Consider the following 104,373-nt stretch of genomic DNA (forward strand, 5'->3'; position numbering starts at 1 on the left):
ATGGCCCCCTAACACCGATTATGTTCATTTTCAATCCCCTTCCTAACATTTTCAGTCCCATTACTAATGATCCAAGAATGTAATTTGCCTTATTTTTACCTCTGCCACGCTCTGCCACCTAATGGCACAGCAGGAAATGACTTGACTAGTACGCCAGAGGTTGCTGGTTTGAATCCCCGCTGGTATGTTTCCCAGACTATGGGAAACACCTATATTGGGCAGCAGTGATATAGGAAGGTGCTGAAAGTCATAATCTCATACTGTGCTGGAGGAGGCAATGGTAAACTCCTCCTGTATTCTACCAAAGACAACCACAGGGCTCTGTGGTCACCAGGAGTCGACACATTCAATGGCACACTTTACTTACTGCTGCCGTGCACTGTGTTGACACTTTCAATAAGCTTTCTACCATGACCCCAAGATCTCTCTCCTGGTCAATCAATGACAGCTCAGATCCCATTATCATATATGTGAAGTTGGACGGGTGTTTTGGTTTTTTTTTTTTTTTTTTGCCCCAATAAGCATCATTTTACACTTGTTTACATTGATCCACGTTTGCCATTTTGTTGCCCACTCCCCCAGTTTGGAGAAATCCTTTTGGAGCTCCTCACAATCTGGTTTGGATTTCACTACCCTAAATTGTTTGTTGTCAGCAGCCAAATTTGGCCACTTGGCTACTTAACCTAACTTCTAGATCATTTATGAACAAGTCAAAGAGCTCTGGTCCCAATACAGATCCCTGGGGGATCCCAGTTCCTACTTTTCTTCGTTGTGGAAACTGCCCATTTATTCCTACCCTCTGTTTCTGTCCTTCAACCAGTTACCAAACTACACATGAATCTGTCCCCTTAGTTATTATAGAATTCATCAAGCAGATTAGTTCACCAACACTGAACATTATTACTTATATACACTGCTTTCATGAAAGAAATTATACAAGTGGCATACAAAATTTAAGAAAACCCACATTACAATCAAGATTCTAAAGCAATAACAGAGACGGCAGATATAAAAGCTTTAGAAGTGGCCCATCAGATTAAGATGGATTCCGCTGTCTACATTTCTCATGAAGTAACTTTGTCTCTGCCAAACTTGATTGCTTAGTTTAGTGAGTACAGGAAAAGCTGTTGATTACCTGGCCACCCTCCATATCCCCGCCCCCATGTAGATTCTGCAAAGACGTTTACACCCCGAAGATGTTACACAAAGAGCTTAGGAGCTGATTATGTTAGTAGCAACAGTAGTGGTAATAAACTCATATTTATCTTAGGGATAGAGATATCCTCTTGGGTTTAAGAGAGCATGATAGGGTGGATATTGACAGGATGCTGTCCACGTAGTTGTGGACTTTCTTTCTCGGGAGATGTTTGAGGGACAGGTGGATGAATATTAATCAAGGATGGGTTAGGGAGTTTAGTCAATTTTTTCAGACACCCCTCAATTTTTCTTTTCCTTACAAGGTTCTCTAGGGCCCAAACCTGACCTCATCTACCAGCTGGAATGAGGGAAAGAGCCATATAAGCCAGAATCTTTGGGTGCAGATAAAAACTGAACTCTCTGAAACCAACCCTGGTAAGGAATTAGCTAAATAGCCAAGAACCACCTATCCCCACTATCATTACAATAAATGTTCACAAATATTCCAACTGTTCAGTAAGCAAAGGTACCAGAATAGTTGCACTCCAGTTTCTCTGAGAGTTATCTGATTCCATGGGATTAAAACCTCACAGGGTCCCTAAAACCCTAGGTTTGAAAATAAGTTCTAGGTGGTAGAACTATTCCAAAGCATTTCATATACATTAGAGAGCCATAGAAAGGCTTAATTTCATCCCATACTTTCCCATCCCCTTTATCTCTAGGACTGCCAGCCCTCCAGGACTGCCCCAGAATTCCCAAGAACTGGCATCAGTCTCCAGGTGACACCTCCAAGTGACTAAAAAATCAAAATCTGGAGACTTTCATGACTTGATATTGTGAAAAATATTGGCATGGCAGCAGGGCGGGATCTCCAGTGGAGCTGACTTTCGGTCCAAAGTCTGTCCTTATTTCTAATGTGTGGGCGCCCCTAGAGGTAGTGGCCTGTGCTGCTTGTTTGCCATGTATTTCTTAGCAACGGTGGAAAGACTCAGAGCAGGAATCGCCTGCAAAGGCAGCAAAGCAGTGGGGCTGGAGGAGGAAGCTGTGAGGAGGGGGAGGGTGGAGGAAGCTCCCCACTTCAAGTCCGAGTTGTCTCATTTTTGTGCTGGCTCTGCAGGTAGCAGTAAGTTTTACCTTAGGCAGAGCTTTCTTTTCTTTTCTTTTCTTGGTGGGGAGAGGGGGTTACTGCCTGCCTGCCTGCCTGCCTTAGCTGATTGGCCCATCTGCCTCCTACTTTCCTGTGGCACTGGCACAACCATGGCATAAGGAAGTGGGCTGCCTGCGAGGAGGGACTTGGAAGAGAGCGGGGGCGGGGGGAGGAGGGAGCTGCAAAACCAAAGATCTCTAGGCTGAATGATCTTCCTCACTTGCATTTAATTTAATTTATTTACATTTAGTTTAAATTTAAATGTTAACACCCACACAATTCCTGGGACAGGGGGATTTGAATGGAGACTGTGTGGCTGGAGGGAGAGGAAAGGAATAGGTGTGTCACCACCCATGCTGTTTCCCTGCCTTGTCTAAATCTCTGCTGCTCCCACGTGGTGGTTCCTTTGTAAGGAGGGCTGCTGGAAGAGCAGCAAGTGAATAGATATGTGGGGCTGAAGGGAAAAGCTCTACGACTACTCTGTTTAGCGTCCAGTTGCGTCCCGCTCTAGGCAGATGATCCTCCCCTTCTGCTCGCTCTTGTGAGAAATCAAGCTTTTTCCCCTGGTGTCTGAAGAAAGTACTGAGAATCGTTTGAAGAAATACTTTTATTTAGACCCACACCAAGTCATGCTAGAGATCTAGTTCTCCTCTCTGGATCTCCTGAAAAGCCTGGCCCGGATTAGCCTCATACACAACCTACAAGTAACTTAACAAAAACAACAAAAACAAGAACTGGATTTCTAAACTCTACAGCTCTTTACACCCTTCCCTGAATTGACTGGATGAGGAGGGGAGGGGAGAGAAGAAGAAGGTGGAGACTTCTCTGCAGCCCCCAAGCAAAGGAGGCACTTCGCAATAGATTCAGTCAGCCGCTTTAGATGCTGGTACAGAGGGGGAAACACAGGAAGATTAACTGATCTGTCCTGATCCTCCCATATCTTGCTCAAAATAAGGCTATTAGGGAAGCACAAGAAGTGTATGAGGCAGAACAGGCATGTTTCAGCAACTTTGGGGGAAACAATCCCTGCTGACTGGACAGACGGTTACCTTTTGAAGTGGCAGCTGTCCCTGTTCATCCCAACAAAAATATCCTTTTCAGTGACCGTTTTCAGTGACCGTTTGCCGAGTCTCCCTTGCATGACAGAATTGCAGCCATAGATACCACTTCCTTTTGCTTTAAACACACCTTTGAAAATCCTTGCTTAGAAGGAAAATGATACAAAGTCTTCTGGGATAAGGAAAAGAAGGGATGGGGCATTGTTGTTTTTATTTGTCTTGTGAAATTTTAACTATTTTTACTCTGTTTGATATTTGTTGTATTTTAACTGTGCACTGCCTAGAGATGCACGTATCAGGTGGTATAAAGATAAGATAAATAATAAATAAGTAGTTCTTTAAACTCAAGTTGAATTTTATTAGTACAACCTCAGATATTTTCTTCTGGCAATGAATAAAAACAACTGGGGAATAGTAAAGGAAAGAATACTTTTTCTTTCAGACAATGGAATTTCCTTTCATTTTGTAGTATGTGACTGTGTGTTCATTTTTGAGCATCTGCTTTCCCTAGTTGATTGATGTATCTGCTGTTTGTTGGGAATGGGATGCTTCTCTCGTGCTGCTTATCTATTCTTGTTCCCATTTGTCTTTCTGTTCTATTCCCTGTGCTTTAATGAATTACTGCTCTTTTCTTAACAAGTGGCTTTCTTCTCAGTTCCTCAGCTCAAACATGGATTCCTCTTTTTAAATTCTGTGCTTCCTTCCTTTTTCTCATTCACCCCACCCCAACACAGCAGCCACCACAGAGCACAGGGTGGCATACATGGTAGTTCTCCCCCACTGTGAGGTAGACTTGAGGATGAGAAAAAGTGACTGGGGAAAGGTCTTCCAGTGAACTTCATAGCTAAGTGGGGAAGAATTTGAACTCCAGTCTTTCCAATTCTAGTCAACTCCCCTCTTCTTATTTATTTCTTCAGGGATTCCCAAACTTTTAAAAATAAGTGTGCCTTTTCTGTCACAAACCTTCAGCTCAGGTACTCCATAGAAATATTCTCTGTGTGTGTACACACACACAGACACACACACAGTACAATGTTATGGTTATGAGAAAGGCTACTCATCACTGATTTACATCCAGCCTAAGTTATGCATGCATACTCCCACTGAAGGTAATAGGACAAGTAATCTTGTCCCATTAATTTCAATAAGACTGCTATGAGTAACTTAGTCTGGATGTAAGCCAGTGACTGGAGAAGCCGTTCTCACAGCCATAACATTGAAAACCTCTAATGAAATGTGCCTTGACATTATGTCAATATTTGAGTTTTGTTTTTGATAACTGGCAAATAAAGAGACTTTAGAGGAGAAATGAATCCCATCTTTTTTACTTGTCTGAACACTCCTTGGATTAGCTTAGTCTAATAGCACAGGTGTTCATTTTGCTGGGAGAGGGAAAGCCTAAAACACAAGATATGGAATAATTTTCATTTGTCTGTTCTCACTCAGTTTGGAAACCTTAACCCATTTCATGCAATTCCATTTATTCTGCCAGCTGCAGAAGGGATGAAAGGAAAATTGCAGAAAAGCTGAATGAATTCACTGCATTGTTTTTTCCTGTGGGAAATGTTGGAGAGATACCCATATCAAAAGGCTTAGGTTGCATCACCATAGATACTGTAAGTACTGGAACCAAAGAGTTTGAGTCTTTCCTCTTTTTTGCATCCCAAGTGGTACCCCATCCTAAGTATATTGACTCAGAAGTAAATGCCACAGAGTTAAATGAAGCATAGGCTACTGTCCCAAACACACCAAGGAGAAAGTAGGCCCCTTTGAACACATTGGGATTTAAGTTGCACTGTTTCACTCAATATGTTTAGGATTTCAATATGTTTAGGATTTCAACATGGTCTATCTTTTAACTTGAGAATCAAGTTTATTTTTTGTGAGTAGGTGTTGCTTTACTGCTGTTTGCATCTGATAAGTTAATGTTGAAGAAAACAGCATTATAGTGGCACCTAGTGACAGAATCTAAGCATTACAACACAATTGGTGTACCAAAGACAGAAGAGAAGCAGCAACATGCGGATGCCTCTCCAGAAATGTGGATGCCTCTCCGGAAATTTAAAATTTCCAACCGAGAAGTCTGCACTGCAACCCAGGTCACCACCTGCAGAAAAAGAATCATATATATCTACACATCCCCAGGGTTCTGCCATGCTGAAGTTACTCATGTGGTCTGCTCTTCTGGTGGCTTCTTTCATTACAGAGAAAAGTCCCCCCTCCCCCCACCAACCAAATGCAAACCACTCATATATGTGTTTTTCTTCAGTGTCTTGCAAGGCTTGGTTCTCAAATGAAATAGTTTCCACACATTCCACACGAAACACACAAGTTCAGTTTCATCCAATAATACACTAGGATGAAAGACAAACACAGGAAGTATAACTCTGATTCTTTAGGAAAATGGGCAGGCAAAACATTGGAATAAACTGTCTCACAGATAAATCTGAGAATTGTTGTAATGTCTGTTCCTTTGGCTCCAGACCACAATTTCCTGCAATGAACCTGCTGTTCTTTTCTGATAATCCAGCTTCTATTTTTCTTTCAGATTTAGGTGGACAAACACTTCTGATGAGGAAATACTTTTATTACAGGGCAAGTTTTACTAACTAGTTCCATAAGAGCATCTCCCACTTTACTGTGTTCTCTAAAATGTCAAAACACATTTTATTTCTCACTGTGTGGAATTATTATTATTATTATTATTATATTCAATTTCTATACCGCCCTTCCAAAAATGGCTCAGGGCAGTTTACACAGAGAAATAATAGGCTTGCTCCATTCTCCAGATTTCTCTTTCCTGTGGATTTTACAGTGTCTAGAAAAGGCTGACCTGTCAGAAAAACACTTACTGCACTCTGAGCATTTATAGGGTTTCTCTCCCGTGTGGATTCTCCGGTGGTTCACAAGGTTGGAGCTGCAAGAAAAACATTTCCCACACGCTAAACATTTATAGGGTTTCTCTCCTGTGTGGACTCTCAGATGATTCACATACGCTGAAGTGTCAGCACAACATTTCCCACATTCCAAACATTTATAGGGTTTCTCTCCAGTGTGAGTCCTTTTGTGTCGCACAAGGTCTGCATGATAAGGAAAACACTTTCCGCACTCCAAGCAATGATAGGGTTTCTCTCCTGTGTGAACTCTTTGGTGTTTTGTATTACCTGACTGTGTAGCAAAACATTTCCCACACTGCAAGCATTTGTAGGGCTTCTCACCAGAGTGAATCCTCTTATGTTTTACAAAGGTTGAGGAGTCAGAAAAACATTTCCCACATTCCATGCATTTAAAGGGTTTTTCGCCTGTGTGCAGTCGTTGGTGGCTCACAAGGCTGGAATTAATGGAAAAACATTTCCCACATTCCAAGCACTTATACGGTTTCTCTCCTGTGTGAATTCTCTGGTGATTTCTGAGTCTAATTTGGACAGCAAAACCTTTCCCACACTCGAAGCACTTATAGGGCTTTTCACCTGTATGGACTTTCTGGTGGGTCCTAAGGTGCGATTGTTGAGCAAAATGTTTCCCACACTCTGAACATGTATAAGGCTTCTCTCCTGTGTGGGACCTTACATGACTCATGAAGGATGATTGGTAAGCAAAGCACTTCTCACACTCTGAACATTTATAGGGTTTTTCTCCTGTATGGACCCTCTGGTGGCTTGCGAGTTGGGATTGCTGAATAAAGCACTTCCCACATTCCACACATGTATAAGGCTTCTCGCCTGTGTGGTGTCTTCGATGGCTCACAAATGGTGATTGGTGAGCGAAGCATTTCCCACAGTCCACACATTTATAAGGTTTCTCCCCAGTGTGGACTCTCCGATGGCTTACAACTTGTGAATGCTGAGCAAAGCATTTCCCACACTCCAAGCATTTGTAGGGCTTTTCTCCTGTGTGACACCTCTGGTGTATCACAAGCTCTGCTTTTTGAGGAAAACCTTTCCCACACTCTGGGCAGGTGTAGGGTTTCTCTCCGGTGTGGATCCTCTTGTGTTTTGCAAAAGTTGAACGGTCAGCAAAACATTTCCCACACTCTGAGCATTCATAAGGTTTCTCTCCAGTATGAATTCTCTGGTGTATGACAAGCTTTGAATGATGAGCAAAACATTTTCCACAGGTAGGGCACATTTTCCACAGGTTGGGCATTTTCTTTACAGCATCTAGACAAATACAAACATGATAAAGCCTGGATTAGAGGATACATCTGAAGATCAACTGCTGAAAGCAGGAAAACAAATGAGAAAGAAATGTGTGGTGGCAAAGCAACTTCATATACTCCAGGATGAGGCATCTTTGCATTCTAGGTTACCTGACACAATTGGGTACCTAGTCATCTGCTCCTTCTTCACCCTGTATGAAATGAGCTGTTAATTTCCAGCCCAGTCCCCATCATCTGGTTTACCTTGACCCCTCACCTGAACTAGTACTGGGGGACTCATTTTCATCCAAGCCCTGAGAGTCTGGCATCCACAGCTCTTCCCCACATTCCATCCGGGAAATGAGATCAGGTGTGGCCATGGGAAATCCTTGCCAGAAAAGGAGAGAACAGGAAGTGTCTGGATTAATTTGGATGAACTTCCTACAATGGATATTTAAAGACAGAATCTTTTTTAAAAGCCTCCAGAAAACTACTCCAAGCAACGTGTTCTATTGCTAAAATAGTCTGAACAATGTCAGATTTGGCAGAGGGAGGGTAACTCAGGGATAGAGCACCTGCTTTCCACGCAGACGGTCCCAGACTCAAATCCCTGGTGTCTCCAAGTAGCCCTGGGAAAGGCTCCTGTCATAAGAACAGCCCTGCTGTTTCAGGCCCAAGGCCCATCTAGTCCAGCATCCTGTTTTGCACAGTGGCCCACCAGATGCCCCTGGGAACCCACAGGCAAGAGCTGAAGGCATGCCCTCTCTCCTACTGCTACTCCCCTTCAACTGGTAATTAGAGGCATCTTGGGGGGGTAACCTATAGCCCTCAGACTAGTAGCCATTGGTAGACCTGTCCTGTTTCTCTTTCTGTCCTGCCAGATTAGCTGGAGAGCCAAAGTACAGTTACCTCTTTAGCAACTTAATGACAGACTCAGACAAAGGGGAGATCTGCAATCCCGCCCCACCTCCAATCAAAGGCCAGAAACCCTGGTCTTCTGGTCAGAAATCCTGGAGCTCCATTGCTAGTCAAAATAGAAAATACTAAGATAATACTAGCTAGTAGTATACTATTGTCACCTTAAGTGGTGCAGCGGGGAAATGCTTGACTAACAAGCAGAAGGTTGCCAGTTCGAATCCCCGCTGGTATTATATCATGCAGCAGCGATATAGGAATATGCTGAAAGGCATCATCTCACACTGCATGGGAGGAGGCAATGGTAAACCCCTCCTGTTTTCTACCCAAGAAAACCACTGGGCTCTAAGCCATCTTGCTGAATGTAAGCAGGTCAGGGTCTGGTTCAGATGATACTTTCTGACCTGCCTTCCTCCCATGTGAATTAGGATGCGGGTGTACATGTCTTGTTGTATTGTGGTGCTGTTGCCTAATTGTGTGGGGGCATGGTTTGTTTGAATCCCCCAGCTACGCACTCTTCAAATGCTACTTCTCCTACCATTTTATTTCTATCCAGTTAAATAATAGAGCCCAGTTCACTGGGAGAGGGAGTAGGCTGAGCAAGCATTTTTGACCCTCTCCTCACATGGGAGCAGGGCCAGTTAGAAAGTATCACCCAAGCCATTCCATTTCATAGTACAAGAAAGTTAGGACAAAATAATTACATATCCATCCCATACCTTCTCCTCCCCAAGGTGATATTATTAGTGATATTCAGGGGATAAATGACGGGGGAAATGATGATCTACTGGGAATATATAACTCGATAATCCAAAACTTTTGAATTAAGATGAGTGTTGAGGTTATCCATTTTCACTCATCCTAAAGAGCATGCCACTTTAACCAACAACTTCTCCCCACAACCCATACCTCTGCTACAGGGAATAAACTGTCTTAGCCTACATTACTTGGTCAGCATTACTTCAATGGAAAGAGGAAGAGGGAGCAGATCTGCCGCTCTCTCAGTTCTGATCTACACATGAAAGCAACAGAATTCAGTGGTGGTAGAGGTGGATAGTGCCACCAGACTAGAAGTGAGGGATGACAACTTTTAAGTCCTCCCCACACTTCTAAAAAAAGTCCCTGCAAGGAGAAAACTAGCAGGTCAGGGAGAACGGTTTTAGCTCAACTGTTACTGTAGCTTTAGTTTTCCACTTGCAGTAAGTTTTTCACATACAGGAATATAAAACAAGGTGATCTCCCAGCTGAGTTCAGAAGCAGTTCAGTCTCTTACAACATTTCAGGACTGCATCACCACAATGTACTGCATATGGAAACCAGGCATTAGGCTCTCTCATTGGCCCGGTAGGAAAAGAATGAGAGAAAGGTGTTCCTTAAGATGCAGAACAGTGAAGGAATTCAGAGTCAAGTAATCCCACAACTCCAAAATGCAGGAAGTGGCCTTTGGCAAGTTATAGATTAGGTCAGCCTAACCTACCTTACAAACAGCAGTGTGAATAAAATAATGATGTTATGTGATTTCTGCTGATCTGTTGGAATAGTGTAGGGAAAAGGAAGGGGTGGGGGTTGACAATGACCTGACATGGGTACATGAGAGTCCTCCAGTTCCCATCAAATGAAGAAGCAAACTCCTTACCCAATGAGGCCACGTTTCCGTAATTTTCTATCATGACATCCCTGTACAAAGCTATTTGACTGGGACTGAGCAAAGTTCCTTGGTCTTCTGTGAAATACACAGCCACATCTTGGAAGGATACCGACCCCTGCAAGAACAGAACCACCTCAGTCCCAGGGACCCTCCTCACGGCTTGGTCACAAAAAGTGAAAATCATTCATCCTGGAAAGAATCTTTGCTGTCTTAGCCTAGCCAGATAACTCAGTGTCTTGAGGCCTAATTAAATTTGTGGAAGTAAAATGGACAATGGGGGAAATAAGCCATAGGCACAGATTGCACACCAATAGGGAGGGGCTGTAGCTCAGAATCACCTGCTTTACATACAGAAGGTCCCAGGCTGAATCCCTGGGAAAGGCTAGTCCAAGCAGTGTATTGAGTTGCCACCCCCTCTGTGTTCCCTTCCCTCTCCCCATCTGGGGGTGCAGTCTGCCTGGCCTCTGCAGTGGCAGTAACAAACAGAAGCCTGGGGTCCCATTCTGGCTTTAATTTCATGGACACATCCCGATCTTCACCTTCCCATCACAAACCCAAAAGTAGCTTTCCAACCTGAGCTGTGCTCATTTCAGCCCTTTCCTTGGAAGGCGCAGTAGCCCTGCTTGAGATGTGGATGCCGTTGTGCACTCTGTGAGGGAATAAAGAATATAAAAGGAACGGAGCTGAGATAGGAATACACAAGAGGAAAGCACACCAAAACTAAGATGAAAAACCCAAACCAAACATGAAAACTTTGTTAAACCACTGAGCCATTATATAAATCAAATAAATAAATAAATAAATAAAACAGAATTATCCAGATAACATGCAGACATCATAAGATAAATAACGATGTGTTGTGCTAAGTTTCATGTTGCAAACCTTCTTCAAGTTGCATTTTCTGCGTTTTAAAGAGAGACTCCTAACTTGATTGCAGTAGCCAAATGCAGCTATTAATACATCTTCCAAGTCAGTATAAACACAGAAAACATTTCAGAAGTAATTAGTGAGGCCTGTCATTACTGGCTCACTCACGGCACAGAGATACGTGGTGGACATTGAGAGAGGTGCCCATGCTGTTGTGAAGGTGGGTTGCTCTGGTCCTGCTAAGTGTTGGCTAATTGCAGTTGTGATGCTACTTCCATTACTCCCAATGGATTTGTGTCCCATCTGCAATTGCACCATGTGCTTAGTAGGAAAGGAATAGCCCGCCTCTGCAACAGTGTGGACATACTTTGTAGAGCCTCACAGCAGCACAGGGAGCTCTCTCAACATCCACATATTTCCACACAGTATGTGAACCACTGTGTGCAACTTAAGTTTCAATCCCCTTCCTTTCAAGATACAACTTCTTGAAAACTCTGCTTCTCAAAAAGGCTATTGAGAACCAGAGGTGCACCTAAGTAATGTTGGAGCCTGGACCTAAAGGCCTTTGGAGGCCCCCTGCTGCAAATTAAGCATCATTTTTTAATACATAGGTTCTTGAGGACACAAACCACACCACCCAGAACAAACAAAAGAGGATTTGGTGGGGGGGGGGGCCCTCAGGAGGTGTGGAGGCCCTGGACTTTGGCCCCGAAGTCCAGGGATAGGAGTGCCACTGTTGAGAACCAATAACTTTAGGGTGCTTGGGGTGGTGGTTGGCTTTTCATGCAAGGGCCACCTGACTTCATTGGTGGTATATTGTACATGATGAGGGCAGGGCCGGATTAAGCTAGTGCAGGGCCTGTAGCATATGTTATAAAGGGGCCCTAAGTTAAAAAAAATGCACATAAATATTAAAACATAAATTATTTACTTCCATAGTAAAGTAACTCAACTTTTTCATTTGCTATATTTTGGAGTATGGGAGACCAAGCCACAAACTCACACTTACTACAACAACAGTGAACATTTTTATACCGTTTTCCAATCAAAATTCTCAAAGCGGTTTACATAGAAAAATAAAGAGTGGATAGATGATTCTCTGTCTCCAAAGGGCCCGCACTCTAAAAAGAAAAATGTGGTAGGCACCAGCAACAGCCACTGGACAGATGCAGCGCTGGGCCTTCTCTTAAAAGGCACATTTAGCAGAAAAGGGATATTTTATCTAACATGGACCAAATAAAACAGGCAAAGTTTTAACTTTAATTCCCGGTTGGAAGCCGGGCATGTGGGGCCCTCGAAAACACGGGGCCCGTAGCAAATGCTACATTTGCTACTACGTTAATCCGCCATAGGATGAGGGCATATCTTTGTCTTATGTCTGGATTGTGGATGGATGGGGTGTGGGGAGGTATGAAAATGCTTGGTCATGGAGTCCCCAAGAAACAGCAAAGCAACTGTATGTACTTATTGTTCAATGCACTCTCCAAATTCCCTAACACTGAAAAGCTTTATTTTGGTGGGGTGGGGGCAGTTTTACCCAGATTCTGGCTTTCTTTGAGGAGCAATCATTAGAGGCTGTCTTTTGCTGTCTTTGTAAGATTTGGCAGGGCTAGTCTCAAAGGCAAGCCTGGTAAGAAAGGAACTGGTCTGAGGATCTACAAGCAACCGCCTAGCCATCACCTTTGCAGTGGAGAATGTGAAGCATCCCTGTAGCTACCACAAGTTCCAAAGTGTACATTCATTCTAAAACTGTCACTTAATAAAGCATTAGTGCCGTAGGGTTTGTCCCCCAAAGGTGGTATCAGATATGTTTTGGCTGTTTGTGTGGTGCAAAAGTGGATCAATGGAAGGATAGGAATGTGGGCTGGGTGACCACACATGAGATGAATCGGAGGAGACTGGAATGGTCGTGTGGTCTGAAAGGAACCAGGCTACCGATCTAAATAAAGACTGGGACATAGGAAGCTGCCATATACTAAGTCAGACCATTGGTCCATCTAGCTCAGTATTGCCTACACAGACTGGCAGCGGCTTCTCCAAGGTTGCAGACAAGAGCCTCTCGGCCCTATCTTGAAGATGCCAGGAGGGAACATGGAACCTTCTGCATGCAAGCATGTAGGTGCTCTTCCCAGAGAGGCCCCCATCCCCTAAGGGGAATATCTTACCGTGCTCACATGTAATCTCTCATTCAAAGGCAAACCAGAGCAGACCCTGCTTAGCAAAGGGGACAATTCATGCTTGCCACCCCAAGACCAGCTTTCCTCCTTTGCTGAACCTGATGTGTTTCCCCAACACTACCATCCTCTTTCTCCAGAGCATGAAAGAACTTCAGAGTAAGGTACAGGATATTGGATGACGCCGAGTTGTCTCCAACCCCCTAGGCTCCACATTAAAGACCCTATGGGAAAGGGGCAGGGTTGCCTTCCCTCACAGCAGACTGTACTCTCTCGCTTGAGCTCTGGGTAGTTACTTGTGTTGTCAGGTCAGGTGCTGCCTGCCATGGACCGTGGTTGTCTTTCATGATCTGAAGTACATGGGAAGGGGAATCAGAGAATGGATGTGTTCCATTCCAGTGCTAAGATCCTGTTATTCCAAAACACTTTGTACACTGTAGAAAAATGCCCCGTGATATTCATGCATTGCACCTCCCCCTGCCTTTCCCCTGTTCCTCTCCCTCCTTACATAATAACAAAATGGAGACCCCGATTCCAATTCCGGCACTGGATCCTTTCCCCCTCTTCGCCACACACTCTCTCCATCCTTTCTTCTGCCTTGTCTATTTTAATAAAGGGCCACATCAGAACTTTCCCCTTTTTTTCTTTGTCATCCTGCCAGACTAGGTGGAGATCCAAAGTGCAGCAACCTCTTTAGCTCCTTAATATCAGACTCAGACAAAGGCGGAGCGGGACAGCAACACCCCCCACCCATCTCCAATCAAAGGACAAGCACCTTCCCCTCAATTCTTCTGCCTCTCTTCACTACCAGCCCGCGGCTCCTCCAGCAGGCGGCTTCTTGCGGCTTTAATTATACAGTGTAGCCTGACCCCTACCGCTAATCAAATTCCTTCTGCATTTGTGCTCTGGTTGTTCATGCAGCAGAAATGCATCGCGAGACCCTCCGAGCAGCAGCCAGTACCTCAGTCTCAGGCCGGGTGCTTCAGCTCAGTCACTCGGACCCCTGGATCCATCCATGATACTGACAGTCAAGGGGCTCAAGGACTGCTGGGGGTTGTAGTCCAACTTTCCTATTGAGAGGATTCTGGGAGTTGTAGTCCCCCTCCGCCCGCCGAGTCCGACTTTAGCTACGCTGCTCAACTGTGTCCACCGATCATCACAGCGATTTTGAGCTCCAGAGAAATGTGAGCGTGCATTATGATGCCTTACTGTTGCTTCGACTTGTGGTTTAATCAAACCAGGCCCTAACATATGGAAACCTGAAAGATCAATGCCAAAATGTGCAATTCTCTATTTCACATGCTGTGGGAGCACATATTAATACTTCAGGGTTCCCATGCTCTCTCAGGGGCAGCAGGTAAATCTGCAACATGTGTTTCTAACAGGCAGCTACTAAAATAATATCGATTTTAAAAAAATCACTCCCCAAAGACAAAGAAAACCCTTCCATTTAAGATAAAGGTTAGAGTGGTGCTTACAGTTTTCACTCATGACAGAGTATGGACATTGCAATTGAAGATGATCGCTTCAACAACCGAACCATGTAAGGATGAAAGACTTGAACAGAGACTCGTATATGATGCCAGCTACCTTCTTTAGAAATGAAGCGGCTGGCACACACACCTTCCTTGCCATGGTCTTTCAGCTCAATATTGGGATGAGGAGGGAAAAAGGTAAGGTGTGCTATCGAGTAGATGTCAACACCTGGCAACCACAAAGCCCTGTGGTTGTCTTTGGTAGAACACAGGAGGGGTTTACCATTGCCGCCGCCTCTGCAGTATGAGATGATGCCTTTCAGCATCTTTCTATATCACTGCTGCCCGATATAGGTCTGGGAAACATACCAGCGGGGATTCAAATGGCAATCACTGGCATGCTAGTCAAGTCATTTTCCTGCTGCGCCATTAGGTGGCTGAGGAGGGGAAAGCAGTATATAAATATTCATAGTCGTAGTCAATATGCCTATTTATTTATTAATTCGATTTTTATACCACCCTTCCGAAATGGCTCAGGGCAGTTTACAATTAAAACAAAAATCATTAAAACCAATAACAATTAAAACAGAAACATAAATATGAACACCAATTAAAACATCTTGAAAAACAATTAAACTATCATAACAATTAAAACCCTGAAAACCAGGTTAGCATTAAAACAATTAAAACTAATTAAAAACCCTGAAAGGCCAGGCCAAACAGATGGGTTTTTATGGCTCTCTTGAATGTCAGTAAGGAACTAAGATTATGAATTTCTGCAGGGAGTGCATTCCACAGCTCAGGAGCAGCCACGGAGAAGGTCCACCTCTGAGTCACCACCAAACTGATGTGTTTTAGAAAACCAAAGTAACTCCATTTTACTTAGAATACCTCACTCTAACTTAAAGTAACCCCAGCCCAGCTCAAGGACACGGCCTCACATGATTATCTCTCTCCACTAAATTGTATCTAAAGAAACTTGGTTCTCACAGGACAGAGACCAATCTGGCTGCCACATTCTGAACTAACTGAAGTTTCCGGACTTCGTACAAAGGCAGCCCCACGTAGAGCGCATTGCAATAGTCAAGCCGGGAGGTTACCAGCTGATGCACCACTGTTTTGAGGTCATCCTCTTCAAGGAATGGGCACAGCTGTCGGATCAGCCGAAGCTGATAGAAAGCACTCCTGGCCATGGCCTTCACCTGAGATACCAGGGTGAGGCCTGGGTCCAGGAGTACTCCCAAGCTGTGCACCTGTTCCTTCTGGGGTAGTGTAACCCCATCCAGCACAGGAAGATCTAACTCACCCCTCAGATTCTGAGCCCCCACAATGAGCACCTATGTCTTGCTTGGATTCAGCTTCAATTTGTTATCCCTCATCCAGCCTATTACTGCCTGTAGGCAGGCATTTAGAGAATGAGTGCCATTTCCTTAGGATGAAAAGGAGAAGTAGATTTGGGTGTCATCAGCATAACACCCAGCACCAAACCTCCTGATGACCTCACCCAGCAGTTTCATGTAGATGTTAAAAAGCATTGGTGACAGAATGGAGCCCTGGGGGACTCCATATAACAGTTCCTGTTTTGAGGAGCAACTGTCACCAAGCTCCACCATCTGGAATCTACCTGAGAGATAGGAACAGAACCACTGCAAAGCAGTGCCCCCTATCACCAACTCCCCCAGGCAATACCATGGTAGAGGGTATCGAACGCCGCCGAGAGATCCAGAAGAACCAGCAGAGTCACACTCCCTCTATCAGTTCCCCAGTAAAGTTCATCCATCAGGCCGACCAAGGCTGTCTCAACCCCATAGCCAGCAATATAGCCCGTTTGAAATGGATCTAATCAGTTTCCTCCAAAACTGCCTGGAGCTGGTCGGCCATCACCCTTTTAATCACCTTGTCCAAGCAAGGGAGATTGGCCTGTAACTATCCATCACTAAGGGGTCCAGTGAAGGCTTCTTAAGGAGTGGTCTAACCATTGCCTCCTTCAGACAAGGAGGCACCCTACCCTCCCTCAGCAATGCATTTATGATGTTAACTAGGCCACCTCCAACAATCTCCCTGCTAGATAGAAGCAGCCAAGTTGGGCAAGGATCCAGAGAACAGGTGGTAGGCCACACTGCCCCAAGCAGCTTGTCCACATCCTCAGGAATCACAGACTGAAACTGATCCAATCTAATACTGCAAGAGGGATCCTCCATAGACCTTGCAGAAATAGTGGAGTCCAAGTTGGCTAGAATACAGGAGATCTTATTTGCAAAGAACCCATTAAAGGCACCACAGCAGAGCAACTTGGGGGAATAATTAGAAGTAGAAGGAGCGGAAACCTAACTCCTCACAACCTGGGATAGCTCCGCCGAGCGTGAACCCCAGCCATGCACCCGCCCGGGCTTCCTTCAGTTTTATTCATCCCCCGAAATTGATGTAAGTGTTAAGACCTGGAGCTTCCAGAACAGCATATCTTACTCTAGGACCATTCAATGACTTGCATCGTCCACAATTTATAAAACCTTTAAAAAATAATTTAGGGTGATGTTCTATTGTGGCACATAGGAGATATATAGATACACACACACACACACACAATACATACACACACAATTTTACTATGCTTTTGTTACCACTATTCCGCCTCATTTAAGATTTCTTTACTTCATGAGCTGAGCTTCAATGAGGGGGGGCCCATTTTAAAATCTTGTCTCTGGGCCCACTCCAACCTTGCTACGCCCCTGCCCCAAGTGGATATTGAAGTCCCCCAGCACCAAAAGTCTAGGAGACTCCAACACCAACTCCGCGACCAGCTCCGTCAGCTCAGTTAGGGAGTCAGTTGGGCAGTGGGGTGGACAGTACACCAACAGAATCCCCAGTCTATCCCTAGTTCCCAGCCTCAAAAATATACACTCAATATAAGTCAACTGTCTCGCAGGGGCCCTGGTAAGGGAAATGGTATTCTTATGGACCACAGCCACTCCACCTCCCACCCACCCCCATCCACTTCCCCTAGCCTGCTCCACGACTGGGTAACCTGGTGGGAGAAGCTGAGCCCATACTGGACCACTCGCCTTCCTCAACCAAGTTTCAGTTATACATGCCAGGTCAGCTCCCGCATCCACGATCAAATCGTGGACAATTTCGGTCTTATTCTGAACTGACCTGGCACTGCAGAGGAGCAAGGCCAGACTCTGTGAGTCGTTGGAGCTGCTCCCCGAGGCCTGAGAGTTGACAGAGCAGTTGGAAGTAGAAACAGTTACTAAATTACTGGTTTCCCTTCCCCTGTAACGGCCAGCTGCTCTGCCAGCGCCAATTCTTCTATTCCCCACCACTACGGTAATAGCTGCCCCAGAACCACTGGGCACACCCCTAGCACCATCCCACTCAAGAGAGCCCAAACACATGTCTGCAAAAAGGCCTGGCCCAACCCAACCACCCAGCCCCACGCCCGAAGGCCCAGGCCCAAAGCCCAGCCCCCTTTGGCATCCAGCTTCTACAGCCGCCTACAGACAACCTGACTGCCATGCCAACAGCTATGGCTTCAGTGAGCCTCCTTGCTTTTAAGCTTGCAAGCCCCAGAAGCCACTCCACTTCACAAGCAGCTCCCAGGACAGGCAGCAGGTGATGGAACTTCAGCAATCTTCAGCAAGCTGGGAGGCTGGCAACCAGCCAGCTGGAACTTGGCAGCCAACAAGCAGGCTGCACTCTGTCTGTGCCGGAATGTCCACAGGAGGCAGAGGGGCTAGATGGTAAGTCCCAGCAAGGCAGATAGAATGGCCCTGCTCCCCCTGTTACTTTCCCCTGCATAGGCAGGAATTCAACTAGTGCAGCCTCCCCAGTCACTTCCTAGTGATGCCCTTGATGAATTTCTACCGGATGCATCTTTGCAAGCCACAGTGCTTCCCAATGCCACTTACTGTAGTAAATGTTCAGGCAGAAATCCATCAGGTGCACAATCCATACACTGTCACTTCCTACAGATACACCTTGTAGCTTTTACAAATTATCCAAAGCCAAAGGGCATGCAAACCCAGCTGCACTTTTTACAGCTTACTAATTCCTGTAGCGAAGAGATTGGATGACATCACAAAAGTGGAATGCCTCTTTTTTTCAATTCTAGCACTGCTATAGCAATATAACATTTGCATCCTAACCCTAACCCATAGAGAACATCAGGAGAGATCTGGCGACTACTTGGGGACGGGCCTTCTCCGCTGCTGCCCTGATGCTTTGGAATGTGCTTCCTGCTGAAATAAGAGCCTCCCCATCTCTGACAACTTTTAAGTTTTTAGAGACGCATCTGTTCACACAGGCGTTTTAATTAAAGACTGTTTTAATAGTTTTAACATTGTTCTAAATTTTAAATTGTTGTAATGTTTTAACTTTTTCTGTTGTCATTTATTTTGTTTTATTGTAAACCGCCCAGAGACGTAGGTTTTGGGCAGTATAAAAATATGTTAAATAAACTATAAAAGTGTCCGCATGTGTGATACTGCATGTGTGATACTATTCATACATAAGTGGGAGATAAGCTATGACAGGAATGTTTTATTTTTCACCATGTCCTGACAGTTCTTCTTCAGCAAAAAGAGAGAGAAAGAGAGAGAGACAGGGAGCCTTATTCACTTTTTGTCCCAGGTTTCATTCTGATTTTGCTACATCCCTTACATTTCCAATAGCCAATTTTGAAAGTAAATTACTTTGTAGAATTATATGGGAGGTGGCATTACAATGGGATTACTGCAAAAAAGATTAATATTTAATAAAAATTGCAATGCACAAAAACTAGAAACAAACACAGTGTAAATTTGGGATGGAGCTGAAAACAAAGCTAACAGAGCACCACTAGAAAGTAAATAGAGACAGAATTGCTAAGTACACTGCCTGTAGGCTTTTCAGCGGCATCTGGTGGGCCACTGTGTGAAATAGGATGCTGGACTAGATGGGCATCCTTGGGCCTGATCCAGCAGGACTGTTCTTATGACACTAGTCACATGGAAGCAGGGCCAATGAGAAAGTACGGTATCACTCAAACCGGCCCATTCCGTTTCATAGTGCAAGAAACGCAGGATACAATTCTTTATATATCCAACCCATATTACCCTCTCCTTCCCAAGAAGGTAGTATTCATAGGGGAAATGATGAACCACTGGGATTAGATATATACCTCTGTAATCCAAAGCCTCTGATTTAAGATGCGAATTAAGATGCTATCAATCTTCACTCATGCCACTGTATCAACAATGTCTCTGCTACAGGGGATGAACTGATAGGCTATCTTGCCTTCCATTAGTTAGCCTGGATTACTTCAATGGAAAGAGGGGCTCGGCTCCGTGGAAGCCAAGTGAGTGGCGGAGGCACTTCTGCGCTGTAGGGGCTTCCGGGCGGCACATTGCGGCTCCGAATAGCGTTCAGGTGCTGTGGTGGCGGTGAGTTCCGAATTACTTTGCTCTTAAAGCTGCCTCCCGCTGCCCCCCGGAGTGGCGCGTTCACTGGCCACCACTGCTGGGAAATCAGTCTTAGGTTCCGATTTCCCAGCTTTGTGGAACTTGAGCCAAAATAAGACAGCCTTAGCGATGGTCCTAAACCAGCAGAGTGCTCCAAATATTTGGAGTGCAGAGGGGTGATTCAGATGAACAGCCCGCAGACTCCCACAATAAAAGGGTGTGCCAGGAGTGCAATGGAACATCCTCCACCCTTGTCCCTCTTTCCTTGTCATGTGTGCTGGGCTGCATGTTGTCCATATCAGCCCTATAAGAATTTGAAAAACAATAGCTACCTCCATAAAAATAGCGCCTTAAAGCTGAGCAGTTTGTCCTCACCAAATGACTCAACAATGAAGGACTGTCTGCTCCCACATTTATCTGTCCACCTGTTCTGATTATCATCAGCTGCCCCAGCCATCAGATGGGTGGTGATCAGTGAACAGGGCTTTTTTTGTAGTAGTAGTAGCACCCTAAGCTTTGGAATGCAAATAAAAAGGGCAGGCTTTTTATTTGTTTAGGCTTTAGTGTGTGTATGCGGGGGCAGGGAGGTTGCTGCTTTTTGATTTTTATATCTTTGGGTTTAAAAAGTATTTTACGTTTTAGTAGGGAATTTTAAAACAATTTATTTGCTTCATTATACACCACTGATTTGTTTTTTAATTGCAACGCCAACAAATTAATCATAAACCATGGAATGTGTTTATTAATAACAGAGAACAAGTGAATGGAATAAAAAACACCAAAGATACACATATAGAACAAAGGTTTCTAGCCTACTCGTATAAGTAGGTAGCAGTTATCCAAGCATGATTGGTCCTTTGGGACTGGATCTCTCACATAAAGTCATCTACTGAAGCTGGTTTCCCAGTCAAGTTTCTGTCAGCCAACCTATCTGTCAGCCTTAGTTCATATCCCTCTGAAACTGATTGTGTTACTTCTTTCATTCCTGCTTTTCCTTTCTTGGAAACATTTGTCCAAGTGCTGTCTCCCAACCCAATTCAATCTAGCTCCACTTCTGCCAGAGTCAAATACACATCTAGGGGGTTGCCAGTCTGTTACTGGAGATTGACTTTATATCTTTTAGGTTACTGAGGAATTGGGAGACGAGGCAGTTGTGTCTGTTTCACAAAGACAATAGGCCCATTCATATGTAATGTTCAACATACATACATCTGTACTGTATAGTGTACACAGGTGCAGCCACTCACATGTTATAAGGTACTTCAGTACACTTCCTATCTGTAGCATGCATTTGAAGGGTCTGTATCCAGGTTAACTGGAAACAGGCCTGTATCACAGGTACAATCATTCACACAAACACATGTACGGATGTACAGACATCTGTACACTCATACAGCATAATGTCTGAACCAGGCTACTGTCCTCTAGTTCTCTCCTGCTGTGGCAAGCAGAGCGCCAGGTGTTCCAAACACAGGTGAGGAAAGTGAGCAAAGGAAAGGACTGGCAGGAAAACAGGAGACACATAAGTCTCTTGCCTTAGCAATGGTTTAAATGAAACAAAGATCTCCGAGATGTCAATGGTCAGCCCTATCAACATGTTGACTTATACATGTGGATAAGACATCATCCTCACATTCTTTACTTAGCAGACTATCTGAACACCTGGATGGGCAAGTTCATAAATTCAACCTATTATTGAACAGACATTTTTGTTAACTATTCTGACACTAGTGGCTCTTTGCCAGATTAGGATCTGTTTCAGCTCCCACAAGGTGCCCCCATTAAAGTGGTCACAAACAAAAGGTCTCTGTCTTTTTTTGTAGGGGAGATTTTGGCAGAGCAATTTTTCCTTGTAAGCCTCGCCTGCTAAGATCTTCTTCTGTGCAACTGTTAAGATATAGAAGCTCCTATCTTTCCTCCTTTACATTTAGCCTTAATCCACCGTGCAACATAAGGAGTATTTCTTCACTAGAAAGTAAAGCAACGGAGGATTCTGGGTCATGATTTGAATATAACCCTCCTTGGGGGAAGAAAATTTGGGAAGGTACTCCTGGATATTATAGCAAGTGTGTGAGAAGTCCAGAAATAAGACGCACACCCCTGAAAAATCCCTACAGGAATATCTAATACAAACCAGCGATTCTTCATGTGAATGCAACCAATTAAACTATGCCTGATTTTTTAAAGAAAAAAATTGCAGTACAAAAGATTCCTGTCTGTGTAGCCATCACTGCGTCAACATTACAATGTCTGAATCTTTCCTTCCTAAAAGTGGAGATTACCAAAAACCTAAAGTCATCAGACTGATGACTAGCTTGCAAAAAAATGTTCAGTTAGTGGTGCCTCTAATATGCCATTTTTTATTCTGTAATGATGTTCAAGAATACGTTTTTTAACTGGCCGTATAGTGCAGCCAACGTATAACTTTAAACATGGACAAATGATGACATATATGGCATAAGCAGAATTACAATTTGAGAATTCTTCAGGAATCAGAGACAGGAATCTTTGTATATACAGATTACATTCATTGCAACCCTATGGTTTAAATACGAATTTGGATCTATCTTGCTTTTTGTAACTGTGGTGCCCTAATCATGTGTGAAGATTGCCAGACAGCGGCAGATATAGGAGGTTCAACAGCTGTGAATAATTGAGAGAGTGCTATAAAGTTGGAGGAAGAGAGTTTGGTCAGTTTATTCAAGTTGTCGTGATAAAGACTAAGTGTCAGGCAGCAGCTTTATGAATTGTTGCACTCATTGGGTAATTAACTTTTATGTTTATATATGTAGTTTGTATTATTTTGTATACAATGTTTTCTTTAATGTGTGGTTTGTGCTCTGTAGCAACTCACATCTACAAGGACTTTTTCAAAATCCCCTGGAGGAATTTAAGAACTTTTGGAAATAAATTCACACTCTTTGGAAGAACTGGAGAAATGTGTTTGGAGGAAGTAATGAAGAATTCCATACACCAGGGAGAAGTGATTTATATTTAGTAGCTGTGAAGTTTATCATGATTGTATTACATAATTGTTCATGTACTTCTGATGAAGCTTATTGTGAAACGAAATATCGTGAAACCTTGTCAAAAAATGAAGTGATATTTGAGATGTATACTGGCCACGATTGTTTTTTGTATTTGTTTACGCTTTATTCATTGGGTGGTAGCTTTTTCTTTGCTATTTTGAAAAGACTCTCAGGCAGCAGGTACTGGGGGAAACCTCCATATGAGGGAGCTGCTGCTGCTAGTCACAGTAGACAAGACTAGGCCAGATGGAGCAAAGGGCTGTCTCAGTATAAGGCAACTTCATAGATTTGTGTACGATTTCCATGGCAAAGATACTCAACCCCAACTGCCATGGAAGAGGCAACTTTCTCTTTACCATCTCTCAATCAGAACCTTTTCCTGCTCCCATTTACCTAAATACCTAAACCCTTTGAACATTACATGCACACATCCTTACATTATCCAAACCCAAGGGAGATCGCAACACAGTGTATCATTTGGAGCTGCAGCAATGTGACCTTGTAAAGGGAGCGCTTTGAGTTTCTATGTCAAATATTAACTATTCACTGTCAGTATTTGACACAGAATGATATGACAGTTGCATTTCATAGTTGACATGCACTAGTACAGGGCTGCTCAACTTAAGCCCTTCTGCAGATGTTGGCCTACAACTCCCATCATCCCTGACTTTTGGCCGCTGTGGCTGGAGATGCTGGGAGCTGTAGTCCAAAAACAGCGGGAGGGTCAAAGTTGAGCAGCTTTGCAGTAGTATAAGTATTTGATAGCTGGCATACAACAGTACTTAATATTTAACTATATTTGTTACCTGGCATGCAAAGGTACTACGTTTTGACTAAACCCGACAGCTGGCATGCAATGGTATTTAGTGTCTAAGAATATTTGATAGTTAGCATGCAAAAGTATTAGTATTTACTATTGACATGCAATAGTGTCTGTATAACATAGGTGAAATGGAATGGTATTTAATATTTTATAATGGCCATGCAATAGTATTTAGTACTTCTACCAATACTTCATAGTTATCATGCATTTAGTTTATGGCATTTTATATTTGATAAAAACCAATCAACCAAGAGAGATTGCCTAACAAAGTCTAAAGCACTCATATTTTATGGTCAGATCACAAATCCAGAATCAAAATGGTGAAATTTGAAATTATGGCAATTTTCAAATTTTGCTAAAAGTTTGTTTTAGGTTTAGTGTTGTTTATTCGAACCAATGCTTTGGATAGCGTTGTTGCAAGAATCCCTCATCTTGGAGAATTAACCGACGTAAGGGACGAATTCTTGGCTGTGATCAAGGCATTCCTACAGTTTCCCCTTCTGTGTGGATTCTTTCATTCTGGACAAGGGGTCCTTCGATAGTGAGCCACTTCCCAGATGAAAGCCATTCATAAAGTTTGCTTTCTTGCGCACCTTCTCCGACATCACACAAGGTTTGATCTGTCATCAAAATGTTTTCTACACACTGAGCCAGAGGATATCCTGTGGTGAAAAACAGTTGAGAAACAATTATACACCAGCTCCTTGTGGGAAGGCATACAGTAAAGCAATGGAGGATTCTGGGTCATGATTGAACATAATCCTCCTTGGGGGAAGAAAAGTTGTGAAGGTCCTCCTGGCTATTATAATGAGTGTGTGAAAAGTCCAAAAATAAGGCACACACAACCTGAAAAACCGCTACAAAATATCTAATGCACACCAACTGTTATTCACGTGAATGCAACCAATTAAACAATGCCCTGATTAAAAAGAAGATTTGCAGTACAACTCTAAGCAGTTTTATTAAGAAGTCCCACTGAGTTCAACAGGATTTACTCCGAGGTAAGTGTGCACAGGATAGCACAATTCAAATTTGGGATTAATCAATCTCCAGACTGATTAATCTGACTGCAATTCAAGTTCGCAGCCCTGTTATGGAATCCCCAAACTAAGTAACCCACTGAGGAAAACAACACTGAACCACAAAATGCTGATCCTACCTCTAGAGATCCGCAAAATGTTTCCCATAATATTTACTTATTTCTCACATTTATAGCCTATCTTTCCTCCAAGGAAATAAGCACATATGGTTCTATCCTGCAAGATAAGGTGGTAAGAACATTACCGGCCCTAGGTCACCCCCTGAGCTCCTTGACTGGTGGTGGGGGGCGGCAGGAGTCTCCCTGATCCTAGCCCAACACTCTAACCACTACACCACTTTGCTTCTGTTTATTGCATTTTTATCCCACCCAGAATGTGAAGTGCTTCCGTTTGGCTGCCAGAGTCCTCAGCATGAGACCCTGGTGATTTACACCCAGCCTCAGCACTTTATTTCCATGTGGCTGCATCCCTCCATTCTTGGTTCCATTCTCCATCTGGCTCCATTCTTCATTCTAATCAATAGTGGCCTCTGACTGAGGCTAGGGAGGGAGCAGGGCATGGAGCAGAAGGCATGCAGCCAAGTTTTTGCTGTGCTGACCCCTCAAATGGCTGCTGCACATGCACATTAGCCAGCTGGGTGACGGCGGGGCAAGAGCTTTTGCTAGGAGTTAAAGATATAGTCCACCTTCTGCTCTGCCTCACCAGCCGTCACTGCCAAGCATTAAATCCATACTGTTGCTTTCAGTTTATCTTTATTTCCTAAGGCTTTGTGGGGTTTACTAAACCTGCTCAAGGCTCTCTTAATTTACGCCAATCAAAAACCAAAACAACCAATCGTTTATCCATCCCACCCTATTCTAAGGGGCCACACGGCATGGCCTGAAGCCCCATGGTGCTGCCACTTTGCTAAAGCAAAGCAGGTTTGGGTCTGGCCAGTGGGAGATCGCCTGGGAACCCTCATGATTGCTGCCCTGGGTTACAATGAAGAAAGATAATGAGGAGTTTTGTGGCACTATACAAATGAAAGCATTGATTATAGAGTTTTCATGGAATAGTGCCTCTTTCACCTGATGCATGAAGTGCTCTCCTCAGTTGGTAGGCACATGGGTATTGAGGAAGAAAAAAGTGAGCTGTGGGTTATGAAATGCAACAGTAAGAAAAGCACAAATGTATCAGATAAGTACAGAGACTGTTCACAACAGCAGTAAGCGGACACAACAAGTGTTCCTTTTTATGCTATATAGCTAATTACATGTAATTTATACAGTACATGTAGTGAGATAGGAAATCTTAGTTTTCCCTACTGAAAACTAAATGGATAGTGTTAAACTTGTAGTGGAGTCAAATTGCTATGGAATGCAAGAGCAATAGTCTGTGACTGCTCTTATGGAAAGCTTAAATGCATGAGGTGAGTGCATAGGATATAATGGAGCAAATCCACATGGAGCATCTTATCCAGGTGGAGATTCGCTGAGCTGAATTAACATTTCTCTCACAGTGAATGTTGCGCTACCTTTGCAATAAAGAAGGAAATCTCACCTATATGTTGCCTTTGATGTTGAATGAGGCTTCTGTTTGCACTAAACTTCTTCCCGCACTCCAAGCAAGCATAGGGTTTCTCTCCCGTATGGACTCGCTGATGAGTTACAAGGTGTGTCCGGTTAGCAAAACATCTCCCGCACTCTATGCATTGGTAGGGTTTCTCCCCTGTGTGGACTCTCTGGTGTTTCACAAAGGCTGAGCGATCTGCGAAAGCTTTCCCACATTCCAGGCAACTATGAGGCTTCTCTCCCGTGTGGCGTCTCTGATGCCTTGTGAGGTGAGAAGGGGAACCAAAACATTTCCCACAGTCCAAGCATCGATAGGGTTTCTCTCCTGTATGGGTCCTCTGATGCCTTACAAAAGTGGAGCGCTCAGAAAAACATTTCCCACACTCCAAGCATTTGCAAGGCTTCTCTCCTGTGTGGACTCTCTGGTGGCTCACGACATGAGACTGGCGGGCAAAGGATTTCCCACACACCAAGCATTTGTAGGGCTTCTCCCCTGTGTGGACCCTCCGGTGGCTCCCAAGGTGTTCTTGGCGGGCAAATGTTTTCCCACACTCCGAGCATTTATAGGGCCGCTCTCCCGTGTGTACTCTCTGGTGTTTTGCAAAGACTGAACGGTCAGCAAAAGCCTTCCCACACTCTGGACATTTATATGGTTTCTCTCCTGTATGGACTCTCTGGTGTTTCAAAAGGTGAGACTGCTGAACAAAACTCTTCCCACATTCCAGGCATTTATGGGATCTCTCAACTGCGTGGATTCTCTTATGGCTCACAAGCGCTGATGGATCAGCAAAGCATTTCTCGCATTCCAGGCATTTATAGGGCTTCTCTCCTGTGTGGTATCTATTGTGGATCACAAGTTGTGACTGGCATGCAAAGTATTTTCCACACTCGAAGCATTTGTAGGGTGTCTCTCCTGCATAGATTCCCTGGTGTCTGGCGAGATGTGCTTTGCGAGCGAAGTATTTATCACATACCAAGCATTTATAGGGTTTCTCTCCAGTGTGGATGATCTGGTGGCTCATAAGGTGAGAATGGCAACCAAAACATTTACCACACTCCAGACATTTATAAGGTTTCTCTCCTGTGTGGATTCTCAGGTGTCTGGTAAGATTTGGTTTCTGAGTAAAACGTTTCCCACACACAGTGCATAAGTGCTTCTTCCTAGGGTTATCTGTAGGGATAAAGAGCAAAACAGAGACAAAATTCTCTTGAGAAAGAACTTTGGCAAGTACAGTGATAGGCAGAGGTGGAAAACCAAGCATTAAAATACTGAAAAATTAAAAGACCTTATCTCACACATACTTGTTTTCTAGGTGTAGAAATTTTTTCAAGTTTAGGAACACTCATTCATGTGACACCCTGCCCCTGCAACATCTTCATTCAGAGGCAGTACAAACCCAGAGATTGCATTGTAAGCACTTGTACCCACACTGTTTTAGAGAATGCCCTCTGCTTCAGGATTCCCACTACCTATTAAGATCTTTTGGAGAGGTCTACCTGCACTAGCCACCAGCTCATCGGGTGGTGACTTGGGGTCGGGTCTTTTCTATAGCCGCCCCGCTGGTTTGGAACCAACTCCATTGCTGTAAGAGCTTCACCCTCTCTAGCCGCCTTTGGAAAAACTTTCAAGACACATTTATTTCATCAAGCCTTTGGTTAGCCATAAGCTGGTTTTCCTGTTGCTACTAAACTATTTTTAACTGTTTTAATTGCTTGATTTTAAACTGTGGCTTGATTGTTTTTACTTTTGTGTAAACCACCATGAGACATCCATTTTTGGCAGTATAAAAAATAAATAAATAAAGCACACTACATTTTGAAGGGAGGGAAAATCTAAATTTCAAAGTGTGGTTTTATTTATTACAAATTTTGAAATATGAAATTTTAGCTCTAGGATGGATGTTGCAAATTCCAGTGGCTCATTCCCTTCCAAAGGGGGTCTGCTTCGCTTCCACATATCAGTTTGTTTATTTTATTTAATGTATATACCACCTGACTCTGAAGGTTCTAGGCTGTTGTTCAAGCAAAGGTCATCATCATATACTGAGAGTTCAATGAGGGAGCATAAAGAGGTCACCAAAGTGCTTTCCCCTTGTTCACCCTTCTCTTTACTTTGTAGCAAGATTCTCTGCTTCTCAGATCCTTAGATCTCTCCCCTCCCCCCCCCCCAGTTTGGGCAATGGGCAAAATCAGATAATGTATGGAATAATTCCAGTGGAAAGTTAGCAATTAGGTAATTTCCATTTTAACAGTAACATCAGCCTAAAGACTGCTAATATCTGTCATCACAGATTAGTGCCTCTTACTAATGCAGGCAAATGGTCCAAAATGGACACACAACGTGGTGGAAATAACTGGGAACATTCTGTGGAAATTCATCATATTGGTATTAGTGTGAATGTACAGTTGCCATACGGAAAAGAGGATAGGTCTCCTGTACCTTTAAGAAACGCACAGAAGAAGGAATTTCAGCAGGTGAAGCTTTTCTTCCCCCTGCATGACAAGCAGCAAATGCTAAAATTCCCTTTTCTGTGCATCTCTTAAAAATACAGGAGACCAGCCCCTTTTTCCATAGGGCAGCCCTAGGTGAATGTGCGAACTCCCCTCCTCCCGAATCAACAAAAGGGGTGGCTAATACCCAGAATGTTGGGGGCAATATGCTAAAATCATTGTAAACCGCTTACAGAGCTCCGGCTATAGAGCGGTATATAAATGTAAGTGCTATTGCTATTGCTATTGCTAATCATTTAGGACACTTTATGCCAAGTTGAGCGTGAGCTGAACAAAGTGCCTGGTTTGGAAATCCAAGTGAAAAGCTACTGAGAGTAGGAAGGAGTGTGTGTGTGGTGGAGGAATCCTTCCAGATATTAGGATGGCCGGCTTGTGGCAAAACAAGTGCAAGAAGTGTACAGTTCCAACCAGGTAGCTGTTCCTGTCTTCTGACTAAACATACTGAGGCAAAAGAGAACCAATAGTCTTCCCTCCCCCTCCTCCTATGGCTGATCTCAGCGCCTCACCGGGACTAGTGTCAGGAACCTTCCTTCCATCCAAGGTCTGAGCATCCGGCACCCAACAAGGCTCTTCCCCTTGCTCCAGACGGGAAATGAGGTCAGGCTTGGTGACTGGAAGTCCTTCTCAAGGAAAGAAGAGAGAAGGATTAATTAGGGTGGATCTGGTAGGGATGGTACTTTATTTATCGCTTCAACTTCTACCTCCCAACACCCCAAAGAGTTAGGCAAGAGGTCTGGATAAACAGAGGGTTCCGTGACTCTAAGCTGAAAATGAATCATGCACATCAAAAACCAAAAACCTGTCCCCATGCTGCCTTATCGTCAACATCCAAACGTAGCTCCGACATTTCAAATGAGTAGTCAGAATCAGCCCATCACACATCAAAGGCAGCTCAGTTGCCACTGCATGAGAAAGCAAAAGGCCCAATTCAAAGCCATTCAAAAGTACCACAGCATACAGCACCAAGGAAGTGAGCTGCTACCCCATTCAGTGAGGCTGTTCACATGAGCTTGCACGGCCCTACCAAGGTAGGGCTAGTTGTATGGAGCACCGGAATCAGGGCCGATCCCAGCACTGCCTCACTGGGATGCCTGAAGTTTCTCCCCGGGCTATCACCTAGGTAGAAGGGTGTTAACATAAGAACAGCCCTGCTGGATCAGGCCCAAGGCCTATCTAGTCCAGGATTTTGTTTCACACAGTGGCCCACCAGATGCCTCTGCAAAGCCCACAGGTAAGAGGTGAAGGCATGCCCTCTCTCCTGCTGTTACTCTCCTGCAACTGATATTCAGAGGCGTCCTGCCTCTGAGGCTGGAAGTGGCCTATAGCCCTCAGACTAGTAGCCATTGATAGACCTCTCCTCCATGAAGTTGTCCAAAGCCCTCTTAAAGCCATCCAGGTTGTTGGCTGTGTTCTACCTAGGTACCCAGTAATATGTCTGCTTAGGCTGCAGGCATTGGGGGAATCCCAATGTGGGATGCAGGGCCCGGCCAGATAAGCATAGGTTGTGTGAGTGAGCTTAGTTTCTTGCAGTTTCACTGGAAAGACAATGCTAAGACAGCCAACATATATTATATGCTTGGACATATAAGGACTCCACTGGAGCAACTCCCATTAACCTAAGAAGCTGTTCCAGGTCCTGGGGATTATTACTATATCATATTTTTATCCTGCCCTTCCTCTAAGGAGCTCAAATAACATACATGGTTCTTCTAAACCCCTATTTTACCCTCACAACACCCCTGTGAGGTAGGCTAGGTTGAGACGTTACATCACTAGCCCAAGGTCATCCAGTCAACTCCGTGACTGGGATTTGAGCCCTAAAGACTCAAGTTTCACTCAATTCCAAAACTCAGGGAAGAACAGGGTGCGCTGGCTAGCCACACCGCCCCACAGTCAGCCAGCGTTCCCCAAAATGCAGAGGAAACCCTCCCCACCTTCTGCACTGCCCTATGTGGATAAATGCTGAATGTGCACGTGCTCAAGGGGCATGGTACAATCCTAATTTCCCCCTCATGTTCTGGCTGAATGTTAAGGGGATAATGCCTGAAGAGGTTTTTCATCAACCTGCCTGAGAAGGTTGTTGTGGGAGAGGATCCTTTACAGTTCAACTCATGTCCTTCAAATAAGGTGGGAAACAAATGAAGGAGGGGACCCAGTTCTCCCCAACATAGACAGGATTTGGGGGAGCCAGACAGACAAGGATATTTTAAACTCTCCCAGCTTCTACCAAATGAAGCAGAAGGTTCTTTACCGAATGAAGCGACATTCCCATAATTTTCCATCATGACTTCTCTGTACAAGTCTCTCTGGTCTGGGTCCAGGAGAGTCCATTGCTCCTGTGTGAAATACACGGCCACATCGTCAAAGCTCACTGGCCTCTGAAAGGAGAAAGAGCCGTTGCTTAGTTTCCACTACTGCATACATGATCTCAGTGGCTCAAACACAGCTGAAATCAGAAAGTTAGTCTCCCCAAAGAGAACCGAACCTTTCCCAACAATTTCACGTAGATGTTAAACAGCATAGAGGTCAAGATGGAACCCTGTTGGATCCTGTATGTTAGTGGCCAAGTGGCCATGCAGTAATCTCCCAGCACCACTTTCTGCCCTTCAGGGAGGACTGAAATCAATGCAAAACAGAGCTTCATAGCCCCACTGTGGGGCTAAAAAGTGCCTCCTCAGCAGAAAAAAGTGCCCCCTATCCCCTTAAGGATTAATACATTGATTGCAGCATGAGCTTTTGTGAACCAGAGTAGACAAAATACTTTCCCTGTGTTGTCCTGGGCTGATGCAAAGTGTGTCAGATGTGCAGTTGGAAGATAAGGAGCATAATCCAACAGGGACATTCTCCTGTACAAACCATACTGAAATTAATGGGAGTTACAAGAGAAGATGATGCTCATGTGCAGTCATCATTCATTTCAATGGGATTTGAGCAGGACCTAAGGCACTCTGCTGAATTGGCGCTTACTGACACTGTTACGAAGGGGAAATTTTCTATTAACATCTATAATATTTGACTACATAATCGATCAGAAGCAATTTTCTGTTTCAGAATTTCCCCCCAAGAGATATGAATACGACTAATATTTATATACAGCTTTTCAACAACAGTTCCCAACGCAGTTTACATAATTACATAGATATAAATAAAATAAAATAAAGATGGCTTTCTGTCCCCAAAGGGCTCACAATGTAAAAAAGAAACATAAGATATATACCTGCAACAGCCACTGGAGGGATGCTGTTCTGGGGATGGATGAGCCAATTGTTCTCCCCACTGCTAAATAAAGAGAATCTCCACTTTCAAAAGGGGCGTCAGCTCAGTTAGCAGAGGATGCTTCTGAATGTTTTAAGAAGACACTAAGCTATTCATTTAGCTAGTTACTTTTTAACAATTTAGGTATTTATTCTGTGATTTAGATATTTATAACTTCTAATGGGGTAGCTCTGTTCATTGGTTGCAGCAAAACCTGAATCATATAGCACTTTAAAGATGAACATGTTTATGACAGCATAAACTTTTGTGATCTAACTGCCAAATAAGGATAAACACTTCATGTATCCGATGACGTTGACTCTAGTCCACAAAAGCTCATGCTGCAATAAATGTGTTAATCTTTAAGGTGCTACAGGCCAGGATAGGAGGCACTGTTTTACATTTTTCTGTAGGGCAGAAAGTGGTGCTGGCTGAGAGATTATTGCATGGCCCTCCCCATCACTGCATGCATACAGGATCCAACAGGGCTCCATCTGGATTCTGTGCTGTTTAACATCTACATGAAATGATTGGGAAAGGTTAGGTTTAGAATGGGATGCCACCAATATTTATTGTATTATTATTCTCCCCCCCTCCCCACCCGGGCGGCCACCAATAATATAAAGCTGCTTTGGTCTTACTGACTGACATGAAACTCGCAGACCAAACCACAAAAGATAGAGGTACACCATTTACACAGGTAGGTTCCAGACCTTGCCCAGACTACCAAACAGATACCAAACAGATTCAAACCCCCAGAAGCATTAATTACTTTCCTGGAAAAACTGGACAAACTCTCCCATTGGAAGGAATGGGGAAATGAGAACTCATAGAGCTAAGGAAAGACTAGAGTCACAGAAAGCTGTTCCTGGGCTTGTAAAATGTAAGCCCTTTTACTAGTATGTTTATACAGCCCTTCATCCCAAGACCTCAAGAGGACTGACAAGATGAAAACAAGAATATTTCAATAAAAACAACCTGGAAATAAAACACAGCTACATCCTAAAAAGAGAGCTAGAGGCCCACTCGTTGGCCAAATGCCTGGATAACAAGGACAGTCTTCTGTTTCCTCTGGAAGGCTGGGAGAGAGGGAGCCATGTAGATCTTAACCATGAGTGTTCCACAGGCTGCTCCACAACCTAGAATATGCTGATGACATCCAACTCCTTCTCTCCCCTTTCCACTGATTCCAGGAAGTCACTTGAGGTCTTGAACAGGTGTCTGGCATCTGCAATAGGCTAGATGAGGGCTTAGAAGCGGAAACCTAATCCAGATAAGACAGCAGTGTTTGGGGTGATTGCGTAGGAAAGCTGATGTGAGGTACAGTGTTCCCTCTAATGTGTGCGCACAGAAGTTTTTTGATGTCCACTGTTAATTTGAGATCCCGCTCAGATTGAATCAGGACAGTCCCACTCTGAATATACATGCGCACGCACTGCCTTGATACTGCCACTCAGAACAAAATTCATTCCGCACACATATATAAAAATATACTAGAGAGAACACTGGTGAGGTATACAGCATGTTCAGGATGCTGCATTTCCCCCTGATGAATCAGCTTGGAAGTGCTGCTGCTGGACGCAACTTTGCTCCTAAATGGCCAGATAGCAGCTGTCACTGGTAGCACTTTTGCACTGGTAGCACTTTTGCACTTTCTTGAAAAGGTGGATCTGGCCACTGTCACACATGCCTTTCCAGGTTGGATTGCTGCGACATGCTCTTGGTGGCACTGCCACTGAAAAGTGTTTGGAAACTGCAGAGTGATGCAAAATACTGCTGCCAGAGTGCTGACGGGAACCAGTTGTTCAGAGCATGCGATTTCACGGCTATTGAATCTGCCCTAACTCCTGGTTGGTTTCTGAGGTGAATTCAGAGTGCTGGCCATTACCTTGAAAGCCCTAAACAATTTGGGATGGGGAATTTAAAGGACCACTTTCTTCCAAATGAACCTGCCTGCCCAGGAAGGTCTTCACTGGGGGTCCTGCTCCTACATTGTGCCACCAACAGAGGTGGGAATGCAGAACAGGGCTTCTCAGGTGTGGCACCCAAGCTCTGGGAAACATGTCTGTGGGAGACCCATTTATTCCCCACTTTACCTGCATTTAAATGCTCGGTCAAAATTGTGCCACAACACTGATGATCTTTTCTCTTATGCTGCTAAGATTTTTATTTCTATTGATTTTTTTTTTAGTTCTTGTATTATAGTAATACCAAAAATATTATCATCATTTTCATGGGATTGCATGCCATTTAGAGGCCCTTCTTGTGCAGGAAAGCAGCCAACACTTTCAAATACAAATATTTTTCAGGTGTTTAAACAAGGATTTATAATGATTGGCTTTGGGACAGAAGGGCTGAGGCCTTGGCAAGGTTCCAGGGCACTGCTAGCAGAGGAAGACCCTATTTTATCTTATTGTATTAAAACTAATCTTTATTATTAAATTAGAATTTTGGGTTTGTTTTATTTTGTTGTTCAGTAATGCATCTTAAGTCTATTTCTGAGAACTGCCGGCTTTCTGATGCTAAAAGACCAAGTTACAAAGAAGCCAAAGGGCAGATAACTGAACTATTATAGCCTGATTCTAGCCATGTTTACTCACAAGGAACTCCCACTGATTTCAAGTGGGGCATCCTCCCTTCTGAAAATGTACAAAGTGCAGCCTAGTGGCCCAATTTGTTAGGGTTTCGTTCCTTCTGAGGTCTCTTGAGAGAGCATTTGGAGGAAGGTCAGTTTTTTCTTCGTCCTTTATATTCCACTCCTCCTCCAAGGAGTCCAGAGTGGTGTACATGGCTATGTTAATCCCCACAACCACCTTGTGGTTGGGACAAGACTAGCCCAGGGTCACCCATGGCTGAACAGGGATTTGAATTCGGGTCTCCCTGCTCCTAGTCCAACCCTCTAACCACACCACCACTCTGGCTCTTATTATAGGTTTGCAATGTTGGCACATCCACACTGATGGTGCATCATACATGCACAATATTGCCTCTCCCACCAGGATTTGTAATTTTTGGTATTATATACAAGAGGCATCCACCATTATTTATACATAGGGCAAGATGAAATGAGAAAACCTCTAAGAAAGAAAAACCAAGTCACTCTTATGACAGACAAGTTCTTTTATCTTCATCTCCTTCACCCATACCTCCAGTTGAAAGATATTTTATCTTATTTGGGTCCTTCAAGGCAGTCAAATAGTTTGAGTCACCACTTAAGGCAGTCATCTAACAAGGAGAAGCTCACGATTCCACTCCATTCTGCTTGATGGAGGGTTGGCTGCCCACCTGATGAGCCAAGAGATTTACCTCAACAGGTACTCCACATTCTGTCTTAGGCTGCAGTGTGTCCTCCAGTGAACAGTTCCCCACCATGTTGTGCCATCAAGAATAAGATACACTTTCAAAGATTTTACAGTGTTTTACTTAACAATAAAAAGAGTCGAAAGTATAAAAAATGAACAAAATGTTTTGAAATACACAACACGACATCAATAACAAAGGCTGCAATCCTGTGCACTTTTACTCCAAAGTAAGTTCCACTGAATTCAATCCTACTTGATTCCGAGTAAACATACATAAGATTGCACTATTATTGAATAATATTCCTTGTTCAGCTATATTAATAAGTGTATAAAAGGCCCCAAGAAATCAAGAAAGAAGATATAAACATAGTCCAAACTTGTTAGGCCTTCTCAGGCCCTGCTCATGACTCTGCCACTAACAGATATCTGGTTGGCGGTGACTAGAGACAGGGCCTTTTTGGTTGTGGCCCCTCAGCTTTGGAACGCCCTCCCTGAAGAGCTTCGCCATGCTCCCTCCCTCAGCGTATTTATAAAACATCTTAAAACACACCTTTTTAAGCAGGCTTTTTAGTATCATTATTATTTTGTTATATCTGGTAGGTTCTTTAGCTTTTTATAATTTTCAGTTTTAATTTGAACCTAATAATTTTTTTAATCAGACTTTTTAAAATTTTTAATTTTATTACTTGTATCTGTGTCTATCTTATTGTTGTAAGCTGCCCCGAGCAGTATTGCACTGGAGGGGCGGGGCATATATATGTTATAAACAAACAAACAAACAAACCTGTCAATCAGTGGCCAGCCTATTTACACAAAGAACCACAGGTGTCCTTGAAAACCCATGGCTGTAGCAGTTTTTCAGGCTGAAGGTCCCATGTCCTTATCTACCTACACACAAGGACAGGGAATTACCCCTCTCTGAAACTCTGAAGAACAACCACGTCACTGTAAACAATTCAGGACTGAACAACGGTCTGACTCGATTAAAAACTCTATGCGGACATGAGATCATTTGTCACCCTAAAGTCCTGAAATGCTATTTCCTCCCCACTCTTGAACCCTTCTCTGGTTTCAAAAATGCTGCAAAAATCCAAAACACCAGGGCCTTTCCCAGACAGCAGGCTGTACTGTAGGATTAAGAGGGGTGAAATACTGTGAGTTACAGGGCATATAGGATATTTCAAATTTGCCCAAAAACCCGACACAAAATTGGAATTTTTTTAACCCCGGACATAAATCAGGCTTAGCTCCAATGCAATTTGTCTTCCTGATAGCTCGCAGGGACTGCGATGTAAATCTGGAGGGTATGTGAATGCACACCTTCCTTTCCAAAGTAAAATTGCTGTCTGGCAGGACTTCAGGTTTGTTCATTTACTTCCCAAAGTCTCCATTCAAGTTTATTAGGCCAACTGAGTTGATGAGCTACTAGCTGACCCAAACTGGAACTATCTCAACAGCTTCAACTCAGCTTGAGGGACTTAAAAGATGAATCTCCTTTATTATATATCAAAAAGCCCTAGTATTGGTCTCCCTGCCATGATATGCCATGAGTCCCAGATATTACCTAACACAAAGCCTGACAAATCCCAGGTGCCAGGGAGCCATGGTGCCTAGAAATGTAACCGTGGCACCCTAATTAGGATTTTCAGAGGCAGAGCTATTTAATAATATCCTTATTTGTCCCAGGCAGCCTCCTCGCCACCCCCGTTCTGTTACTTTGTAACAGAAGGAGCTAAAGAGAAGCCTATTTACTGTCCCCCTCCACAATGTCTATCATTAAATCTAATAATTTTGCCAAGTGCTCAGTCTTGGCTCCTAAATTTCTGGGGTGACTCCTAGGTCCAAAGGAAATTTGTCAAGGCCTGGTTTAAAATCCTTTTAAAAACAGCTCTCTGCCACTATTCCCCAATACACCAACTAGTTTGCGGCTGCAGCTGCCCAGATTAAATGGGGGTGATGGCCAGATGGAAATCAAAGAGGTACACATCGTTATGACATACACCTCATGGCCCATCATACTGCATGCACATGGGCCAGCATCCATGAGGAAGGGTGAAAATAGGGTTCTGTAGAGCTTGGGATACTTCTCCATATGTAGATGATGTTCCCACAATGGACTTAATTCTACCCACCTACCCCCACAAGAAAATGTATTGCCAGGCACTTGTTTGTCTTCATGGGGTGGAACAGGAGTGACTTTGCTATTTTACTCACGCTCTCAAACACTCAGCCATTTTGGCAGATACAAGCCCTTATTTGGGGGTAGGGGAGGAGGGAAGTGCAGTGCAGCCATGAACAGACATATCCCTTTGGCATGTAGGCCCTTGCTTTCTCCCTGTTTCCCCAATCCCCAATTTCCCTTGTTGATATTTTAAAAAACAGCTTTTTTAAAAAAGCAAGGCCAATGCCATACGAAGTTTAAATAAGTGCTATCAAAGAATTAAAGTTGTGATATTGAAAACAGTGGGGGGAAATCAAATCCATAACACATAAAATATAGAGCATGTGAGCCAATCAATGTTATCCTCTGAAAGCCCCACTGGAATGCAAAGGTCTTGACTTTTATCACGGTTGGGGGAGGAGGCACTGCAGGAACTAGCCTAGCAGACTTCACAGGAGGAGAGGATTCTACTAACATGATGCCACTCCTGGAGAACAAACAAACACCCTACTCTAAGTAGATATGACAAGACCCCACAGCATGCTTCCCACAACTGGAACAGGGTTTTCAGTAGACTGGAGTTTCGGTAGACTGGGTAGTTTCAGTCTACTGAAACTTGGGTAGTTTCAGCCTACTGGGTTTTGGTAGACTGGAGTCTCTTGCACACAGTGTTGAGGCAATGTTTTTTATCAGTCCCTGAGCAGTGTTGCCTCATTAAAATTAAAAAACAAAACAAAACAATGGCATCCACATAGTTTCCAAATGTGTTTCTGAATCAAGGATCCAGGAAGACGACAGCTTGATACAGGACATCTGACCTCACCACCTGCAAACAACTGTTGGCCCAAAGGGCAGCCAGCAGTTGAGCAGAGAAGAGTGCGGCGGCAATTCCCTCTTGTGTTCCCTCATGCGTGAGTTGAAGGGATTTCTTTGCAAAGCACAGTGGGCAACACCTCACTCAGTGTGCGTTACCTCCTCAAAGGCCTCCACCGGCAATTTCTTCATGCTTCAGCAGAGCCCACTGAGTTGGGTTGAGATAATGTTTGCTCGAGTCCTCTGAGAACTCCGTTACAGCACACTGCTGCTCACGCCGGTACTCCACCTTGCAGAACAGAGAGGTATTTCATGTTTTCCCACTCTCTCCCAGGTGATGGTGGAATGACGGAAGCGGCAATGGATGACTTGTGCGGCATTCAGGGCTTGCTCCCCCTCACCACTAGACTCAGAAAGGACTTCACTGATGACAGTGGTGCATGGAAACTCCTTCAGCCCAGTCATGAAGAGCTTCCGCAATGTGTTGTGCATTGGCTGTGGTAACACAGCCTGCCCCGAGGTCCAGAATGGCAAGCCAAACCTCCATCACCTCTGCGAGTTGGGGGGAAACATTCTCAGCAGTGGAACGATGCCCAAAGTCTCTCACATTCAGCATAGCTCTATGCCTTACAGTTCCCTTCAGCTTATTACATGTTATCCAATGAGCAGTGACAAACATGTAGCCTTTGAGCTGCAGGCCAGGCTAAACACCTGCAGTTAGATGCACTGCTTCCCCAACACAATGGCAGAAGTGTTCCCTGAACAGGACACAGATGGCATTTGAAATTGCTGGGATACCAGAAGGTAGCTCCCGGCCAGAATCTTTCCCTGGAGAGAGATGCATTGCATAAGTTCCAGGAAAGCAGAGTCCTTCACTATGGAGAAGGGCACCATCCCAAGGAATACTGGAAGGTGCTGGTGGCACAGCATGGCCATATGATCAGTAGGTTCCCAGGGCTCCTGCTCAGCGAGAACGCTGTGGCAGGTCTTTATAGAGTTAAGAGACTGCCAGGACTCTAGGTGCACCACCTCAAGGATCTGCACTGGACTCAGCGGCTCTGGTTGTTGCTGCCCTCCAGAAAGAGTCCCTTTCCCCAAGCATGGTGCTAGCTGGTGTGGCCGAGGTCCTTGCTGTTCTTGGGTGCTGTCTGGGGGCAGTGTACACCTCCCCCTCTTCCTCATGATACCACTGCAGTGAACATAAAAGAAAGACCGAGTCAGTCATGGAATCTAAGCGCTTCTACAAGCAGCAGCTTCAACATCATCAACTACCTTGCACATTCGTTTTGAAGATTTTTTAAAATATATATTAAAAATTTAGGAAAATTTTGTTACATTTTTAATTGAACTACATGGCCCCTCTTCTATCTGACATAATTTCAGAAGTATATGAAATTTACAAATAAACACCAAAGAAAGAAATCAGAATAATAATGAATAGAAAAAGGTGCAACAAAAGGGTTTGTTTGGGTGTGTATAGAAAAATTCTGTAGCAAATATATATTTCATAATGATATTTTATTCTGTATTTTTTTAAAATGTCAATTATTGTACATCATTTTAAATACATTTTGTAGGAAGACAGTACATTAATTTTACAATAAATAATAAATTGATCTGAAGAAAACTGTAATGACCTTTGTTTTGTGTTTCCAGTTAGCAGAGTTGATTGTATTGAGAACTGGAACCATTTTTCTACAAGGTCATCATTCAATCTGGGAAATTTTGCATTGCCAAATTAAAAACGAATGACCTATTTTGTTCTTTGCAACAATGCAAGACTTAGAAGCCTCCAGTCCAATTCAGACACTATACTGTACAACAAGTGTACATATGTCTGTACACTCAAACATTTTTGTGTGAATGGCTGTACCTGTGTTCATGTTAAAAGTGAGCTTTTAAACATTTTTGTGTGAATGGCTGTACCTGTGTTCATGTTAAAAGTACAGGCCCTTCACATGCATGGTACAGATAGGAAACGTACTAGGGATGTGCACAAATCGATTTTCTCTCTCTCGTGCACCCGAATCGAGTCACCCCTGATTTGTTTTGGGTCCGAATCTGCCTCCCCCGAATCACCCCAGATTCAATTTGTACCCAAATTTTCCTAATCTGAATCAATTTGGGGCAAAAAAATGGATTCCCAGGGGCAAAAGAGTGGGGTGGGAGGTAGTGCCCAACGGGTGGAAGCTACCACCCAAATTTCAAAGAAATTGGGCAAAGGGATGATTTTTAAAGAATTTTTGAAGTTGGTGCATCTTTAAGCTTTCCCCCATAGGGAATAATGGGGATTTCAGCAGCCTTATAGCTCCACATCGAGGGCACGAAGATGGCCCAGAGCGGGTTGTTAGTGCCCAATGGGTGCAAGGAAGGTACCACCCATATTTCAAAGAAATTGGGCAAAGGGGTGATTTTAAAAAGATTTTTGAAGTTGGCATGTCTTTGGGGCAGATGAGTGGGTCAGGTGGTCATGCCCCAATGGGTGCCTGCTACCACCCAAATTTCAAAGAAATTGGTGAAAGGGGTGATTTTTAAAGAATTTCTGAAGTTTGCGTGTCTTTAAGCTTTCCCCCCATAGGGAATAATGGGGAATTTCAGCAGCCCCATAACTCCACTTGGGGGGCACCAAGGTGGCCTAGAGCAGTGTGTGGGGGGCATATAGGGTGCCAACCACCCCCCAAATGACAGGCCCATGGAGCACTGTGTTTTGTTGTTTCTGAGGTGGTGTTCTGAGAGTAGATTCTCTGGTAGGAAATGAGAGTTGATTCAATGACAAACATTGTGTACTGCTATACCTTGTGTGTGTTCAACATGAGATGTGAATAACTCATGCGTACAGATCTGTACACTGTATATTTATTTATTACATTTATATCCCGCTCTTCCTTCAAGGAGCTCAGAGCATTGTACATGCTTATTTTTTTATCCTCACAACAATACATACTTGTAAGAGCGTTCAACATAATATGCGAATAAGGCTATATTGACACATTATGTTCAATACTCGTACGAGTGTACAGATCTGTACACATGGGCCTTTTTCCTCGGAGCTGCTACTTCAAGCAGCACACCTTTTCCTCTGTTTCATGACAGGGTTGCCTTCAAGCTATCCAAAAACAGATCCAACCTTTGCCCCACCCCACAAAAAAACCTATATAACAGGCAGGGGACTAAAGGGCACATGAAGGTATAGTACCTTACTAAGGACCAATGGGATTAGATATATGGCATAATATAACACAACTCCTCTCTCCCCACAGCTGTAAAATGAAACCAAACCCCACTGGCAGTGCCATGGGAGCAAGGAAAACCCCTCTCCTGAGGAGAGACAATTAGGGCTGGGAGAGGGATCAGGATAGGGGTGAGGCAAACAGACATGCAAAAAACAAAACAATGCCAGAATTTAGCTGAAGAAGCCTCACTAAAAAGATACTCACCAGAAATGATTGCTTGGCCAATCACCTACTGTTGGACGAGATGCTTGGAGAAGGTTCAGTAGGAATCCATGATTGTGCACACACTATTCCTGAGTTCAGTTTCAAACAGTGTAGTTCAAGTGAAACAGGGTTTCAGTCACAGGTTTTTAAAACTTTCCATGGCATGAAATAATATCTATTTATTGCAGCTGCACAAGATCACCTACACATTTCTGACTTTCACACTGGGAATGGAACACAAATGCTTTCTTGACTTCATCATCCACGCCGTAATGTTACATGCCATTTTCACATAGCTCAAGCAAGTCTCAACAAGATTACAAGATTATCATGGAAACTTTTAACATGTACAGGCCTTCCAAAGAATGAGCTTTGGCTAGCCTGGTCTTCTGAACACCACATCACTAACTTCAAGGGGCCTGGTGCTCAGTTTGTAAACTGGTCAAGCATTACAAGCTGGTCAAATTTGCAAGCTAGCTAATTACAAGCTTTGACAACATCATTATTGCAGGCTAGACATGCAAAACACCTGGAGCAGAAAGAATGTATTTCTTCTACTCCCATTATTTTGAATGGTTCCGTTCAGAAATGGCCCGCAGAAGATTCCCATCTGGTCCCCGGCAGAGCCCCTGATCCCAAAAATCCTCTTTATTATTCACCAGGTGAGCTTAGGGAAGGAGTCCTCCAAAGTCCCTATTTCTATTCACACTGAGCAAGGGGTTACAACAACTCTTGCTTATGTCTCCAGTTCCCTACAAGCAAGTCAGAGAGCAAAGTCAACGTGGCTGGCCCTCTAGCCAGCTTACAAAATATGGCCCTATCTAAGCAGACATCACCCCATCTAGTGAAGAACCCCAACTGTTTACTTATCCTGAATGTGCTCAAGTACAATTTCAAAAAAAAATACAGTTGGGGACATCCTCTTATGTTCAGAGGAAAGACCTGTGGAGTCTGAACGTTAAAAAAATATGGAACCATGAGGGACAGTGCAACATAGAGGCTGAGGAGTGAACCAGGAATTTCCTAGTTCACATCTCATCACTGCTATTAACTCATAAGGTGGCCTCAGTCAAAATGCTCTGTCATCTGAAATATGGGGACAATAATACTGCCCTAAGGGCTGCTGTAAATATGACAGAGATAATGCATACAAAGTGCATGGTTAAAGCTCAGCTGTTTGCCTGTATCCTGGTTTTCAATTTGCAATAAATCTTTGAGTGAGCATTCAATCCAATCTGCTATATTTGCAGGATCCAAAAAATGTTAGCACAGTTCACCAGCCAGCCAAAAATCTTTACTTGCAGAATGGTTCATCAAGCTATATTGGTACATTACTCATCAGGCATCATTTTCCACTCATCATGGACAAGTGGATTTTCTGTGCCTTGTATATCTGTGTCCTTGAAATGGGGATTTTGAACCACTGTTGTGTCATTTGATGGTTATTTTTTTAATACACAAGAGGCAAATGTCTCTCATCTTAATCACAGAGTTGTGATTAACAGGGCAGTATGCATGTCTGTAAGCAAAATAATAATAATGAAGGCCCATGAGTATTTCTGTCCTAAATATGAGTTTTTGTGGTACTGTTAGATGCTTGATCTGCAGTTTTTATGATTTAGTGAGTAGTACACGAGATATCTTTAGGCCTGGATTTCAGTAGCTGTAGAATGAGATGATAGAATACTTAGGCAATAGGAAGTAGAACAGATGGGACCATTTCAGCCCAGGTGGGAGCAGGGAGCCAAACCATTAAAAAGTGTAGATCCAATTCCAGTTCAGGTTCATGAGTATTTTTTAAGTTCTCCTGTCTAAACACTGGCTGACATTATGAGTAATTTTCCTCATTTAGTCCCATTGAAACTAAAAGGCCACATCAAGCACTGCCTAGTTTTCCCTTTTAATTGCAATGGGACTTCTTTGAGTATTTTCATCATGTAAGTCACTTGACTGATTCAGACACTGCAAAAGGGTTTAAATACATTTCATGCAGAATATCAGACTTGTAACCTAACCCTATAAAATGAATGTAATGATAAGTATTTAACTTGGGAAAAGAATGTTTTAAAACTTTTTTAATTTTAAAAGTTTATTGTAATAAAGACAAGAAATACAATAGGATATAAACCAGGAAAACAAAACATCCACCATATAATTAAAAGCAGAGTGCCTAACTACTGAACTATTTATTTTGATGCAGTGACTACTCTGAAGTTTTAGAGGTTTTGTTCAGGTTCAACATAACAGCAGAACACTGAGGTTGGGTTCCATTCTGTTTCACTAAAAAAAAAAAAAAAAACCACTTATTGTGACCAGTTTTTAGGTTTTGGTTCAGTTTGACTCCCTGGATGGGAAATTACATTTTGAATACTCACTCAAGCCTCCCTGCAAGTAGAAAACCTGCATACAGGGAAAGGGCTGGGCTATAACTTCCCTTCAGGCTGAGTTAAGTTTTCTATTTGCAGAGAACTTTTACATGGAGGAAACATTCAAATATGGTATTGCCCACCTGCAGTCTGAAATAATGAAATCTGTTCTACTGTGCAACTCCCTGCCTAAAGAAGGCCTGCTGCCTAGTCCCTCTGGTGGTTCTGTCAGCAAGACAGGCAAGATCTTTCTTTTTTTGACAAGCTTTTCTTCTGTGGGATTTTGCTCTCTCAGTCAGCAGTGTTTTAATTCGGCTTACTGATCTAACATCTCCCATTTTGCAATTTTTGAATTGTATACGGTTTTACTGAATTTAATAATGTAAGCTGCCTTGAAAATTTTAGTGAAAAGGGAGGATATACATTTGTTTCACACGCACCCCACATGCCTCACTGTGTGGTACACCCAAACCTCAGACAGATGTTAGTCTGCAGAAATAATGAAATTTGGTGCCATGTGGCACTGGATTTATGTATGTATCCTATCTAATAAAAGGCTTGGTGTCCGTCCGTGGACGGACACCAAGCGTGTGTCCGTGCCTCCCTGGCCTCTTCTGGGCATGCGCGAAGCGCATGGCCAGAAGGAGCCAGGGAGGCAGGACCGCCAGCACCCGGCAGCCATCTTGGGCAGCCAGAAGCGGCCGCCCCGAAGAAGCCGGGTAAGCGGCGGCGGGGGACACTGGCCGAGGCGGCGGCGCGGCCGAGGAGGCGGCAGAGCCATGGCCGAGGCCAGGCCGTGCCGCCGCTTACCCGGCTTCTTCGGGGCGGCCGCTTCTGGCCGCCCAGGATGGCCGCCGGACGAGGCAGCAGACAAAACAATGCGGCGGTGGGCCCGGGCAGCGGTGGGCCAGGCCGGAGCCGCGGTGGGTGGCGGGCCCAGCCGGAGCCGCGGGCGGCGGTAGGTGGAGGGCCCGGCTGGAGCCGCGGGCGGCAGTGAGTGGCGGGCCCGGCCGGAGCCCCGGGCGCCGGGGGGTGGCGGGAGAGGGAATGGCGGCGAACGTCTGGAGCGCAGAGCTCCACTAGCGCCCGTTAACCAACGGGCTACAAAACCACTAGTATTAAATGATATCCATGTACACTAGGCTTTACAGAGTGACATTAAAAAGTTACAGGCTCCTGCTCAGAGGACATTCCAATCAACATTTTTGACAGAGTGGAAAGCAAAGGAAGAGGAGGGAGGGAAATGAAAGGAGAGGCGCAGGGAAGAAGAGATGAATATGAGCCAGTGTAGTTACACGTGATCCATTATTTTTATGATCTTGTCCACAGGGAGAGACTCTGCACATGGATATCTATGCGGTCTGCTTGGAAAAATCCTAGAGATCTAAGCAGACCAGTGTTTTTGTTATTTGTTTTCCCACCACTGCGGCAGATTTTTACGATGCCAGGAGATGGGAAAATACAGGAGAAATAGCCTATTAAGCAGGCTGTGTTCCACGAACGTTTATGCCACAATAAACCTGTTCGTCTTTAAGGCGCCACAAGACAAGACCCTTTTTAGTTAGGACGAGAGGGCGGCGTTTTGAAACCGACATGTAAACATAGTGAGGATCCGTGCCTTGGAGCTGGGCTTTTATTGCACTGCAGCGCCAGGAAGAACCAGATCAGTCATTTTTATGATGCAGCAAGCAGCCAAGGAAGCGAGCTTTGTTTAGAGAGCGGATTTGGGGCGTTAGCATGTAAAATCCTGGGAATCCATGCCTCAGATTTAAGTTTTGCAGCACTGACGTGCGGGATAACCATGCAATGACGGCAGCCATATGCAAGACACCTTTAGCAGCTAGTTGCCTTGGTCCGGTTTCAATTTTTAAGAGAACCATGCAGAATCTTCAGCACTTTTATGTTTTTCTGCCTCCGCCATTTTAAGAAGTCCTCTTTGGTCTTCGCTCCGGTTTTCCTGCTCTTTTTCTCCATCCCCTCCCCCTCCCAATACAAAGGGGGATGCAAAGTCCAGTGACTTCCAAGTTCCTTTACCTTTTTAGGGCCATAAAGCAAAACAACACTCAAAGCTGAAGCAGACAAAGGGATCTGTCCAAATTCTGAGACGCAAGAAGAGCTCCTCACCCCCTCCCAGTATTGCATTCTTCCCCCCCCCCCCCTTACCAGCATTTGCAAACGATGGAATTCAAACGCTCCTCTGGACAGTTTCTGGTCCGTGCAACTCGCTCACCCCCACCTCTGTCCCGGGGCTGCAATGCTCATGCGCCTCTCACACCCATCCTCCAGCTCGCCCAATCGCTCCAGCGCTTAGCGCTCAGTCTCACTCATCGCAGTCATTCAAGCGTCGTGAGACTCAACACTCCGGCGGAGGCGAAGCCCCAAAGCTACTGGGAATTGTAGTATTTCTCCTCCCTTTCCGATACAGCAGGTTCCATATAGAGTTGCCAACCCTCCACTAGAACTAAGGGGCTGTGCTTAAAGCTGCATGGAAAAGCTGGACTTTCGAGATACATCCTGCAGCCGGTGAGGCGTAATACAGGGCGAGAGCAGCACAGAAGCAAGGGCAAAGTTGCCAGAAGGAACAGAAGACCTCAAGTGGCTGAAGGAGGTGACAGTCCATCACGCTATGAAGATCTGATTGTATTTTTTGTGTGTTTTGTTTTCTGACCATAGTTTTAATTCTTGAGGTAAGCCATTTTTGTTAAAACAGAAAGTCAGGATATGCATGCTTTAAATAACAGCAGCAACATAACGTCAGAAGAAACCTACCAGAGATTAGACCAAAGGTCCATCTGGTTCAGGCAGCCTGTTTCTGACAACCACCAATTAGTGATTCTGGGTTTAAAATGAAACCGCTGAATACATCGCCCTGACCCTGCACTTGGAGAATTGCTAGAGGGAGGAGGTGCTGGATCCTGAAGAAGGACAACTTTAGCAACGTGTGTGAAAAAAATAATTGAACAATGCATCCCAAAAGGCAAAAATAGGGACAGATTCCAGGAAGTGAGGATATCTGGAGCCTGTGTGGTGTCTACCTTGTGTTTCTTTTTAGATTGTGAGTCACTGGAGGACAGGAAGCCATCTAATTTTGTTTCTGTGTAAACCACTTTGAGAACTTTTTAAACAGATGATGGGACCCAACTTTTTGTACATTCTCTTTATTTTTTGCAGTTGTCCAAGGACAACTTGGAGCTCAGAGTAGCAAACCTAAACCCTGTTTGTTTTTACTTAAAATTTTTGATTTAAATTGGAAATTTAAAACCTTCTAACTTTGTGCATTAATTTAAAAAATTCACCAAATCATGAGGGACTCTTGAAAGCATAGAGCTAATTTGCCAAAAAGGATAGGGGAATGTTCCCTTATACTCTAAGATTTGTGGCTGCTGCCATAACACAAAGTTACATCTTCATGGAAGAGTAAATGGATATCTCAAGATAGTAAAGATAACGCTAGGTCAGCTTTATTCAGTGGGTTATATTGCAGGGGAGACAACATACACTTTCCATATTTCTGGCACCAGCTTATATTCTGTATTGAAATACAGAGAAAAACTTTCAGTATTGCATACTGGGGGTGGGGGGAATCATATACGTGAGTTTGCAGGAAACAACTCCAAGAATAATGATGAATAAATACAGATAATGATCAACAAGGAATGTGCACAACTCAAACCATCTTTAAACTAAAATAACTGTTCAGAAGTCATGAGAAGTATCTTGTCTAATTAATCCTATCACTGGGCCAATTCAGATGAACACCAGCCAGTGCATGTGAACAGGACAGGGTCATGCCGAGAGCATGCCCATCTGGATGTCACTGCAAGATGTCTTGACATACTGTTGGTGCATCCTTTAAGCACATGAGAGGGGTGTTAATCTGAATTGCCCTTCTACATGCACTCTCAAACTCTATTTAAATACCACATCAGGACTAGGGATGTGCAAACAGGTTCGGGGTCGAATCAAACCATCCCCTGTTCGGTCCAACACCACCACCACCCCTGCCACGACTGTTTGGGGAGTTTATGGACTTCCTTTAAAAAAAATTTTTTTTTAAAAAACTTACCCCCTTTCAGGGGAGTTGTTGAATGCCAGGGAGTGTATCTGGGACCTCCTGCATGCAATCATGCAGATGCTTTTGCATTGAGTTATGGTCACATCTAATAAGGGGAATATCTTTCAGTGCTCACTTTTATTAACTGAAGGCATACTCTACTTAGCAAACTCATGCTCTACTCATGCTCACTACCGCAAGACCAGCTTTTCTCCCACAGTAATTGCACAGTCCAGTTACGGACAGAGCTGTGTGTTCTTGTCACTCTTAAAATCCTGCACTAAGGGAAGCAGGGTTTTGCAACACATACAAAATGCCGCACACCAAGCACTGTTAGGGCTTCTCGCTGGCATGCTTCAGGAACCGCCCTTTCCTGCTGAATTGCTTCCCACAGTCAACACAGTGGAAGGGTTTGGCTTCTTTGCGGAGTATCTGGTGCCTCGCAAGGTTCGACTTGAGATTCAGCCGTTTCCCACACTCCAGACAGTGATAAGGTTTCTCCTCTTTGTGGGTCCTCTGGTGTCTTGTCAGGCTGCCGCTGTCGTAAAAGCTTTTCCCACAGTTGCAGCACTCAAAGGGCTTCTCTCCCGCATGGACCCGTTGGTGTCTCTCAAGTCCAGCTTTGCTGAGAAAGCTCATCTCACATTCTAGGCATATGTACCGTTTTCTCAAGCCACCTGTAGGAAGTGAAGGCCCAAAACAGGCAAGGAAGAGTTAGGCCCCTGATTTAGGGAGAGAGGAAACCTCAAGAGAAAACTGATAAGATGAGGAAATTTTACAACTCTCAAGATACACAGAAAATAGAATGAGATACTCTATGTACTCTCAGGTACACAAGTACAGTTGAGGTCCAGCAGTGGCATAGCAAAGGGAACAGGGGCCTCTGTTTGCCCCTGCTGCTTGCTGAGTGTGCACAGTGTGCATGCCAGTTACATCCCTTGTGCATGACATTACACACCTGGAGGGCTGGGAACCCTCTGGAGCTCATTCCTAGCCAGTGTATGCTGGCTGGGTGCATGCATTTTCTTTTCTCTCCCTCACTTGAGGGAGAGAAAAGAAAAGCCGGCAAACACTGGCTAGGAATGAGCCCTGTGTGGTTCTTCTAGGACTCTGACCATGGGGAGGGACTCGGGCGGCTCCCAGGAGCTGGGTGGCCCAGGTTCTTTGAACCTGTCAGCCCTATTATAGCTCTGCCCCTGAGGACCCATCATCAGAGATTTCTATCCTACCAGAAAGGTGAAACAGGGAGAACAATGATGGCTAGAAGCAGGATCTTTATAGCCGTGGCCCCAGAAGTATGGAACCCCTGATGAAGTTAGGAACTCTTATATGGAAAATTCTTAGAAGTTATTACAAGAATTCCATATAGATTGTCTCAAGAATACACATACAAACACACACATTTATAAAAGCAAAAAAAAGTGTATATAGACATGTCATTGTGAAAATTTAGTTTGTATGTTTTTGTAAATGTTTTGAGATATTTTTGGAAATGGGGCAAATATTTTTAACAAACAAGGGGGGGTAAACATTTGTAATAAAGAAGGTTTGGGATCTAATGGTACAGCAGGAGTTAAGCTGTGTTGCAAACAAATAATAGAAGTTAATGTTTCTAACAATGGAATAATCACAGATCACTTACTCTAATTAAGTTCCATTATTCATTGCCTTGTTACACTATTTTGACTCTTAAAATAAAAAGTAAAGACATGGGACTAATGCATTCATGTCCAAGACAGTATGATCACATGATTTTACCATCACATTTCTGTGTGGTCGCTGTTTGTCAAAAACAGTCTCCATGTGAAAAATCACAGAATTTACAAGATCATAAGGCATTTTTATGGTAAATTGTGCTGTCGAGTCGGTGTCAACTCCTGGCGACCACAGAGCCCTGTAGTTGTCTTTGGTAGAATACAGGAGGGGTTTGCCATTGCCATCTCCCATGCAGTATGAGAGGATCCTATATAATAAAATGCTTGGTGTCTGCGTCCGTATCTTTTTCGGGTGTTCTGCACATGCGTGGTGCGTGTGCGCAGAACACGGAGAAAGGGAAACGGAGCGGGCGGCCGCCGCCATGTTGGGTGTCTTGCAGGCGGTGGTGGGCGGCGGGCCAGGCCGTGAGGCGGTGGCGGAGGCGGCGGGCCAGGCCGTGAGGCGGCGGAGGGCCAGGCCGCAAAGCGGGGAAGGTGGCGGGCCAGGCTGTGAGGAGGCGGCGGCCGGGCCCGGCCAACCAAGGCGGCCTGGCTGCAGATGTGAGGCGGGGGCAGCCCGGCCCGGCTGCATGGTGACGGAGGCGAGGGGAAGGCTGGGCCCGGGCCCACTAGCGGGCAGGAGGACTGGCCCTGCTGGCGGCGGCGGGGGGACTGAGCCCGCTGGCGGTGGCAGCCGCGGCGGGGGGACTGGCCCTGCTGGCGGCAGCGGGCGTGGCGGGAGAACTGGCCCCGCTGGCGGCGGCGGCGGGGAGACTGAGCCCACTGGCAGGGGCGGCCCGGCCCGGCAGCGTGGCGAAGGCGGCGGTGGCGGGGGGATGTTTGGCCCCCGGCCCACTAGCGGCCAACACAACTCTCCCAGCGCTGGTCTGGAGGAGGCGGTTGAGGAGGAGGCGGCGTCGGCAAAAGCCAAACCAAATGCTGGGCCCCGGGCAGATCTGGGTCAGCTGGCCCCCGTGGCGAGCTCAGCGCTCGCCTCTCAGCCGCTCTCCTCTCAGCCGCCGCCGGCAGCTCACGCCCAGCAGGAGCATTCGTGCAGCAGAGCTTTTGTCCTGGACAAGTGAGTGAAGTTACCTGGTGGGTGGGTAGTGGGTGCCTGCCTGCCCCAAAGGTCTACTAGCGCCCGTTAATTTAACGGGCTTAAAGTTACTAGTGCCTTTCATAATCTTCCTATATTGCTGCTGCCCAATATAGGTGTTTCCCATAGTCTGGGAAACATACCAATGAGGATTCGAATCTGCTATCTCTGGCTTGCTAATCAAGTCAGTTCCCTGTTTGTGCCATTAAGTAATACCCACTTATAACTAACAGTTTCCCCCACAGAATCCTGGGAATTCTGCAGTTTGGCATGACGTGAGAATTCTCTCTTAAAGATCACTGCCTCCCTCATAGCACTATTATTCTCAGGGTTCCACGGGAAGAGGGAATAACTCTTGAGCTTGTTTAAATCTCTGAAGATGTGCTCATAAAACACAAATTCAAACATTGCCAAACAGTACACAATACAGTGCTGTCAAGACACTACCATTAAGAATGCAGATAAGGGATTGCATACTTGAATGGTTCACCTCAACCTCCAAACCCTGGTGCATTTGCACCTAACGGGAAAAGGGTGAGTATTCCATTATTTCCTATCAGCAGGTGTTACTCCTTCCTCGCAGCCATTTCGGTTTCCTCACCCAGGTGGGTTTTCCGGTGTTGAGTAAGTGCATTTCTTTCAGTGAACCTTTTGCCACACTCGTCACATTCATGAGGTTTTTTTGCCAGTGTGGATTCTCCAATGTTTAACAAGGCCTCCTTTGTCCCGAAACCCTTTCCCACACTCAAGGCATTTATAAGGTTATCTATCCCCCCTGGTGTGGGATCTCTGGTGTCTCACAAGACTCGCTATCACAGTAAAACTGTTCCCACAATCTGGACAAATGTGCCTTTTCTTCTTGTCACCTGATGGGGGGAGGGGAAAGAGTGAGAGCGCACACAAACAGAAAGATAAGGCAGAGTCATTTTATCAGAGGATGAGACTAAGGAGTCCAACAAGACTACAAAAAGAAGAAGGATAGACCCCTAAAAGTGGAGGTGGCAACTAAGTATCCATTTCAATGTTCAGGAAAAGCAGATGGCCTGTATCATTTTAGAATGCAGGTGAGGAAGATTGCACAATTAAATGCTCTCCACCCCACTGCCAAGAAAAACTCCCAGCTTGTGTAAAGGTAGCATATCACGAAGGGTTTGGGTATAGACTTTTTCTGGTGTGCTAGTTTTCCAAGTTCTCAGAGATCTATTTCAAGTATTCAAACATGCAGTCTCCTGTCTACAAATTGCAGCCGCTGAAAGTTGCAAATGGCAAGGAAGATACTTCCAAAAGCTGAAATGGCAACAGGATGAGAGAGAACCTACAAAAGGTACATGAAAGATCTTTCATCTTCTCAGATGAAATAAGCTAGGGAGCAGGGTGGACAAATCCACACCACAGGAAACCATGGTCCATACAAACCGTGGTTTGCAAGTCAGATTCAAACCATGGTTTCAGATATTCTTTGTTTTACCCCAAATGACAGCTAGTGGACAGTCTTCAGATTTAATGCAAATGCAAAACAGGGTTTGCCATTACCCTGCTTTTAATAGGAAGTTTTGAAGATTGGAAACCCTGTTGGGTAGAAAGCTGTTAGAAAGAGGATAGCCTTAGAAAGAGGATTGAGCTTCATACTTGTTTTAGACCTGCAAATGGCTTAGCTAAACCACATAAAATTTCACAATGAGGCTTTTCTCATGACCAACCTAAACCTGCTTGGGGCAGCCCAGGCACAGTTAGGCTGGTTGTGAAAAGCAGCAGGATCTTTGCGAATCTCTCCCCTCCCACATAACCCCCTTAATAAACCTGGCTTTTAGAGCTGAGGTTAAGGGTGCTCTTGAATGCTAAGCTACCGGGAATCATAGAGCGGGGAATCCCAATGCAATGTGCATGCCGCATGTTGCATTGAGGGATGCATGGAAGCCAGAATAACAAGTTCTGGCCCCAGATCCCTCCGCCTTGCTCTATGATTCTCAAAGCTGCACAGAGTAGGGCTGTCAGTGTGGGCGTGCAGGAGGTGCGCCAAAGCCGACCTGCTTGGTCCTCTGGACGGGGGGTGGGGGGTGGGGAGGTAAGTGGAAAGCAGCCTTCCACACCCCGCGCCTTCCACACCTGCCCAGGGCGATTGTGGGAATCACTCCATTATGTCTGCATTTCACATTCTCCATTGACTCCACTGAGGTATTTTGGTTGATCCCTCACCTGAGTCGGGGTCTGCCAAAGTTTTCTTTTCATCCAGACTTCGTGGATCTGGCACCCATGGTTCTTCCCTCTCTTCCAAGCTGAAGATCAGGGAAGGTTTGAAAAATGGAGACCCTGTTAAGGGAGAAAGAAGATCAAGATGGAGCTCCATACTTGTCTCTTGTAGACAAACGAGGCTAACCGACATCGGGGACAGTCCAAACTGAAGAAAACAGCAAATACATAGTGAGCCCTTACTCATGGCCGGTCAGAAAGGGTTACCTGGTTTGCGGGGAGGAAGCCTGAAAACACTTACCTCCAAGCAGACGATTGTTCCACTGTCCCTGGGTGGGCGGATTGCCTGCCCAGACGAACACCGGCTGCTGCTGGCAGCTCCAAGGGTTGGGGTACTGGGACGCACCATCGTGCATTGCCCCGCCACCTGGAGCTCCAATAATGCACCGCGCAAGTGTGCGGTACATTATGAGGATCCCCTCTCTCCTCCCCGTGTCTGCCAGCCACGCCTGCTTGCAGCTGCGGCTGAAACACAATCAAGGAAACGGGGTTAGGAGAGCTCTAACTCTCCCAATCCCATTTTCAAGGGAGGTTTCCTAAGTGGATTTGCCACCGTGGTGCTGCCAGGATAGGCCCAATCCCAGCAGCTCACCACTTGCGTGCAGAACCGGGCTGGGCTCCCTTAGCCCAGTTTTGCATGCGCATGTAAATAGCCTTGGTGTTTATGCATTTTAAAAGGCTGTCATGTTGGTTGCTTATTTAGATGGCTTGGGGGGGGTGGAATTAAGACAGTCATGGGGGATGACTCTATAAGTGGCTATTAACTATAAGGATAAGCTGCATGATAACCTGCTTGTGTACTTTCCAACAGGGTTTTTTCCCCCTTCAGGTCTAGAAACCAGTCCAAAAATTTAGGAGCCAGACAATGGACACTTGACAAAATTACTGGACTTGGTGACAGACTTTGTGGAGGAGAAGAATAAATGGGCTTATTTTTTGTTTTAGCCCCCTTTACAAGTAACATACTTAAAACAAAAACAAGGCTGCCTGGGGCAAGTAAAGATTCTATTAAATAATGAGGCTCTTCACACAATTAGTGTGAAGAGCCTCTAGGGGGTTTGCGGGGAGAGCGGGCTTAGCCCACTCTCCCCGCAGACGAGCAGCAGTCTGCTCTGGGCGGCCGCAGTGGCTGCCCACACAACTGCTGGCTCCATCATGGAGCCGGCTGGGGAGTTCGGGGGCTACGCGGACCCCAGAAGCTCCAGCATGCCCTGCACGAGCGCACAAGGAATGCTAGAGAGTAGGGGTGTGCACGGATTGGTTCGGAGGCCATTCTACTGGCCTCCGAACCGGTCTGGAGAAGGGGTGGCTTTGGTTCGGGGGGGTTAGGGTGGGGGGTTCCATTAAGGGCGGGGGGGGCTTTACTTACCCCTCCCGCCCTTTGCTGCTTTGGCGCCGTAAATATTGCAAGAAATCCGGGCGGCAGGATCCCTCGCCGCCCGCTTCTATTACTAATTATGGCTCTGCTCCTCCTCATTTTAAAAATCGGGGGGCAGCAGCAGGGGGCTTCCCTGCCGCCCCCTCGAAGCCCCCTGCTGCCGCTGAAGCCCACTTAAATCTCGCCCGGACCGGAGGAGAAACCGCGCTCGGGCGGGCGGCAGCGAGACGTCCGTCCGCCCGCCCGCCCGCTCCCTGCCTTGCCGAGTGCGAAGTGCAGGGAGCCTTCTGTGCACGCGCGAAGAAGGAACTAGGAAGACTTCTTCGCGCGTGCGCAGAAGGCTCCCTGCACTTCACACTCGGCAAGGCAGGGAGCGGGTGGGCGGGCGGACGGACGTCTCGCTGCCGCCCGCCCGAGCGCGGTTTCTCCTCCGGTCCGGGCGAGATTTAAGTGGGCTTCAGCGGCAGCAGGGGGCTTCGAAGGGGCGGCAGGGAAGCACCCTGCTGCTGCCCCCCGATTTTTAAAATGAGGAGGAGCAGAGCCATAATTAGTAATAGAAGCGGGCGGCGAGGGATCCTGCCGCCCGGATTTCTTGCAATATTTATGGCGCCAAAGCAGCAAAGGGCGGGAGGGGTAAGTAAAGCCCCCCCCCCCGCCCTTAATGGAACCCCCCACCCCAGCTCCGAACCGCAGCTCCGCGGTCCGGCGCACACCACTACTAGAGAGACCCCCAAGCGGGGAGGCTGCTTTTCAGCCTCCCGGTCGGGGGTCTCCTCGTGAGTAGCCGCAAGCGCGCAGGGCATACTGGGAGATCCCCAGACCCTGGAGGCGGCTTTTCGCCTCCCCTCCGGGGGGGGGGGTCTACTCATGAGTAACTGCGACGCAGAGCCTCGCCACAGCTACACACGATCTTTAAAACCAGGTTTGCGGAGCGCTCGCCGAGCCCGGTGGTTCACACGATGGGGCGAAATCGGGCTAGCCTCCACTAGCCCGATTTCGCCCCATCGTGTGAATAGCCTCCTAGTTTTTTAAATTCACAGGGGTTTTTTTTTAAGCCAAAAATTGCCTATCCGCAGTTCCTGGGTGGCTGGAAATGATTTCTGATGTCATTTCCGGCCACCATTTTACAGCACCGAGTCATTTTGTGGCTCTTTTTCCTTTTAAACCCCACTCCCTCAAGATTTTTGGCAAAAAACCACAAAAATTGGAAGGATTTGTGGGTCTGGGGGGTCATTGTTGGAGTGCTAGAGGCCTCAGGAGCAAAGTACTGTGCTTTATGCCCTTTATTTCTGCATTTTGGGGCCCTTTTCAAGCTTAAGGAACCTAACCCCTGGATTCCCATAGGGGTGAGATTTTGTAATTCACAGTTCCCATATTCACACCTTTAGGTGAGAATGGAACCCCTGCAAACAACGAGGGCCACCTATATACAGGTACCGTCATTCACACATTATGCTGAACACAGGTACAGAAGTACACTTTCTATCTGTACCATGTATTTGAAGGGTTTGTATCCAGGTTCACTTTTAAAATGACACAGGTACAGTCATTCACAGACACCTGTACACTCGTATGGCATAATGACTGAATCAGGCTTACAGTAAAATCAAATCTGACCTGAACTATTGGGATTGATAACATATATATTCTGCTTTCCCCTCAAGCAGCTCAGGGCGGTATGTGTGGGGTTATCCTTTTCTTTTCTCCTCACAGCAACCCCATGACATAGGTTATGCTGAGAGATTTATAGATTTACAACTATAAATGGCCTTCTGAAACCTCACCTGCAAGGTGATGTCACTGACTGGCTCAAGCTCACTCAGTGAGCTGAAGGGATTTGAACCTGGGTCTCCCTAGGCCAAGTCAGACATTCTATCTCCAAATTGGTTCTTAGGGGTGAATTAATGACAAATTTAACTCTAATTCTTCCAGTGGTGATACTCTAGCTGCTTCCTACCTGTTTGAACTCAGCTACAACTGTATCCCTTCCACAAGGAGAAGGAGTGGATGATCCAGAATGAAGTGCGGATGTAGTTCTTCCACCTGTGAGGGTTAAACAGCCAACAGTTCCATTTCTACTTATCTGAAGGTGGAAACTATAGCTTACACTCCATTAGAATTAGTATCTGAAAGGGCACGTGTTATAGCTCAGTAGCAGCAGAGTACCTGCTTTGCATGTAGAAGGTCCTGGATTCAATCCCTGGTGTCTTCAGGTAGGGCTGGGAAAGACCCCATCTGAAACCCTGGAGAGCCACTCTCTGTAGACAGTTCTGAGCTAGATGGATCAATGGTTTGACTCTGTGTGAGGCAGTTTCATATGTTCAAAGTCAGGCATTTACAAATCCACTTGCCAGCTCGCCAGTGGTAAGTGCCCCCAGCCCTCTCGCAAGCAGGACGCCCAGCACCACACAGTTCTCTTCACCAGAGGTCTCATTTCCACGGTCAGTTTTGAGTAAGAAACAAACAGCAGGAATCCTTTTTATGCAGTAGAAGAGAGCTCCTAATAGTTCTTACCATCCCCACTTCCTAGTGCAAATGGAAGAACACCCACTTCTCTCCCAAACCCAATGCCTTTGTGCTGGAAATGGATCTGAAGGAAGAGAAGGGATTGGTGGCTACCACAAATCATGGCTGGCTAGTAAGCTAAGCCTAAATTTGTAGGACCCTGATTCAAGGTGGTATCAGATTCAGACCATAAATACTTTTAAAAAACCAACAACCATTTTCCCAGCAAATATCAGTTTGTGCAAAACTGTCTAGAATCTTTAAAGTGAACAACATTATTAAGAAGATAAAAGCGGCGGCCCCCCATCAACTCTAAGTGCAGCTCCCTGACTACTGGACCTGTGTGAAGCTTTGGCCAAAGCTGAATACTCTGCACAGTCCCCCTAGCACCATGCAGAGGCAACCATCCTCATCATGCAGTGCTGTGCCTTGCCTGTGTTGCTCCTTTAAGGGAAGCAGCGCCCTCTGGAGCCCTGTACCATCTTGGAAGGCATGCACAGAGTGCTGGGAAGAGTAGCCTTACCAGTGTTTTTGTCCTAGAACTCTTAAAAGAGGGCTCTGTTTCTCTTAAAGGGCCCTCCCAGCACTAAGGAAAATGCAGTACTGTGCAGAGATCTTCACAGTGGGAAATGGCTCTCACACACTGAAGGGGTCCCCCCCCTCCAAAAAAAAGTGGCCTTCGCTGGAAAAATAGTGAAGATCACTGGTCTAGAGACTGGGGAAGACCAACATGAGTACTTCAGATCACCACAGCTTCAGAGAAACAATGGGGAATGCCACCTACCCAGTGAAGCCACGTTCTTATAATTCTCCTCCACGACATTGCTATACAAAACTTTTTGGTCTGGATCCAGAAACGCCCACTGGACCTTTGTGAAATACACAACCACATCTTCAAAAGTCAACCCCTGCTAACTTGGCAAAGAGGCACCTTTTAATGTGGTGATTCTCTTTATTTAGCATTGGGAGAGTAACTGGCCCTGTCCACCCCCAGCACAGTACCTCCAGTGACTGTAGCTGGTGTCTATCTTGTGTTTCTTTTTAGATTGTGAGCCCTTTTGGGACAGGGATCCATCTTATTTATTTTTTTATTTATTTACTTACTTATTTATTATTCCTCTGTGTAAGCCGCCCTGAACCATTTTGGGAAGGGCAGAATAGAAATCGAATAAATAATAATAACAGGCATCTGAAAAGAAAGAAAGAAATTGCCAATTAGTGGATGATCTACTCTGCACTCCCTGGCTGAGCATAAGTATTTTATTCATTCATTCATTCATTCAATTTCTATACTGCCCTTCCAAAAATGGCTCAGGGTGGTTTACACAGAGAAATAACAAATAAATAAGATGGATCAAGTACAAATGGGCCATCACATAGTAACCATCATATTCATCTGACAGCTTCAGACATATGCTTTTCAACTGAATCAGTTCTCACATTCGGCTGCCATACACCAAGTGTTCAGAAGTACATGCATGAATGAGGACAAAAAGCTATCAAGAATCTAAAGAGGTTTTCTGCAATCTACAGCCACCGGACCGATTCACACAACCATTTTCATTGTACAAGGTGCCTTTCTAACAATATGCAGGACACTTGTCCTTTCAGTGGTTTCATGGTGCATCCTCCCACCACTCATGCAGAAAATTTAATTTTTGAGTCTTGTCAAGTGTGCAACAACAAAATGTATGGTGAACCCATTTGCAAGGAAAAGTCCTACAAAACCTTTTGCCATCAAGTGAATGACCAAAAGATTGCACGTGCTGGCCAAGATCACAAACATTTGTGGCCAAGATCACAAAATAAGCTCATGGATCCGGGGTTGCAGTGGGTCCATTTGGATTATCCTCTGACAATCCCATTTAATTGCATGAGTGTGTGTGTATACTCTAATATATAGTGTTGAAGGTAGTTCTCCTACATTAGTTATCCCAGGAATTCTTACACAAGTTAGGTCACGTTTATGATCACTTCCACGACGCAGATGTGGAGAGATGCAAGAAAATAGCGGACTACCTCATCTGTGTGGACAAAGAGAAAAATTCCCTCTTTGTGAGCAAAGAAGAAAGCTCCCTAGATCTAGCTGTTGATGTAGAAGAAATATCCAGCCAATTAGTTGATCAACAGATCAACCTTTCTAGGCTGCATTGGGGTGGGATCTATTTCAAGATTATTTATTTCTGTTCCTAATCTTAGCAATAAAAATGTCTTGTCCAGCCTTGCCCACCCCATAATTAAGAGAAATCAAGGAAAGAGAAAACCTGGGCTTCTCGATTCATTTCTTCTTTTCTTCCTCCCAGAATCATGTGTCTCTTTTCCTCCAAAAGCTTTTAGACTGTGAATCGTCCAGGGACCTTTTTGTATGGGGCGGTATATAAATGTACTAAATAAAATAAACTCACCATGATCCAACAACATCGCCTTGGGAAACTCGAACTATTATTCCCCTAGGAAAAAATCAGCAGGAAGTTATTTCAACTGCCCCCACACCATCTGGGAAGGGACTCACTTTCTTTAACCCTTACAAAGCAAAGGCAAGCAACGAACGCAGCATTGGAGCTGCATTTTGCAAAACGTAAATAGGTCAGGGACCACATGCGACTGATCCCCAGGTGTTGTTTGGTCTTTAAGTTTAGAAAAATGATGGTGTGTGTGTGTGTGTGTGTGTGTGTGTGTGTGTGTGTGTGTGAGAGAGAGAGAGAGAGATGTTTCATATACAGACATGGTGATCTCATAAGCTTTCTTCTCTTCAGAAATAGGCTAACAACGTCCTGCACATAGAAAACTACTGCATCAGGGAGAAGGTTATGCTAACATCCTTTCCTCTAACATGCTAATTTTCCATGTGTGGGGGGGGGGTGCGCGTTGGGGATGGGTTTTCAATCATGTGACCCTGCACCTGCAGCCTGGAGAAGTAAAGTAAAGTGTGCTGTCAAGTCGATTTCTACTCCTTTGGGTAGAATACAGGAGGGATTTACCATGGCATCCTCTCATGCAGTATGAGATAATACCTTTCAACATCTTGCTATATTGCTGCTGCCCAATACAATACCAGCAGGGATTCAAACTGGCACCTTCTGCTTAGTCAAACATTTCACCACTATGCCACTTAAGGTGAAGTACTTTCCTTTAAAAAAAAATTACCATTTCATTCTGCTGACTAAATAAACCATAAGATAGAAAAAAGGACTTTAATCTATTATTGGCTATAACACTCTATGGACACCACTGAGGACACTCTACTTCTACAGTTAAAGCCCTATATGTCCAGAGTTGGTCCTTAGAATGACAACCAGCTTAGTGTAATACTGGAAGTGCCAGTATAGATTACATTGGACTGTATCCTTTTGATATAAACTGGTTCCCAGATATAGGGCTGGATCCTTAAGAGTCTTTAAGACTCAAAAATTTGTCCAGGTGAGATGTATGATAGCAAATGCAAATGCAGGCCCCATAGCAATTTGGCAGAATACACCCCACTGATAAGATCACAGTTTCTATTGGTCAGTACCTGCTAACTTGGCTGCTGGTTGTTTTCAGACTTTCCTTTTGATTGGTTGGAAGGGGAATGGGGCTACACCTGGCTAATATTTAAAGCTCAGGCAGAGCAGGTAAAAGATAGTAGCAGTGTATTCTTTTTTGGAGCCAAGCTGAGGCATAGCTACAATGGAATCTGTAAGTTATCTCTAGTATGAAACTGAGTGTGAAGGTAGTATTTGTTGTTAGTTAATGCTTAGTATTGGATGTTTAACTTTCTTTTTGGTGAGGCTGTATAAATAAGAAAAATAGTTAACTACTCCTGAAAACCTACTGCATATTAGAGAGCAGTGTCTATGGTCTTGCACCATCCCATTTTTATTTGGTTTGGTAAAGCTTAATAAACATAAAGAAACAACCATGTACAGAAACTATTGAAACAGTGGGTGTTGCAAGCTCTCTCTGTGCTGATGTACTCCTAAACTACAGCTCCCTGCCCCACAGCTTGTTGAAACAGGTGGCAGTAGACTCCTTAGTCTTGGCCTAATAGCCATGTTGTATTATGTACTTGGAATCTCTTCTCATCTCCAGTCTGAGGCTAGTCTTGTGAGTTTCTAGGATTCATATAAACTACTTGCCACATAGAAGCTGGAAATACATGGAGGCAGTATCTCAGAGGGCATACCTAACCTAAGCTCCTGTTGATACTTTGAATCTTTTGACATCTGGTAATCCCTTCAAGGAATTTTGGCTGTTGTAGTTCAGTGGGGGTGCTTGTGGCTTTGGCTAATCCACTCTTTAATCCAGGCCAGCTTTTGGATGAGGCTTTAGTTTCTTGTATTCCAGTCCTGGAGTAGAGGTGGGGCTAACAAACAAGCCAACAGCAAGAGCACTGAAAAGCAGTCTGCCCTTGCCTCTCTGTACATAGTTTAATGAAATAGATATTATTATTTCTGACTCCACTCCACTGCCTTGTTCTTACATACCACAACTCTTTCCCTTGGGTTCTACAGTGCTGAGAAATCTGAGCAATTCCTAGCCACTGTAGAACTACAATTCTCATGTGGGTGGGCCGCACTATCACCTGGTGGGGATAGTGTAATTCAGCCTTAACTATGTAGTGTAAGTATGGCTGAAGTGCTATTGACTAGTTACCAAGCAGAAATAGCTATTGCTGCTATTTGACCTACCTTTCTTTGGCCTGCATGTGAGAATGCTTTGTTCCATTGCTTTGTGACACTGAGTAGGCAACTAGTCTTCTGCTAAAAGCTTACAGGGATGGGTGAGTCTCCTCCCACCAGCAGGGACTGGCTATCAGACCACTTGTTAAAGAGCCATGGCTGACCCCTGGGGTCCTGGTGGAAAAAAGATACACCTGCCAGTATAGCCACCAAGAAGAGTGCCAAGTTAAGCCTTCCTGAAATGCTTGAGGCTTTATCTTAGTGGCTTGGAGCACTCTTCAGTAGCTGTACCAGGACTTATTTTAAGCTAGGGCTAGGGAACCTTAAGACAACTGGTGCAGCGGGGAAATGCTTGACTAACAATCAGAAGGTGGCCGGTTCAAATCCCTGCTGCTATGTTTCCCAGACCTATATTGGGCAGCAGCGATATAGGAAGATGCTGAAAGGCATCATCTCAAACTGCATGAGAGGAGGCAATGGTAAATCCCTCCTGTATTCTACCAAAGAAAGCCACATGGCTCTGTGGGTGCCAGGAGTCAAAATCGACTTGATGGCACACTTTACCTTTACCTAGGGAACCTTGGCTCTCCAGCTGCTGTTGAACTAGAACTCCCATAATCCCTAGCCACAATAAATTGTCTCTTTTTCCCTTTAAAATCATCTTAAAAACCTTTCTTTTCCATAGGACCTATAGTATATCCCTCAAATCTTCATTCCCAAACCCTAATTGAGCTAAATTATGTTTAAATGCTCATAAGCCAACTTTCCAGTAGGTTTATGAGATCATCCAGCATTTTGTGTGTGTGTCCCCCTATCAACTTCAACAACTGGACGAATATGAACCAAATCAGGTACAGTTGAAGAGACATAGTGACACCTCAACATTTGTGTTGATGTAATCCACCCCAAGTCAAGATGGTGGATGCATAAACTTGTGGACCTCAATTTGAACCAAATTTAGTCCAGCTGTAGGGATAGTGAAAGGAAAGTAGGCAGATTAGTTCTTACTAGAACAACTTGTTTGTTCCTTGTGTCTGGAATCATAGAATCCTAGAGTTGAGAGGGAACTTAAGAAGTCCTCTTGTCAGTCAGCCCATATTCAAGACAGGAATCTGCTACAGCATGCCTAGTAATAGATGGCCAATATCCCGCCTCTAGAGAAGGAGAGCCTGCCATTGCATGAAGCAGATTGGTTCACTAACAGCTAGAAGATATTTCCTAGTCAGGGGCATATCTAGCATGAGGCAGGCAGGGCACGTGCCCCTGGCACCACTTGAAGGGGGGGCATTTTTTCAAATTTAAAAATGGCCACCAAAAACAAAATGGTCACTGTGCATACTCAAATGGCCTCTGTGAGGCCCTAGGCCATGCCAGGTCTCACAGAGGCCATTTGAGCATGCACGGCAGCCATTTTGTTTTCAGTGGCCATTAAAAAAATAAAAAAATAAAAAAATGGCCACTGCACATGCTCAAATGGTCCCTGGCTACATCCACTGCTAAATAGTCTTTGAAATATTAAAAGATTAATGAGCTTGACTTGTATTTTTCAGCTGACGTTATGGTAAAGTTATGTGAAAGATGGGTGTCAGATGTTTGGACAAGGGGTGCAATTTCAGTTCTTGCCCTAGGCGCTATTTTCCCTAGATACGCCTCTGTTCCTAGTGTTCCTGTAACTTCAACCATGGGATCAGAGAATAGGTCCAATCCTTCTGAGAGAGCTCTAGTCTTCCCAAATGGACTATAACCTTCTTGCAGGTAGGTCCTTGTGTCTCCTCTCCTTACACTCTGAGAAGAGCCTCTATTTACACTTCAGATACAAGGTAAATGTAAAGTGTGCCATTGAGTCGGTGTCGACTCCTGGTGACCACAGAGCCCTGTGGTTGTCTTTGGTAGAATACAAAAGGGGTTTACCATTGCCGCCTCCTGTGCAGCATGAGATGATTCCTTTCAGGATCTTCCTATATTGCTGCTGCCCGATATAGGTGTTTCCCATAGTCTGGGAAACATACCAGTGGGGGTCTGAACTGGCAACCTCTGGCTTGCTAGTCATTTCCCCATTGTGCCATTAGGTACTCCCCACTTATTTAATCCTCTCAATGCTAAGGTAAGGCTGAGTGGCCCTGGCTCTCCCAGTCAGCTGTGTGTAGGAGTGGGGGTTGAATTTGAATCTCCAGGCTCTTATGCCGTACTCTAATCACTACACCACACTGGCCATGCCTATCCATGGCACTGTAGCACTTGGATCACTGTGACTACCATCTGTCTGGCATTCCAGCCTCCACTATTGTCTCCCCGATAAACAGAGCTGGCGCTGTAACAAGTTGGCCAGAAAGCTCCTATAGTCCTGATGCTCTAGGAAGCATGCTCCAGAGTAGGTGGATCTGGAGACACAGGCAGTTCATTTCATATTTCACCCTACCCATTAGAGACTATACACCTAATTCTTCTGCTTGCCCTTGTTTCAGCAAATGGTCTTCTCCCACTTGAACATGAAGGCTGGTGAACTTGTCCAAGTGAAGGGGAAACTGACTGCAGAGGCCAAGAGGTTTGTATTGATGGGATACTAAAGGGCAGGAATGGCTTGGTATTGGCTGGAATTGAAGGACCACTATGGAATTGTAGTTGGAATTAGAAGCTCAAATCTGACTCTGGTTCTTGTGTTTTGTGACTAGCTTTACCCTTAAGCTGGGCCGGGATTGTTCTGATCTGATGCTATACTTTAACCCTCGATTTGAGAGTGATGGAGAGGCCAAGACGATTGTGTGTAACTCCATGACAAGTGGAAAATGGGGTGAGGAGAAACGAGAGTCGGCATTCCCCTTCCGGCAGGGAGAGGAGGTCAAGGTGAGCAAGAGACTAATCCAGTGAGAGAGAAGGGCTGCAGGGACAGGACTGAGCCATTGATATAAAGCTGTATTCTGCCCATTTGAATGCTGCCCAATAGCTAGATAGCAGTACAGAATGGGAGGCCTACTGTGTCATATCTCCATGGTGCCTCATCCTAGTTCTGGTGGTTCTGTGGACCTGCCCATATGGCTGTATATTCAACTGGGAACCAGAAGTCATTGCTCAAGTCTCTGCTCCTGTGGATTGGCAGAGGAAAGTTTTGCTTCTTGATTAGTGTGAAAAGCTATACATTTCACATCTCAAATCTGAGTGGGGTTCAGGTACTATCTTGGATGTGTGTGTGAAGAAAGAGAAAAGAATCCAAAGGACTGGAGGCCTGGCCTGTTCTTGGGTACTGAAAGTTAAATGGCAATCACCTGCCACGATACACAGTTCAGCATTACCAAATCACTCTGAAAGCAAGAGACTTTCCTTTAGCATGCCTAACTAATATAGGGCCACTTGCTGAATGAGTAGAGATAGAACCAGTGAGGCCAGAATGGGGGTAGGCAGCCTTGACTCTCCAGCCATTTGAACTACTGCTCCCTTTATCCCCAGCCACAACTCACTGGGAGTTGTAGTTCAACAGCCCAAGAGCCAAGGTTGCCTACCCTGAGCTAGAAACACAAATGCTCCTGGGATACCTGTACCCCATCTTCTGACCAAGAGGGCTCCCAGCCAATTAATCAATGGAAACGTGTCTTGCACATCCATAATCATACAGTAGTAAAACCACAGAAGGGAGTATCATGCACTGTCCCATGTTGGTTTGACAGAACAATCATATGTTGACCAGTTGGTGGAACACAGGAGGACTTGCAGTTCCAAAGATGAGTGCCATGACCAAAAAGCACTGATGTGTGTCTCCAGTCAAGCTGCAGATAGTGAAGGGATAGTTGCATGAGGCTTAAGATGTAAGTGTATGACAGCCCAAGCAGATAAAATCCCCTAGCTTTATAGGGAGGGTGGTCATGGGCATCTGGAGAGGGTCAAGGGGGGCATTTCCCCCCTGGATTGATCCAGTCCCATTGAATTCAATGGTACTTGCTCCCAGGTAAGTGAGCGTAGGATTACAGTTTTTGCCTCCCCATCACAGAAAGTTCTGTGGACACTCATGGTGGTATTCAACATTGTCAAAGGAAGCTGCAGTAGGCCAACCCCTTGGTCTCCTCCTCAGATCTCTCTGCTTCAGTGTCACCATAGATGTTTGGGAACTGCTTGAGGATCCTGAGAGCTGTCATGAGTCCTCGCTGCACTCCTTTAGAGTCCCATTTTCCAGGAGAGGGGGATTAACTTCTATACCCTTTTTGATGCTCTACATATTCCCCAGGGTAGCATCAGTAAGTGCACCAGACAAAGGTGTTCCTGAGGAATTGCATATGATCTGAAATGCAGAGCTGATTGTCTGGACTGTGTTACTTCTGGGATAGTACAAGTACTCTTAACAATTTCTCCCAGGAAACTACTACTACTACTACTACTAGCAACATTTATACAACAAATCAACAACTTCTTGGTGGTTTACACAGAAGAACAAGGGCTCACAAAAGCACTTGTGTCTAAAACACAAGGTAGAAACCAGGAACAGCCACTAGTGGGATGCTGTGCTCGGGCTAAAGTGGGCCAGTTGTGCTAACGAAGATAATCACCACTTTAAAAGGTGCTGCTTCTTCTGTTAGCAGGGAAATGGCAGTGAGCTCTAACCCCTTTATCTCTTTCATAGCTCTGCCTCTCCTTTGATGCCAAGGAAGTAACAGTGAAGGTGCATGAAGATCAGGTGATCAAGTTCCCCAACCGATTAGGGCTGGAGTCTGCAGAATTCCTCTCTGTGGCTGGAGACTTCAAGATGACATCCCTCAAGTTTGAATGAACTCAGTAATGTGCTATGTGTATTCTAATAAATCTGCAATTAAGACAAGACATTACTTGTCTTATTTCTGGCTTCCTGTAGCTTTTGCCTGTCCTAGTAGACAAAACGCTATTAAGACCTTTCAGGGTTTTTCTTTATTTTAATGAAACACTTCCTCTTTCCAGGTTCAGACTGTCTTTATAGCAAAAACAGTTCTTAACTGAATAAAAACAGCTGGAAACTGAAATATCTGGGATTTGAAGAAAAACTGACAAGGGGCAATTCTAGGGCTTGCAACTTTAAGTGAAGTTATTCCTGGAGAATTTTTCACTGCCAAGTCATTAAAATTTCCAGGACAGCTTTAAATAGTCTGAGACTGATAATTTTCTAGAGACACAGGCCACTTGGGGGGGGGGTGAGCGGGGGGAGAGGTTACAATTCAGAGGATTAAGGGGCAATTGCTCATTAGTGCCATAAGTAGAATCAACTGTAGCAATAACAGAGGCTGCACATGTATGCAGGTTGTGAACTTTGCTCAATGTGAATAGACAACATAGAAAGATATATTCCATGGGAAAGAGATTGCTAGACAACATAGTGCTATGTTAATATTGCATGGCACCTCTGCTAATGCTACAGAAAAGCAATAGTTCAGCAGTGCTAAAGGACAGTAATAGTGGAGTACTTCTAGTCAAGTTTCCTTGGGAAGAATCCTAGGGTGCAGAAGAGTTTCGGTCAGGGCTGCCCTGCTCAACTCTGGCCCTTCTGCATATGTTGGCTTACAACTCCCATAATCCCTGGCTATTGGCCACTGTGGCTGGGGATTATGGGAGCTCTGGTCCAAACAGCTGCAGGGCCAAAGTTGAGCAGACCTGGTCTAGACCAAGCCTTCCCAAATTGGGGGCCTCCAGAGGTTGCTGAACTACAACTCCCATCAGCCCCTGCTCCAATCTATTACAGAATACACTCTGTTCTGTGCTGGTTGCATCTCCCTTGGAATACTGTGTGCAGTTTTATGAAACATATGGTATTGTCATTTTATAGATCTTATGTTTTCTCTATGCATACATGTTCAGAGATTTTCTTATGTGTGTATTTTAAGTTATAACAATTTTTGTTTTTAAAGAAAGATACTAAAACATGATGAAAGCAATCTTTTCAGCAGCTGCTCTGGCATTGTTTTGGAGACATTGCTTGGTATCCACTTTTGAGCTGCTTATTTGAGCAGTTCGTTTCTGAATTGTTCAATTTTCAGAGGTGCGACTAGGTAATTTTGGAGCCTGGACCGAAACCCCTTTGGAGCTGCTCCCCCCCCCACCACGCAAGTTAAACATCATTTTTTAACATGCAGGTTCTTGAGGGTACAGACCAAACCACCCAGGACAGACTAGAGAGGATTTGGGGGGCCCAGGGTGTGTGGAGGCCCTGGACTTCGGCCCCAAAGTCCAGGGGTAAGAGCGTCTGTTCATTCTAAGCATATCATCCCCTGGCTTCTATTTTTTATATTAGTAAAGTTGCACTGAAGTCTATTTGGCAAATGAAAGGTCATACTGCCAAAAGAACCCCTCAGTAATTGCTGTCTTTTGGGGATATGCTAGGGAAACACTTAAATTGCTGAGACTCAACTATTTCATATCAGATGATATTGAAACTGATCACGAGGCAATTGCCTGATGCCTCTGTCAGTGGGCATCACAATCCTGTCCTTGTTGGCCTCCCCAATTTTGACCATATATGGTTTCTTTAAAAGCCCGTCTAAATATGGCCTGCCTCTTTCTGCTGTCACAATGAGAGCAATCACAGCCCCCCTCCCACTTCTGCCCGCATCATAATACTCCATGTGCTCAGAGCCCAAATAAAAGCAGCTCACCTTTGCTGAGTAGCTCAGTCTCCCTGGCGGGGGGTGGGGCAGAGAGGAAACGGGTAATGTTCCCCCTCTGCCCCCGCGAGATGTGGGAGGGCGGCCGAAGTCCTGGGCTTTTCCCGCAATCTCAGTCCCTGTAGGGGATCCAGATTTCTGGTAGAGGATTCCGAGCTGCCTCCTCCTAGACCCCTGCAGGCTCCTTCGGGAGCTCCTACTGGTAAGTTAGACTCCCACCCCGTTCCCTTCCCATCTCCCACCCTTTTCCCCACTTGCCTCCTGCCAATTTAACACAGGGAATCTCTCTCTCTCTTTTTCAGGCCACGACCGTCTACTGTGCCCCTCTCGGGCAAAAGGGCTGATGCGGGGTCTCTCCCCCTCCCTGTAAGAAGAACCTTCCCATGCAGCTCGAAGACCCAGCTCCCAAAGGCATGGTCCTTTTGGTTGAGCCATAGGTAGCTCAAGCTGTGTCTGGGCGGGGTCATCCATTGGTGGTCCTGCCCCAACACAGATTGACCAAGGCCCACTGTTTAACCTGGCCGTGCAGGCCTGGCTGGTTGCCGCTTTTTGGAGCCGAGAAGGAATTTTCCCCTGGGAGGTCTCTCGGTCCCCAGGTTTTTTGCCTTCTCTGCACGGCCTTCCTCTTGAGCTCTGCAAGCGCTTTGGCTTGCCGCTGAAGAAGAGTCAACCAGTGTTCCTTTCCCCCTCCCACCCCTCCCCAAATAAAATATAAATCGATTTGAAGACCTTGTGGCCTTGTCTTTCTTGGGCCGTCTTTCTTGCTGGTTCTTCTGGGAGTGGTTAGGAGTCAATGAGGAAAATTACTCATGTCAGGCAATGGATCTGGGGATCAATCAGGTTGGGCTTAAGATCCAGAGGTAGAATGGTTGATTGGGATGGGGGAGTTCCTAGTTTCAAATCTTCACTCAGTGATCTACTTCTCAGCTTTCTCACAGGGTGGTTGTTCAAATACGAGAGGAAGGTGGAGGACACCACCTTGGGATAAGATTGTAATCACTGAAAATCCTCAGCAATCGAGTTCACCAATCTGTCACAGAAGTGCTGGATCATTACATTGCTTCTGAACAATACTAATGAAAGGCACTTTCTCTTACTGGTGATGAGGCTCCATTCAGAGAACATTGGGCCCACCTTTAAAACTCTCTATAGTTGGAAATAATGCCCCAATCATAGATGTGGAGGACATTTGGGGCTGCCAATATGTGTTTTATCTGTAAGAGGTCCGACAAGGGGGCATGACCCACTGAAACACATTTTTTCACCCTGAGTCCCCAGAGAAGAAGCCTCCACTTTGGTGAAGCCAAAAGGGTCACATATAAGCACATAGTCTGCACCTAGGGATCAAGGGAAGGCACATGGCTTGTGGATGCCCAAAGGAGAGAGAACCTGCTGGAACGGGGTGGGGGTCATCCCAGGACATGCTCAGTTGCTCTATACCAAGAGGTATAGAAATACTTTAGTATCAACTACACAATCCTACACACTCCTTGGTTTGCATTTTGATCTGTTTCTATTTTTGAACGGTTTGTTTTACAATTTGCACCCCTCTCTTGGAGCAAGGGGCACCACTCAGCTCCACTTAGGAATTCAGAGGAAGAGATACAAATTCAGAAGAAGTCATATATTGGGGGGTAAAAACTTCTCAATGCTTTGCAACAGAAGCCATCCAGGTACAGTGGCAATCGTTTAATCAGGAGCACTGGAGCACAGATTAAAAGCAAGCTTAGATTCTCTCTCTCTCTCTCACTCACACACACACACACACACACCCGTAGCAGCCTATATTTCTTAGCTTTACAGGGTTTAGACTTCAGAAGACCACCTGAGCTGATCCAGATGCCATCTTAACTTCAATCCTCCATCTGGAGGATGCCATCTTAACTTCACCCTCCAATCTCTGAGGTATCTCTGTATTTCTATGATGGCCTTTTCTCCAGATATATCAAGGAAGAACTTGCTTTTTGGACTCCAGGCTGCTGGAATATAAACCAACCCATTTCTAAGGACTGCCTGTTCCTCTCATGCACCCAAGGGAGTACACAGAAAGGCAGAATACCTGCAGGTGCTCTTCCCCTGAAATACGGCCCCAGCCCCCAAGGGGAATCTCATCCAGGACCCACATGGTATCTCCCAGGGGAGCAACAGCAAGAGAGGGGGCGTGCCCTCACCTCTTGCCTGGAGGCTCCCCGGAGGCATCTGGTGGGCCACTGTGCAAAAGAAGGTGCTGGACCAGATGGGCTTCCTTGGGCCTCATCCAGCAGGGCTGTTCTGATGTTCTTATCCAAGAAGTCGCCGTCAAGTGCCATCAAGTTGGTGTTGACCCTTAGCGACTACATAGATAAATTCTCTCCAGGATGATCTGTTTTCAACTTGGCCCTTTAAGATCTCTCAGTGTTGCATTCATTTCTATCGTAATTGAGTCCATCCACCTTGCTGCTGGTCGTCCTCTTCTTCTCTTTCCTTCAACTTTTCCCAGCATTATAGACTTCTCAAGGGAGCTGGGTCTTCACATAATGTGTCTGAAGTGTGATAATTTGAGCCTGGTCATTCGTGCCTCGAGTGAAAGTTCTGGATTGATTTGTTCCATGATCCATTTGTTTGTTTTCCTGGCTGTCCATGGTATCCTCAAGAGTCTTCTCCAGCGCTGAAGTTCAAAAGTATCAATGCTTTTTCTATCTTGCTTCTACGAAGTCCAGATTTTGCATCCATAGAGTGTCACAGGAAAAACCATTGCCCAAACGATGCAAATATTTGTAGGTATGGACTTGTCACAGCATCTAAATATCCTTTCCAAGGCCTTCATTGCAACCCTACCAAGTGCTATTCTGTGGCATATTTCTTGACTGCTGGATCCTTTACTGTTGATGGTTGATCCTAAAAGGCAGAAGCTATCCACCACTTCAGTGTCTTCATTATCAATTCTGAGGCTGGTTGCTGTACCCGTTGCCATTAGTTTAGTCTTCCTGACATTTAGTCATAGCCCCATTTTTTCACTGTGCTCCTTGACTTTCATTACTAGGGCTTGCAGATCATCCACATTCTCAGCTCTCATAGTGGTGTCATCAGCATAGCACAGGTTATTGATGTTTCTTCTTACAACTATAAAGCCACACTCATCTTCTTCCAATCCAGCTTCTCTAGGTTCAGCATATTAACTGAACAAAGAAGGAGAAAGTAGACAGCCTTTTCTTACTCCTTTGCCGATCTGGAACCAGTCTGTTTCACCATGATCCATCTGGACTGTGGCTTCCGGTCCTGTGTATAGGTTTCCCATGAGGACAATGCGATGCCCTGGAAATTCCACAACCTGACATTGTTGACACAATTGAAGGCTTTTCTGTAGTCAATAAAGCACATATTGACTTCTTTCTGGTATTCTCTGGCTTTCTCAGTTATCCAGTGCACATCAGCAATGATGTCTTTTGTTTCTTGGCCTTTTCTGAAACCAGCTTGAACATCCAGCATGTCCCTTTCCACATAGAGCTCTAATCTGCGTTGGATGATTCTGAGCATTGTTTGCTAGCATGTGAAACTTACCTGTTGGTAATCAGCAGCCATAGCTTGGCCACACCTCCCAGACTGCCTCTGCCACACCTCTCCAGAAGACCTCAGTGTGCGATGAGGATCATATGGAAAAAGGCACTCTCTAAGGTAACCTGGACCTAAGCCATTCAGGGCATGTTTTGGGATATAAGTATCCCTAACTCCATGACCCAGTGTGCTCTCCCATGCCTTTTACTGGAGACTAACAGCAAACCACCTTCGTGCTTGCTTGTGTATTACACCTGGGACTCCAACAAGCAATCTTTGTGCTTCCGTGTATTCACCATTGGGTGCTATATTTCAGACTCCATCACAACCTTGGTGCTCCCTTGGTCTTGCTACATGGGACTCCACTGCAACCCACAAAGAGCTTGAAATCACTACCTGGATCTTGAAATCACTACCGTGTGCCAGTCCATCCAGCTTACCTAGCAGGTGTAGGGAGTTGTGCCCCACGAGAAACCTTTCTCATGGGCATCCATCCTCTCACTAATCTCTACACTCCCCCTGCTTCCCATCCCATCGCCTCGGAGGAGCGAAACGCTGCAGCCTGGAAATCATATCGTTCAGAACAGGTGAAACTGGACACTTGCCCTGTTCTCTGGGCTCAATCTATCTCTTTCTTATATGCAGGATACACCCCCCCACACACATACACACACTTTCCTCTGTCCTCTTTTCTCTTGCCCGCCTGGGAAGCTCACACAATTAGATCTTAAGTTAAAAGACTCATTGATGTTAATTCATTTGGAAACATACTTTAGTGCTCCTTGAGTTAGAAATGCCTTGCTATCGTTACATTGCTTAGTAACATTTTTTTATTGCTTTAATCACACAGTTTCCTTCCTGTATCCCTCTTATAAATAAATTCTTCTTTTATAATTTTGAAACTATACCTTGCCTCAATCCAGTCACTTCTTTCTCAGCCTAACCTACTTCACAGGGTTGTTGTGAGGAGAAACTCATGTATGTAGTACACCACTCTGGGCTCCTTGGAGGAAGAGTGGGATATAAATGTTAAATAAAATAAATAAATAAAAAATAAAATTACTTGAGTCCAAACATTTGCACACATTAAAACTGGTGGAACTGACCCTTTTAACAGCTAATTCCCCCAACAGCCTGAACACTGGGGGTGCCAACCAATCACCCCTGGGCCAGTTTCATTAACAATATGGTATTGTCATTTTATCCAGCCATCTAACTGCTCGGAGCCATTTTTGGAAGGGCGGAATATAAATGAAATAAACCAACATACAAATAAATAATGGTGCAGTGGGGAAGTTACTTGCCTAGAGAGGAAGCGGTTGCTGGTTCAAAATCCTGTAGGTATCTTTCCCAGATTATGGGAAACATCTCTATCAGGCAGCAGTGATGTAGGAAGATGCTGAAAGGCATCATCTTATATTACACGAGAGATGGCAATGGTAAAACCCTCCTGCATTCTACCAAAGAAAACCACAGGGTTCTGTGGTCGCCAGGAGTCAACACCAACTCCATGGCACAACTTTGTGATTTTATAGATATTCTCTTTTCTCTCTGCATACATCTTCTGAGATTTTATTACATATATATCTTACGGTTTATAGATTTTGCTTGGAAAAAAATAGGATATCAAAATACGTTGGAATAATTCATTTCTTCAGCAGCTACTCTTGCATTGTTGTTGTGAAATTGCTTGGTATCCTCTTTTAAGATGTTTATTTTTGAACGGATAATTTTACAGTGTATACCCACCCCAACCACACTTTCTTCATATAAAGTTGTACCGAAGGCTGCTTACAAATTCAAAATTAGTCCTGTTGCTGAAAAATGAAACATATACTACTTCTTGTCTTTTGGGGAGATGCTTGGGAAATATTTAACCTTGGTCAACCAATTATTTCATATCAGGTTATCTTGAAATTTGGCTAGTTGACAGTAGGGGCTGTTTTGATGCTGTGCGCCAGATATCAGCAGGCTGGACAAAATGTCTAAATTTGGTAAAAGGTTTTAATGTTCAGATCTTATGGCAAAGCACTGTCTGATCAATGTGCCAGTGGGCATCACAATCTAGTCCTTGTTGGCCTCCCCACATTTGACTATACTGTATATAGCTTCTTTAAAAGCCTGTCTAAATATGGCCTGCCACTTTCTTCTGTCACAATCACAGCCCCCCTCCCACTTCTGCACACATCATAATACTCCACTGTCCTCTGAGCCCAAATAAAAGCAGCTCACCTTTGCTGAGTAGCTCAGTCTCCCTGCGGGGGCAGAGAGGAAACCAGTAATGTTCCCCCTCTGCCCCCATTGGTAGAGGACGCCCGAGCTGTACCCTTTCCCCCCTCTAGATCCCTGCAGGCTCCCTCGGGAGCTCCTACTGGTGAGTAAGACTCCCACCCCCATTCCCAACCCCTTTGCATCCCACCCTTTCCCCCCCACTTGCCTCCCTCCCATTTAACACCGGGAATCTCTCTTCTTTTCAGGCCACGACCGTTTGTCATCGTCTAGCGTGTCCTATTCGGGCACAACGGCTGAAGCGGGGGTCTCCCCTTTCCCTGTAAGAAGAACCTTCCTATGCAGCTCGAAGACCCAGCAACCAAAGGCACAGAACTTTTGGTTGAGCAGCTCAACCTGTGTCTGGGCAGGATCATCCATTGGTGGTCCTGCCCCAACACAGATTGACCAAGGCCCACTGTTTAACTTGGCCGTGCAGGCCTGGCTGGTTGCCGCTTTTTGGAGCCGAGAAGGAATTTTCCCCTGGGAGGTCTCTCGGTCCCCAGGTTTTTTGCCTTCTCTGCACGGCCTTCCTCTTGAGCTCTGCAAGCACCTTGGCTTGCTGCTGAAGAAGAGTCAACCAGTGGGTCTTTCCCCCTCCCACCCCTCCCCAAATAAAATATAAATCGATTTGAAGACCTTGTGGCCTTGTCTTTCTTGGGTTGTCTCTTTCTTGTTGGGGCTCCTGGGAATGGTTAGGAGTCAATGGGGAAAATTACTCATGTCAGGCAATGGATCTGGGGATCGATCAGGTTGTCATTAAGATCCACAATTAGAATGGTTGATTGGCACTGAGTTTAAAATCCTCGCTCAGTGATCTACTTCTCAGCTTTCTCACAGGGCTGTTGTGCAAATAAGAGAGGAAGGTGGAGGACACCACCTTGGGATAAGATTGTAATCACTGAAAATCCTCAGCACTCGAGTTCACCAATCTGTCACAGAAGTGCTGGATCCCTCTGCCAGTAGGCATCGCAATTCCGCCCTTGTTGGCCTCCCCAAGGGACAACTTGAGTTGTGCCGGTCCGCAAGGCATTGGGTCCGTGAGGCATCACTAATAAAAAAATCACCTCCCAGAAAACCAATTTTGGGCCAGTGGGAGCTCTCCAGAGCTCATTTCCAGGCAGCCCTCGCTGCTGGATAATGTTCATTTCACTTCCTCGAAATGAGGGGGTGGGGGTGAGGGGGGTGACCCCCTTACTAACTGCTGATCCAGGAAATGGCACATTAATAATGCACCAGTCCATGACTCCAAAAACGTTGGGAAACACTGGTGTAGACTATTAAGTGACTGAATATTGTAACCATAATGCCCAAGGAGGCCTTGAAAAAGGAGGGACACTGAACCAGAGATCAGGAGACTATCTCTAGAGGGGTGTTATGGGAAATTGCCATTTGAACACTCTGGACACCCCTCCGTGCACCCCTTTATGTGGTGCTGGCATGGAGGACCTGTATTTTGAAGTCCATAAAAAGATCTGTATACACGTTGGCAAAGGAAAGGTCAGATACGTCATATTAATACGAGGACCCTGAGAACAGGTCTCTCTCTGCAGGGTCATGCTGATGCCCCAAGATTGACTTTGTGTATCAGATCTCCTTAGCCTTCCTGAGACTAGTGAATCAAACTCCCCATAACCTGTCTCTGTCTCAGATTTCCCAGGGAACCCATTGGGAAACTGATTTCATCCCAGGATTGAAGGGTATACGGAATCCAGCTGCTATGAAATAGTGGGGCAGTGTGCGGGGTTGGGGGAGCAGAGAAGAAGAGTACTCTAAGGACAGCCCCGCTGGATCAGGCTCAAGGCCTAGCAGGTCCAGCATCCTGTTTCCCACAGTGGCCCACCAGATGTCTCTGGGAAGCCCACAGGCAAGAGCCAAGGGCATGCTCTCTCTCTTGCTGTTGCTCCCCTGCATCTGGTATTTATCTTGCCTCTGAGGCTGGAGGTGGCCTATAGCCACCAATCTAGTAGCCATTGATCCAGCTGTTCTCCATGAATTTGTCTAAGCCCCTTTTAAAGCCATCCAAACTAGTGACTTTAATGTTTTCGCTCAAAAAGGGTCCCTCAGCCTCTTTAATTGAAAGTCTGCTCAGCTCTGCCCCGCTTCAGAAGGGGAGCATCTCACGCTCCTCTCCTCATGACTGGCTGAATCTTGGTTCTTGAGGACACAAACAACAACTAAACTCACAAGAATGTAAGACTACAAAACAAGTATATTTATGCAAATATGCATTAGTAGAAACATTTCAACACATAACAACATATTCCCATCCCACATATCCCCCCCCCCTTTCCTCACTGTCTCTAAAGCAGAGGTCACACTTGGCTTCCTGGCACATGTCACAGACACGCTTCACCACCAGTGCAACATGGGCTGGTGGAGCAGTGACCGCTCCACCCCACATAGACTAAAGAGGATTTGTGGAGCCCCAGGGTGTGGAGTCCCTGGATTTCAGCCTGGAAGTCCAGTGGTGAGAGGACCTCTTTCCTCTTGATTTAGCAGGCCAACTGGCCCTCTCCCTCCCCAGCACAACATCCCTCCAGTGGCTGTTGCTGGTGATCTTGCCTTTCTTTTTTAAAGGGTGAGCCCCTTGGGGACAGGGAGCCATTTTATTTATTTATACGTGCAAACTACTTGGGGGACTTTGGTTGATAAGCAGTATATAAATATGCATTATCTAAATGTTTCCAGGAGGTCTCCCATGATCCAGGTGTGTTGGAAGTTAAGGACTTTGTGCTGTCTCTTGTCTCAAAGACAGTGGAGGACAGACTAGTGAGTCAGAGTGCTAGAGGGTCAAGACATTGGTAATCCCTCCTCTACTGCTCTGACACTATCCCTTTGGAATGTAGATTGCTAATCTCAGGGACTTCCTTCCTACCAGCCACTTCCTTCCTCTCTCTCCCCTCTCTTCCTGTTCCTTCTGCCTTGCAACATGCAAGCTCCTCTCCCTGCACCATGTGTGCAGAGATGCAGAATCCATCTGCATCCAGCTAGATAGATAGATTAGAGATCCTAACTCCTCACTTTCCTATCTAGAATGGAGTTCTCTAATAAATGCCATATATAATTATTTGAAACTATTAACTGGCTCCAAGTTACTTTACTCTCAGCATACACGCATGCCTACTAAATTCCGCTGTGTTGTTGTGCCTCTGTGCACTCTGCTATAATGAAAAAGGGATTCTCTTACCAGAGAGAATTCCCAACAGGTGGCGACAAGAGCTAACGCTGCTTAGCTTTACAACCGGAGTACCTGGTCAGTTGCTATGTATTCTTGCTCCTCCCCCAGTCCCCAACACAAGGAGTTGGTTGGCTTTCACGGAGTCTCAACCTGTCCAACCGTACCGGCAACTGCTGACGAAAGCAGGGACGCCTCTTTCCTATTGGTCAGACATTCCCTACCACTCTCCATTCCTGAGCAGTGGTTTGGAACGCAGTGGCCGGGGAGGCGCTCTCCTTCGGGCGGGTACCTGCTAGGCGGGGGCTATCATGTTCCCCATTCGGGGTGGAGGTCTGCAGGGTTGGCACCAGCGCAGCTTTCCCTGCATTTCCCGAGTACAGTGCTGCAAAAAGGAGAGGCGGGTTACTGTCTGCATGCAGATGCATAATCAGGGTGGGGCAGGCAGGGCACGTGCCCTAGGTGCCTCTTGAGGGGGGCGCAGAAATGCCACTGACTGCCCCCGCTCCCCGGCGCCCCCACTTACACCCTTCAAATGGTAGCTTTGGGCACCCCAGAGCCTCCGCATCTCGGCTCTTGGTGCCATGCTACCGCCTGCTGCTCATTGGCTAGATGCTGGACCTCCTGGCACTTCCCCCACTTGCGCTTGCGCAGCGCGAGGTCTCTGACTCTGCCCCTGGCGCACGTGCACTGCACGATCTGCTGAGTGATCTCCGGCTTTTCTCTCTGCTTCATGCATGCATGCAGCGAGGAGGATCATCATTGCCTAGCCTGCTACTGGCCAACGTCATCATCGCTGGATGGTTGAGGTCGGAAAACATTTGGGCGGCTGCTTGAATTGAGCTGGCTTCTTGGGGCTCTCAGGGAGGTGTCTCGGGGTGGCAGGGGCGGTGGCTGGCAGCAGACACCACCTCCATCACCCGGAGCTGAGGCAGCAGCGGTGGCAGAGAGCGTGTCCTGCTGCTTTCCCCCTAGACTGAGCAGATCATGGTGTGTAACATGTTGTAGTTCGTTTGTTGTTGATAGGTTTTTTAAAAATATATTTTAATTTACATGGGGGGAGGAGGGTGGTTGAGGAAAATGGTGGGGTGGGTGTCTCACTCTCGGCACCTCTGGCCGGGCTGCCCTCCTTGCGGGAGGTGTCCCTAGAAGTTCTTGGTAAAGTTCGGCAGCAGGAAATGTGGCAGCTTTTTCTGCAAAGCGGGAGGCGCGAGTCAAAGACTCCGGTGTGTGTGCCTGGGATGAGATGGGATTCCTCTCTGCCCGCCACGCTTGCTCCCTGCTGCAGCCTGGCGCTTGGCTGCGAAGGTTGGCCGGGGGGCTTGCCTTGGGCTCGACCCGAAGCCCAGCTAAGGCTGCTGCTGGGGATGCGCACACGCCGCACGGGAATCCTCTGAGGAAGGGAGGCCTGGCAGCTTCCGGGTGGGCCAGTGCAGCAGCGAGAAGCTCCCCTCGCCTCAAGTCATGTGTGCCCGAGAGCGAGGGAGGCGGCAGGGCCGCGGCTTGCATTGTGCCGCCTCTCCAGGGCTTAACTACAATGGGGGGCAGGGCGGAGGAGGAGACGCACGGACGACAGCAGGCAGCTGCAGCGAGGCACAGCGCTGCCAGCTCCTCCTCGCTCGCGCTACTTTTCTTGAGCAGCAAGGAGTATGCCGGGTCTCCCTCCCTCAGAGACATGCGTTGTCCCCAGCAGCAGCATTAGCCGGGCTTCGGCTCTTCTCAAGCTCGAGGCAAGCCCTCCCCCCACCAGCCTTCAGCAGGCAGAGGAATCCCATCTCCTCTCTCACACACACACACCAGCACCTTTGACTCCGCCTCCCCGCAGGAAAACCACCACCACCAAGCTTTACCAAGAGCTTCTAAGGACACCCCCAGGGGACTTGCTGATGACTGCTTTCATGTTTTTAGAGATCCCCAGAATATTAGAGGTCCACCTTTAACAGTTGCTTTTTATTTATGGATTTATACTGTAATGTTGAGTAGTACAGTGAGTGTGGGGTGCTCTATTCTGACAGAACAGGCAAATATTGATCATGAAGGAAAGAACTCAGTTTATATTTATGCAGTGATAAATTCTGAAACCAATTTTTTAAAAAAGAATTCTGAGCAGCTTTAATGCCTTGGTGTTTTGGACTGTGAGTTGATCTTAGAAGGTTGAGAGCTAATGAATGTGAGGATAAGTTTTATATAGATTTAGTCTTGCTGGTCTTGGTCTGTAATAAATTACAATTACAATATGGATTCAGTATTGTAATGCAGAAAAATATTATTGTGCTGGAAGTGCACTGTATATGACTTGCAGGGGGAGGAATCATTCAACAGCAACATATATCGAATATCTCAAGGACTCCCATGTAACACATTGCCTTCCTTAATAGTTACTCAGCTTAAATATAGAAGTGCTGATACCATAACATAATTGGTTTGTTTGCAATTATAACATCCCAGTATACCTCTATAACCCAATGAGGTAAGCAATCATGAAACTTATGTAAGGTACACCACATTGTATAATTTTGAGATACCTTCAACATATGTACAGCAATACTATTGCTGTACATGTGTTGAAGAGATCTCAAAATACACATTCTTCTGAGACTGTCCTCATAGGCTTTGAGAAGAAATTACGACTACCACTAAAAAAGAAAAAAGAAAAGAGGCAAAGACCATAAAGGTAGCACTCTGGGTATGGGATCGAAGTTAGTGCATTTGCAAGGCACTGTAGCTGTACACAAAATGACTGCAATCTGCAGTGTATTTTTAGAAGCTCAATCAATACATTATTCTTTTAGTGCAGACAATGTCCATTGCTGTGGAGGGTGTCCACTATCTTTATATAGTGTTCGTAATGATATATGAAACCCATTCAATGCTAAAGCCAAAAGCACCACTAAAGTACATGCCACTATATGACAGAAAAAAACAATTCATAGCAGCTGTAATGTAAAATGCTAAATAAAGTCAATATATAGCATATAAATATAGCAAGAATGGCATTTAAGTAATAATTGCAGCAATCAGATTTACTAAAATACTGGCATCAATTCACTTCTAACTCATTCTCTAATAATCATTCAAACAAACCCATATTTCTCTGTGCTATTTGTATTATGAGTAATTATCTCGGAACAAGGTAGTTCCTAAGGATGAATATTTCTAGGTTTAATGGTCTGAGGTCACCAGCTCCTCCTACCTGGTAATTATTCATCAGGAAATACTCAATTCTTTAATGGTTATTGCTTAAATCTGGTCAAAACAAATCACTTCAATAAATAGTATAAAATTGTGTTGCATCTTTGTACCTACACTTTAAATGCTATAAAGGTAGGTAGTGCCATAATTTGTAACTTAAAAGATCTGTCCATGAACGAGCTTGACTTGTATTTGTGAGCAGATATTATGTTAAAGCTATCTGAAAGGTGGGTGTCAGATGTTTGGGGAGGGGGGGTAATTTCAGTGCTTGCCCTAGGCGCTATTTTCCTTAGATATGCCTCTGTTCCATTTCAGGATTTGGAAGGACTATTTCAAATTATTTGCATCATGATTTCCTCTCTTTCAAATCAGTTTTCTTAACCCCATCATCTTCTACCTTCCCCCCTTCTGTTCCCTCCCCCCGATACACTCACCTTTTTGTTATGAAGAATTTGAATAAAATTGTTAAATAGAAAAAATCCCCATTTAACACTGAGAACCACAGACTATGCAAAAGAATCTAAGCATCTCCCAGAATTCCTTTCCACTAAACTCTTTTCAGTTATCATGGCAGTATTGCTGAAGTTATTTTTGATTGTGTAAAATATATATTTTAAAGTAAGCCTTTTGCAGTAAGTAAAGAAATATTTCAAAGTTAATGCATTTAGGATCCTAGGAAGCTGTCCTCTACCAAGTCAGACCATTGCTCCATCTTGCTAATATTGACTGTATTGGCACACACTCTCCAAGGTTCCATGCAGTAGTCTTTCCTAGCCCTATGTAGAAATGCTAGGGAGTAAACATGGCACCTTCTGTGGGCAAATCAGATGCTCCATCACTGAGCTACAGCCTCATTGAAGCAGTTTCTAGTCACCATTGCTATTTAGGGCATAGGACCAAGAAAACAAGAGAAGAGAAATTAAAACCAAACTTTATTCACATTAAAATTTAGGTTATGAACACAGTATATCAGCATAATCCATTATACTATATTAAATAACAACATTATAAAAGCCAGCCTTGCAATATCCAGATGAATACTTATTAGTTTGCCATATGAATGCTTGAAATTCCACAACAGGGAAACATTTCCATGCAAATCCCCTAAACAGGATTAAGAGGACCTTCCATCAATTTGCCCCTGAAAATGTCTCAGGTTAGTATTACAAGGCAAGACTAAGATTTGGAAACCTCATGATTACCTCACTGTGTGTAGCCCTGTCCTCAATGCTGTTGATATTAGCAAGACTCTTTTGCTACGAAGTTCCATTCGATTTTCAAATGAGATTGTGTCAGAATTGTTTTTCTGCCTTGTGCTCAGCAGCTGCATATGTGTCCTAGAAGGGATCAGATCCCAGGAGATGGTATAAGTTAAAAGTAGCCAGGTCTCCCTCCTTACTGCTTTACCTTCCGCCACATCTCAGGTCCAGAGCCTGAGTATGGATCCATGCCCCACTTTGAACCAAGGATACATTTTCTCCCCAGAGAAAGAGACTTGGGGGAAAATGAAAAGCATTGTATTGGTCTCGGCATCAGAAAATGCCACTTGCCCTTGTTCATAATCCAGAAACACCAGAATCCTTCTTGGCTTCCTCATCAGTTTTATAATGACCTGAAAAGGAGAAGGTGAAGTGGAGTATGCAGTTCCATTATCCTGTAAAGCCCATATTCCTTCTTCAGTACTTATCCTAAATATCCCTTTTCTGTTGATAGACTCTTTGGCAACACCCACAGCCCAGCCCCCTTCCTCCTCCTCAATCTCCACTCCCCAGGAATGTTTCCCCGAGGCAAATCCATCAGAGCCCAGCACACATGCCTCTGTAGCAAATCTTAGAGAGCTGGTGGGCAGCATCATCCATTTAGTATTCCATTGCACATGTTTCCGATTCTCAGTCAGATGGAGTACCGGATGAGCTGTCTCTGGGTCCAGGGTCAAGTTATCTGCTGAGAGAGAAAGAAATAGGTTTGTTAAATGAATGAAAAAAATAAGAGACTGGAGAGCAAAGTTTCCAACATCACAGGGAAAGTGGGTGGCTTTGAAGTAGATCTCTGGTTTTAAACATTCCCCTTAGGTGTTTGCAGTTTGGCGTTACACTAAGCTAGGACAAGAGCCTAAAAAACCACCACAAAGTAGCACAAGAAGGTTGGGAAGAGGGAGCATACCTCATATCACTAGCAATATATGGCCATTACCTCTGATGAGCATTTTAAACAGGTTAACATTCAACACAAACATCCTTTTCTATTCTAGGCAAGTTCTCAGCAAGCTTCAGTCAGAGGAGAACAAGTTCTGTTAAGTACGTATTGGCTAGTGCCTGTGAGTGACCAATATACCTACCCCCCACCAACCCTCAGAGCAATATGTAACACATACACCCCTACCTGCTGCTAGCCCCAGAGGTATCACCTGGTTTTCTCCATCCATTTTCACAGCTTTGGACACAAACATGTGTTCTAGAAATTTGCCCCCCTCCCACTCCCCTCAACAACTGCTGTCAATCTGGGCTACAAAGAGCAGCTGTGATGGCAGGGGTGGCAGATGCAGTAATGGGGGTATTTTGCTGCTTGGCTGGTGCCTTTCTTAATTATCTGCCTCTTGAGGCAGCCACCTTACCTCATGAAAGAAATGCTTGTGTACCTAAGTAGGTGCTGCACTCAACCTACACTTGAGTGCTTAGCACCTACCAATCTATGGGACCACAAAGCTACCTGGAGGTTTCTCCATATGGTACAGCAAAAATGCCAGAGTATCCTGCACTTCCATTTTCACCATTCTGCCAAAGTGCAACTTTTAAAACATGCTTGTATTACATATTAAGGACCGATGGTCATCAAAAGAGCCATTGGCTATATGAACACCACTTTGCTGTTACCCTGTTGAAGTCATAAATTCCTACCTCATTTGAACTCCTCCCTACCCTATGTGCAGTAAAGCAGAAGTAAAATTGCCATTTGGAAAGCCTCCAGAAGTCATCCTCCCCCATCAAGGATTTTATTTGAACCCAGAAGCTTACTTCTATTCATCTGGCATGTAGATGTCAGGCTGGCTGTGGGAGGGAAAGGAGGACATGATTAAAACAGCACATTGTCCCTTCAGAGCCCTTCAGCTTCCTCCCCTCCAGCTTGACTGGGGCTTTATGCTTCTTGTAGCCTCTTCAGAGCATTTGTATGCTCAGATGCCCATGGGCTATGGAAAGGTAGTTTAGCATAAAGGGTTGTAAACACTTGAGAGCTGGTGTGGCATAGTGGCTTTGGTCAGACTTCTAGTTGCTATTCTTTCAGTGTTTATCTGCATCTGTAAACTGCCTTGAGACTTGCTGATTGGCAATATGTAGATATAACAAATACATGAGACTAACCTACAGGTCAGAAGTCCTTGGTTTGAATCTCACCTCTATGACTCACTAGCAAGCCACTCCCTCTCAGCCTCAGCTGTAGTATATGGACAATACCTACCCACTTATCTAAAGAACACAAGAACACTGAGTATTCAACAAGAAGTTCTGGCAAGAACGAATCTGCCTGCTTTCCTCTCACTATGACCTTAATTTATCATTGCCATCTTCACGTTAGCCCACTTCTGCCTCAAACATTCACGTGTCCACCATCTTGAATTGGAGTGGATGATAGCAACATGAACTATGCCACTGGGGTGTCCCTACAATCATACCAAATTTGGTTCAAATCGGTCCAAGCATTGTGAAGTTGCTAGTGGGACATGGATAGACACAGAAAGCTGGAGCATCTCATAAGCTTACTTTCCTTAATGAAGTTAGGTTAAAGAAGTATACCATACAAATGCCAAGTGATACTACTACTCACTAAAGGGCCCTTTCGGCACTGGTTTCTTTTCAAGTCTTGCCAATGTAGAATCCAAGGGAAAGAGTTTTGGTATGCAAGGTGGAGTGGAATCAGGAATATTAGTAGTTTAATGGAATAGATATTATTTACAGAGAGGCAAGCACGGACTCCTTTCAGGGCTCTTGCTGGCTGTTTGTTTGTTAGCCCCACCTCTACCCCAAGACTGGTGGAATGCAACTAACTAAAGCTCCAATCAAAAGCTGGTCGGGATCACGGAATGGATTAGCCAAACACCACAGCCAATAGGGACATTAAAAGAGACAACTGCTTCAATTCAGATCTTCAATTCAGATCCAGGTTTTGTCAGCATGGATTCACCAATCATCATCAAGCCACTAAGCACAGTTCCAAACAGTGTCCCCTCTAAGGCATGTACATGCGCGTGCATGGGTGTTGTTGTTTTTTAGTGTTAGTTCAGTAATTTTAGATCCCACTCAGGCTGAATCAGGAAGGCCCCTGATTCCTGAACAGAATTCTGAATGCATATATGCACACACTGCCTTGATACTGCTGCCTAGAACAAAACTCAATCTTCACACAGAAGAAAAAAAATTAGAGAGAACACTGGTTCAAACATATTGATATGAACTGATCTCTTAGACAGGACCAAATTCCAACTAACGTATTGGAGAAGCCAGATAACAGAGGGTCACAGGCATGGAGACAGCTGAGCGGCAGCCTGTGTGCACGATGTCATGTGTACGGGGCATGCCGGAGCCCTGAGGGAAATCCCCTCCCAGGAGCAAGAGCTTGCCCATCCTTTTCAGGCAGCAAGGAAGAGAAAGGGGAATAGATGAAAGGGGAATAATAATTAATAATTAATGCTTTCAGGCAGGAAACGCTGCCTAAAAGGATGGGCAAGCACTCACTCGGGGCTCTTAGTAGCCTGAGCGTGGGCGGTTCATTTGGGGCTCTTCCGGAGCCTGAGCCACAGACCCCTGGGGGCTTCAGCGGCCCCTACCATTGACAGCTCAGGTTCTTTGAACTCATTCGCACAATGTTGGCTACGCCCCTGGAGGATCACATAAATGCTTCAGCACATTTATGAAGTGTGAATGACCAGCTCTCCGGAGAGAGGAACGAGTCCTGAAACAGAATATGAATGGCAGGGGAACATTATAGTTCATAACTATCAGCTCAAAGAACCAACTCAGTTGTTGGGACTTGGGGGGTTTGCAGAATGAAAACAAAGTCGATTACTGCAGACCAGCTATCACCACCCAGCTTGGAGTAGAAGGGAGAGGAGAACAGAGGCTTAATGGCAAGTCATACATGAAGTCCAGGTCCAATCCCCAGCATCTCCTTTGAGAGGCTTCACCCAACATTTGGTTTAACAGGACTCAGAGCCCAATTTAAAAATCTATTTCTCATAGAGGTCATCTCCAGTCCTCCTCGGGGATTTATATGAATTTGCATTGCTCGCTTCTCCAATATCTCTCATTACCTCTGAAATGCTGCACGATACGCTTCATAGAAGGAATCTGATAAGAGATGTCCTGGATTTTATGCTTCAGACCTGGACGGAAAGCTATAGGGTTCTCCACCTTCTTTTGCTCCTTTTCCTTACATCTGGAGGGACACAAATCAAGTTACCGCCATCATAAAGATAAAGTTGTGCCGTTGAGTCGGTGTTGACTCCTGGCGACCACAGAGCCCTGTGGTGGTCTTTGGTAGAATACAGAAGGGTTTACCATTGCCATCTTCCATGCAAGTATGAGATGATGCCTTTCAACATCTTCCTATATCGCAGCTGCCCGATATAGGTGTTACCAGTGGGGATTCAAACCAGCAACCTCTTGCTCCCTAGGCAAGTTACTTCCCCACAGCAACATTAGACAGCTTGCCTCCATAATGCTCTTGATGAAAGGCAAGGGCTGATCACAGGGGCATCTGAAAAACTGAGTTAAACACCAACAAGAGATGACATTCTAGGGCTAATTGTCAAATTAAAGATCCTACAAGTCATCAGGTCCAGATGGAAGACACCCAGTTGTTCTCTAAGGAATGACCAATGTAGCTAAAAATATGCAACTTGTCACGAAGTATCAGCCTGCTTACTGGATTGGAAAGTAATCAAGATTAAAACTGGTTATTTTTTAAAAAGAATTCAGAGGAAGGCGGGAAATTACAGACTAGTTAGCAGACTGGGATATTTGATCGAAAGCATGAGCAGAGAATTAATATGAACAGAGAATAACAAACCTTGCCGAGGAAGAATCAGCATGGCTTTTGCAAAGCAAGTCTTGCCTCACCAACTCTGGCGGCGGGGGGGTGGGGTGTTTCTATCCAACAAGCACATGGATAGAAGTGATCCAATAGATTTGGATTTTCAAAAAAAAGAATTGACAAAGTATTTCACTAAAGATTCTAATTAAACTTAGTCAGGGAATAAGAGGATGGGCCCAACTGGCTAGGCAACAGGAAGTAGTGTATAGAAGTGAAGAGACTATTATCATGAAAGAGGAAAGCATGCAGACCTCCAAGATCTGTAATGGGACTGGTGTTATTCATACATTATCTGGGCTGCTTCCAAAATGGCCCTTCAGCAGGGCTGGGGTATTGCAGATGAGTCAGCAGGAAGCAGAATTAGTTTTTGCAAAATAGCATTATCAACTCTGAAAGACAATGGTGAAAAAGGCAAATTCCATGTTGCAGCACTAGCTTGGATTATGTTAAGAGTCACAGATTCTTAAACTTAGTATTTAGAGAAGCCTTAAGCTTCAAGCAACTCATTTGCAAGGCTACAATCCAGAGAATACACTACTAGGTAAATTCCTAAGGTATTTGTTAACAATTAAAGATTTACATTCTCAAGAGAAAGCTTCTATTAAAATAGCAGTTTACTTCTTTTGCTTCTAGTACAGCATATATAGAACAGACAAAGTATAAGACTTCAACACAACTGGATGAGAAAGGGTTTTTCATGAAAAGTAATTTCAAGTGGCACTGTCATACTTCCAAGAGCCAGATGAGGTGCTAACAGCAATATGGAATTTATCTGTAGGTACCCTCTTTTATCCTAAAGATTTATGAGCAAGCAAGACTCCTAATTAGAAAAACATGTCAGAATTCCACTCCCCTCAATAGATGACTAGTTGTCATGTAGACATCTTCTGGGCTACTCAAGTTTAGAAACGTCCCAGGAAACACAAACATGAAGTTACATACCAGTAGATCTGTTTCTAGGTCAGCACTGAATATAGGGAAAGAAGGGGTGGTTTTCTTTTTGGTACCCTTGATAAGTCAGTAAGTTGACCCTTCCATCTTCATACTGCCTCTGAATACCAAATGCTGAGGGCCAACAGCAGAGGAAGGCATTGCCCTACTTGTAGCCATCTGGAGGCACTTCGGAAATGGGGTGCTGGACTAGATGACCCTTGGCAAGAAGAGCCCCGTTGGATCTCATAACAACTGGCTGTGATTTCCATCTGTATATTCATGCATATATGCAGTTGAGTCAATGAAGCCAATTCACATACAATGATGGCAGGATTATTCCCATATCTAATGGCTCAACTGCACACTTGCTTGAAATAGTCACTAGGGTCAGTGGGGCTTACTCCAAGGTAAGTACACCTAGAATTGCAGTCTACATTTCTATATAAACAATTACTAATATTTATACGCCACTTTAGCAGTTCACAAAGCAGTTTACATATAAATAAATAAAGATGCTTCCCTGTCCCCGAAGGGCTCACAGTCAAAAAAGAAACACAAGATAGACACCAGCAACAGCCGTTGGAGAGATGTTGTAGTGGGGTTGGATAGGGACAGTTGCTCTCCCGCTGTTAAATATGAGAGACTCACCACTTTAAAAGGTGCTTGTTTGCTCAGTTATTGGGGTATGCATGATATGTCAAGCCATGCACAATAATGTGCATGTATATCTAACGTAGCTCATGAACAAGCCCATTTCACCTATCTAAATACAGAACATCTGTGTATCAGCTTGCTCTATCTATCTATCTATCATATTTTTACACCGCCCAAAACTTACGTCTCTGGGCGGTTTAGAAGATTAAAAAGTAAAACATTAATTAAAAACAAAACAAAAATTTAAAAGCAAGAAATGTAAAACACAATTTAAAAATTTTAAAATAATATTCTAAAAAAAAACATTCAAAACAATCAAAACAATGTCAGTTAAAAGCCTGGGTGAAGAACTGCATCTTTAAGGACTTTTTAAAGGATGTCAGAGATGGGGAGGCTCTTATTTCACTAGGGAGTGCATTGCAAAGCCTCGCGGGGCAGCAACGGAGAAGGCCCGTCCCTGAGTAGCCACCAGACGAGCCGGTGGCAAATGCAGACGGACCTCTCCTGATGATCTCAATGGGCGGCGGGTTCATTATGAAGAAGCTGTTCTCTTAAAAACCCAGGGCCCAAGCTGTTTAGGGCTTTATAGGTTATGACCAACACCTTGTATTTTGCCCGGAAACATATTGGCAGCCAGTGTAACTCCTTCAATACAGGAGTAATATGGTCTCTCCTAGATGACCCAGAGACCAGCCTGGCTGCCGCATTCTGGACCAACTGTAGTTTCTGGACTATGTACAAGGGCAGCCCCACATAGAGCACATTGCAGTAATCCAGTTCCATTCCATTTAGAGTTCCATTCTCTTCCCTGCATCATCCATCACCTCATGTTGAGATATTCCACAAACCATATATTACTAGGAAGACATAGCTGCCGGTTTTGCTGCTAGACAGGGGTGGAGCCACCATTGGGCAAACTGGTTCAAAGAACTCGGGCCGCCACCAATCAGGGGCCACGAGTGCAGCCCCAGACACGACCTCCGCATCTGATGTCAGATGCAGGGGTGTTATTTCAGTACCAAACAGGGCTGCATGGCCCCGTTTGGAGCCAAAATTGGCCCACACTGCATTGGCAGCACAGCCGGAGTGACTCTCCCTGCCTTAAAAGGCAGGGAGAGTCGCTCCAGGTCTTGCAGCCAACGCAGAGGGGCCAATCGATCTCCCTCCCAAACAGGGCCACATGGCCCGGTTTAGGAGAGAGATCAGCCCATGCTGCATTGGCAGCATGGCCAGAATGGCTCTCCCTGGTTTTAAGGCAAGGAGAGTTGCTCCGGCCCACTAGGGATGTGCATAAAACCGGTTCTCCCGGTTCGGTTCGGATCCGAACCGGGTCCGAACTGGACCAGGGTGGTTCGGTTTTGGTTTTGCCGAACCACCCCCCCGGTTCGGTTCGGATCCGAACCGGTTCGGATCTGAACCGAACCGGTTCGGATCTCAAAAAATAGCTGGTTTGAAAGGGGACCTTGTGTTCTACCTGCCACCCAAATTTCAAGTCGATTGGACCTTCCTCTGATTTTTTTACAAATTTTCTAAAAATTTTCAATTTTTGCCCATAACTCCCTATGTGGAGCACTTAGGGGCAAAAAGCTGGGGTGGGTGGTAGCCACCAATGGGTGTCCTCCACCCCAACAATCCCAAGGCAATTGGTTGCTCCTAGTATTATTGGTGAATTTTTGAAAAAAAAAATTCCCATTGACTAGAATGGGGGTTTGGGGCTGCCCCAGACCCGGCTCTGTGGGGCAGCATCACCACCAAAGTGGGTCCAGGGCCATGGCAAAAATGGCCTCAGTCCTTCCCAGCAATCCCCGGAGAGATAGGAGTGATGGTTTTTTTAATTAAGATTTTCTAAGGCATTAAATAATATCTAATTGGAAAGAATAGAATGTGTGTCACTGGGTGAAAGGTGATAAAAAGCCACATAGAGAGACAGTTATTCATTTAATGCCTTAGGAAATCCTAATAAAAAAACCATCACTCCTATCTCTCCGGGGATTGCCGGGAGGGACTGAGGCCATTTTTGCCATGGCCCCAGACCCACTTTGGGGGTGCTGCCACCCCACAGAGGCGGGTCCAGGGCTGCCCCCCAAAAAACCCCAATCTAGCCAATGGGATTTTTTCTCTTCTTTTCAAGAAATCCACCAACAATGCTAGGGGCACCCATCAATTGCCACCCCAGCCTTTTTGCCCCTCTCTCTGGGCGCCCTAACACTTAACACCTAGTACCTACCACCTACCCAAGCAAGATGACACTCAGAGAGACAACACACCAACTCTCTGATCTAACAAAAAGGCCACTGCTGCTGCTGCCTGCCAGCAGTGGAGCAGCACACTAAGCACACACACAGAGAAGAAGCAGGAGGCGGAGTGTGGATTCTATGATAGCATATTAGAGTGGATTGATGGTGTCTCATTGAAAATCTCATTTGCTATCATAGAATCCACACTCAATACTAGGGATGTGCAAAAAATTTCGGGCACAGAACGATCTGTGCCCGAAACGAACAATTTCGGGTGATTCGGGGCCGAACCAAATCACCCCCGATGTCCCCCGATATTTTTCGGGCACGAGCCGAATCACCCGAATTTTGGGCATGAAAAATTCGGGTGATTCGGTTCACGGTTGATTTTTGGTGAATTTTTAAAGTTTTAGTGACTTTGGGGCAGTTCGGGGGCATAGCATGGGATCTGGGCAAAAGGAGTGGGGTGGGGTGGTAATGCCTAATGGGTGCAGGCTACCACCCCAATTTCAGGGGGATTGGGCCAAGGGCTGATTTTTGGTAAATTTCTGAAAATTTCATGTCTTTGGGGCAGATTGGGGCATATTGGGGCAGAAAGTGGGGACTGGGGCAGAATAGTGGGGTGCCGTGGTAGTGCCTAATGGGTGGAGGCTACCACCCCAATTTCAGGGGGTTTGGACAAAGGGCTGATTTTTTGAGAATTTTTGAAGTTTTAGTGACTTTGGGGCAGTTTGGGGGCAGAAAGTGGATCTGCCCCAAAATAGTGGGGTGGGGTGGTAGTGCCTAATGGGTGGAGGCTACCACCCCCATTTCAGGGGGATTGGGCAGAGGGCTGATTTTTTGAGAATTTTTGAAGTTTGGGTGTCTTTGGGGCAGATTGGGGGCAGAAAGTGGATCTGCTCCAAAGGAGTGGGGTGGGCTGGTAGATAGTGCCTAATGGGTGGAGGCTACCACCCATCCCCAATTTAAGAGTGATTGGGCAGAGGGGTGAATTATGGTGAATTTATTTGTATGAGGTTTGTCTTCATAAGGTGAAGTGTGCTAAATTGATTACTTCCTCATATTCATAGTAAGTGTGAAAAAGTGAAAGTGGGGTCATGAGAGTTGTTTAATTGAAAAATATCTCATTTGCTATGATAGAATGAGAATTCACACCTCAGAAGTTTTTTCTGAGGTGTGAATTCTCATTCTATCATAGCAAATGAGATATTTTTCAATTAAACAACTCTCATGACCCCACTTTCACTTTTTCACACTTTCCTTTACTATGAATAATATGAGGAAGTAATCAATTTAGCACACTTCACCTTATGAAGACAAACCTCATACAAATAAATTCACCATAATTCACCCCTCTGCCCAATCACTCTTAAATTGGGGATGGGTGGTAGCCTCCACCCATTAAGCACTATCTACCAGCCCACCCCACTCCTCTGGGGCAGATCCACTTTCTGCCCCCAATCTGCCCTAAAGACACCCAAACTTCAAAAATTCTCAAAAAATCAGCCCTCTGCCCAATCCCCCTGAAATGGGGGTGGTAGCCTCCACCCATTAGGCACTACCACCCCACCCCACTATTTTGGGGCAGATCCACTTTCTGCCCCCAAACTGCCCCAAAGTCACTAAAACTTCAAAAATTCTCAAAAAATCAGCCCTTTGTGCAAACCCCCTGAAATTGGGGTGGTAGCCTCCAGCCATTAGGCACTACCACCCCACCCCACTATTCTGCCCCAGGCCCCACTTTCTGCCCCAATATGCCCCAATCTGCCCCAAAGACATGAAATTTTCAGAAATTTACCAAAAATCAGCCCTTGGCCCAATCCCCCTGAAATTGGGGTGGTAGCCTGCACCCATTAGGCACTACCACCCCACCCCACCCCTTTTGCCCAGATCCCATGCTATTCCCCCGAACTGCCCCAAAGTCACTAAAACTTTAAAAATTCACCAAAAATCAGGATTTTGCCCAATCCCCCTGAAATTGGGGTGATAGACTCTACCCATTGGGCACTACCACCCCACCCCAAAATTTTGCCCCTGGGCCCCTTTTTACCCCTCTGAATCGATTCGGATTAAATCCGAATCCGAACCGAATCAAGGGTGATTCGGGTGACCCAGATTCGGGCACAAAACAGAACAGGGGTGATTCGGTTCGGGTCCGAGCCGAATCACCCGAAATCCCGAATTGCACACCCCTACTCAATACCTCAGAAACAAGAGAACCCTGTACCCATGGGGGTGCCCCTACCAGCGATCTCTGTACCCCATGGGTTAGAAACCCATGGGGGTGGTTGGCACCCTATGTGCACTACACCACCACTTGCTCTGGGCCACCCCAGCACCCCCATGTGCACTTATAGGGCTGCTGAAAGCTCCATTATAACTTATTATGAGGAAAAACCTTAAAGACGCGTAAACTTCAAAAATCACTTAAAAATCACCTCTTTGCCCAATTCCTTTCAAATAATTCTGATAGATTCCTTGACCAACCTAGGAACTACCATCCACCACACTGCACCCTACGACACCCCTTTCCCCCCGACGTGAAGCTATACATTTGCTGCAATCCTAATTATTCTCTATGAGGAATTCAAAAATACTTAACAATTCACCAATAATCAGAGGAGTGTCCAATTGCCTTGAGATTTTTTGGGTGGTAGGCACCCATGCCTGTCTACCACCCACCCTGCTTTTGTGCTCCTAAGTCCTCCACAACAGGGTATATGGACTGGTTCGGGTCCCATTATACTCAATGAGAAAAATTAAAAATATTTCAAATATTCATAAAAAATCATAGGGGTGTCTGATTGCTTCAGGGTTTGCATGGTTGTTGGCACCCATGAGTGCTCCACAATAAGAAATAATGGCCTGGTTCGGGTCCCATTATATCCTATGAGAAAAAAATAAAAATATTTTTCAAAAATTCATAAAAAATCATACGAGTGTCCGATTGCTTTGGGGTTTGGGTGACAGGTACCCCTGGGTGCCAGCTACCATCTGACCAATTTTCAGCTTTCCGAACCGATCCAAACCGGTCCGAAACGAACCACCCCCAGTTCGGTTTGGATTCGAACCGAACCGGGGGTGGTTCGGTTCAATCCGAACCTCCGAACCGGAACCGGTTCGGACCGGAACCGGTTCGCACATCCCTACGGCCCACGCAGCACAGGCCGATCTCCCTTCCAAATGAGGCCACATGGCCCCATTTGGGAGGGAAAACACGTCCCTTGCATCTAATGTCAGGCGCCAAGGCGTGACTAGCCAGGCCCCTGTATCTGATCTCAGACATGGGGGCAGGGGCAAGGGGCCATGGTGGTGGCCGCACATGGGCCACTGCCAGCCTCCCCACGCTCCTGCTGCTAGATGATCAAGAATGCCTAATCTAGGTGTTATTCTAAGCAGAGAGCACCCCACAGTTTGTTTCTAGAGATATATAACTTGTCCTTGACTCAAAAACCCAAAGCCTTCCCAACATTACATAGGAGAGGAAAATAAAAACATACCTCTGCGAGATGCTTTTAATGTCCTAGAGGGGAAAGAGAGAAAATAAGAGGGAGCTTTAGTCCAGTGTGCCTCTTTATGAGGAACCCCTGAACCCTGGAGAAGGTTGTTACCCAAGATTCCAGCTGATCAAGATTGTCTTGTTTCCATTGGGATAATGATTTGCCAGTTTACCCAGGCAGAGAAGGCAAGCAAGTCTTTCTGAAGAAATTATGGCCAGCCAACACTACCTAAACTTGCTGGACCTCCTTGCTTCTGCCGTAACAGTCATTGCTTCCTGTTCAGGACAGCGGCATTATTTGTCCCTTAGTCAATGCCAGTTGACTAAGGGACAATGCTGGGGAAAGTTGAAGGAAAGAAAAGAAGAGGATAACCAAGCAGCAAGATGGATGGACTCGATTACGACAGCAATGAAAGCACCACTGAGAGACCTTAAAGGCCAAGTTGAAAACAGATTATCCTGGAGAGAATCTATCTATATGGTCGCTAAGAGTCAACACCAACTTGACGGCACTTAATCAATTCCTGTTCCCCACAGGCAGGAGAAGAGGGGGGGGCTTTAGTTACTGGTTTCTCCTCATTTCTTACTGCAAAACAGTACAATTTCACACAATATTTTAAAAACTAAACAATGAAAGGAAGCTGGTAATTAAACTATTCCCTCCTTCATTTTTAAAAAATATTTTTAATTCAGTTTTTCCACAACACAAGAAGGGAAGCACAAATAAAAAAACAAACAGAAAAAGGAGAAAGAACACATAAGGACTTCCATCTCATCAATGAAACAAGTGTCAACAACAATACCCAGGTCTTGCCTGTAGTTTCATCGATCTCTCCCCGGTAAATCATACAGAAATCAACTCTGGGACATTTTTAAAGCATTTGTTGTTACCCCTCGAAGGCCTGATAAAAATCCATTTTATAATGTGTTTTTAGATAAGCAAGAAGAGGGTCCCAATCCCTTTTAAAATCTTCAAGTTTATTTCTCAATAATGCTGTTAATTTTGCCATTTCTGCCAGTTCTAATACTTTAAGTATCCAATCCTCTTTACTTGGGCAATGACTGTCTTTCCATTTGCAAGCAAATGTCAGTCTTGCTGCTGCTGTCAGATACATAATGAGGATCCAGTATTTCCTCAGCAAAGCATTGTTGTCGATGCCTAATATTATTGTTTCTGGGCTCTTGGGAAAAGTCATTTTAAACACTTTTTTAACCTCATTATAAAATAAATCCCAATAGCCTTTAGACTTTTTACAACTACTATTCCCTCCTTCATGAGGGAATAGTAATAGGTTTAATGATGCTAAATTCATCCAAAGCGCAACCAAGTTGAAAACAGGTAGAAGCCACTACTCAACACTTCACTGAAGTACAATTGCAGTGTAAACTGGTGAAGTAAGAACTTTGCAAATGAAATCTTTTAAAAGAGAGACAGGAGGACAACACTGGAAGTGCACAGGATAGCTTGGGTTCTCAGTAAAGACTAAATGAGCCAAGGATGCCAGTTCAAGATTAAATTATTAGTGTAGAAGCAACCTTGGATTAAGAGCTGCCATTTCTCTAGGGAAACCTCCTGAACAGGGATTATCTAATAAGAGATCAGCAGGAGGTTTAGGACAAAGAACACGAGGCACTTCTTCATAGAGTACATGATCTATGGATTTGTTGTCACAAGATGTGGAGATGACCACTAGCTTAGACAGCTTTAAAAAGGGAATTAGATAAATTCATGCAGGACAAGTCTGCCAATACTACCGTATTAGTCATGATGGCTATCTGCAGAGGCATTATGCCATTGAACACTCGTTGCTAGGAAGCAATGGCAGCAAAAGGGATAGGCTTTCATCTCCTGCTCGTAGGCTTCCCAAGGGAATTTGCTTGGCCAGTGTGGGAAACTGGATGCTGGACTCCATAGGCCTTTGATTGGCCTGAGCATCCAGCATGGCTGCTCTTATGTATGCTCTGGGAGTTCTGGTCATGGTCTTACCTGTAGGAATTCCTCAGCTGGTTGCTTACATTTCTCCTCTATCTCCTGGATGAAGCTATCGCAAGAGGAGATTTCCTCAGAGAGCTCAGCAACATGCTTCTCTCTCTTCTTCACAACCTCCTTGTTCACCTTCTCTACCCGGGCCAGGAAGAGGCGCTCCTGTTCCTCCAAGAACTGGTGCAGTTCTTTAAACTCAGCCACCACAGTCTGCATATCAGTTTTTGCCTGCCTCTACAACAAAGAGTGAAAGGACCAAAAAGAGGTGTGTTTTCAGTTCCTTTTCCAGCACAGTTCATGCCCACATCACTCCCACAGCAGGAAAAGTCATTGGGCACTCTGTGTAGTTGCAATAACAGTTAGAGACTGAACTACTACAGACCATGTTTGCTCTGGTCCCCAGTAGGGATGTGCACGAACTGGTTCAGACGAACCTTTTACGGGCTTCTGAACAGGTTCAAACACCAGGGGCGGGTTTTAAGTTCATGGCTGGGGGTACCACTTTAAGGGCAGGCAGGGTGCTCTTAACCACCACCACCCCACCAGCCTCATTGCCTGTAAAAGTCTTCAGGGCGGCAGGGCCACCCCTTCTCCCTCTTCCACTGGAACTGGCCAGAAGTACCGGCGTGCGGGCACATCAGACGGGCACACATGCAATGTGCGCATGCACATCCAGTACTTCTGGCCACTTCCAGTGGAAGAGGGGGAAGGGGCAGCAGGGAGGTACACTGCCACCTCGAAGACTTTTACAGGCAATGATCGCTGTATTTTCCCATTGTAGGAATTTGAGATTCTGGGGATTGTTTTCAATATGATCCTGCCAAGTCAAAGCATTTTACCCCTGTTGTAGCATTTAAATCTGGAAAGCACCCAGACATGTCAAGTTGCTACTTATGCTACCCTTCTTCACCCCATTCTGCCTTTAAGCATTACAGAAGGTAGCAGGCAAAGATTTCACTCAGAGACTGCCAGTTGCTAACTCTTACACTATCAGCTCCATTCAAGTAAGAGTGCTTACCAACAGCTCCTCACTTTCCTCTTTTTTGCTGGATATGAATCCCACAGTTTTTTCTCTTGCCTCTTTGATAGCCTCCAGAAGGCTTGAAATCCGGCCCTAAACAAAGACGACGTGATTTAGGGTCAAACATTCCTTCAGGGGTTTGCAATTCTCCTGTTCAACAGACAGGGCCAATGGGGGCAGGGGACAGGAGGGCAGACCACTTGATAATGCTAGGGGCCTCAAAAGCAGGAAGTGGCCAGGCCTCTATGGACCTCGGAGAGAGCCTTTCACTAGAAGCCTAATAGCTGGAGCTACAGAAGATGGAGACACCAAACTGTCCCCCTAATACAGAGCAAGTCACAGCAGAAACTGAGAAATTATGTACAAGCCTGCTTGTAAAGAGAGAAAACTGAAGATTTTTGTAGTCTCTGGGTTACAGATAATCAGAATGAGTAGGTGGGAAACAAGCAGACATTGCTGGTTAGAGATGTAGCAACCATAACCCAAAGCACCATCACAGCTGCTTGCAAATGCTACTTGCCAGCCAGTTGCAGAAGCTCAAACTGAGAAGCTGTGTGAATCTTTTTACAGAGTAAAAGGATACATCTAACCAGGCAATTTAAATACACAATACAATAAAATGTGGTATGATTGATAAGGACATGGCATCATCACCAGTGTGATGTAGTGAGCCAGCGTGATGTAGTGGTTAGAGTGCTGGACTAGGACTGGGGAGACCTGAGTTTAAATCCTCATTCAGCCATGAAACTAGCTGGGTGACTCTGGGCCAGTCACTTCTCTCTCAGCCTAACCTACTTCACAGGGCTGTTGTGAAAGAGAAATTTAAGTATGTAGTACACCGCTCTGGGCTCCTTGGAGGAAGAGTGGGATATAAATGTAATAATAATAATTAATAAGGCAAGTATGTGCTATTGTCTCTGTTCACACAAGTTTTTGTCACACTTTGAAAACCTGTGAATTCTGGCCAGAAATGACAGCAAGACAAAAGGAGTATGTATGCCACATTAAAATAATTCCTCTGTTGTACCAGGGGATTTTTCAACATATGAAATGCAGGGGAATTCCTCCTGTCCCTCCAATGAGGGGCTCCTTTTTCATTCTGCTTGGTCTCTCTAAATGTCTATCAGTGGTTAGTCTTGTTGGGGTTGCCAACATTTCATTGCCAGAATGAGGGACACAATTTTGTGGGGGCTGGCTGGGGGCTGGGAGGTGTATGCAGTGGTAATCAAGAGCCCGAGTATCATTGACGTACATGTAATTGAATTATATGTTATTGAATAAATGAGGGACAAATGCTGTCCCTATAGGGACCAACAATTCATCCCTGAAATGAGGGACATCCTGCGTAATGAGGGGCAGTTGGCAACCCTAGTCTTGATGGCTATAGCCTATCCCCAGGTTCAGAGCTAAGATGTTTTTGAATACTAGTTGTAGAGGAGCAGGAGAGGTGCCATGCCTTCATCCCTTGCTTGGGGGCTTCCCGATCTGGTGGACTGCTGTGGAAGACAGGATGCTGGACTAGATAGGCCATAGGCCTGATCCAGCAAGGCTGTGTTATGTGGTGTTTATAGTCCCCCATTCAGAGCCACATCAACAGAATGTTAGTCCTGCAAATCAAGGTGGCCACAAAGCTGTTATTCCAGTTGTGTTAGAACAGAGCTATGGGGGACTCCAACACTTGTTTGAGAGACAAGAGTAGTGGGCCTTCTTATGGGATTAGAGCCCTCACTACAAGCACTAGAGTTTTAGTTCCTGCTGGCATTTTCTGTACACTGTAGTGAACAGCCACAGTGGTTCCAACATAAGAATAGCCCCACTGTATCAGGCCTAAGGCCCATCTAGTCCAACATCCTGTTTCACAAAGTGGCCCAGTACCCACCAGATGCCCTGGAGAAGCCCAAAGGCAAGAGGTGATCGGCAAGGTCACACCCTCTCTCTTGCTGTTGCTCCCCTGAAACCGGTATTTAGAGGCATCTTGTCTCTGGGGCTAGAGGTGTGGTAAGAAAGCAGACTGCAGCTATTAAAAATTCACAAGTGTCCCATTGCTGCCATCCTGCTCCATGCAAAGTCCACCATTGCTATATACTCTCCCAACCACTCCACTAGCCAATGTGCATGCACAGCAGTCAGCTGAGGGACCAGCCTACTAAAAACGCTTGATTTGACTGAGGCTTGTTTACATCACTTCTTGAATTACTACCTTATGTTCCTTGGCAGCCTCCTCCGTTGGACTGACACGGTGAGTACTGTGATGCTGGGATTCTCTGCAGACCACACAGATAAGGGCTTCATCCTCTTCACAGAAGAGTTTCAGAGGCTCCAGATGTTTCTTGCACAGCCTCTCCTTTGGCCCCCCAGCTTCCTTCTGCGCTTGGCAACTCAACTGCTTGAAGATTTCAGCCACATTTGACAATTGCTTGTTTGGCTTGAAGCTCTTTTCCTGAATAGCTTCTTCGCACTGGGGGCAGATGACATTTGGGCTTAGGTCCTCCAAGTACTGCACCACACAGCTTTGGCAGAAGTTATGCCCACAATTTAAAATAACAGGATCTGTGTAGTACTCCAGACAGATGGTACAAATCACTTCATCCTGCAGACGTGACACAGAATCCCTAAGATTGTCCATTATCTCACTTTCCTATAACCTGCTTCCCTTAGAAACTTGCTATACCTGAAGCAGTAGCAAATAATATAAACTTTTCCCTGACAATCTGGCACGACACCAGACAACTTAGAAACCTGGAAAAAGCAGCACTTTCAGTTAGGATTACCACTTTTTAAATAGGAAAGAGAGTCCAAACCTTTCACTGCTGCATAATGGGAAGAAATCAACAATTTCCCCCTTGTATACTCATGCTGGGGAAAGGTTGCAGCTGCTGATTTCTGCTTCTTAAAGGCACAGAGACCTTGCCTATTAAACAGGTAGCAGCTCTTATGTTTAATCCTTTTGAATGAATGGGTTTGGAAGAGTTGGGTTACTATTTTAACTATTTTAAAATAAAATTATTTATTTTATTATTATTCATTTCTTTTACAATTGTATGCCATGTCTTGCCACTGCAATTATTATTTTTTACATTTTATATCCCGCTCCTCCTCCAAGGAGCCCAGAGCGGTGTACTCCATACTTAAGTTTCTCCTACTTCAACAACCCTGTGAAGTAGGTTAGGCTGAGAGAGAAGTGACTGGCCCAGAGTAATCCAGCAAATATCATGGCTGAATGGGGATTGGAACTCGGGTCTCTCAGTCCTAGTCCAGCACTCTAACCACTACACCACACTGACTCTCCAACCACTACACCACTGCAATGAAGCATGCAAACTGGTGTACATCATGGGGTTAAAATTCAATTAAAACAATAAACTGTTACATAAAAAATAATAAAACGAGAAATAAATAAAAATGAATTCTATAGGGGGTTAGAAATCCAGTGGAAAACCACCACAGGCCTGATGAAACAGTCAGATATAGCTCTGAATGGTGATGAAAAGTTAGCAATGAGAGGCCTAGACACATCTCTTGGGGCAGGGAGTTCCACATCCTAGGCCTTGCCACTGAGAAGGCCTTATCTTTTGTTCTTACCAACCATTCCTCAGCAGGTTGGCAAGACATGCAGAAAGGTCTTAGTGGACAGGCAGGATCATAGGAGAGGAGACAGTCCTTTGGATTGTCTGGTGCAGGTGCTGAAAATAACCTGCACTTTTAAGGGACGGGGTTGCAAACCTTTCCTACAGATTCTGTTCTAGTGCCCTTAATGATACAGAAATTAAGCAACAGTGAAGCTTCATCTCCATAGTACCAGGAAAAGCTCTGCCTACTCAATTTCTGCACGGCAGACTGCACAGAAGCAAGGCACAGGAGCAAGGCCACTTAAAAAGTTGGCAACTCTACCTGTGTTCCAGGTTGTATAGCTTGATTGGTGAAGGGCAGTCTAGTAGTAGTTCTTTTATTGCAGCCATAGGCCAAACAGAATGAAGGGCAGTCGAAGTGGGTGATGGTGGAATGGAATGGAATAGAATTATCATTGCGATCATTGACCAGACAAAAATACAACACAATAGATAAGTAGTAACCTCCAGCAATCATGGTTCTGCCAGTACTTTCTTACAAAACAATGTTTACAATATAACAATATGTAGTATATTTATTTATTTATTTATTTATTTATCTACTCATTTATTTATTTATTTGATTGCTATACCGCCCTTCCAGAAATGGCTCAGGGTGGTTTACATAGAGAAATAATAAATAAATAAGATAAGATGGATCCCTGTCCCCAAAGGGCTCACAATCTTAAAGAAACATAAGACAGACACCAGCAACGCCACTGGAGGTACTGTGCTGGGGGTGGATAAGGACAGTTACTCTCCCCCCCCCCGCTAAATAAAAGACAATCTCCATGTTAAAAGGTGCCTCTTTGACAAATTAGTACAATCGACACTCATGATTTTACCAATTGCTTCCTAACACAGCTTGCAGTGTAGCAAAATTTTGACACTTTGGTGAAAACATTAATATCACTGTTGGACAAAAAGAGAGACACATAAAAAGGCCACTGGCCTACCTGGGAATCTAGACAAAATAGATGACAAAAGTGCCAGCCAAATATCTCTATTTTTAAAAAACCGTGAAGCAATACAAGATGAATCGTCTCAACCACTCCTGATTGACACGGACATAACCATTAAGAGAAAGGAATACCAAGATAGAGACCTTCTAAGAGAGCAGGTGATGGTGGGTTTTCCTTGGATCAGAAACTTGGATTAAATGCCATTTTGGCCTTTTCTGGACCTGTGATTCCATCAGTCAATTTTTACCATTCTTCTGAAAGTATGCTTCCCCACTCTGGTTCCACTCTGCATCAGTAAACAAGAGCAGGGATTCTCAACGATGGGTCCCCAGATGTTATTGGACTTATTGGACTTCAACTCCCAAAATCCCCATCTGCAGTGGCCTTTGGTTGGGGATTATGGGAGTTGAAGGCCAATAACATCTGGGGACCCAACGCTGACAATCCCTGAACTAGAGGATACGATGTACTTGTAAGTAGTTGCAGGATAAAGGATTTAATCAGCCGCACAAAACATTCAAGTCTCAAGGCCAGTGTATGCATTTAGTGTAATGAACTCGTTAAGTGTTTCCTGGATTCTGCCATTGCAGAATGTAGGTTGAGGAGCACATATTTGAATATTCCCCCGTGGTGGTGGTGGTGAGAGATTGCCCTGTACACAGTAGGCAAACTCATCAGAGAAATGACTGTGTTAGAATCTTTCTTCTTGACATGCTAGTTTTCTACATGCACTATCCCTGCATCTCACTTGTGAAATGGGCTGTAACAGCTTCTGCTTTCAATGCAGAAGGTCCTCGGTTCAATTCTTAGCATCTTCAGGTAGGGCTGAATCCGTATAATGCAGCTTCCGCTTCACATATGAAAGCATCATGTACTGTTTATGCTTGAAAGTCACAATTACAGGGGAAGCCAGTTCAGTTTAGTGCTGGCAGTGCCAGTGAGGACTATGTTGGACTGTATGCTCTTCCTATAAACTGTTCCTCAGATATTCAGCCTGATCATATGCAATCTTACTTGGAAGTAAATAATGTTTTAGTAAGTTTGGTGGTGGAACATAGGATCATAGGAAGCTGCCATATACTGAGTCAGACCATTGGTCTATCTAGCTCAGTATTGTCTTCACAGACTGGCAGATGCTTCTCCAAGGTTTTGCAGGCAGGAATCTCTCTCAGCCTGCATATATACTTTATAACCCTGTGAGTTTCCAAATCCTTGTGTGTAAATCTTTGTAGATATATGATGTACAAACAACCACTTCGTATATAATTGTGCTTTGGCAACGTACTGTATGCTTTGGTAGTTTGTTGGTTCAATTAAAAAAACAAACTTGTCCTAAAAAAAAAAAAAAAAATCTTGTCCTATCTTGAAGAAGCCAGAGAGGGAACTTGCAACCTTCTGCTCTTCCCAGAGCAGCTCCATCCCCTGAGGGGAATGTCTTACAGTGCTCACACAACTTTTAAAAGGGCAGTCAAGACTCATTTGTTCACCCAGGCTTTTAATTAGATATTGTTTTAATTGTGTTTTAATAGTTTTAACTTTAAATTTTAATTGTTGAAATGTGTCAGTCTTTTTATTGGTTGTTTTTATTGTTTTGTAAACTGCCCAGAGAACTTGTGTTTTGGGCAGTATAAAAATATGTTAAATAGATAGATAGATAGATAGAGAAAGTCTCCCATTCATATACAACCAGGCTGGACCCTGCTTAGTTAACGGGGCATGCCCCTACCACAAGACCAGCTCACAAATGTCTTCATGTATCTTCTCTTGCAATGTCAATGTAAACTGAAACTATTCTGAGAGGTTTTTCCCCCCTCCAGTATTTTTCACAAGACTGATGCTCATTCTGGTAGATTTCAGGCCTGTCTGGGAGGATTGCTAATTGGGCAAAGAGGCACCTTTCAGAGTAGTGACTTTCTTTCTTTATAATAAGCAGTGGGGAAGCAACTGGCCCTAATCAACCCCAGCATAGCATCCCTCTAGTGGCTATTGCTGATGTCTACCTTGTGTTTCTTTTTCAGCCTGCAAGTTCTTTGGGGACAAGGGACCATCTTCTTAATATTATTCTGTCTCTTTCGGAATAACTTTGAAACCTTTATTGCTGAGAAGTGGTATATAACAGTCATAGTATAGTAACCCCAATCTTTCCAAGGTTGGGGCTAACTGCGTGGCAAGAGTTTTTTCCTCATGGAGTGAGTTGTTTTGGAAGGCAGACCTGCCCATGTTCCATCTGATGTTCAATTATTATTTCATTCCATTATTAATGAAAAATAAAAAGGTTGTAAAACCTATGCTTTGGTTATTATTTATTTATGTATTTATTTATTCAATTTCTATACCGCCCTTCCAAAAATGGCTCAGGGCACTTTACACAGAGAAATGATAAATAAATAAGATGGATCCCTGTCCCCAAAGGGCTCACAATCTACTATCATCTCTATAATCTCTATTATCCTTGCTCAGTTGCCAATCTCTTTGGAGAGATATTTCACCTTACCTTACCATTTGGATTCAAAGTTTCTGAACCAACTTATGGTTGGTTTCTGAACCAACCACACACTTGATTTAGTCTTTTGTTTGGATTGCGTGTGTGTGTGTGTTCCATGGGTGGGAGATCTGGTGGTTTCCCCATTGTCATGGATGGATCACTACCTGGTTAAGGTTGGTTTCACAGCCACAATTC

The 104,373-nt window shown here is 44.9% G+C and overlaps 3 protein-coding genes and 2 long non-coding RNA genes across 16 annotated transcripts; 2 read left to right on the forward strand and 3 right to left on the reverse strand.

Annotated features, from left to right (window-relative positions):
* Positions 1-5,724: 5,724 nt before the first annotated feature.
* On the reverse strand, positions 5,725-46,785 carry LOC128343449 (zinc finger protein OZF-like). 5 transcript variants are annotated; one of them, XM_053292540.1, is made up of 7 exons: positions 46,448-46,785; positions 38,641-39,670; positions 31,202-31,328; positions 29,457-29,573; positions 26,469-27,610; positions 13,349-13,360; positions 5,725-7,428 (listed from the first exon to the last, which is right to left on the reverse strand). In XM_053292540.1, exons 2-7 carry the CDS (start codon positions 38,671-38,673, stop codon positions 6,085-6,087), a joined length of 2,775 nt encoding a protein of 924 aa, XP_053148515.1. In that variant the 5' UTR covers positions 38,674-39,670; positions 46,448-46,785; the 3' UTR covers positions 5,725-6,084. The 5 variants fall into 5 exon arrangements, with proteins under 5 accessions (XP_053148515.1, XP_053148512.1, XP_053148511.1 ...); XM_053292537.1 differs by lacking the exons at positions 5,725-7,428; positions 13,349-13,360 and adding exons at positions 20,713-24,511; positions 41,919-42,007 and having other exon boundaries at positions 26,429-27,610; positions 46,448-46,708; XM_053292536.1 differs by lacking the exons at positions 5,725-7,428; positions 13,349-13,360 and adding an exon at positions 20,713-24,511 and having other exon boundaries at positions 26,429-27,610; positions 46,448-46,708.
* Positions 46,786-47,744: 959 nt separating this feature from the next.
* LOC128343458 (uncharacterized) lies at positions 47,745-59,773 on the reverse strand. 2 transcript variants are annotated; one of them, XR_008315542.1, is made up of 4 exons: positions 59,667-59,773; positions 56,714-56,799; positions 53,325-53,438; positions 47,745-49,015 (listed from the first exon to the last, which is right to left on the reverse strand). It is a non-coding gene; the product is annotated as an uncharacterized LOC128343458 (long non-coding RNA). The 2 variants fall into 2 exon arrangements; XR_008315543.1 differs by lacking the exon at positions 59,667-59,773 and adding an exon at positions 56,923-57,033.
* A 1,032-nt stretch (positions 59,774-60,805) lies between these two features.
* LOC128342499 (16 kDa beta-galactoside-binding lectin-like) lies at positions 60,806-69,262 on the forward strand. Of its 4 annotated transcripts, XM_053289838.1 has the most exons (5): positions 60,806-60,939; positions 64,388-64,467; positions 64,595-64,766; positions 66,532-66,683; positions 68,839-69,262. In XM_053289838.1, the coding sequence occupies exons 1-4, from the start codon at positions 60,931-60,933 to the stop codon at positions 66,676-66,678; spliced, it is 408 nt and encodes a 135-aa protein (XP_053145813.1). In that variant the 5' UTR covers positions 60,806-60,930; the 3' UTR covers positions 66,679-66,683; positions 68,839-69,262. The 4 variants fall into 4 exon arrangements, with proteins under 4 accessions (XP_053145813.1, XP_053145812.1, XP_053145815.1 ...); XM_053289837.1 differs by lacking the exon at positions 68,839-69,262 and having other exon boundaries at positions 66,532-66,728; XM_053289840.1 differs by lacking the exons at positions 60,806-60,939; positions 68,839-69,262 and adding an exon at positions 62,702-62,773 and having other exon boundaries at positions 66,532-66,728.
* A 12,360-nt stretch (positions 69,263-81,622) lies between these two features.
* Positions 81,623-99,951, reverse strand: LOC128341808 (tripartite motif-containing protein 10-like). Of its 4 annotated transcripts, none has more exons than XM_053288357.1 (7): positions 99,324-99,951; positions 97,121-97,216; positions 96,106-96,336; positions 94,120-94,142; positions 86,014-86,138; positions 83,723-83,755; positions 81,623-82,649 (listed from the first exon to the last, which is right to left on the reverse strand). In XM_053288357.1, exons 1-7 carry the CDS (start codon positions 99,747-99,749, stop codon positions 82,129-82,131), a joined length of 1,455 nt encoding a protein of 484 aa, XP_053144332.1. In that variant the 5' UTR covers positions 99,750-99,951; the 3' UTR covers positions 81,623-82,128. The 4 variants fall into 4 exon arrangements, with proteins under 4 accessions (XP_053144332.1, XP_053144331.1, XP_053144334.1 ...); XM_053288356.1 differs by having other exon boundaries at positions 81,623-82,652; positions 99,324-99,950; XM_053288359.1 differs by lacking the exon at positions 86,014-86,138 and having other exon boundaries at positions 82,511-82,649.
* Positions 99,952-102,322: 2,371 nt separating this feature from the next.
* On the forward strand, positions 102,323-103,981 carry LOC128341810 (uncharacterized). The gene is made up of 2 exons (XR_008314592.1): positions 102,323-102,512; positions 103,712-103,981. It is a non-coding gene; the product is annotated as an uncharacterized LOC128341810 (long non-coding RNA).
* The last annotated feature ends 392 nt before the right edge of the window (positions 103,982-104,373 follow it).

The sequence above is a fragment of the Hemicordylus capensis genome, chromosome 2 (genome assembly GCF_027244095.1).
Source record: "Hemicordylus capensis ecotype Gifberg chromosome 2, rHemCap1.1.pri, whole genome shotgun sequence".
NCBI classification, from domain to species: Eukaryota; Metazoa; Chordata; class Lepidosauria; order Squamata; family Cordylidae; genus Hemicordylus; species Hemicordylus capensis.

Excerpts from the sequence above, each read along its gene's own strand:
- LOC128343449 (XM_053292540.1), bottom strand. The coding sequence starts at position 38,673 with ATGAAGAAATTGCCGGTGGAGGCCTTTGAGGAG. Across the intron at positions 31,329-38,640 it reads CGGTGGAGGCCTTTGAGGAG|AGGCCAGTGAGCTTTGACGA; the intron begins GTAACGCACACT and ends TTCTCCTTTCAG. Across the intron at positions 29,574-31,201 it reads TGGGAATGTCGCTTCATTCG|AAGGACTTCCAGTCACCAAG; the intron begins GTAAAGAACCTT and ends TCTTTCCTTGAG.
- LOC128342499 (XM_053289838.1), top strand. Across the intron at positions 64,468-64,594 it reads CTGACTGCAGAGGCCAAGAG|CTTTACCCTTAAGCTGGGCC; the intron begins GTTTGTATTGAT and ends TTTTGTGACTAG. Across the intron at positions 64,767-66,531 it reads GGCAGGGAGAGGAGGTCAAG|CTCTGCCTCTCCTTTGATGC; the intron begins GTGAGCAAGAGA and ends TCTCTTTCATAG.
- LOC128341808 (XM_053288356.1), bottom strand. The coding sequence starts at position 99,749 with ATGGACAATCTTAGGGATTCTGTGTCACGTCTGCAGGATGAAGTGATT. Across the intron at positions 97,217-99,323 it reads AGGCTGCCAAGGAACATAAG|GGCCGGATTTCAAGCCTTCT; the intron begins GTAGTAATTCAA and ends GTCTTTGTTTAG. Across the intron at positions 83,756-86,013 it reads TATCGTGCAGCATTTCAGAG|CCAGCCTGACATCTACATGC; the intron begins GTAATGAGAGAT and ends TCCCTCCCACAG.